Source organism: Tauraco erythrolophus, chromosome 24, assembly GCF_009769465.1.
Source record: "Tauraco erythrolophus isolate bTauEry1 chromosome 24, bTauEry1.pri, whole genome shotgun sequence".
Classification (NCBI taxonomy): domain Eukaryota; kingdom Metazoa; phylum Chordata; class Aves; order Musophagiformes; family Musophagidae; genus Tauraco; species Tauraco erythrolophus.
Genome location: NC_141488.1, coordinates 5,054,172 through 5,194,399, shown reverse-complemented (window position 1 = coordinate 5,194,399; position 140,228 = coordinate 5,054,172). Strand labels below are relative to the sequence as shown.

The following is a 140,228-nucleotide window of genomic DNA, read 5'->3' as shown; positions in this document are numbered from 1 at the left end:
GAGGTAGGTCCCCTATGGTGTGGACAATGTTCTCGGGGGGGTGGATTTTGGATCCCCCTGGCAAAGCTGCCCTGTGCAGGACCACAATTCCGAGGGTAGAGCCCCGATATCCCCCACTTTGGGCAGAACCCAGCCTCTTCCTTAGGCTAACGAGGCCGTGAAGGCTTGGTGGGGACCCTGAAGGCCCTTCATGGCCAACCCAGGGAGAAGGTGTAGAGATTTGCCATGATGAACCAAAGATGAGGACCTGGAGAAGCAGCAAAGCAAGGACTGAAAGCCCTGGATTGGTCCCAGGTCCTTCAGAGCAGCGCTGAGCGCCACATCATGGCCAAACGGGGCTGGGAGCGTGCCTACGTTAGTGTTTTTGCAAAATAAATAGTCAAATTGTCTCCTTGGATGCCAAGACAAAGACTTGGAGCCCTTTGGTTCCCGTGCAAGGGTATGAAGCCACCTGGGGAAGGTGGTGAGGTGAGGGCAGGTGTCCACGAGGACATTGACGTGATGGAGAAAAAGGAGAAAAAAAAAAAAAGTGATACAACAGTTTCGTTTTCACCAGGGAGCGCAGAGGGACGGTGGTGGTTTATGAGCTGTCCCTGCGTGCTTCTAGGTTGATGAAAACCAAAGAAAAAAAGGTCAAACATTGGTGACCTGAGCTAGGGAGAGGTGAACAAGCCCAGCATGGCCGTCCTGAGCAGAGGAGACAGCCCGTGCCACCAGTAAACCTCGGCAAGGCTGCTCACCCTGAGGCAAAATAACCCTCAACCGAAAGGTCTGACAGCATCCGAGCTGCCAGCACCTCCCTTGGTGACCCCACAGAGCATCATGACCCACGACTGTCCCCATGGAGCATCCCAACCCATGGCCATCCCTTCAAGTTTCCACTGAAAACCGCTGAGATCCGAGAGACCTTCTAGAACCTTCCAGTAGCTAAAGGGGCTACAAGAAAGCTGGAGAGGGGCTTTGGACAAGGGCGTGGAGTGACAGGACGCAGGGCAATGGCTTTAAACTGAAAGAGAGGAGATTTTGATGAGATCTAAGGAAAAAATTGTTCCCTCTGAGGGTGGTGAGGCACTGGACCAGGTTGCCCAGAGAAGTTGTGGCTGCCCCATCCCTGGAAGTGTTCAAGGCCAGGCTGGGTGGGGCTTTGAGCAACCTGATGTAGTGGAGGGTGTCCCTGCCCATGGCAGGGGGGTTGGAACTGGATGGTCTTGAAGGTCCCTTCCAACTCAAATCATTCTACAATTCTAAGATTCTAAACCAGCCCCTGCGGCTGAGCCCCCCCATCCCCCCGAAAGCCATCGGTAACAAAGAACTGACTCATGGATGTGACATTTGTGGTTTGATGACTTAAGGGCAACTGGCTGCCACCAGACAGCACCTCTGAAGGTCCCGGCTGGACCCAGGAGCTGAGTCGCAGGGTGCTCGGATGGAGCAGAAAGTGACGCAGTTATTTTCCCTTGCCAAAAAAAAGGCTAGGGAGCCTTTGGCAGCCCCGCAGAGGAGCACGACCGTGAATTGGTCCCGTGTGCAGCGCCGGGAGCTCGGGCTGGCACCGACCGCGGGGTTCGGCTGTCAGACACAGCAAGGGAGGGTCCTCCCAGTTCAGCCCAGTTCGCCTCCCAGCTTCTGGCCAGTGGCCAAGATGAGCGAGGAGACGCAAAGGCAGCCCCTGGACCGAGCCAGCGCTGGCCACCAAAAACGGGGTTTATATGCCCAAAACTGTTAACTGAGGCAAATTTATCTGTCCTCACCAGATATTTTACTCCGTGAATCCAGCACGTGTGAGCGAGGATCGGTGCCGCTCTCCCACGTGGGGCTACTTCTCCCACCCCATTGGAAAGCCCCAAAATCTCTTTTCTATAAAAACCCCAAACCAATGCGTTTCCAAACTCACTAGTAAATACCTTTGGGATTTTTCCTTTCATTCCTGAAATATTTGTGCAAACAAACACCCATTTTCATGGACACATCCCGAAAAGTAAACAAAAACCTCTGAATGTGGTTGAATCCCCCAAAGCCATGAGGAATTTAAATGAACGTTGGTGAGTGTTTTGCAAGACTCACCCAAATCCAGGCGGGCAGAAGACACACTGAGCTCCTTAAAGAAAACAAGGATTTCTTGTCCTAATACTAACCAAATGTTTCACCATTTGGCCATATTCCATCCTTGGTGCAATCATTTAATTCTCCCCCCCCCCCATTTAATAAAAAATTATGTCTGAAACAAAGACGTTTATTGCTTTTATGAGTTCCTATTTGTGTGGAAATTGCCTACAAGACGTGATATTTCTGTTTCTCGCTCTCCTTTTATGTTTAAACGAGCGAGCCCAGTTAAACCCCGGCGTTTCTTCATCTGGCTCGTGGAGGGGAGCAGTACGGATTAAAAAGAGCCATGCAAATGGTTTTTATAAACCTCTCATTCCCTTGCCATAGGGCTGCCTCTAATTAGCTGCGGAGTACAAAGGACACGTTTGTAATGCCACCATCTCCCAGCGAAGGGCGTTAGGATCAACGTGGTTATTTTGCCTATTCGCCCTGTGCTCTGGCATGGTGTATCCATGATGGTGTCGGGGAATCCGATCAGGATTTCCCCCCCGTCCCTGTCTCTTCCTGCCACCTCTCCAACACCTTCAGCTCAGAAGACCCAAAGCCAAGGAGATGCATTGACACAGGTTAATACCACAGATCTGCTTCAAAAGGACACGTAACCTGTTGCGTTCCCAAAAAGAAGCCAAAATCTGGTCTGCAGCCACGTGTTTCTGGATGACCTGCTGCTTTCTGCTCTCTGGGTTGGGATTTCTAATCACCCTCCCCTGATCCACCTGAGCCATCACTCAGGACCTTGGTCCCCGCAGCCACGACCAGCTCAAGCTTTTGCTGTTGAGCCACGGCCGCAAATTTGGGAAGGGAAGAGGAGAGGGTTTGCTCTGCCCTGCTCCATGCAGTAGCTTCTTCCTAAAAAAAGTCTCAGCACACACCTGGGAGCTGCAGTCTCAGTGACTCCAGCCCACCCAGCTCGCCCCGAGCAGCCGGGCTGTGGAGGAGCTCTGACGAGGACAGCAGTTGTGAAACAAAGGCGGGTTCAGTTTTTGGGGGAGCCAAGCTCCCACTGCTCACTGGGATCAAGCAGAGGAGGAAATTGGAGAGAAGTGACCCGTCTCACGGGCAGTTTGCCCGGCCCGAGGGACGAGCATCACGTCCTGGCTGTGCAGAGAGGCTGGGAATAGCAGGTTGAATAAATTCATCACCCGTCGGAGTTATAGATTTAGCAGAGCACTACATACAGTTGCCATATTTAGAGTACTATATAGAAGTGAACGTATGCAATCGTAAGCTCGAATGCAGCCCTAACCTCCCCCAGCTCTTCCCCCCTTGCAAACTGGTTTCTCTTTAGAAGTAATTTACATTTCTGCAGGTTTTTGCTCCCCCGACGTGGCACCTTGGGCTGCACCTGCCCAGAACCCAGCTAACAACTGGGACAAACACACCGGATCAATCCCAACACAACTCAGCCCTGACCCTTCCCAGCACAGCAATCGCACGGGAAAAGGGGGAAAAAAAATCAATGGGAGCAAACCACCCACCAAACCTGGACAAACACAGCGGCGGCCCGGAGCATCGCGGAGCCAGCGGAAAACACCGGCGGGCAGCGGTGAGGAGCGAGGTGCTGGCAAAGCCACATCAGAACCCGCTGCCAGTTTGTTTCTTTGCAAAAAAATAAATGAAATAAATACAAAACGCGACGTTTCCTGCCGCCGAGGAATGAAAGAGCCCGGTCTGCACTCACCGCGCAGGAAAGCGGAGGAGTAGGTGGCGAAGGAGTCGAAGATGCTGTTCGAAGCCATCGCCCGCGTCCCGGCTTCGCTGGAGGAGGAAGAGGAGGAATGGGAGAGGCGGCAGCGAAGGGGAGGAAGAGGAAAGCCCCTCCGGCGGCACAGGTAGCCTCTGGCTGGCTGGTGGTTCTGTGGTTGGCACGGCAGAGCCGCCGGCTCGGCGTCCGCTGGCTGGGAGCGCGGCGTCACCTGATCCGTGGCGTCAACGGGCCGGCGAGATCGCTGCGGCTTCGGGGTGCTGGCCTTGGGGTTTTGTTTGTTGGTTTCTTTCCCCTCCACTCTCTACATTTTTTTTTTTTTTTTAAACAATAATTTCATGGTTTGGAGTTGGTGGTTCACTCGGACTCATGGCTGAGTGACAGACGGGAGCAGAGGAGGCATTTCTCTTTAATTAATTATATTGTTCCTTAGAAGAACCAAAGAAGAGAGCCCACAGATTCCTAATTGGGTGATGGAAGTAATAACCCATTTACACACGGCGGTTTTCTCCTTTTAACTGCCTTTTCTCCCACATTCACCACTTGTCTGTATCCTAATTCCGAGCCGTACATGGCTTTCCGACTCCCGGCCGGGTACGGGGACTGCGTGCCGAGACTGTTTCCATATGTGTAGATGGGTGGTTCTTCTTCACAGGGATTTTATGTGAATTAGTATTAAGCAAAAATATGAAGCACATGCGGCAGAATAAACAGCGCTGCCTGCAGAGGGGCGACCAGGGAAGGTGGAGAGGGCTGGCAAGGAGGAGGAAGAGGAGGAAGGCAGTGGGTACAGCCAACCTTCTGCTTTGCCTGAATAATAGCATATAATTTGGGGGTTTTTTTTAGGTAATAAAGCAAATCCAGTAACCCAGGCACAGCAAATTTCCAAGAGCACCTAAAGAGGTGGATGGCAGAAACATTGGCACCCAATGGATGCTGACACCTGGAACAGGAGCTGCCGTCGGCCACTGCCTCACCTGGGGCTGAGGGGCTTTCTGATAGAAAATTGCCTTTATCACCCCCAGAGGCAAATTTTCCCTAAATGGGAAGAAATGTAGAATTGAAACCTGAGATGATATTTGGCCTTTTCTGTTTTCCTCTTGTAAGAAAAAGCAAAAGGGAGATCTCCAATGGAGTGAAACAAACACAAACTGAGCCCAAGTGACCAAAATCCACAGGCAAATTGGCCAATGTCTCCTGCCTTTGGTCCTTTGGGGCACACAGGTACAATCCCAAGGTATTTGGAGAGTTTGGTGCTCATCACGCCATGCTGCCCACCACTGACGCTCTCTGTTGAGTTTCTCATCCCATGGATGTTGGTGGTTGGACATATCAAGATGTTGTCAGTCAAGAAGTTACCAATTCCTGCAATGGTATTAGAAATTGGGGAAAGAATAGTAAAAAAAAAAAAGCTGCTCATATTTACTGTGGCTTTAAACTGCTTGTAAGCAGAGAGGAAGAAAAAGTGGTTTCAGAGCGGATTTTATTTTTGGATTTCAGGGCTCCACCCCTGCAGAAAAGGAGTTGGAGTCTCAGCCCTTACCTGGTTTAGGTCCTACTGGGGTTGATGGGTAGAAAAGACAGGAGGAGGAAGAGGAGGGGAAGGTGCTTTTAAGGTGTTTCCCCACTCCTCACATCGTTAGGTGCCAGATGGGAGCTCTGATTCAGCTGTGCTGATTAACACTCTGACCAGACATCCTTCAGCAGCACTAATTGAGGGAGGCTCTGGATGGGGCGTTTCTTCTCCACCACCCTCCCACCACTCCCTTATCCCTAAACCGCGGCTGTAACCCCCCATGGACATGGTCCAGAGCCCCTTCAGCACAGCCAGGGCTTCTGGTCCTGGTCATCATCCTTCTGTAATCCACAAAATCAACTTTTATCATAAAATTTCTCCTCTGGCCTCTTCAAATCATGTTTTTTTCCTTTATGTGAGGGTTTAAATTGAAGTCAGGTGTAAGGGGCTACAACCTGCTGGGTGTTCCATCCGTTTTCCAGGCATGGCACCTGTGTGGAGCTGGCAGGGACCGTCCCAGACAGCCACTTAATTACACACATTTATTTGCATCGAGGTGAGAGTTGCAGACCTCCCCAACAATTCAGTGTTCACTGGCACTCATGGAGATTCAAAACTCCTCCCCAAAGCCCTAAGAGGCTCCAAAGTGATTTGAGGACCAAACCCACATTAAGTTCTTGCCCATTTACATCTATTTACAAAAATGGGCCCTTTTTCATCAGCGGTGTTACCACGAGAGCTGCGAAACGGAGCCAGGATAAGGCGAAACGCCTGCCCCATCGATCGCACGGGGGAAAATACACGGATGGAGGGAGGTTCTGGGATTACAGACACTGTTTGTACCTGCAAAACATGGCTGGGGAACGGGCATGGTTTAAAAATCATGGATTAACAGTTCTCATGCAATTAATCCATCTCTGGGATTGTCCCCCCTGTTCAGAGCCTGGGGCACAGCTCTGCCCCACAGCCGTGGGGTCGGCTTTGGGTGGGTTTGTTACCTGCGTGGCCGGGGAAGCTCCGTGCCAGCCAGAGGCGAGCGGGAGTGTTGCAGAGGATGAATATTTCCTGCCAATAATAATATTGATTATTATTATTGCAGGCACCCACTGCCTGCACCCACTGCCTGCGAGCCGCAAAACCACGCGGGCGTTTCTGGTTTAGCAAACCCACTGGTTTTATACCCTCCCAGCAAAGAGCTGCTTCTAGGAAAGCTGTGTGGGTCCCTGCAGCGAGTGGGGGGCTCCACGTGTAGCGGGTGCCAGGCGCTTGGTGGGGCAGAGGGGCATCACACCTCACCCGCTTCCTCTGTGGTGCAGCCCCCCTGCCTTGCCCAGTGTCACCAGCTCTTGCCTCCAGAACGAGGTGGCCGAAGTGGGCTCCCAGAGGCGCAGGCAGTGGGCTGGCAGGGCGAAAGGCACACACGTACACACCTCCCCACGCAGCAGGAGTGCCAGCACCCGGACACCGCGGAAATGCAAGAATTAAGGGCTTTAGCTCCCATGAATCTGCCCCGAAGGGAAAGCTGCCACAGCACTCAGTGCTTCCCAAACACCATCACCATGTGCAAGGCAAGGAGATGGGATGGGGCTTCCACTTTATACAAGGGAAACTGAGGCACGGGGTGATGGGGACTGGAGCATCCATTCATTTTGGGGAGATGACGGAAAGCGGGGAATTCCTGCTCTTATCGGCGCACAGCCCGGCGTGTCTGCCATGCGTCATGTCATTTCGGCACGCGGTGTTTTAGCCAAACCAGCCACCAGTGCCTCACCCAGTGTCCCAAAATGGAGGGGCTGCTTTTGTCCCTCTCCGACACCCCAGCCTGGCTGGGGCAGGACTCGCTCGCCTGAGCCAGGAGGCCACGACGGCACATCTCTGCTCCACCACCCCTCCCGGCACCCAGCCCTGCTCCAGCCCTGAAGCCGTGGGAAAGGAGGCATGTGATCGGCTCCATTAAACGGCCATGGCCCGGGAACAACTCACAGCTGTTTCCGAGTCTCACCCCGGCCCTTCCTCGCCGGCGCCAGGGCGCTTCGGGAATGCCCACGGCGGGTGCGCAGCGCCCGGCCGCGCGGAGCCGCGGGCACGCGTGTGTGGCAAGCGGCACAATGCCGGCCTTGTGACCCTGCCGCCGGCGGAGCGATGCCTCCCGAGCCCGGAGCGGGAACCGGCCACGGGATCTTTCCCATCACGGCTGCCTTGTTTTCCCCGCACATCCCAAGGGGTGCAAGCCATGGGTGCCACCGTGGTGACCCAGGGCTCTGGTGCCAAGCTGCTGGTGGTGCCGGAGCCGAGAAGTGGTTGAAGCCGGTGTGGTGGAGCCAACGGTCCGACGGAGCTGCCGTCCAGTGTCTGCAGGAGCAGGCGGGGAGGTACAGGTGGAGCGACTGCAGCGGGTCCAGGGGATTGCCCACGTTGGGGGATTGTCCACCGGGGTGACCAGGGCCCTGTGATGAGGGGGAAAAAAAGAGAGAAATGGAAAAAGCAAGTTTAGGAGCGGACTGAGTGTCTGGGGCAACTCGGCGGTGCCTTTGGGTGCAGACCCAGCGCCTGCCTGGGCGGCTCCGGAGCCTGGAGGGGCTTTGCGGACAGAGGTGCTGGCAGGGCGAGAGAGATGGGACGGGCTGGTCAAGCTCCTTCCCGCTCCTGTCAGACCCCGAGACTGCCAGGGATGGGGTGCGATGCCAGCAGACCCGTGGGATGACGGGCAGCTCCTTGGAGTGGTTTGCAACACCCATCCAAGGACCGGCTGAGCCGTTGGCAGCACTGTGCCACCACCCCGCGGGTCCCGGCGGGTCCCGGGGTGTTTGATGGGGCGAGGGACACGCGGCCCCGGAGATGACAGCCAAGCAGGGACGTTTCAGCCGAGAGCCTGGGCGAAGCCGGAGGGAGAACCCCGCACGGTCGGGGTTGCGCCATCACCGGGTCACGCCGCAGTCACACGGTGCAGAGCGCGGTCACAGCAGTGCCCTTCGCCTGACCCTGCGGGTCACAGGAGGTGCTGGTGATGGCTGGTGGTGTCCGGGGGAGTGACAGCCCTGTCCCACCATATGCCCTGTCCTGGTGAATGCCAGCCCTGGTCCGTCACCAGCACGAAGGGGGTTTGTTGCTTTTCCAACTTGTTGCATTTTCCAACCTCGGCCATGGGGCTGAGGTCACTTTGCATCCAGACCTGCAGAGGGAGAGAAAGTCTAAAAATCCCCCAAACCTCAATTCGTCCATGGAACATGAGGAAATTCGCTGCCTTTCTGGGTTTAAATACATCTGCCTGTTCTCAGGCACCCAGGGAATCCCACCATCATCACCCCCCCATTTTAACTGCCACCCCTGCAAAAGGCAAGGCAAAGCCAAACAGCAATTTATGGCAAAGAAAGTGAATTTTTGTGTCTGATGTGCGTACGTTCTCCAAGAAGAGTTTCTTGCAGAAGCTGAGATGGTCACTGGTGGGTTCTCACTTGGCCTGTCTCCCATCAGAGATGACCATGTCAGAAGTCAATCCAAGTTCACCAGCACAGAGGAGACCAGGAGCTGCCTGAGGTCTGTTCCCCACCGTGCTCAGTGCTATGGTCCCACCATGACTTGTGCCAAGAGCAGGGAGGTTCCTGCAGCACAGGCCATGGAACATTTCTTTTTAAGAGTGTATTTTGCCAGATTGGGCATTAATAAGGAAAAAAACATCATCTAGAGAACTTGGGGGAAAGGGCCATCACCCTCCAGCTTCCTTGTTTCCGTCCCCAGGAGACAGGGTTGGATTTGCTTGGGTGGTGAAGCACTGAAGCAGATTGCATGGCTGCCCCATCCCTGGAAGTGTTCAAGGCCAGGCTGGGTGGGGCTTTGAGCAACCTGGTGTAGTGGAAGGTGTCCCTGCCTATGGCAGGGGGGTTGGAACTGGGTGGTCTTGAAGGTCTCTTCCAATCCAAACCAGTCTGTGATTCTATAATTCACATTCAAGGGGCACCAGGGAAGCAGGAGCAACCGGGCTGTGGGCAGGTAGGGCGGCTGGGGCTCAGCCAGGGCATGTCTTGGGGCAGCGATGAAGATGGGAGCTCCCAGCAGGGTCAGGGTCCCACCTTTGCCCCCTGTGAAGACCCGCTGCCCTCGGCAGGACGCGCCGGGCTCGTGTTTCGCTGCCGGCCGCTGCTTCTCTCTCCGCGGGTGAGCGGGCGACGTGAGAGCACGCGTGGGCTGCAGCTCGTTATCGGGAGCTTTTGAAGTGGTTAGAAAAATGAGTGTTATCCCCACAGCCTGTGGGCAGAGGTGGATTTGGAGACGTTCTCCACCTTGAAGAAATAAAAAAAAAAAAAAAAAAGAAAAAAGAAAAGAAAAGAAAAGAAAAGAAAAGAAAAAGTGAACCAAGTCATGGAGACGTCGCCACCCACGGAGAAGCTCAGTGGAGCCGTTGGGCCAACACAGCCTCGGTGGATACCAAGCATCCATCCATGGGGCATGGAAACCCTCCCGCACACCCTGCACTGCTTGGAGAGAGGAGGATTGATATAAAATACCAAAATAGTTAGTCTGGACTTCAGAGGAAAGGTGAAAACTGATTCAGTAAATCAAGGAGACAGTGGAGGAGAGACCCCTAAGCCTACATACATACATATATATATATATATGCTTATCCCAGTGCCCCCCAAGCTCCTGCTTTAGGGATCTGATCTATCGAGCTCATCGTTCTTTCCAATTTCTAAATCAAAAGGCAAAGATGTGCTGGGAATTTTTTTGCTGTACGGTCAGAAAAGAGTAGAAAATACCGGTCTGTTAATATAGTCATGGAATTGTGGAAGAAAGACCTTGAAGAGTCACTCAGCCTCTTCTTATAGTTCATATATACACACACACATGCAGATATACGTACTTACATATATATGTATTTGAATTTCCACAGAATTTGTAGGTGATCCAATTGGAATCAGGACCCAGCATTTACAGAGCATTTCACAATGCAGGTGTCTCCATAAATAAGATTCACATCTTTTGTCATTAAAAACTTTTCGTTGAAAATGGCTTATTTAAAAAACAAAAAAAAGCACAGGTTGTAGTTTGGCTGAGATTTGTTTTTTTTTTTCCACAAAAACCTCACTTTACCCCCCGTTTCTTTCACTTTTAAGTAGAAAGTTTCACCTTTGTTTTTAAGCTGAAAACTGAAGTTATTTTTGTTGATCTGTTTAAGAAAGGCAATTAGCTGTTGCTCAAGGCACGAAAAAAATTAAGTCCCCCCAAAGAAGGAGCCCTCCCACCGCTGTGGACACCACCCCTCAGCCCCGGGGGCCGCTGCCTTCTCCTCAGCTCTCCTGTCCTGGATGGGAGGCAGATACAAATCCCAACAAATATTCCTGATCGTGATTTTCAGACGAAAAATTACTTCTGAGGGTTTTTTGGGATGGGAATGACCTGGAAGTAGAAACACAGAAGTGCACGAAAGAGGCACAGGTGGGAGAAGATGTTGCCCATTGGAAGGTGCCTCCATGGGTGGGAAGGCGCAGGAGGCATCGGAAAAGCCAGACTCCTGCTCCTTGCTTCCACAAGCGTCATATTCCAGCTGGTTTTCCACCCCAAATACAGGCAGTCCACAAGAACTGGTACCTGAACAGCCCTTGAAAGGGGGATTGGAGCCCTCCAGGATCCCCAGCATGATGGAGCTGCCATCGTCTCAGTTTAACTTGTCTCAGGGTTTCTCTTCCAAGGCCAGTAAAACCAGCACAGGATACAGGAAGAGCCACAATGATCGGTTTGGGTCGTGTTTTTACCTCACATTGTGTTTTCAGCTCACCAAAGTTTCTGTTCACCAGGTATTGCCGTTATTTTGCCTTCCAAAATGACGCTCAATCTGGTGATGCCAAGGGAGGAAAGCCCAGCCGCAGCTGGTGCCAAGAGCCGAGGGCAAGGGGAGTCCCTGCAGCCCATGGAGTAAGATTTTCTCGACTTTAAGGTTAAAAACTTGGAGGAGTTGGGTTTTTTTTTCCCCTCTCTGGCTTCAAAAGCACCAGCAGTGCAGCAAACTGGGGGACCTTTTATTAGGGTGGCGGTTTGGGATTCAAGGATCTGGGGTCTGAGACCCAGCCCAGCCGTGACCTTGGGCATCTGCTCTCAGAAACCAGATCCTCTTCAAATCCACCCTGCGGCGAGCATCCCTGAAAGGAACGTTGGATGAGGACTGGGATGGGGTCAAAGCTCCGAGTCCCCGGAGGGTTTGACCATGACCAGCTCCAAAATCCCACCACGAGCCTCCAACGCAGCAACTGGCTCTACCAGGTGTAGGAGAGGACCCTGATCCCTCCTGGGCAGGGGTAAAAGCTTCTGTAATGCCAATAACACACATCATTTATTTCCAGCTGGTCACAGATTCTCTCCTGCCATCACTATGGCAAGCACTATGTTTTATTTCAGAGAGGAAAAAAAAAATCTTTATTGGGATTACTACCAAGTTACTTGCTTTCCTCCAGAGAGAGGAGATTCAAACCAGAAGAGCTAATGGCTTAAAGACCAGGGATGAAATTAAAAGGATTCAACCCGTGGTGTTCTGTTCCCATTCATGCAACACCCCTTTTGCTAAACAAAATAACATTGCCTCTGTTTCTTGCTTTTTTTCCCCTTTTCTTGTCCTTTTTTTCGCCCTCCTCCATCTTGGTCACATCTGCAGCGAATCTGCACTTAATCCCCCACCGACAGCACAGAAGGGGGGAAAAATGGCAGAGCTGATCCCAGTGCCCGGGAGCACGTGGGCAGGGAGGGAGGGAAGGGTTGTAACGGGAGCAGGAGGCTCCATCCGAGTCAAATTCCCGGGACTGATCCCCGCTCCCAATCCCATCTCTCCCCACCCCATCCCACCACGACTCCAAATCTGCAGAGCCACGGGATCCAGCTCCACCTGCCCCGGGGAGCCCCGGGGTCCTGGTTACGGGCACGGAGAGATGTGGCTCAAGGTTTTGACTTGTTGCTTTCATTTTATTTTCCTTTATCCCACCTTCCGTGCTCTGAGCCCTCGGGCACTTCAAAAACAGGTCGGCAAGAGGTTCCCCTGCATCACTTTGCCCTGCGCAAGGTGGGAGCCAATGGTTCGGAGAGGACGGAGAACTACGGCTGCCAGGGGAGCGCATCGCAGGGCGACCCACGTCCCACCTCTCCGAGGTTGTCCCGCGTCACCTCGGGCAGGTTTCGGTTTGAACACAGCGGGTCCGGCCAGTGACCTGAGCAGTGGGTGGGGGTGAGAGGCAGCGCTGGGCAGGGGGGTCCTGGGTGCTGTTTATGGGTGGCTTCTGCGGAGACTCGTTCCTTTGGCACTGGGAAAGCGATGGTCAACCTGGCCTTTCCTGTGCTCTGATGTAAAGCAACCATAATCCTGCCGACGGCAATGGAGATCCGCTGGCACGGACAAGCGGCGACTCAAACCCAAGGAGCATCTTTCAACTGCAGGAGAACCACTGGAGGACCAAGCCTGGGTGCTCAGGGGATGCCAAAGCCATGCCCGGCCGCGGTAGGTGGGATTTTGGCTGGGCCCCAGGGATGTGCCCGGAATGAGGAGCATCCTGGCCAGGAAGCAGCCAGGATGCGGCGATGCCAGGAGCAGGGACCCGCGTGCGGCGCCAGGATTCTGTCAAATTCTGCAAAACGTCACCCTCTGTAAATATAAACCAAGCGATTTGTGGCCCAAATTGTGGTGATTATTAGTACTGTCGGCATCTCACGGCAGCTGGTGCAGACAAGGTTTAGCGCCGAAGCTGTGGCATCCCAAAATGTGAGACCAAAATGTGAGCCCCCGCGGCCGGCTCGGCTCCGCGAGACATGGGGTTTCACACTCGCACCACGGCGCGGGGGGGCAAAGGGCCCTGAGAGGGGCTGGGGGTCCCTGGAGAGGGCTGGGGGTCCCCGGGGAGGGCTGGGAGTCCCTGGGGAGGGCTGGGGGTCCCCAGGAAGGGCTGTGGATCCCTGGGGAAGGCTGAGGGTCCCTGGGGAGGGCTGGGGGTCCCCGGGGGGGGCTCAGTGCACCTGGGAAGGGCTGGGGGTCCCCAGGAAGGGCTGGGGGTCCATGGGGAGGGCTGGGGGTCCCCGGGGAGGGCTGGGGGTCCCCGGGGAGGGCCAGGGGTCCATGGGGAGGGCTGGGGGTCCCTGGGGAGGGCTGGGGATCCCCAGCACCCACCCTTGGGACCGCATCCCAGTTTTACCTTTCAAAATAGCTTCACGAGAAGAAACAATGAGGATGGGGGACGCTCGCATGCAGGAGGGGGGCACGTCCGCCCCCACCACCCATCCCTCCATTTCCCCCCCACCAGCTGCTTTCACAGAAACCCTCCAGCCCCCGGCTGCCCCCTCCGCCTCCCCCAGCACCACGGGCTTCTCAGAAGGGCCCATGGCCCCCCCCGTTGCGCTCGCCGCTCTCGCTTACTGGAAAGCGGTGCGGGGGCCCCTGGCACGCTCTTTCCTTTCTCACCACTTTTTTTTTTTTTAATTTTTCTTGCTTGCCTTTTTTTTTTTTTTTTTTTTATTGAAACTTTTCTCGAGCAAGAGCTCGGCGGCGACGCAAGCGAGCCCCGGGCGGAAGCGGCGGCGCGGGACGCTTGTCACGAAGGCGGTGGCAGGTGACGGGGCCGGAGGCAGCGCTGCAGGCAGGATTTGGCAGGAGATGGCTGCAAAGAGCCGGGGTTCGGTTGCCAGCTTGGGCAAGAAACCACCGATGGCACCGCACAGTCCCTGGAGGGGGGATTCGGGGCACCCCCGAGGGTTTTGGGGTGAAGCGGTGGTGGGTTGACACTAGGAAAAGTTCCCCCATGGGGTGTTTTTTGGGGGTGATGGGGGGAAAGGGGAAGATGTGAGGGAGAGGAAGAGGATGGGGGAAGCGGTGCTTGAGCACCGGCGTGGTCCAGCCACGGCTCGCGGCAACTATTTAAAGAGCAGACCGTGGGAAACTTCTTCAGACGTGCGGTTTCTCTAAGCGGAGGGACTTGTGTCTTCGCTGCCGCCGGGTGAGTCACAGTCAGAGCAAGAGAGAAGCAGAGGGGGGAAAAAATAAAGAAACCCAAAAAAATAAAGAGCAACCCCAGCCCCCAACAGCGGCAATTAGTGCCGCTGCCTCCGAGGACCCGCAGCGCAATTATCTCCCGTGCGGGTGATCAAGGTCAGACCTTTTAAGGGGAGGAAGCTCCAAAGAAGTCGTTTTTTTTTTTCAAACAGGAAAACTGTCCCCTGCCTCAAGAAAACAAAGAAAAACCCCAAACCTCTCATCTGAAATTGTCTCGCACGGAGTTGGCAGGAGAGATGCGAAAGGCTCCTCTGACCTGAGGGGAAACCTCGAGGGGTCCCTGGGTGGCTCCGAGACCTCGGGCAGCTGCGGAGGTTGAGGATCCCCGTCCCCAGGGAGGGACCCTGGAGGTCCTGGCCACCGGCGTGAGGCTGGGTCATCTCCCTGAGCCAGGAGGGTCCCGGGTGTCCCTGGAGAAGCCCAGCCCTGCCCCAAAGTCCATGGGGAGTCAAGCAAGGGTGGGGGGGAATGATACACATCCAGGATTTCTAAAGGCCTTTTCCTTTTTGCTTTAGAAGTCACATAATTCCCTGCAGAAGGTTTCAGCCACTGTCTTAGCAATAAGGGAAACTGAGGCACAACCTGACACGCATTCCCAGTTCATCGTGGGTCAGTAGCATCTTTATAAGGGGCTGAAGTGGCATTTTTCTGGGTGAAAAATACATGTTTCTGGCTCTCTCGACATCATGGTGTGTGCGATGTGAGATCCTTCGAGCTCCAGAGCCCGGGAGTGGGATCAAGCAGGTGGCTTTGACCAGCGGGAGCCGCAGCGAGAGCTGGGAGGTGGCTTTCCCTGAGGACAATGTCAGCACAGAGACACCCGTGGGGTGACGGGGACTTCAGCGGTTGCTGCTGACGCACACGGGGGGAACGTCAGTGCCGGGGGGGGGGCTCACAGCTCCCCACAGACATCGTTGGGTCTCCTCCTGAAACGAAACTGCTCCGAGATTGAAGTTTTGAATTCTTGTAATTTGCTCTGAATCATTTTGGAAGGGCCTCTGCAGGTGACTCAACCTGGGGGGAAAAAACTAAAAATAAATCACAAAGCCACATTTCGTTCACGTTTGGGAGGTACCGGGGGGGAGGGAAGGACAGGGCATGTGTGGCATTGTGTTGCCGATGGGTGACGGGCGACTCCAGCGCCGAGCCGGGGTCAGGGCAGCAAACAGGGGCTGGTTTTTCCCCAGCTGCTCTGGGTGCAAGGATCCACCCAAAATATAGTCTTTCCCAGTTCCTGAGCAGTTTTGGGAACCACAGGAGAAAACGTCGAGGGCCCAAACCCAACAAAGCAGATCAGAAAGGGAGAAAAAAAAAATACAGCAAGGTTTGGGTTTGGCTTAGGAGGAAATGCTTCATTTCAACACCAATTTTTTTAAGGTTTTAATATAGAAAGTAACAACTTTTAGTGTTGAATCTACTTCCCCCAGGCCGTCCCGCCAGGCTACCTGGAAATCCAAACCCCTCGCTGCAAGTCCTTGGGCTTGACTTGCACATCCCCCTCGGCGCGGGCACCTGAGTCACCCCGGGGTGTCCCGGGGTGCTCTGGGGGACACTGGGGACAGCAGCGGAGCGAGGAGCAGGTGCCGTGCAGGGATGGGGACGGCGGCTCCAGCTCTGTGCTGCTCGGAAGGATTCGAAACTCGGTGGCCGCAGACGCTGCTGAACTTCGCAGGAACCCTGCGGTGACACAAAGACACGGGCCGAGAGTCACCTTATCTGTGACCCAGATAACTGATGTGAAACCAGCCCGGTGCAGGGGCTGGCCAGGACCTGGCTCACCCCAAAAAGGGACCCAGCCCCCCAGCTGCAAACATGGTCCCTGCAATAGGAAAAGGCTGCGGGAAGCCCCAGCCCTCGCCCTGGGTGTCCCTCTGAGGTGACATCGGTGCTGGAGAACCTGCCCAGTGCGGAGATGGCTTTGCATCATTTCTGCCTCAAAGCCACTGGAGGTTTTGCTCTGGGGACCATGGAGAGGGGGCGAAGGGGATGGGGGGGCATCCCCAGAACAGGGCCAGGCTGCACACAGGATCCCAGGACTGACCATCCCCCTGTCCCCAAGTGCCCCCCACTCTGTCACCCGCCGTCCCCATGGCCGGGAGGAAGCGGAGGACGGTGTTTTCCCCCCCCCCCCCTCCAGCAGACAGAACCGCTGCATGAAATCATGAAATCGCCTTTTTTCTCAGCGACGCAGCAGACACAACACGCAGCAGCTTCCGGCGCCGGGGGGCCGCAGCGCAGCGGCTCACGCAGCCCCGGCCGCCCGCCCACCGCGCTCCCCAAGCAGAAGTCTGCACCACGCTGGGGAAGTCACTGGTGGCCGATGGCCGCGGGGCGGTTTGCAGCCCCCAACGCGCCGGCACGGCCGCGTGGGAGAGGATGCTGCCGGGGGGGCTGGCGGGAGGGAAGACAATGTGGCGTCCAGTGACACCCCCCCCACCTGCAGCTCTCTGGGGCTTGAAGAAAAATCCAAGTGTTGCAAATCCCCCCCACGGGGGATTTTTCTTTCTAGTGAGGATTTATGCCGAATTACCATCTTTCAGCACTTTGCTTCTCTCTTCCGCAGCGTGGTGGGGGTCAGTGGCAGTGGGGAGGGGGACACCAGTCCACTGCTTTGCCCTTACCAGCCGGGCGGACACGGTGCCAGACCCCCGTGGCACTTGGGGTGGCCCTTGCTGACCATCAGAGAGCCCTGAGACAGCAGGTCCAGGGTGTCAGACTGGCCTAGATGTAGAGAAGGAGGAACGAATCCCAGATCAGCACCGGCTCTGTGGGAAAAAGCAAAAGGAAAAAACATCACAAAATAAAAATCTAACACCCAAACCAATGAAACAGCAACAATTAAACAAACAAAACAAAGCAAAATAACAGCTTTTGATGGTTTTCAAAACCAAGAGGCATGGCAAGGCTGGGCTCTCCGCTCCTCCTGTGCAGCGCACGAGCATCCCGGTGCTGCATCCCCATTCCCAGAGCTGGCAGGGGACAGGGATGGGGCACTTGGGGTGGGCACCAGGGCTGCGTCTGCTGCCAGCTGCCCAGCCTGGCCGGGGCCAGCCGTGCCACGACGGCGAGGACAAAACCATGGCTCTCTGAGCCTAAAGCACAGCAGATCCCTGGCACGAAGCACAAGGCCACCTCCCCGGCTGTCCCTGCTCCCCATCTCCGCTCCCGGGACGGATCCCCAGTCGGGCGATGCGGATTGCGGGACAAGGAGGTTTTTTTCCCTCGGCACAAGCACCAGCCGGGCCCGACCCCGAGCGACGGCTGCAGCCGCAGCAGCGCACAAACGCCATAGGAATAACTCACCAAGAACCTCATAAACACTTGCAACCGCGGCCGGTGCATTTCCTTGATTAGCAGCCCGAAACTTTTCATTAGGAATTACTTATTAAACAGGGATCTAACCTTTCTCCCGGCTGGCCCTGGATAATGAGTGTTTTATTAAGTCGTCAGGAGCGAGCGGCAGCTAATGCAAGCTGCATCCGCTGCATCCGCAGGGCTCCGTACTTCATTAGCCATGGATTATGATGCCATTTATAATTAAATGTTCAATACTTTAAAATACGGCGTGGCAAACAGTGGTGGTAGTCACCGGTCAGGCGGAAGGGATTGGGGAAGGCTCCTGTAAACGGTGTGTGCCATGCTGTCAAAAACCACCTTCCCATGGTTTTGGCTACTGGGTGATTTGACCAATTCTCCAATTTTTTGAGCTCTTTCTCAGTGGCCAGCGGCTCTGCAGGCAGGGAAGATGCAACATCCACGGGCTTCTCCAAAGACCACGGCCATGAACTCAGCAGCAACATCCCGGTCGGGCGCTGCAGTGGTGAGACAGCCCAGAGCACAACCTCAGCCTTCCTCACCCACCATGCCCAGGGTCTTCATGGATAAACCACCAGGGCAGCCGCTCTCCAGCAGCCCTGGGTTCTGCCCCACGGCCTTTTCACAGCAGCTCCATGGTCTGGAGCAGCCTGATGGTTTTGCTTGTTTTTTTATCTGAAATACGTCTTGTTTCCAATCTAACCAGAATAATTTTTTCCTGAGAAAAACCAACCTTTTCTGTTCCACCTCAAAGACAAACTTTATGGATGAGGCCATGGTTCATCCCCCCAGCTCCAGAATTTGCCAAGCCCCTGTGTTGTTATTTTGACTTAGAAGCAACTCAGCGCTTGTGTTCGTCCCAGAGATGCTGCCAAGGGCGAAGACAGCCCTACGGGAAACACAACATTTCCCCTGACGTGGGTCCACGGTGTCCTGGAAAGGACCCAACCAGGCTTGGCTTTTGGGTTGAAAGGTGCATCTCAACCAGTATTTGCAGACCCCAGACCCTTCTCGAGCCGCAGGCAGGGCAGGAACAGCCACACGGACAGTCCCAGCCTGTTTGAGAGAGGCTTAAGAAGGAACAATTTGGAAGGGGAATTTGGATAGGCAATGGGCCGAGCTTTCCTCTTGCCTGGGAATAATCCCATAAATTTCAGCTGAGTGAATTAAATGCAAATTGATGGTCAGCTTGTTATGCAGCTCTGATATTTCGGTCTTGTCGAGAAAGAGGATATATGAGAACAGAGGGGGTTTCGTGACGTGTTTTGGGGCAGCAAAGGGACAGAACACTTCCCTGATGGAAACCAAGCTGCAGCACGTGAGCACTCACCGTGGCGCGGAAACACACTCGGACCAAACCCAAACTTGTCCCAGTGCATCCCAGACTGGGGCAAAACCTCCCAAAGCAGCCGCTCATCTCAAAGGACAAAACCTCTAACGAAAAGACTAATTAACAGAAGACTTCAGCCTTTCATCCAATGCTGGTAATTTAAACCTGACGAGCGGGGAAGGAAAAACCACACTCCCATTATTTCAGCCTGGCGAAGTTTGGTCAGTTGGGTTGTGCTTTTTCATTAGGTGCTCTCCTGCAATAAGTAATTTTCTGTAATGCCTCGAATCACTCTTGATGCTGCTGTGGTGTGCCTGTGGCCAACGTGAAGTATGAGGAGGTCACAGCTGATGTGTCTTCCTTGGGATGGGGTTTCATTAAATGTGAGTGACCACAGAATTTAACGGTGGAGCCCAGCAACACTGCCCACTAATTGCTTTAGTGCACTTCTGATACCACCACAATTTCCCCTCCTCAGTATTGGGATTTATCTACTTAATCCAATGCCCTTCGTCAGGATTGTAGGGAGATGTGGCCTCGTTATGTAAATACGGCTTTTCCTTAGTCTTCAGTGTTTCTTCAGCGTTGAGAAGAGGGAGGCAGCCTTACACAGGAAACATCTTGGTGCCAAGGGAGCATCAGTGCCTGGAGGACCTCCAGCTCTGTTCTCCAGTGCCTGCTGGTGACACTGCTCGACAGTGTAACTCATTGCAAAGTGTCACTGAGCCCATTTCACAGATGGGGAGACCAAGGCACTGGCAGAGAATTGCCCAAGGTCACCCCACAGCCTGACGCACATCTGGGAAAAGGCAAAAGCCAGGAAAAGGTAAAAGCCGTGAAGGTACACCAAGAATTGGGGCATCTCCTGGGAGCTCAGAGCACTTGCAGAAAAGCAAATGTGTTCAAGGCAAGCGGAGCTGAACACCCCGCCATGTCCCTCCGAAGCAGCGGGTGAACCAAGACAAGCCCCACCACAACCAGGAAAAGGAGGACCGCATCGGGGAGCGAACCCGAACCCCAGCCCTGCATCCCCAGCGGCTTCAGCCCCGCCAGAGGCTGCTCAGAGTCGTCCCTGTTGGGTGGTGTTATGGCTTGTTTTGCTTTAACTAAGTCAAATCCATCTGCTCTATTGCGCTGTTTCTATTCCGAAATCTTGCATTACATGGAAAGTCTTTTAAACCGTCTGCGCGAGAGGACTCTATGCGGTTTCCAGGGCATTTTCTGTTTAACTTGCATTAAAGTGTACCAAAGAGTTACAAGTGCATTAGCGGTCCTGCTCCCAAATTGCTGTTACAACCTTTGCCCCCGGCCAATCAATCTTGCTGACACCCATTAAAATGAGCTCATGGTGCCGTTTTTATGGCCGGATTAAGTGGTATATCTGTAGCTCAGGCGGTTCGGTAAGGGCGTCACACTGCTAATGATTTCTTTATTGATCTTTAATGATTTCCTACATTAGTACAAGCAACATTAGCCTCAACAACATGCTCCGGGACAGATTGACTAAATAATTCACTGCAGCAAACTGTGATCACATAACTGCACATTCCTCCTTTGTGTTAAGGAACAGGGGTGGAAAATGCATAATTATATTTGCTGATATAAGGAGAGAAGCCGTTGCCTCCCTCCAGATTTCTCCCGGCTGTCCCTGCAAGCGCTGATCCACCATGAGAAGAATTTTTCCCATCAGGGAGATGGGAGAAGAAACGCATCAGTGTGGTCGAGGCTTCACTGTGCTTCTGCCCGAGGAAATGTGGTGCTTGGGGGGCCGAGGGGGTCGGGACAAGTTGGGCTTTGGTAGGTTTCAACGCTGGGGCACTGCCCGGGCACTGTTGGCTCAGAGGGGACATCACTTACGTAAGGAGCTGCCACTTTCCTGGCCATACCCCTCCCCACAGGACACCCCATGGCTGGTGTTTAATGAGTGACTTGTGTTTAATCTTAAATATTAAGATCTCAAACCCCAGAGCTTGGTTTGCGTCCCATGCAGGTTGGGGGGGGAATCAGTTGTTCCCCCCAGTTGAGGGGAACATCGTGCCATGGCAGAGCCCTGGCACCAAAGGATGAGCAGAGCTGCTGCAGGGCCAGGAGCTGCATGGCACCAGCCATGCTCCTCTCCATCCACCTCCCAGCCACCAAAGCCCGGGGAAGCCCTTCAGAAGCTGATTTTGCAACATCACGTCACTATTTCCTTGGTTCAGCCTACCCGCGAGCTCCTTCCATTGACGGTACGCCGAGGACCGAGGCCAGGATGGGGACGGCTGCTCCCTGCCAGCCACCAGCCACGAAACCATCCCACCCGGCCACGTGGCTCAGGATGTGTCGGGGGTCTCAGGTGCCGCAAGAAACCTGGCTGTGACCTCCAGCCTTCCTGTCGGGAGGTAACGGGGAAGCGCCGGTCCCACCGCCGCGCCATTTAATTGGGGAAAGCACTCAGTGGCGTGGGTCAAATTCTCCACGGGTGCTGGCGCGGAGCCAGCTGAGGCTGGGCATGCCACAGTCTTCATTAGCGTAACTGGTTGCAAACCACAGCTCTTGACCTGCAAATAGAAATGATTCCTTCATTAATGGAGATGTCAACAGTGGGGAACCTGTGGTTTCTAATGACACAGCCATTTTCGTCAAGTGTACAAACAAACTACTAAGAAAACGGAAAACTGGAGCCTTCTTCCCTCTCCCCCGACTCAACGCGGGGATTTTCTCCTTGAAACACAAGGTGATGCTTCCGAGGTTGTGCGGCGAAGGAGCACCTCTCTTGCGGAGAGGCTGATTGAGCATCACCATGACTCACTCCAGTGTCTGGAAAACCCCTCCCTGATGTTGCCACAAGCACATCAGCAATGGGAAAGGCTTTGGGATGGCACCTGTGGATGTCATGTCTTGGTGGTCCTGTAGAACAAGGCTAGAGGGGCACAAGGACGTGGGGTGGTCAATAGGGGCTGCTTTGGGGACCTTGACTGTCACTAATGAGGTGTCTTAATGATGCTCCTATCCCCATTCCCCAAATAGGTGCTGAGGGGAACTGCCTGTGTGTGCCACAGCCTGTGCCCTCCCCAGCTGGCACTCGCCTGGCACCGAGTCCGCGGGAGCCGATGGCCTCGCTGGCTGATCTCAGCACCTGGGAAAAACATCCTAGAAAAAGATTTTTTTTTTCGAGCCCTGGTACAGATGGGCCGGCTAAACAAATGAGGCTGCTCAGATGAGTCCAAATTAGAAGCCAGAAAAAGACAGAGCGTGGCTCTAAACAAATAAACAAACTAAAGCAAGAGCTCGTTTGCATCTCTCAGCCCTCAACAAACCGCAGAGGATATTCTCGGCCGAAACGCAGAGACGGTGTCTAACACCTGGACCGAACCCTGCCATCAGGGTGCCCCGTGCCCCGAACACCAGCCTGGCCACCGCTTCAAAACCCTCCCCAAAAAACCCACCGAGGGCCATTTCCACCCTTCCCGCCTGGATGCCACGGTGCAGAGGATTTGCTCGTTGCTCTAATTATGATTTGCAGGAGCGAAGCGTTGCCGGCAGCGTTCGGTTTGCATCGTGCCCAGCGGAGCCGCTGCAACCCGGTGCTGCGGTCGCTGGAGTGGGATTTTTCCATGGCCCCGTGGCAGAGCATCCCTGAGCATCCTAAAGGCAGTTCAGAAATGAGAGCCGGCTTCTGGCCTTGTGGTCGTGGGCAAAGAGTGGAGAAAGGAAGGGAAAACCCTCGGCTGTGCCAAGGAGAACAGCCTCTGCTTATTTTACTTATTTTTCTGGGTGATTTTTTTTTTCTTTAAGGCCACCCTGGGTGTTGGAGCATGCAAGGTGGCAATGCTGCGGCCTCAGGAAGAGAAGGTGGGTTTTCTACAGAGCAGAAATAGAGAAAAAAAGCAAGAAACCAAACAAACCAACCCCACTGAGACAGATTGCTTGGGACGGGACAGGCTCGGACCAAATCTGGCACTGCCAGCAGGAAACTAGCTCTCAACTCCAAAGAGATTCACATGGAGAACTTGACGCAGAGCTGCGATCCCCAGATCCTGGTTTCATGGGGTGCAGCTCCAGCCCTCCCCGTGCAGACACCCCTCCCCGTGCAGACACCCCTCATCCCTCCAAGAGCCTTTTCCCAATGATGAAAACCCCCAAGGATCAGAGGAAGTGGCTCCTTGGAGCCAGCTCTGCTCCTTTCCAGCCCGAAACACATGCACAGCCCGGCCCCTGCCCGCAGTTTCTCGCAGTGGACATCCCTGTAGACACCACTCGAGCCTCGGAGATGCCATGAAGGGGGCTCCAGTGAACTCGTCAGCAGAAAGACATCAAGGATCTCATTAAAGGATCCAGCCTTCAGCCAAGGCCTGTGCTGGGAGGAATCAGCATCAGTCCCCCTGGAGCCAAAGCCAGCAACGTCCAACCTTACTTGCTGAAGCTCTGAATTTACACCCATTTGGATGTAAATTGGGTGTTTGGGTGGGGGGAGCCGGGAGCACCACGGTGGGAAACGCCACCTCCTCGAGTAACTTCCAGATTAGGCAGTGGGGTTTTTTTCGAGGATGGAGGCATAAAGAATAAATGAATAAGTAAATAAACTTGCATTTAATGGTGCGATCTACACTCAAGGAAACCAAGCGCTGGGTAGGTGGGCAGCCTCACTGTGCCCGAGGGAAGTGACGAGTGGAGAGGGATTATAGCAAAAAATCAAATATATTTGTTCTCACCCATACCCGTTACATTTATTTGGAATAAAACACTTATACTCCAGAAAAAGAGCAGGGCCTTCACACGGAGCAGTCATTAACTGTCACTTGGGGACAACCTCCTGCCAAGGGACTGCTGCTCTCGTGGGCCCAGCAGAAACCCAATTCTGCAGGTTTTCAGCCCTTTAGACCCCAGGAAAACCTCACCGGTGTGCAACCACACTTCCCATGTGGCCTCAGAGCCTCGAGCCGCTGCTGGCCGTGGGCTCCCATGGTGAAGCCACAAACGTCTCCATCTCCCAGCCCCTAATGCCTATTGACCGGGGCGCCCACGAGGTGCCACCGTGGTTGGGGACATGGATCATTGATGCAGCAGAGCAGCAGCCATTGCCACGTGGGGTGGCACAGGGAGCGCAGCCCGGGCACTAGCACCATGTGGGAAAGCCATGTGCCATCGTGTGTCCTGCCAAGGGACCACGGCAGCGGGTGCCACCCTGTCTGCCATCCCCAAGGTGAGTGGGCTCAGCTCACCCACAAACAAACTCCACCTGAGCCCGTGGGACGCTCCCGGCCCCACGCGGGAGCATCATCAGTGCCTCTGCCTGGCCCCGGTGCTGGGAAGAACCTTGGCAGCGCTCGCCACACGTCCGCGGTGGCAGGACTTGGGTCCCTATCCCATGGGACACCCAGTCCCACCGCACACCCGGGTCCCACCAGTGGAACGTGGGGCTTTGTCTCCCTCTAGTGCACATCGCTCCCGAGCAGCCCAGCGATGGGACAGGCCGGCAAGGACAACCTTGGCCATGGCCGGAGCCCCAGGGCTCACCCACCGACTGGCCACCGCACCCGTGCTGGCTGCACCCGTTGGCATCAGCCAGCAACACCACTTCCCTGGAGCAAAGCTTGAAGCAGTGTCACGGCAACACTCATGGGCTGTCCGGCGTGTCCGGCTGGTCCTGACGCAGGGGAACACATCCAAGCAGAGGCTGCCGAACTCTTAGGACACAGTTTGGACACAGGACCCCAAGAAAGGGGCTGCCTGAAGCAGCACCCAGAGTTTGTCTCCTACGGTGACGCGACCGGGAAAGTTTTCTCGTGTCCCCGCGCACCTTCTGTATTGACTTTCCCAGTTTGTCCTGTTAAACAAATATCCTGGCAGGGGTACAGGGTGACTTATTATCCTTGCATTGCAATATCTAATCCACTGATATATCTATTATTCATTTATTTTTCTATTATTCATTTATTCACTGGGAATTTAGAGGCAATCAAAAAGGCACTCTTGGTCATTTCGCTATAAAAGCATTTTTGATCCTCCTCTCTGCCAACGTGAACTTGTCTCTCTCGCTTAAAATACATTAATGACCCATTACAGGGATGGGATCCGATGCCCTGCTTATATATAGGAGCGTCTTCGGAGATTTTGAAATTGATATAAATAAACGGGGGCTTGTTGTTAATGCGCTCATTAAGCAAGGGGTGGGCTAGGATGAAGAACACAATATTTTCCACTCTGAGCTCCCCAGGGGCTCTGCAATAGTGGATGTTAATGCCTAAAAACAAGCGACAAGCCAGGCTCTGCTGCCCTGCACCAGCAGCCGGGAGGACCCAACGGTGCCGGGGAACACCATGATCCCTTCAAACCACCCCAAATCACCAGGAATAGCTCAGCAGGTGGTGGGGGCCATATCCAGCCCGTTTGGAGGATGAGACGATCACCCAAGGGAGAGGGAAGGTCCAATCCTGCCGCTGTCCCATCCATCCAGGACCGGGACGCTGCAGCGGTGCCGTGGCTCAACTTTCAGGTGCATAATTGCAATTTGAACACAGGCCCACAGAAAACCTTAAAGAGATTCTTGCCAGAGAAGCAAAACTTGCCCCCCCAAAAAAAGCCAAAATTCACAAGGTAAAATTAACAACTGATTAACTGCTGATTTAGCCGGTGCAGCTCTGCATCAGGTGCTGAGTGCTGCTCCATGCTGGAACCCTGCCTGGTTTTACTGGGGCCAGTACCTTACGCTAGGTTCTCTGACAGCGGAGATGTCACAGCTTCACCGGGTGCAGACCAGCACTGGCATCTCTGCCCCGCTGCCTCTAAGTCCTTACTGAGCAGGGTTGAAGTCACACTGGCAACGGGGGAACCTGCCCCTGGGGAAGCAGGCTGTGGCCACCTGGGAAGGTAGAGGAGCACCGAATGAAGAACCAGCTGCAGTATTATTCTAATAACAGGGTGGTATCGTACGAAACGTGACGGGGTACGTATGCCAGCCTGTTTGTACTGGCTGAGAACTGCCTTTATTCACCAGCAAGGAGAGCAGGCAGAGCCCTCCCTTTTCTGCAAGACGTACGCAGCCTGGGCCACTGCTTTCTGCCTCACCTTCAAGGTGTCCCTCCAGGGTCCACCTCGTACCCTTTTCCTGGGAGCTAAAGACCTTTGCTGTAAATTAGGGGTTGGATGTGAAATGGCACCGCCTGCCACCTCGCTGGTGCCCATCTGCAGAGGGCAGGGCTGGGTGCGCATCGTCACCTCCGCTTGGCACCAGGTTTGGAGTCACAGGGACTTGCAGGGGAAATGCCATCCAAGAAAAGCCAGTGGCAACCGGAGAGCAAAGAAAAGAATTAGGCAGGGACTATCTCTGCCTCTGTGCCACCCCCCCCATCGCCTGTTCCCAGGGACTGGAAGGTCGCTTCTCCAGGGCCAGGAGAAGTCACCAGGAGCATTGTGCTAGGCCACAGACTGCCCTCAGTCCCAGGAAACCCCAGCAAGGTGAGTCAGTGCCCATCTGGCACCAACCCAGCCCTCGCCACCACACTGCTCCAGGGACGGGCTGGCTGCAGCCGCAGCCGTCGGGCTGTCCCAAACCTGCACCCCGTTTGCTGGAGCAGGGAAAGCACTGGCACAGGTTCGGGGTCCTAGCAGCCCTCACAGCTGTGCCACGGCCCCCGCTTCTGTTTTCCTGTTCCCAGCAGCGGTCACCTCGTGGAGTGGCCTTTCCCCGCTTCCTCCTTTCCTCCTGGCCCGAGATGACACTGGTCCCCGCTTCGCAGGCGCCACGACCCAATGGCTTCCCTGCTCCCAGCAGCTCCTTTCACGGAGGTGAAGGGCGAGCACAGCTGGTAGGGCACCCTCTGCAAAGGGCTTCTCTTCTCCCTTGCCCAAGGGAACGGAGCCCCAGGGCATCACCCAAGGCTGCTCAGCAGGGCAAAGGCACAACGGGGCCACCGTGAACCCAAACCCTGTCCTTCACCACCATCATGACTTCCCTCGGCTCCGCTGGCTGAGCACACAGCGTACAGGGTCACTGTCGCCCACCGCACAGCCGCATCCCAGGGCTGCACTTCGAGACGAAGCCAGACAAGGTGGCTTGCCAACATCCTACTTCTTCTTTAGTGTCTCAGCCCTTCTCCCACTTCCATAAGCAGCATCCTCTCTGCTCGCAGGAGAAACAGGCTCGGCAAGCACCTCGACCCACTGTCTGGTCCATCTTCCAGGAGAGCAGGTCACCTCTGAGCACCCCTGTGTCTGGGAGGAGCCCCCCACTCTAGAGAAAAAAATGAAAGCAGGGAACAGGCAGGAAATGACCTTGACCCCAAGCCCTGATGTCAGCTCGAGATTTTCCATCCCTTCCAAAGGGTGCCGGATCAGGTGTCTCCACGTGATTGCCATCACCTGGTCTCAAGCTCCAGTGGTACTGCGCACCGGCAGCAGAGCTGAGAGCGACCGAGAGCACCGTGCCGACGGACAGCCCAGGTTGCACACCCTCCCCCGGACCCCTGGGCTTTTGAGGTGAAAAGAAGCAATAAAATCCCAACAAAAGAAGCAGCCAGCGGCTCCCTCTCATCTCAGCTGTTAAATGGCTGTGGAGCCCTTGCAAAGGGCAAGTCATTCATGGCACAACAAGCCCAACATGTATCAGGGATGGCTCTTGAGCAGACACTTGTCCCTAAAGGTTTCCCGGGGACCCCGAGCTCTCCCTAGGCACTGAACACCCGCCCGCAGCCCAAACTGGCTGTGCTCCGGCTGCGTACAGAGCTGTGCCATGCTGCAGGCCATGCTGCTGCAGAGCATCCCCATGGGCCACCCATGGCACAGCTGGTGGCACAACCCCCACTTTGGTGCTTCCCAAAGCAGCTGCAAACCCCAAAACACGCAAAGCCTTTTCTTTATCCTTCAAATACCCATTTATCATCCTCCTGCGAGGCCGCTGCAGGGCACGAAGGCTACGGCAGCGAACCCCCACGGTGGGCACAAAGCCTCTGGGCCACAGTCAGGGCCAGGTAGAAGATGTTAATTATTACATTAGTGAAACACATTAAAACCAAAACCAACAAAAACTCCCAACCCTCAACCAAAAATGAAAACAACCCCAAACCCCCACTAAACAAATGGCACCAGCGTTATGGAAAAAATAAAGTTATTACTGGCTGCAAACGTTCAGGCTCCTGAGCAAGGTCTTTCATAGGTAATTTCTGCTGTAATTAACATCTCTGGGGTTAATGGATCCGAGTTTCAGGGGATAAAGAGCCGCATTGTTAACAGCCCGTGCTCCTGGCTGCGTCCGTCCAGGCTGGGGCTGGACCGAGCGGGAAATCTCCACTTTCATCTGCCATTAGTGTCAACCCAGCTGTTATACCCAGGAAATTAAAACTATTCACTGCAGTAAAGTTTTAACGTCCGCGGTTTTATTTGACGTCCCGTGACTTACAGGCTGGACTGGATCCCCCTGCTCTGATCTCTTGGATTTATGAGCCTGAAAAAGGCACCGAGCAACGGCCCCCAGCACCCAGCCACTGGGCAGGGACCGACACACCGCCCCGAGGTGCCCGTTCCCCTCCGTCGGCTCCCGAGTCGGCAAACACGGGCCCGGAGGCAGCTTGGTTTGCAGCTCGGCAGCTCCATGCTGCCTCTGTCCTCAGGGAACCTCCCCGCCGCCGGCTGCGCTCTGGCCCGAGCGATGCTCAGGCTGTCATCGTTCTCCACATTCCAGCAGTTCTGCACAGGGTGGCCGGTGCGGAGAAGAGCATCGCGGGATGGACAGGGAGAAGGGACGGGGACATGCCAGGGGAAGGGATGGATCCTCCAGCACGGGGCCAGCCTGCCGCAGGGGAGAGGAAAACCTGCTATGCAGCTCATCCCAGTCTCAAACTGTCCCCTGTGTTTTATGGTCTTGGGTACCCTCCCGGCCAAGGGTACCTCCCCGCAAATTTCCATGCTGGTCCGCCCATCAGTGATTTGTACATTTGGGAAGAGAGGCAGGAGGCAGGATCCTGCACCGGCCTTCACCGACCAGAGTTTTCACTGTGGGCAAAGCAAGCAAATCAATACTGCCTCGGAAACCGTAAGGAGAATTACTCTCCATACCTGATCTCCCCAACAAAGACAAGCTGTCGGAGGGGAACACGCCGTTCGGGAGAGCCGAAGTGGCTCCTTGGTGCCCCTGGCCATGCCAGGAGACCGGCCACAGCAGGGGGCTGGAGCTACTGCAGTAGCATCCTGGATTTCAGCAGGCAAAGAAATGCTTAACAGATGGATTTTGCATCCATCCTTGTGGCTCCTATGATATCTTCATAAGCCACAATGTGCCCTTAATCCCACAACAAAATCAAGTCAAAGAGCAATTAATATTCTGATACCTGTGGCTAGCTGAAGTGATATAGAGCTGAAGATTTCTTTTTCCATTTCACTCCAACTGTGGTTTTGTTTTTTTCCAGCCATTCTCTGGTCAGTGGTTTTAGGGGCACCAAGGTTCACTTTTGTGGGTAACCTCCACTGTTAGCTGTTGATTTAATTAACTCAGGCTCCTCTGCCTCCTTGACCATACCAACCCCAGCAGGGCTGGATTTCAAACACAAGCCCTGAGTATTTCTCAGGGCTTAAAAAAAGAGCCCTGAGAAACTAAAAAAGATGCCTCTGAATGACTAAGCTCAGCGATTCCAGGGCAGCAATATTGGTTGCTTAGTCCTAAACTCGATGAGCAACAAACATTTGGGGCTTATTTAGCCTGAACTTGAACCGAGTGTTAATGAACGTGTTCAACAGCTCAAAGTCAAGGCAGGACACGGGGATGCTCATGGCATCTCCCAGAGGCAGCGCTGAAGGGCAGCTCCTGCTGCTTTGCAGACACTCAAAAAAAAAAAAAAAAAGGAAGATAAGAGTTTCTGGGCAGGAGACACAACCTGGAGCCCAGGGAACGGACCCAGCACAGCCCCAAAACTGCTGCCCCCATGGACAGCACCTGCAGGTCCAAGTCCAGGTGGGGCTCGGAGAAGGAGAAGCTTCCAAGTCCTCTGGTTTAGAAGCAACAGGAAAACAACTGGTACCTACAACAACATTTATCAACAAAGTCACCAATCTGGACCCCAGTGACAAACATGGTCCCCAGCCTCTAGGGAGGGCTCAGCACTGAGAAACCCCCAGCAAGACCCAGGGACGTCCTCCATCTCCTGCTGGACCTCCCTGACCTTCGCCGGCAGCCGAAACCCCGGCCGAGTGATTGGCCCAGGCAGGTGCTGCCTTGTTTTTAGCAACCTCGTTGAAATTTAAATTGATTTGTTATTTATCCAACTGACAACAAAGAGAGAAAAAAAAGTCCTAACTCCGTGCGCTGGGGAGATTGGATTCCTGTATCACTGTCAGCTGCATTAACTTACTTCCTGGACCTAAATTCAATTAGAGCAGCATTCCCTAGCATTAATAAATCAATACCAATGCCATTTTGATATATTTTGAATGTCTTTCATTATATATTTCAGGGCAGGGATTAGTGCTGAATTCGAAGTTAATGGGACGTGACAAGGCAGATCAAGTTGGGGAGGGAAAGCCTCAGAGCCGTGAGCTGTAATTGCTTTGTGTTGCAGCAGATCGCAGCGGCAAAAAGAGCTGCCAAACTTTTCTTGCTGGGGAGTAATCCCAGGCAGGGACTGTCTCTCTCTGAAAGAAGAATCAAACACCAGTAGAACATCTCCAGCAAGGTTTGTGTCCGTGTTGTGATAGGGATGCAGCATTGAGTCCCTCCTGCAGCAGCCCTGGGGTGGATTCACACCTCGTGGGTCTCTGCGGGGCTGCCGAGAGCTCCGGCTACACCAGCAGCAGCATCCCTGGCTACCCACACCCTAGACTGGTTTTTAGATTAAAGAGTTGTGGGCAAATCGAACTGGTTTGGGGGCTCAATTAAAAAGGGTAAGACAAAGCCTTGGTGCTCCATTAGGGAATTTGTCCCCCAGCCCCTCTGAAGCTGTTTTTTGAAAATCAACGTGAAAATCCAGCAGCCCGGGCACGAGCCCAGCCATTGGCTCTGCGTGGCCACCCTGGCCCGCTCATCTCAGCCCGGGCATTTTTCACAGCAACAGGGCATTCAAAACGCAAATAATGTGTATTGCAAAGCCTCATTGCAAAGCAAAGGGGAGTTTGCAGAGGTGATGAAAAGCCTTTACCCGGGGTCAGGAGAGTTTACGGGCATCAGGAAGAGCACAAGCAACAGGTAAGGGGAGCGGTGCCACTGGCACAGCTAAAGATGTAGTAGAGCATCCTTGATGTCGGCATCCTTAAGCCTAGATACAAAAGGCAAAAATCCAGATCCTCAACTGGGATTACCCTCACCGAATCCCACAGACAACCCAGCCCCGGTTTTGGCTGCTCTGAGCAATAATCCCTCGACAGCCGCCGCAGCAAAGGTACATCTCCGCATCTCCTCCTCGCTGCCTCTCAAATTGATCAGGACAGTCCTGATTGCAGATTAAGTGACTGGCTATCAGTGACTTGAATCCTGTCCATCAATCACTCAGTTTGGTCCCTTGCAAAACATTAGTGAAGTGATTTCTCAGAGTGACTCTTTCAGACAATAAACCAGGCACCTTGCGAAACGGAGCGTGCGACTCTTAAGGTCTTAAAAGCATTTGCCAATTATGAATGGCCTGAAGGGAGCCATTCTTCCTGCATCTGGGGATGAATAAAGATGGAAAATAATAGTATATCAATGGTATTGCAACTTTGCTGTATTAATCTTTTAAGAATTCCAGTTGCTCAGCCCTTTAAAACAGGAACAGCACAAGGTATCTCTGGGTTTTGGCACATTATAAGTGGAAAAATGTATAGTTTGAGGCTTGTTCTGACCCATCACCATCGAGTTTGTTGCAGTCGTGTCCCTGAAAAGTTGCTGCCTGTACAGGGAACAGAGACACGTGGGGAAAGGCCCTGATTCCTCCACCAAAGACCTTCCTGAATTCAAACTTCAAAGCGTCAGGAAAGCCTGATGTTTCCTTTGCCAAGCCAGCAAGCCCCCAAGTCGCATTATCCTGTCCATAAAATCAAAATACGTTATTAAGAGCAATTAAGAGTCAGGATTGCTCTTTGAAACCAGGTGTTTTCACTTTCAAGGGCACCATAAGCTGCAAGAATAGGGGATTTATATAGATTTTCCATAGTTGACTTGGAAAAAAAAAATTAATGGAAGGAGCCCACTAAAGTGTAGCCCCGAGAAGGCAGGTACAGTCGCATCCTTTTGCAATTCATTAGATCCTTCCTCCTCCAGAGGCAGGTGCTGATCTCACCGACCGCTCAGGCAAGGGAAGGAGGTATAAAAAAATGCCTCATTGTTGATCAAAACCATTTAGCCCCAACAAAAAACAAGTAGCTCTTTTTCCAAGTGGACTCCAAAGCCTCATAAAAAGGCACCAAAAGCCAAATGACCTTATAAACCTCAGCCCCGAGTGCCTTTGGGGGCGGTTTAGTTTGGACCGTGCCATCCGATGAGGCACCCGAAATGGCTTTGGCCCGAAAAGATTGTCACCCTCCAGGTGATGGGAAAAGCCAAATTGGGCTTAACCCCAGCAGGGGATCCAGGTCTGGAGGCAGGATCTGGCCCCTCCACCCAGCATGGTTTCCCAAATGCCTCTGTTGGGGCCGGGCTCCCTGAGGTCCTTTCGGCCGGCGGGGATCTGGCTCGGTGAAAAGCCGTACGGAGACGTTTTGGCCACATCCGCGGCTTGCCAAATTAAACAGAGCATTTTCTGCCCACTTCCGAGTGACCATAACGTGGGTTTATAACTCCTGGAGGGTGTGGAAAGTCAGCTGTCACGGGCTTTTAGTTAACTTGGCTGTGAAGACTGAAAAACCCCAAATAGATGTTCAATTAACACAGCATCGGTGAGGATTTTTCCACCTCGGTCACAAGCAGCACATCCTCCTGGACAGGCTCCACTCGCCAACTTGATGACAGTAACTAAATCTGGACAAAAACATACCCAGAATAAGATCCAGGCATTTCTAGCATTGCAACCCCAATGAGGAGAGACCGAGCGGGTGGTGGGTGACGTGCCACCCTCATCCACCCTCGTCTGTCCTGCAAAAGCCACCCGAAGATGCCCATGCGTCGACAGCTTTTCCTCGCCTGTCCGTGGTTTCCCTAAAGCACTTCCCTCGAAGCGCATCCACTTGCATATTTTTGGCCATGCCCTCCTTTTAACGGGCAGCTGAACCCCATCCCGCACGAGGCGACAACCAAATCCCAGCAAACAGCTCCGGGCAGCCGCCCTGCAATGCACAAAAGGGTTTTCTTTTCTTCTCTTCGACTTGTATTTTTCAGGCTCAAACCCTTTCACATCCAGAAAACGAGCAGCTCCCAGCACTCGGCAGCCAGCGCTGCCTCTCTCCGTGCAGCCCCGGCACGGTGCTACCTGCCTCCCCCACCTTCGTGCCAGGTGAGACACCAGAAGCAACCACCAGCTGGGCTGGTTTCCCTCCGACTTCCTCGTCTCGCCTGAGAGCTTAACTCGCTTCAAGGAGAAGAAGAAGAAGAATCAAGAATGGCTTTGCCCAGATGCATTGCACAACCTTTAAAAAAGCAGAAGCCTCACTTGCAAAGAAACCTGCTTCGGGCAGCCCAGACGAGCCCCAAACCTCTCTGCCCACAATCTTGAGCAATAATTCATCCCAGCCACGATGGGGATCTTCTCTCCCCACGTCGCAGCGAGCCGAGCACAGTCCGGCCCCCGGGAAGGCTCGAGGTTTGCGCGTGCATCCAGCTGCTCCGGTCTTATTAAAGGGGGTTTTCATCCTGCAAACAGGACACGGTGCTCCTAACCCAGGGGAATGAAGGAGGAGATGCAGAAGGGGGGTTGGAAAGCTGGAAGACCCTACATCTGCCTAAGAGATGTTTGCTTTTTCCTATTTTTAATTAATTACAGATGTAAAGCGAACAGCAAAAAGACAGCCGGGGCTGCAGAGACCCAGAGCTGGTACAAAAATCACACGTACAAACGTGAAAATTAGACAAGGTGTTCGATAACTCAAGTGGAGGGGAAAATTCACAAAAAAATGAAAATATTTCCAACATTCCAGAAATAACACAGGCAGTTCCTGAATTACCACCACGTTAGTGGAGACTGCTCGGCTGGCAAGCCCCCCGAAATCTGCCGTAATCCCACAAAAATCAATGCAGCGGTAGCGCTGCCAGCCTGCCAGAACGTCGGCGTCTTCTCGGGCTCCTGAGCAGCGTTTCCTCGAGGATGCTCAGGCACAGCAGCCACACACACGCTGCCCTCCCAGCCCAGCCCCGCGGCCGGCACCGCAGCAGATGCTCCAAATCAAGATAAAAGCGTTACTGCGTGGAGAACCAGCAGATCCAGGAGCAAATACGGCAGGAAAAAATCAACCTGCAACCCAACCACTAACTCTCCTTTTCTAACCCCAAACAAAGCTCTTCTTTCCCTCCCCAGAGAAATGTTTGAGCCTCCCTTTCGGCAGGGTTAGAGCCCGTCGGAACGACGGCAGGACTCATTTCACGGACAAGCCCATCTCCCCCGACTTCTTGCCTTTACTTCAGACATGACCTTTTGATTTCTCGGCTAGAGTGTAAATTACATGTCGCCAGCATAAAATATTAAATCCAATTTATATTTAATTATTGATGTTATTATGTATTCCATAGTAATGGCAGCAGGGAAAAAAAATAAATAAATATACATCCACCCCACCATTAAATAGCTCGGTTGCATTAGCAGCTTCTTGAGGTTAGATATCTTCCTCCGTTCCTTCTTAACGGTAAGATTGATGGGGATGGGGAAGTTTGTAAATAGTCTTCCAGAAATATTTTATCTGATTATTGTACCTATAAAAGGGAGCAGGGAGGGGGAGAAAGGGGCCTTTTTAAACCGCTACTAATTATTTGTTCAGCTAAAGGGCAAACAGCTCGGCGAGCTGCGTGTGCCTAATGCTCTCCAGCAAGCCCGTGGAGGTCGGCGGCTCCGATAGCCCCCGCAGGCAGGGCCGGGGCCGGGGAAACCAGCCTGGGTTTAAGAAAAAAAAGACAGTGGAGAACCACAGTGGTTTTTTTCCAGCTGAGATTTAACCAGTATGTTAAACTTGCGTTTGATGTTTTTACTAAAATATTAATCGATTCTCTTTCGACTTGATTAAGTTAATTTTCTCCCCATATATATTTAATGCCAAAGGCACCCAAGGCGTGCAGGGCTTCGTCGCGTTGGGTTTGCTCCTGTGGTCCTCACGAAAGGGATTTATGGACATCCAGCACAGACCGGGGTCCTGGCAGGGAAAAGCTCACCCCGCCACCCCGAAGTGCTGCGAGGTCGAACCACCCAAATCACCTTCGCCCCCCGCCACGGTGGCTTCACGCTCACCCTAATGCAGCAATAATTCGATTTATTTCTGCAGCGCCCGCGCCCCCCACCAGTGTCCTCAGCTCCCCTCTCAGCACAATAAAACCAGCATTATCCCCCCTCTCCCCATTTAAAATTCAAATCAATAGACCAAATGGAGAGAATCCGACTCAAGAAAAGTCAAGAGAAATAATTCATGCGGGGACTGACGGCAGGCCACTAAGTGCTCGAGTGTCACCGCGCCGGGTGACAACCTTTGGGACCGGCCACGCTTTGGAGGCGAGGGGGAAAGTTTCTCCAGCCCAAGCACATCACAGAGCTGCTCCCATGAAAGAGCTTCGCTCAAATAAATAAGCCATTTCCTTAATATTCCTCCCCAGTCCCACTCGGAGGTCGGGCAGAGCCGGGGAGCAGCTCGGCCCAGCCCCACACACCGGCTGTGGATGATGCTCCAGCTGGAGCTGCTGGGCTGAACCTGCACGTTTAGCGACATCCAAATACTCTGCAAGTCTCTCTCCGTTTCCTGAGCTGTCATCTCAAAAACCAAAACCGTCAAGCACATTGTCAGCATTTCAAAATAAAGCGCTCCTGCTTTTCGATGGGAAAGGTGTTTTCTTTTGGCACAGAAACCCCTCCTCAGCAGCCTTGTAAAGCTGCCCAGGAGCCTTTTCCAGCCAGTCCGGAAGAAAACACTTTGAATTTTTTTCTTTCAGTTAGCTGAAAGCCTTTGCAGGTTATTTCCAGGGAGCCACACACAAGGTCAGGTGCTGGCCACCCCAGCACTGTGCAGAGGCCCCCTAAAGCTGCCGGGCCAGACACCACAGAGGACGACCTGATTCCTCCTCCGTTCCCCAGCACCAGCCCCGGGCCAGGGCAGCTCAAATTTTACCCTTTTGCCACCTGCCAGCCCTTACTTTTCCCAGGGCTCTGACGCACGGGGACCCCGAGCGTATCATGAGATATTTCAGCATCTCGAGAGCTCCAAGAACCAGCAACAGCTTTTCAAGGCTCATGTTTGCCAAGCAGCCCCTGCGGTGTGCAGCACGGGAGCAGCCGAAAGCCCCTCCACCGGCTCTCCGGAGAGATGCTGGTGTGCGGCACAGCCGCAACCCCGAGCAGCCATCACCTCCCCTCCCTCCCACCGACTGCAACTGATTAATCCCTTAATTGCTTCCACGCCATCTCGCTGGAGCAGCCGTGCAGGGCAGCTCAGGTGCCAGACATTGGACGCTGCATCTGGTCACCCCCAAACTGTTCTGGTTCCAAATGGTGGTTCCAAGTGCCAGTTCCATGGTGGGCTTCATTTCTGAATCCACAGAACCCCAAAGGGCTTTAAGAAAGGGCTGAACCACAGCACGTCACTGGCTTTGCACCCTTCCTACTCTGCCATCATGCACAAAAAGGAAAATTTGCCCCAAAGGGACCAAGGGGCTGACGGTGCCTCGTCCAAGCCCAGGGGATGTGCCAGCTCCAGGGGCACAGGAGCACCCGCTGGTGCTGGGTGGCTCTGTGAGGGCTACAGGGTCTCAGCACCGTGGTGAGCCTGGAAATGAGAGAGAAAAACAAGAATATTGGATCTTTACATCTATTTAAATGCTCAGGTCTGGGCTTTTCTCAGGTTTTCATCAGGATGGAGCAGCTGGGAATTTCAATGCTGTGTGTCCCAGCACCCGGACGCTCCCAGCAGCGGTCCTTTCCCTTTCAGCAGCTCCTCGTTTCAGATAGAAATTATCCCCCTCTCCCAGGAGCTGTGTCCAGCCACGGGAAGACAAGCCATCCAGCATCTCCCTCCCATCCCGCGCCGTCGGCAAGGTCTGGATCCAACCCCTTCTCGCTTCTCATCACAAGTGTCCACTCGTTGCTTTTTAATTTTTTTCCTTTTTTTATTTTTCACTTTACCTGGTTTTCCCCCAGGTTTTCCCCAGCAGCAGGGCTGGCAAACCCTCCGCTACCCCATCACCCAGCCCTGCGCCGGTACCTCCAGCGCCGAAACCCTCCCACCCCGCTCGGCCGAGCCCTGGCTTCTGTTATTAATTAAAGCACGCTGTCATGCCCACGAGATTTATTTTCTTTGCCATATCTTTAGCAGTAAACGCCACTCGGAGAGCTCAGAAGACCATGTCAGATCCAATCAGCTTCTGAACAGACTTTTTTTGTTCCTTGTCCCCCTTCATTTCGTCCGATCCTTCTTTTCTATTCCCAGGAAGGAAGCGAGTGCTGCGCTACACCCGCACCACGTCCACCGCCGCCTCTGCACCCTCAGCACCACGGGACCACCCGTGCACTGGCCCGGGCACCCATGTGTCTTAATTACCACCCCCTGCTAACAAGCAGAGGCTTTTTATCCTACTCAATTACTCCCTGTGATGCCTAAATCAGTTCCAGTCGAGTCCTCTGCCCGAGCCTCCGATCTGGCAGCACTGATTCCCTGATCACGTTTGTCCACATCTTAATTTCTACACTTACTTTAATGGACATTTATATATATGAATTATAGCCCAGCTCATGATGTTTCTCAGAAATACTCAGAGACCCCCCCAGCAAACACCACACACAGGCGTCAGGGACCAGCACAGCCCCACGTCGGGGACCCGGAGGGATTTCTACACTTAAAAATATACAACCTGGATTATTTTTTAATTTCTTTTTTTCCCCCCAAAGACCCAAATCCAAGCTGCATCAGTACATTTTACAGGCATACACAGACAAACCCCCTCTCGCCTGCTGCCTGAGGACCGCGATCCGGCTGCGGGGACGCAGTGGGACGGCCGCTGCCGATGGCACCGCGGAGCAGCGGGCGCGGTGACAACCGCTGGCAGAGCCGCCGCGTCGAGCTGACGCCTCCTGCCAAGACGTCGCTTGTAAACAACAAGTGAAATAACTGCCCTGGGCAGACGGGGAGGACTCGGCGTCCCTCTCCCTTCCACAGGCTCCCCTCGGCCCCGTGGTGGACAAGGGTCCAGGAGAGGCGGCCGTGGGTGCACAGCTCCTTCCAGGAGCTCTGCTTCAGAAAGCCAGCGAGGATGGGATGGAGCCGCTTGGTTTAGGGGAGCAGCTGGGGAAACACTGGAGCTCGGAGGGAAGGAAAAGACAACCAGCCCCAGCTTGGGTTTTGAAGGGAGGAGAGCTGGCAAAGGGAGACGGATGGGGAGGCTTTAACGAGCGGAGCTAAACGCTCAGAGGGGACTCGTAGATCACGCTCGGGCTCGGCTCAGCCCCGCTGCGAGGGGTGAGCGCAGTCCGCATCCCGCTCGCTCCGTACAAACCCATCTGGGCTCCGGAGGCTTCCTGGGATGAAGACGTTTCCCCCTCTCCCGCCTCCTCGGCTAATTTTACTCCGTCTGGCCGGAGCTGGCGGGCCCTGGTTCTCGTTACGCCCCCCGCCGCGCACCAGCGCAGGCACGCAGCATTTTTGCAAAGTTACAGGGTAGCAGAAATATCCTTGTTTTGTTTTTTCCTTTGGCCACTCTGTCGCTCTTCCAAAGTTGGGAAAAAATTACGAAGTAGCAAGGGGGGGGGGGGCGGGGAAAGAAAAAACAAAAAACCAACCACCAACAAAAAACCCAAACCCAAACCCAACCCCAACCAACACAGATTAGACAAACGCATAAATAACCTCTGCTCTTTGGGGGTTGATCATGCTCCAGAGCGGAAGAAGGACAGAAGAAGGGAAGAAATTCAAAATCTAAAAAATTGGAGTTAGTTTGTTTAAAAAAACAAAACCAAAAACCCACCCAAAACCTGCACATGCAGTGACGGCAGCCCCAGCCAGCCCGTTGTGCTCCAGCCCTGCGGAGACAACCCTCATCACCAGCCCCAGCCGAGGGTCTCTGTCCCGGGCAGGGGCCTGTTTAGAGGGAGAAAAAAAATCCGTATTTTCTTCTTCTTGCCATTCCTGGCAGATGAGTCCTGGCACTCGCTTGGATGAGGCATGAGAGCTCCTTCCCACCTCGTGCCACCACGCGGAGCCCTGGACGGGGCAGCACAAGCGATGGAGATGAGGATGAGCTGAGGGATTAAGGGCATTTGGAAGAGACGTAAAACATCAGCGAGAGGGAGAGCAGCAAGGTGGAAGAAGAGGGAAGGTGCTGGCATGGGAAGGAGGGGGTCTGGCCCCGAAAGGAGGGTAAATAGTGCTGGTCAGAGCGGCTAAACATGTGCCTGGAGTGGCACCGGGTGCAGGGGGTGAGCCAGCAGCAGCAGCGAGCAGGGCAGGGAGCTGATACTGGCCCCACTGGGAAGGTGGGCTCTGCGGAGCTGTTGGGGCCACGGCAGCCCAAATTCCTGCACATAACATGTCCAAAAAAGCCACGGCCCCAAGGGCCATGCGGGAACCTGAAACCGAGCTGCAGCGGAGGGAACCAGGGAAACGCTCGAGCCCTCGAGGTTTTCATCACAGCCCTTCCCCAAGGGGAAAAAACCACGTGGAAGGGAGGGTATAAAGCACAAAACACCACATTTTCCCCCAAAATGTAAGAGTTGAAGCCATCGCACCCCTGGCTGCTGGGCGGACGGGCGCAAGGTGGGCGCTGGCAGGAAACGGTCCCAGCGGCGGGTGAGGAAGCTGCAGGGCTGGGGCTGGATCCGGCGCGCAGTCCTGGTTAACACATGTCACAAAACTGAAAGCCAAATGGAGAAGGAAACAGAAGGTGACAGTAAAGATACCGTGACTAACGGGATCTTCCAGGGCTGCTTAGAGGAACTGGTTTTGCCTTGAGGTGGTCGGGGATGTGCTCGAGAGCTACGCGCGGCCTCGCCGATACCATCGAAATACCACCCAGGTGGTTACGAGAATGACAGATAAAGGCGGCCAAGCAGGAACAGATTTGCAGAAGTGACACCCGCTGGGGCTCAGCACCAGTTTTTGGCCAGACCTGGTGGTTTCTGTTTATTCTCCCAGCAAACAGCTACACCCCAGCTCCCGCAGAGCCAGAGCACCCTTCCCAAATGCAGCCCTGGACTAGCACCCTTTGAGGGTTTCCTAACCCTGACCAAGGTTTTGAGGTGGGCAGAGCGCTGGTGCAGAAGCACGTGGCATCAGCACACCCCTAAGGTCTCCCGTTGCCAAAAAAAAAAAAAAAAAAAAATCACTTTTCAGTCCTGCAGTGAAACATCTTTTTACCAACACCCAAATGCTTTCACGTCGGCGCATTTTTTTCTTTGGTGCATTTATCACCTTGCACAAAGGAAGAGGTGACCACTCAAGGTGCCTCCCAAAACAGGGGGAAGGTATTTACACCCCCCCAACAAAGGTGAGCATCACCAAGCCCTCCCAGCACCCATGGGTGCCTCTGGGGAAAGGATGCTCCAAGCAGCTCTTGCAGGAGCATAGAATCATAGAATGGTTTGGTTTGGGTTGGAAAGGACCTCAAAGATCATCTGGTTCCAACCCCCCTGCCACAGGCAGGGACACCCTCCACTACACCAGGTTGCTCAAAGCCTCATCCAACCTGGCCTTGAACACTTCCAGCGATAGGGCATCTCCCATAGGACGACTGCAGAGGACCGAGACAGGCCACAGCTTGGAGGGAGCTTCCAGCACTGGTGGGGAGTGGACCTGACCTCCCAGTTCCCCACGGGACTGGGGAACATCCTCGTGCATGAGCACCAGCTCCTGGGTTCGATCCTCCCCAAGAGCCAAGCAGCCCCAGCTTGCTCACAGCCCCTCTGCACTCCTTTCACCAAAGTTTCACCATATTAAGCAGCTGAACTGCATCATCCAAGGAGTGTCAAATTGGTTTTAAATGGTTCTAATTATAACCAGGAAGTTTTAAAGTGTGTGGGTGGAAAGGAATGCAGCAGATTAATTTAATAGCAGTTACCACTGCACAATAGTCCTTCAATTAAGAGTTCTTTCTCTCTGGCTGGGTTGCTGTGATTTTTTTTTTTCTTTTCCCTGTTAATAATAAATGTCACAAATGAGAATAGACATATTACTTCATCAGATGCTTTGGCATATCTTGTCACCGAAAGCCTTTTGTGCAGAAATAGTAGCTGAAAGGGTAATTTTATAGGGCTTAGCACTCACTTAACACTTTCGGGGCCAAAATCAGGCCTCAGAAGAAACCCAACAAGCTGCACCTGTTTACATCCCAGCAGAATCCCACTCTGCAACCACAAAAAAAACCCAAAACCCTTGTGTAGTAGCAGGGCTTTGCTTTGGTGTGTCAGACACAGCCTGGCTGGGAGCATCCTGCTGCCAGCAGCTGGAGAGAGCACGGAGTGCGGTGTTGGGGGCTCAGCTTTGCACCCCCAAAACGTTCCCACTCGGCTCCTTTTGGTTTTCCAGCCCTGTGAACCTGAGGTTTTCCTGCACCGGCTGTGGGGTGGTTTTGTGGGGCACAGGGGGAGCGGGACCCCCTGGTCAGGGAAGGGGGTGGCCTGCAAAGGGCTTCCTCCCCTCTCCAGCTTTGAACAGCGTGGGGGTTCCTGAAATCCAGGTGTCGAGACGGGAAACGATGTATTTCCCAGCGTTGCTCTGCGAAGAGAGAGGCTGCGCGCGGGGCGCGGGGGCTGCGGGGTGCGGGGTGTCCCTCGGGGAGCAGCCTGCACCCCAGCTCCTTCCCGGTGTCGTTGGCCAACACGCCGTGCAGCGAAGTGTCCCGACACACCGCGTCGCCGACTGCTCCCTGCTCCGCCGTCAGCGGCAAAGTGCATCTCGCATCTCCCTGGAAATGAGACGTTGTGGCCCCGTCTCTCTGCTTGGAGCTCCTCTCGTTAATGCCATCAAACCCCGACCCTAATTGCTTCCCACCTGAAATGCAGGCTGGGTTTCCAGCATCCCTCCCCGGAGCTGTGCCGTGTCCCAGGGCGAGCTCCCACGTCTCCAGCCATCGTCCCCTGCCTTTGCAATCCGCCTTTCCCTTCCGCAGCCAAGCAGGTTTCTCTTTGCAGCTGGAAGTTTTCCCTGGATCTGGTTCCCAGTGCTGCTGAGAGGAACCTGCCTGCCCTGGCCCTGCCTGCAATAGCCTTTACCATCCTTTTTTTCTTCTTTGAAAGGTTTATTCTGGTGGGTAATGACGGGGGAGACTGCTGGGATAGGGGAAAACCACGGAGCAACCCAAGCCAGGCAGTTAATGACGAGGGAGGATGCAGCGGCCACGGCCAGGAGACAAAAATACTGGGAAGAGCGACCAGAAACATCTTTAGAAATAAAACCTGTGGCTGGTGGGCAGGGAGGCTCGGGGGAGCAAGGGACACCCCACCACCTCCGGGCTCCCCAAGGCACTGGGCAGAGGATGGAGGTGAGGGGGGCACAGCCCCTCCACTGGCGTGGGTGACCCATGGACCCCAGCACCTCCTGGTTTGCATGCAGCGTACTGGGAGCACTGGGAGCCCTGGGGGGAGCTGGCCCCTGTCCTCCCAAAACTGCAGTTTGGGGGTGAGGTTCTGGCTGTTTACCAGCACCAACTGTCCTTTAATGATGGCTCAAGTGTGCTTCCTTGGGGGGGCTCACCGCGGGGTTACGAGCCATGGTCAGACTGGCAGAGCTGGATCTCTGCAGCAGCAAAATTGCACGAGCCAGGGGACAGCAAGGCAGGGGCCAGAGGTGTTCCCAATGTTCAGTGGACGGGAACAGGGACAAGTCCCTGGGAGCAGCACCCAGTGCCCTCACCCAGCACTTCCCTGGCCCTGCTCAGCCCCAGCCCTCCTGTGCTCGGCACGAGGTCAGCGTTTGCCCACGGTGCCCGGCGAGCCCACGGGAGCTTCCCTGCCCACCACCAAATGGTGGAAAACAGCGAAGATTGACTAATATTCCCCAAAATCCGGCTTCATCTTTGTGATTTGTGTTCGCGTTTGGCCGATGCAATATTGAACAGATGCCTGGAGGGACTTTGGTACTTAAAAACAACGCACAGGAGGTAAACAGGGAGATTTATTATTTTACTTTTGTGGTTTTGAGATAGTTTATGACACCAGGCTAATAACTCACAAACCAAAATCTTCATTGATCGGGGGAAACGTTACGTTATCCTCCCTCCATGCCCAGAGAGGCTGCTCTCCCGCAGCCACCCTCTGCCCCGCTGCCTGCTGGGGATGGGTCCATCCTGGCACATCCCTGGGGTCCAGCCATGTCCCAAGCCCCATGTCCCCCAGCAGGGAGGGAAGCAAATCCCCAGTGTCCAGGGTACCCTCTTGGGACATCCGTAGTGCTGTGGACTCAATACCACTCATGCTGGGACCAAGAGCAGGATTGTCCCCTGCCACACTGCCCAGCTCACAGCATCCCTCCCTCTGGCCTCCTTCTCCCTCCTAATTGCAACAGCAGGACCACAGGTGCCATCCTTCCCTGTCATTGACAGCTAATTAATTGCCACTTGTCACATTCCCCCAGGGAAATGTACATCCCCAGCCATCGATCCCTGCTGCTGCTGGGTTTTGGGAGCCTCGAAGGCATCCCCATCCCGCAGCGGCTGGCAGGACCCATCACTGCAGAGAACCAGGGCACCTCCTGAAGAGCACAGCCCTGTGGCACGGCACGCTGCCGGGGAGGGCTGCCGGGGTGGCTGTGCCGGTGGACGATGCTCGATGGCAGCACATCGGACAGGCCGTTTCCCAGCGCCCCGGGCTGCTCTCCTGCTGTCTCAGACCAGTGTATTTCTGTGATATCTGCTGTAAATCTGCTTCATTTGGAATTCACGGTTAATGACTGAGGTGCTCTCATCCAGGAAACTCCGCGAGGTTCCGGCTTTTAAGGGAAAAGATGTAACCAGGCAGGAGTTGACAAACGCTGCGGAGAGCTGCCCCGCTCTCCAGGCACTTAAGAAGTCTCCAAAAGGAACATCAGCCCCCCCAGGAAGGCCGTGATTTATCGGCCTTCAGGACTGTGAATCCCAAACCATCCCACCCCATGTCCCCCGGTCCATCATCCCAATTCAACTACAATCCCGGACTGACAGGCTGTAACATGGACAGGGGAGGTTTGGGCAAAGCTTGCCCACAGCCCCTCATTTGGCCAGCACCGGGGACACCCAGCAGGACCCTCCGCATCGTCCCGGGGGGAAAACGAGGTGGATTTTCCATTTTGCCCACCCGCTCGCTGCTAGCACTGAAGGCAAAGCGTTGCCATCATTTGAACTGTAAGCTCAGGAGCCTAATTCAATACAATCAGGCTCATTGTTGGAGGGCTGAGCATTTAGCTGAAACCCTAAGCCAGCCCTGCAGTAATTTGGCTGGGGAGGAATTGATTTTGACCATCAGCACTTTCTCGTTTTCAATAGAGTACAAACGTAACCAGGTTAATTTCTGTTAAGCACATTACCCAGGTACTTTTTGCTCTCCAGCCCAATGATTATGTGTCTGATCTGAAAGATTATAATTGCAACCCAACAGGACACAAACAGTAGGCTGTGATTGAAAGGAACTGAACTGAAAGAAAACCGGTTTCTCTTCCACCTGAAAAACAAACAATCTTAAACAGTCTCCACATTTCCCCTCTCTCCATGTTTCTGCATGGATAATGACTACACGCAACGACGCAGTGTATTAGATCTCTTCCAATAAGGAAATACACTCTGCTCAATCTTATCTTCTAATACACTGTATGCTGCCCGTCTCGCTGGATTAATGCCGTTACTGCAAGTTTGATTTGGTCCTATGCAAGTTTTAGGTCTGGTTTTCCTCTTCTTTACCCAAATCAGCCCTCTGCTTGCAAAGGGCTTCCCAGTGTGGTCAATGCCAGCATCCTGTCGGTCCCAGCCTCAGAGCTCCCAACCATGTGGGCATCCCAGGCACTGCCTCTTTTCCTGCCCCAGGTTTTCATCCTGATGACAAGGGAGATTTGGCCGTCTGAGATTCCCAGATGTCGGCACGGTGCTGGGATGGCACTGAAGCGAGCTGGCGCAGCAGGAGCACAGTGAACCAACCCTGTATGTGCCACCCATGCTCACCCCTATGGTTTCCTCCAAAATCAGAGGTGGGGAAGGGTCCCCACACCGCTGCTGGGCTGAGGACATCCATCCCCCCACCACCACCACCCATCCTGAGGGCTGGGACCGGGATAAGCGCAGGCTCGCCTTGTCTCCAGCCCTGCCTGTACATTATTTCTCCTGATCATCACAGCGTTCTTCCGCTTCTAAAGCACCTTTCATCACGAAACAGGATGGAGCGCGGCAGCTGTTGAACAGCATGGAGCTGCGCTGCACAGGCAGGGACGGGCAGGAAGTGGAAGCGGCTCCTGCAGCTGCTGGGACCACGCAGGAGAGCTGTACTCACGCCACCGCATGCTGGGGCCTTATCACATCCCCCAGCACGCTCACGGCTCCCTTCTGACACGCAAGAAGCCCATGTGGCAGGTCGCACGTGACGGCACCGATGTGACACGCGGCGGCTGGGGAGGGGTGAGCTCCGCTGCGGGACCACGGGGGGAAGAGCTGTCCTTGGCCGCAGCAGAGCATCGCGCCTTCCCGCCCTCTCCAGCAGCACCTACACCCAGCGCAAGGACCCGCCGTGCTGCAGGTCTGATCCATGGCAGTGCAGGTCCAAGTTGTGGCACTGTAGGTCTGGATTGTGGCCTTGCACACTCAAGCTGTGGCCTTGCACACCCAAGCCACAGCTTTACATATCCAAACCACAGCACTGCACACCCAGCCATGGCACTGCATGTCCAAACCACAGCACTGCACACCCAGCCATGGTATTGCATGTCCAAACCACAGCACTGCACACCCAGCCATGGCACTGCACACCCAGCCATGGCATTGCATGTTCAAACCACAGCACTGCACACCCAGCCATGGTATTGCATGTCCAAACCACAGCACTGCACACCCAGCCATGGCACTGCACACCCAGCCATGGCATTGCATGTTCAAACCACAGCACTGCACACCCAGCCATGGCATTGCACACCCAGCCATGGCATTGCTTGTTCAAACCACAGCACTGCACACCCAGCCATGGCATTGCATGTCCAAACCACGGCATTGCACACCCAACCATGGCTTTGCACACCCAAGCCATGGCATTGCACACCCAAGCCACATCATTGCACTTTGGTGTCACAGGTCCGGCCATGGCACCACACGCCCAGCTCAAGCTGCTGCTGCCCCCCAAGCCGGGTGCTGCAGCAGATCAACCCCAGCAGGTGGAAGATGGAGGCTGTGCTGCGGGACAGAGGCAGCGAGGGTGGACATTTAGGGAAGAGACACTGATGGATGCCCAGCTCAGGGTGAGGGACCAGCCATTCCTGGCTGTTGTGTTCAAGCGCTCCCCACGCAGAGCGAGCTGGGCACGCTGCAGCACCTCGCTTCAGCTCCAGCGTGGGGTTGTCCTCCCCGTCCCCCCTCCCTCGCGGGTGAGAAATGTCCCCAGGGCTGGAGCTTGCTACATGGCTCATGTCCCAGGGAGTGTGCTGCGGCCTCTGTCATGCTGGAGCCACAATTATTTTTCTGAGAACGGACACAAACCTCTCCCTTTCCCATTGCCCTGATCCGAGCAGCCCGAGGAGCTTCACACTGTGAGAACACGCGGTGCCTTCATAGGGGCACCCAGCCGGGCGCCCTGCAGACCCCTGATAAAAGCGCCATGTTTGCTGTGGTGGATGGGAGATAACCGACGCTGCTCCCCCACCACCCCTCGACCAGGATCTTCCCCTTTGAAAAGGACAAATATAACCGAGATGAGTCAGTTCCTCCGAGTTCCCATCCCCTGTACAATATGTAACTGGAATTTTTCATTTCGGCACTGCAGGGGAGGCATAACTGGAGAAGACAATGGAGTCAGCTACGACCCAAGAAAGCAGTGCCAACTCTGTGTGCATGAGAAATAAAAACATTTTTTAATCTAAAAATAAATTAACTGTAAGTGACAGCAAGAGCAGATCTGCGTGTACTCACTGTCAGCCCGCGCAGGACCAGCCCCTGCTCCTCGGCGCACGGCGGGTTTGGGTGAATTCCCTGCTCTTTCAGGCCAGGTTGGCATTCGCAGTAGTACCACCAAGCCGGGGAGGCACTCGGCACCTGCACCAGGAACCGGGCTCCCTGAATTGGCATCGGACCCAGAAGCAAATCCGCAGAAGCCAGGGAAACCTCTTGGGTTGATTCTCTAACTGCATGATGGCGGTGAGGAGGGAGAAGAGGCTCCACTGAGCCAAGGCACTGCACAAATCCATAAAAACCATCCGGCTTCCCGCCATTAAATGAAAGGGTAGCGAGTACGCAAGCGGCTGACGGCCCCGCTCTGCAGCCCACCCCCACGTCACGGAGCCCAGCAGATATCTGGGGCAGCCCCTGCCCAGAGCTCGCCCTCCTCCCCCGCCGCTCACCCCTCTGCTTGTTCCTAACTTCCATTCGGAGGGGACACGGAGCCACCCGGTGCTCAGCTGTCACAGGAGATTGTCTGGATGCTCCAGAAAATAAAACTCCAGTTGAGATCGCAGGTGGGAGCTGCAGAGGGGTGCGGTTGATGCGGTGTTTCATGCATCCGAGAGCCAGGCCAGCATCCCTCCCTCCTCCCAGAACCTCTGATCCCAAGCGTGGCGACCAGTTCCCACACATGAGGGACGTGGAGACAGCCCCTGAAGCAAAGCACTGTCTCAGGGCAGCGAGCAGGGCCGGATTCTGCTACTCTTCTTTACAAGCCCCAGGCCTTGCCGGGACACGGCCAGGGCTGCTGCTGCAGCGGCAGCAAGATGTTTCTCAGCTTCCCTTTGCTCCTGTCACACCCGCATCACCTCCACTAAAAAACATTTCCATGGGGCCACCTACACGGGTGGTGGGACACCCCTCGCTGCAAAGGGCTCAGAGCCAGTGAGGACCAGAGCTAAGGGGCGACCTCAGGTCAGAGGGGCTGGGAGCACCAGAAGGAGCAGAGAGTCATTGGTAAAGCCATGGCCCGAGTACGTAACTCAGATTTTGACACTGCGCTGCCAAATTTACTGCACAACGACATCAACCACTTTGCTGGCTGCTTTTTTCAGGAATCTCCTCTCTTCCAGCACCAGTGGTCCCTGTCCTCAGTGTGGCAGTAGCTTGCTCCATGTGCATGGAAATCTGACAAATCCCAGCCAAGTCGCAAGGGTATGGAGAAGGCAGGTGAGGGGGAACACCCAAAAAACAAACCTTGTCGGAATAATCCTCTCCTTTAAGATATTGTCAACAGAGCTATATAAAAGCTTTCTGCCTCCCATTCTTTGCCCCAGTCTGCTCAGTTTTGCAGCACTGGCTTCACTAGGTTGGGTTTCTTTTTTTTTTTTTTTCCCTCTGACTTGACTCCTTGCTGGGTAACACTGTGTTTGATATTTTTAATCACTCAGCATGCATCAGAGTTTGGCAGTGGAAGAAAGTGAAGTTAAAAGAGAACAGAGAGAGTTTGCGTTTGCCAGGCTGCCTGCCATCGCCACAGCCCCTCATCACTGGTGCTGCATTTCCCTCTGCTGGAAAGGGACGAGCCGCCGCTGACAAGGTCAGTGTAAAAAACACGCCGTCGGCCGGCGATTCTCAACCTTCTGGGTTTGGATCGTTTCTTCAAAGCAAAACAAAAGTCCTGAACCCTTCTGCCTTTACTGTACGAATATCAAGACATTACACACATGTACACATAGATGTATCTGTACGTGTATATCAATATTACTCATGAGCCCTTATAATAAATCTACTTTTGGCTTCGCAAGGCTGGAAGATCCTGGCCACTGCAGCAATACCATGGAAATTTTGACTTTTTTTTTCTCAAAAGTTGCAGAAAAACTTTTCACCTTCCGTGAGAGCTGCAACTTTCTCCCTGAGCAAACCTGTTGTGGGTAATTTCGGGACTACAAGCGGACGGACAGCACAGACAGATGCCATTCCATGGTTTCCCATTCTACACCAGGCTCTACCCCGGATCTTGTCGGTGCTTCCAGGTGAGCTGAGGCACAGCAGTTCATCTGGTTCACGTGCTGCTATAAAGCTTGCATCATCCCATTGATCCCTTGGAAGAAGAAACAAAGTTTGATTAATGGTGTTTACTAAAGCACGGAGTCTCTTCCAGCCCACAGCGCGACGCTGGAGTCTGGAACACAGGGATAATTTAAGGATTGCTTTGCCGACGGCTCCGAGGCTCTAAACCTGCCTCCGAAGATAAAAAACGGAGAGTCGCCACTTTCCATCTGCTTCTCCTGGGCACACGGGGACGAACCCAGCAAAGCGCCCAGCAAAGCGCTGCCTCGAGGGCGCCGGAGCTCCACCCGGCAGCGGGAAGGGACGATGGCAGCCAGCGGCCGCCGCGGCGAGCCCCGTTCCCGCACGCTGGCGGGGCGCAGAGCTCGAGCCCCCTCCCGCTCCGGGGAGGCGAACAACGCCGCGGAGGGGCCCCGGCGCCGGAACGGGGCGGCAGCGCCTCCCGCCCGCCGGGGGGCGCCCGAGCGCCGCGGCAGCTGCCCGACAGCGGGGCCGGAAGCGGAAGTGTTTGTCGCGGTTTGTGACGGTGCGCGATGGCGGCGGCGGTGTCGGCGCTGAGCGGGTTGGGCGCTCCCGATGCCGATGGCGGGGTGAGGTGGCAGCGAGGGGGAAGAGGAGGCGGAGGCGGAGGGGAGGGGGGTGTTCCTGGCTCCCCCGGTGGCTGAGTGTGGGTCGTTTCAGGGCTCCTCGGGCTCGGAGGACGAGGCGAGGCCTGGCACGGCGGCGGAGGCGGCGGCGGAGGCGGCGGCGCAGAAGCGGGAGGAGCGGCTGCGCAAGTTCCGCGAGCTCCACATGAAGCGGGTGCGCGGCGACCGGAGCCGACCCGGGGCCGGTTTCTGCCGGTGGGGCCGCTGATGCGCGGGGAAGGGGCAGCGGGGGTTGCCCGGCCCAGCTCGGGTGCAGGCCGGCCGCGGCCCGGTGGTCCCGGGGAGGCTGTGCCGCCGCTCCGCTGCTCCCGTCGCATCGCGATTGCCCATCCTGTCGAACTCCCATCCGGCAGGGATGGAGTACAGGTGGTGGTGCCTTCAGCCCTTCACCAAACGCAGCGTTTTGCGTGGGGCGGTCAGTGACCCGTCCCGGGATGGGCACCTGTGATCCTCGGGGGCTTCTGGGGGTTTTGTTTTTGTGATGGATCGTGGCCACGAGTCTCTGGAGTTCGTTAATGAACTAGTTTGTTCCTAGAATGAGGCTCGCAAGCTGAATCACCTCGAAGTGATGGAAGAAGAGAAAAGACTTAAATTGCCAGCGAACTGGGAAGCCAAAAAAGCTCGGCTGGAGTGGGAGTTGAAGGTGGAGCAAAAGAAGAAGGTAAACACACAATTACAGCTTCCTGTAACCTGCTGCGTCTCATTCCAAGTGCCTGCAGTGAGGCTGAGCCCCCCTCCTGGCGGCTAGACAGTCCTGGGGGCCTATACAGACATTACCTCCCCAAAAAATCCATCTCCTGTTAGGCTCCTGCTCTAGAGGTTGACTGGACTGATCCAGGTAGTTACAACTAAGTTTGATGCTTGGCCACCATCTTATTGTTCAAACTGAAGCGTTCCTTGTGCTGTGTTAGGAATGTGCAGCGAGAGGAGAAGACTACGAGCAAGTTAAACTGCTGGAGATCAGTGCTGAGGAGGCCGAGAGATGGGAAAGGAAAAAGAAGAGGAAAAACCCCGATCTGGGATTTTCAGGTAACGGCTTAACTCCATAACTGTCTGTGTCCATAACAAACACCTTTGCTCGTATTTCAGCTGCAAACTCAAATCACAAAATAAAAACTGTCACCCCAACGCTAATTCCTTTTCTTCCCAAGATTACGCGGCTGCTCAGCTGCGCCAGTACCAGAGGTTGACGCGGCAGATCAAACCTGACCTGGAGCAGTACGAGAGGCTGAAGGAGCAGTAGTAAGTTTGATGTCAGTCACCTGATACTGCCTGGGGCATTGCTACATTATCAGCAAACACTAAAAACTTTAATCCTTTCAGCACATGCATAGTCTCACATACACTGTAATGTCAGTCTAAATGGGGGAGTAGATTACTTTTTTTTTTTAAGCAGCCTGGCATGGTTTAAGCTCTCTACAGTTACCTGAAAGGAAGTTGTAGGGAGATGGGGGTCAGTCTCTTCTCCCACGTTATGAATGACAGGACGAGAGGGAATGGCCTCAAGTTACACCAGGGGAAATTTAGGTTAGATATCAGGAAAAATTTCTTTACAGAGAGGGTTGTGAAGTATTGGAACAGGCTGCCCAGAAAGCTGGTGGAGTCCCCATCCCTGGAGGTGTTTAAAAACCGTGTGGATTGGGTGTTGAGGAACATGGTTTAGGGACCCTGGCAGTGCAGGGTGAATGGTTGGACTCAATCTTGAAGGTCTCTTCCAACCAGACAATTGTGTGATTCTGTGAAGAACAGGCTGACTGACAGACAAGAACTTGCAAATTCAGATTTACAATTTCGGTGCCCACACATTTCATAGGCAGGTTCTGGCATCTCAAATAACTGAGTGGGCGTGTGTTTAATATCAACATGTTCCCACCTGAATCTTGGACTCCCACGGTTCAATACAATTTAAGTGCCTTGAACTAGAGGAGCTTTAAGGTCCCTTCCAACCCAGCCCATTCTCCCAGTGTTACACTAACAATGGAGTAATCAGCAGTGAGTCTCAAAGCCATCAGTGCCGTTGTGTGAACTGCTGCCCATCTGTTGCTCTTGTCCAGTGGTGAAGCGCTGTATCCCACATCTGACAGTCTCCTCCATGGAAGCCACGTGCCATCAAAGGAAGGGGTTGATAGGATGGTTGCAGATCTTGAAAAACAGTAAGTAAACACCGTGATAAACCAAAGTGTGTGACATAGAGCAGCTTTGTGTAATCAGAGCCACAGGATTTCAACCACTGCTGTTTGTCTTACAGAATTGAAAAGCGTGAGAAGTACAGTCGAAGACGCCCGTACAACGATGACGCAGACATCGACTACATCAACGAGAGGAACGCCAAGTTCAACAAGAAGGCAGAGAGGTTCTACGGGAAGTACACAGCTGAGATTAAACAGAACTTGGAGAGAGGAACAGCTGTCTGAGCTGTCGGCTCCAGCAAAGTGCTATGATAGCCCTACATCAATTAAAGTTTGGTGGAGAGGTTTTGCCAGCAGTTTTAAGTGGTATCAAAAATATACTTTCTAGACTTCATTAATACATAAAATCAACTTAATGTAATAGAATTTGCCTAACAACTCCAGCTGTACATAGCTTTTACTTGCAGAAACAACCAGCTTCATGTTCTAAATAAACACAAACGCTGATAACTCCATTCAGAACCCAGACTAGTGTTATTCTTCAGCAGGTGAAGACCAGCAAAGTTCCTGAAAGCACTTGTTTAAGTGCTCAAGGAACACACATGACCTGCCTGTGAAAAAGCAGCTGCCCCCAGCTGAGTCTGGGGTTCCTCACCAGCCAGCACAGCTGTCCCACAGCCCCAGCAGCAAAACAGCCCCCAGAGGGCAAGAGCAGGGCCTGTCTCAAGCATTAACTTCCAGTTGGCACAAAATACATAACCCTTAGTACATCTGCCAGCCCTGTCTTGGCAACTTAAGTTTCTTAACAAAGCTTCCAGACTGTAGCTGTTAAAGTCAGTTTATTTTACTAACTATTTATTTTTACAAAAAAACCAAATTTTAACTCATAGCACCCAAAACCACGCAGCAGCCTCAACTTAACCCGCAATACTTTGCTTCATAAAGGTTGTGGTGAGCGAGGCAGCTGAGTGTGCTGCACTGCTGAATTCTGGAGCTCTAGGTTACAGGCAGTGAACCTGCACCCTTGGTACCACGACCTGCTGCCTGCCTGACACACTGAGCCTTTCAAGGCTGCTTTTAAAGCCACCTAAATCAAAACACAAGCCAGTACTAAGTCAAGTTCAGCATCAGAAGTCAGCAAGAGTGTCACAGCTGCTCAGGTGCAACACTTTCAACAGCAAGAGCGGTGATGGCATCACATAAGGCAGCCAGGTACATGTCAAATAAAAACTTTCTACTTCCAGAGGGAAGTTACTCTGGAGGCCTTGCACTAGGCACAGTTCCAATGTAAAGCTTCACTCAAAATGAAGCAAAAACTGCCTTCTCTTGCACTCTGTGCTAACAGTAGAGGGGTCAGTGAAAGCTAAACCTGGAAATAACCACTTACAGAACACGGTCAGCTGGTTACCAAACACAGGTCCAACACGTGACACATCAAGAAGTCAGTGCAATACCAAAGTTTATTTACTCAAAGTAAACAGTTACACAATGTAAATCAAGTGTCCAAAATAACAGCTACTGAACTATTGTTTAGAAAAAGTTACCCACCTGGAAGTTCTAGTCCATTAAAGCAATATAAAAGTATTTACAAATATACACAAGATTCCAATCTGTGGCTTCTGGATCACTGTGCTCTATATCTGAAAGAGAAACCTAAGATTCCAAAATTAAGATCTCAAAATAAATACTGAGTATTAACAAGTCTTCAACCTGATCAGAAAATTTCAGATCACTACTGAAGTATGCAAAATGCTGCGGTCAGAGACAGCACGAAAAATACGCTAGCGTGCCCGCAATGGTGCACTTTTGGGTGAGAAGTTTGAAAACGTTTTCTTCTTCTCCTTCTTGACAGGAACCCACTGCCCATAGGGACTTCCCTTTCTGTCCTCTTCTCTTCCCAGAGGAACTGCTGGTTCTTTAACAACATGGCTTGCTGGCTTCTGTAGTACTGGTTTTGCCATTGTGTTCTGGAAAAAGAAATTTCCTTTAAAAATGCTAGAATGAGAAGAAACATCCTAGAATGAGAAGGAATGTACTAAGACCTGCCAGCTTCAAGGGGTTTATGTGCTGGCAAGACAAATATTTTCTTTCCAGCTCACAAGAGACCTGATACCTACTGAGTATCGACTCTGTACGCTTAATTAACACAGGATTCAGGGAAGTTGCTTTTCCCTTAGTTCTGCATTATTAAAATGTATCCAAACATGTAACATGAAGTAAACTTGGTGTAAACCAGTTCTGGCATACACTTTTGAGTCTACAGTGTGGCACAGGCGGGCATTCAATAAGCACATCTATTTTAAACACTGCTGTAGTGTGTTTACAGTGCTCTACTGCTGAAGTACTGATCTAACTCCTGCAGGAAAGGAATTATCAAACCATTAAATTCAAATTTTACTATTAAGATCTTTAATCTGGCAACCAATACTGGGGAAAGTCTAACAGGAGGGATAGAGTACTGGAATTCTGTCTTGGGAAATCACACTTACATTAGGACTGAAAGAAATGCTCCTCTGTATGGTTGCTCTCTCCATTCCACTCTTGGTCATGTCTTCTGCTAGTCTTCTGGGTTGCTAGAGAAGAGCACACACAGCTTCAGTGGGAGGACACATCATTATGTGCAAGTTAAGGCAGTTTACTAGAGAGTATGAACTTTCTGCAGGGTTGTTTCAGATATTTACATGAAAAGTAGCTGAAAGCTACTAAATATGCCAACAGATCAATGCTGAACTCAATTCCAAAAAAACATTCAGTATTTTTATCAATGTCATGGTGCCAATTCACATGTGACCAGCTATCCATGCCCCAGTTACACTTTTAGTCAAACAATTCAAAGCATGGACTGTCATACAATGAAGTGTAACAGCAGAGTAAGTTGCATTAAGTTCTGCATATCCATCCTCCAGAGCTTTGGATAATGACAATAAACTTATCTGCAAGTGATGCAGGCCTCTTCTTCTGTACTCTCTCAACATCTGGAATATATTGCATATATTATGAAAGGGATGCCTGTACCATTTGTCTAAAACCCTTAGTAAGTTTACTTCCATTTGAAATAGCAGTATCTGATCGATGTTAACAGTTATTGCAGTTCTGTATTTACCACGAATCAGGTCAACACACTACAACAAACAGCGCCAAACTAAAATTCAAATTCAGTTTAAGCTGTTCGAGTTTCTCCCTCCCTTAAATTCACAGCAGCTATAGCCCACGAGTCCCTTAATTACCAACAGATTTTCTTCATCATGTCTGGAACCATAGTCATGATTTCTATAAGACAGAAATAAAGTATGTAAAATGCATTGTGTGCTTGGGTATGTAACTTCTGGGAAACAAGTTTGTTGCACATGAAAAACTTTTAACAGTTAAAAAGGGCAGAAAGATTTAACCTTTAAAAAATCCCACACTGTTCGCTAGGTTTGGGAAGGAGACTCCTGGTTTTAGGTCAGAAACACATAAACTAGTCTAAGTAATGGGCAAGAAAAACAACTCAAAAGAACAGACTACGTTCGCCTCTCCTTCCCAGCCTACCACTACTGGGAAGCCTGCACGTACTCGTGGATCAACCACCTCTTAAGAGTCCGTAGTACTTCCAGCTTAAGGCGAAGGCTACAGTGGTTTCTAGAGTAGTTTTTAGCATTCTGGTAAATCTGAAGATTTTGTTCAAGGATTTGAATTCATAATCACAAGGATTTGAATTCATAATCACGAAGTCCACAGTTAAAAACTATAACACATCCATGCAGACGACAAGTTTTAACAAGCGTTTACCTTTTCAGTGAGAATGTGCCAGTTCATACTTACCTCAGCTGACTCTGCAGGATCTTCATGCTCTTGTTTTTCAGTTTTTATCTCTTTGCGAGGAGGAAGAATCTTCAAGCTTGCTGGCAAGATTATGTTATCTGTTCCCAGAGCTTTTGCAGCGTTAGCTTTCGCAATTTCCAGAAGTTCCCTCTTATCTACAATAGAAAAAAAAAGTGTCATTTTCTTATGTTTAAATCAACATGTACCTACTCATACAAGCCTAAAACCTGCCAGTTTACTATCACTGCATGTTTGTAAGCATCAATTGTGATGAATTTTCCTCAGAACTTGAGAGATTTAGTTTCAATTGAAGTGCAAAGAAAATGCTCTGAACTAGGTAACGTTTTTTTAAATACTTTTTTATAACCACACAGATTTTCTTCCACATTGCCATTATCAGTTATGCTCTATAAAGCAAGTACACAAATGAGAATTTGACTGGTTAAAATAAACTGTATGTTTTGAGGTTCTCACAATCCAAGTCTCAAAAAAAGTACCTTTTTCACTCAAATGGAGAGGTGACCTACTCCGAGATCTTGTTCGTGACCTGCTTCTCCAGCTCCTGTAAGCCTCGGGATAAATTGTTCGTCCAAATCCATAGTATCTTCGGCCTCTTGAACGTGATCTGCTTCTCGAATAGGACCTTCTGTAATACGATCTTCCACGAGACCACGATCTACTGCGTGATCTGTACCTCGGGGGAGAGCGGTGGTACCTCCTATAGTGCCTGGCATGGTACCTTGCTCGGTACCTGATGTAGCCACGTGATCTCGATCGGCTTCTGGAATACGAACGAGAGTATCTTCTGTACCTTCGGGAACCATTTCTTCTAGCCCATGACCTTGACCGGGATCTGGACCGGCTGCAACTCCTGGAGGAAGCTGAAGAGGAACTACTTGAAGTGGACCGTGAACTGCAAGAGGATCTGCTAGATGACCTTGTTGATGACCTATCACAACTTCTCTTCGATCTCAAAGACGACTCTCTCTTCTTCGGTGAGCTGAGGGTTAAGTCATCCATGAAGTCTGTCATATCATCCGTTTTCCTAACCACCGTTTTCTCCATGCAGGTACTTTCAGAAGCTGGTTCCGTTTTCATCGTTGTTCTGTAATACCCAGTCTCTGTTCCTGTTGTGGGTGGGGAGGGGGAAGATAATCATTTACATACAGCAAGTCATTTATACAACAACAAACATTATGACACACAGGCAAAAAGTTCAAGGACAATCAAACACACCAACAATGCTCATCCAGTTTATCAGCATGTTTTGCACATGACAATTTCCTCGTTTCCCCTCCTGTGGTCAGTCTTCTATATGAAATAAAAAACCCTACCATGAGTAGTTCTGTGTGGAATTTTGAAGAGAGGTTTGTTTGCACAGGTTTGAACTTTAATACCCTTCGTTTACTAGGTAAGCATACACCTTTTCTGAAAAGGATAGGAGTTAACACCATAGTTTTTTTTTTTCCCCCTCCAAGCAGAATTTTCAAGGTATTTTATCTTCAGTCTATTCTAAAAGCAGTTTATTGCATCTACAATGCAAAATAACCATTTGCCTTCTAGATCAGTATGAACTGAATGGTTTTCTTCTGCAGCTCTACAGAGGTTGTGTGGGTTTTTTTTTCACAGTAAAATAAACAGTAAAAGAAAAAGTAGCTTTAAAGTACAAAGTAGCCACTTCAAGATCCTGATGGTATCACATTAAAAAGCTACCTGCACAAAACTCCACACATCCCAGCAGCACAGGTAGCAAGCTGCTATTAAAAGCATTTATGTAACTAGTAAAAAACACAGCTAGTGATTCACTGGATATGACTTAAACGGGGCTCAAGACTTGTTAAGGTTCTATATTAACAATTAAAATGGCTGTCCCTCCCTGCTGGCAGCCATTTTATATCTACAAAGGTGACTTGTATCGCAGGGTGCAACGATCTTATCTCCATTACTTAAACCCTCCGTTACGTCAGCACTCCAGTTCGAGGAAGCTTGTGCAATCACAACATCTCCACTCAGCGCTCGCCGTGAACCACAGGTGCCAAATAAAGCCCTTCTGCGCAACCTGAGCTCACACGAGTGTGCAAGCTGAAGTTTCACTACTCCACCTCTGAACAGGGGCCAAGGTCACGAGCGCACAGCTGGAACGAAGCCACCAGTTAATTCCCACCCCAACCCCCGCCCCCCCCATCCCCCAGACCCCCGCTGTTCCCAACTCCCCAGCAGCGCCCGCACGGAGCACAGCTCGCGTCCTCTCGCGCAACCGGCCGCCCCGGCAGCCCGCGCGGGGCACGGAATTCACCCGACGGGATTTCGCGTTCGCGGGGCACTCACCGCTGGGAGCCGCCGGACACCCGCGGGGCTGGTTCCCGTGAGACACCGGGGCGCTGCTGGAATTAAGAGAAACGTGAATAACAGGTGTCCCCCCCGGGAACAGCGACCCGCCGACACGCTCACTAAAACCCGATAACTGCCTCTCCCCTCCCGCCGCCCCAAGCCCCCGCCAGCGGCTCTGCCGACCCGCCCGCCAACTCACCGGCCCCAGCCCGCCGGGCTTCCCCCGCACGGGTCCTGCTCCAGGGGCGCCGCCTGAGGAGACTGCCCCGCTTCGTGAGTCACCCCCATAGCCGCAACCAGACGCCTTTTCCCCAGGAAACGAGCCGCGATCAGCCCCGCCGGGACGCAGCGCTCGGCGCCGCCACCGCTCCCGCCCGCCGCCCAGCAGCGACTGAGCGCTGCCCAGAACCTTCCAGAACTGCCCCCGCCCCTTACGTAACGGGGAGCGAGAGCGCATGCGCACGGAGCGAGCCTCCTCTCCACGCATGCGCGCTGGCCACCACCCCCCCGCCCCCCCCGGTGCTGCAGCCCATGCGCAGCAGGCTCCGTGTGGGACCCCGCCTGCAGCCAATGCGCCTGCGCGCTGCTGCCCCGCCTCACGACGCCGCTGGCGCACCAGCTGCGTGCCGCGCATGCGCGGTGCTGGCGGAGTGTGGAGCCGCTGTGTGTGCGCGCGCCGGGGACCGCCGGCCGTTTCCCGCCCTCAGGTACGGGGAGACGCGGCGTGAGGCGCCCCTCGGGCGGGGCGGGAAGCGTGGCCGGTGCCGTCCCCCCTCCCCCGATTGCCGTAGCCCCGCTGGATGTCCCCGCCTCAGGCGCGGGAGAGCGGCAGGGCCCCCTCCGAGGGCCGGGCGCGGTGCCCGGCGGTGGTTTCCCCTCAGCGCCGGGGCCGTCGCCTCTCCGGTGGTGTCCCGGGTCGGGGTGGAGGCGGGGGGGGGGGTGTGGCGGCCGGACGCCGTCAGCTGCTCCGCTCGGTGGTTCCTCGGGAAGGCGCCCTGGCTGTGGAATTTTCAGCAGTTGTAACCTGCCTCACACGATGCTCCGTGCCAGCCCTCGGTGTGCGGTGGGTGTCCTCTTTGAAGGAAATGTCCCTTTTTCTTGTGCAGTTCTTCGGAGCGCTGGAAAATGTCAGGTTTTCTTGAGAGCCTGAGGTGCTCGGAGTGTGTTGACTGGGGAGAGAAACGAAACACGATCGCTTCTGTTGCGGCGGGAGTGCTGGTGCGTACAAGCTTCTCTTCTGCTGCTTTCGGGCTTTTTAGATGCAGTCAGCTGTCGGTGAGCCAAAAATTATTAGCCGTTGGAAGTTAAAGGACAAACGGAGATGCATGTCCTTGTATGTAGCAGCAGAGATAACTACAAAATCTGTTCTGGGTGCTTGCACCCACGTGCTACTGAAGTTTTGCAGCTTCTACCCCTGTAATAACTGTGGGAGTAGGTAAATCTCTGGCTTTGCATTTAACCTTGTTACTAAGTTGATAGCAAAACGAGTTATGCTATCAGTTGACTCTGGGGTGGAAACCTGAGGAGTGATTTTATATGTTATTTTTTCCAGAGCAATCTTGTTAAAAGGCTTGGTCCATGTTTTAAGCTGTTATGCTCTTCTTTTTTAACAGTTTTTTACAGGTTGGTGGATAATCATAGATGCAGCTGTAAAATACCCTAAAGTGGAAGATTTCAACCACTCATACCATGCTTGTGGGGTTATAGCCACTATTGCGTTCCTAATGTAAGTGTAATTTCTCCATCAGAGCTACACACTCCTAGAACTTCTTTTGTGCGATCAATAAAAGAACGCATAGTATTTAAATGGAGAGGTAACTAAGAATAACAAATGAAGTTACTGAGTATCTCTAATATCGTCCTTATATTTGTTGATATTAATAGTAATGAACCATTTAAAAAGATTTAAGGTGTGTAGTACAGGTCCAAGTCTTGTTAGTCTTTGAAAAAGTGCTTTTTAAGTCTTAGGTTTGTACCCCTTAAAAAAAAATACAAAAAAAAGCAGCAAGAAATACAACATCAGTCTTTTTATACAGGTTTCTGAGAAGCTTTTCCTATCGTTTTGTAAACATTTGCTTCCTGCTTTACCCATGTTTACCCAGTTTTACCCTGTTTTGCTCGTGCAGGATCAATGCGGTGTCTAATGGACAAGTGCGGGGTGACAGTTACAGTGAAGGCTGTTTGGGACAAACAGGTACGGTGGTGTGGGCTGTGGTACAGCGATAGATCTGAGAAGCCAGTAAGTCCTGGAAGAGTTGTAAGAGCTGCACCAGTGTGCACGGTGTGTATCTGTGCGTAGCTCTGGTGTGTGACAGCAAGTGCCCTGAAACAAAAGTGTGCTGTGGTCACCAGTGTCTGCCCTCGGACTCAGGCACAAAACATCCCTCCGTCTTTTTCAAGGTGCTCGGATCTGGCTGTTCATCGGTTTTATGATGGCTTTTGGATCTCTGATTGCTTCCATGTGGATCCTTTTTGGAGGCTATGTTGTTAAAGGTAAGATACAGCATGGAACATGACCTGATCTGGTTTTGAAAGTTTTAAAGTATTTTACATGACTCTTGAATTTTAGAACTTTGTTTTAGATAGTTGCTAGGCAGGACCAGTTTTAATATTTTGGTTCCCTATGCACCACTGTTGCATGATTCTATGATTCTGTGATACTATCTGCTACTATTGGGGTGCATTTTATTGACTTACAAGTCACAAAGCTTCCAACTTGCCTCATGAGAAACACAGGTCTTGGTCACCTGGGAACTGTACTGATATAATTAAACTGCTGCAGTTATACGGGAATAATTCCCTGAGTGCACACTTATTCCCAGAACAAAAATTACTGATTTTGTGCAAATTGCTCCCAAATCCTACATACTAAATTAGTTCAAAATGCCTATTTAAATTCGTACCTTAACATAGAATCATGGAATCACAGAATGGTTTGGGTTGGAAGGGACCTCAAAGATCATCTAGTTCCAACCCCCCTGCCATGGGCAGGGACACCCTCCACTACACCAGGTTGCCCGAAGCCTCATCCAGCCTGGCCTTGAACACTTCCAGGGATGGGGCATCTACAACTTCTCTGGGCAATCTGGTCCAGTACCTCACCACCCTCTGAGTGAAAAATTTCTTCCTTAGATCTAATCTAAATCTGCCTTTTTTCAATTTAAAGCCATTACATGTACCACAAACATGTACCACAGTAACTTTTTACGAAGGCAGTTCTTGAGAAAGACATGGAAACTGCAGCGTAGTTTTTCAAAAGGAAGTCAGGTTACTTACGTAAATGTAAAGCTACGACTTGTACCTGGAGCTGAAGTGAATTTCATATCAGTCAGGGCACACTGGTGGTTTTGTTTAATTTACATTCTCGTCAGCTTTGGCCTTACTCAGTTCACGGGAGATTTTCAGGGAAACCCAGACCATTAGTTGCACAGTTGTGCTACTAATGTGCACTCCCATTTTGTATACTGTCATTATACATGAATATATAGGTATATATACTTACACACAGTTCCAAACAGGATGCGCAATCCCGTGTGATAATTACAGTCTTTATGAGCACTGCATTTGAGATGCACGTTTTTGGGTTAGGGAACAGGAGAGGCTTCTTTTACTTGGAAAGCTGAATGATTTGGGGGAGCACAAAAGCCATTGAATTGAACTTTCCAGTGGGACGAGGCTTATGCTTGTCTTCTGTGTCCCACGACTGGGCGGCAGAGACTGGAGAGGCCCATCTTGTTAGAGAATGAAAGGGATCCACCATAAGCTGCATAGTTCCCTCTTAATTCCACCTGAGAACAATGAGGTTTAGGCAGATTTGTTGTGTAGTAGCAACAGCACTAAATGGTTGTTGTTACTTCACCCCTGGATCATTGGAAATCCCATCTTGTAACAGACCCCCCTAACTCAACTGCTTCCTAGTACGTAGACACCTCATGTTCCTATTTAAATGAAACTGGTTATTTTTGTTTCTGAAATGTCAGAGATGAGATGTTCTTGAAAATGACTTCCAAAGAATTTATGGAGATTTCTTTTTTTGTTAGAAAAAACAGTCGTATACCCAGGAATAGCTGTGTTTTTCCAGAATGCGTTCATCTTTTTTGGGTAAGACTATCTTCCTTTGTTTCTTACCTAATTTGTTTTTAATGATAAAACCTGAAACTTGCTGTAACCTGCTGTTCCTTTTGTGACGAGACATGGGTGAATAAACTGCCGGTGAGATCTGTCCGCGTAAGTTCTGTTGCAGGACCAGGAACTGGGTTTACAAAGACTAGAACTTGCTCCCTGAAATCGTGTATTTTGAAACGTGAGGTGTTTGATTTGCTCTGTTGTGTGCTCACCTCCCTTCATTCTGTTTGAAACAGAGGACTGGTCTTCAAGTTTGGTCGCACGGAAGATTTGTGGCAATGAACACGCCTGTGGAAGTGCGTTGGCCATGCTGGTTTTTTATCTGCACACTCCCCAAGTTTTGTAAAACCATTTTGTAAACGGTGACTTTCAATTGTGTCTATAAAGATAAACCAAGGAACGCTTAAATCGCAGCGCTAAAAATTCTGGTTCTATTCTGTTTAACTTTTTTACTCTGGTATGTTGATTTAAATGTTGCAATGTTTTTGACAGATGTAAGATTGCTACACGTACCCATGGCAGTCACTTTTATGATACGATGTTTGCTATAGTGGAAGATAGATGTATTTAACCAGCTGTTTCTATGATGTTATTTACGATCTAAGACTTACTAAAAATGCTTCAAAACAACTTTTTAACATATATTTATTAAATATTTCCTACATCTGGACAATATAACCATTTCCTCAATTTCAAAACTTAACTGGTGTGTGGCTTTTCTTGCGTAATGCAGAACAATGCTGCTTTGGGATTTTTATTCCCCTTCCCTGAATATTTAATTTATCCTATGACAGTAATGAGGAAGTCTCCAGTGAGTAGCAACTTACTGTTGCTGTGGATGACGAGGTAGATGCACAAGTACGAACTGCGTAGCAGCTCTGCATAGAAGTATCTCATGCACGAATCTTGCTGTTAACTGTTTTCTAACCACTGTAAAACAAAGGAAGAGCACTCTTCAGACCAGGGTCAGTCAGGAGTGGTGAGAATTTTGATCCTGTAGCATAGTCGGTTGAGGGGTGAGGGAGCTCTTCCTGTATCTGCCCCTTCCCATGCGCTCACCTAGGCTAGTTGCTTAAAACAATCAACGATGAAAGAGATATGGGGAAAGGGAGGGAATAAAATACTCTTCCTTAAAAGCACTCCTGCTAGGAAACAGCAGAAACCATTGGTGTTGCAGGAGTTATGTTTGGTTGGTTGCTGGAAAGTTAAGGAAATTAAGAACCCAAATTGAGCCTGGGTTACACTATTACAAAGGTAGTTGTGTAACTGTGAGATAACACAACTCTGTGTGTATCCAGGCTGAGTGGCACTGGCAGAAGCCAGGCAGCTGAAAACTCAGCAGATCACTGGCTATTTTGTGACCTGGAAATAAGAAAAACTGACCCTTCCTCTGCAAGTACTTTTCCAGTGCTTGAAACCTGTCTCTGAATGGCTTCTTTAATGGCAGTGATCTACTTTGCTTAATTCCCTAAGGAATTAATTGAGGTCAGCAGCATTACCACAGTGAGCATCAAAGAGCTCAGGCTTTGTCTTCAAGAATACGTTTTTCCTCAGTACTTCGTTTTTAAGCAAATGTGCTGAATAAACAAAACCAATCACATTTTGACTTTTTTATTATGTAAGTGTTTTTGAAAGAGCTTTTCTATGGTAACTATTTTGAAACAAGAATAACTGAAGATCACAATCCATTTAAAAACAAGAGTTCGTTTGCACAGAATCAAAGCCTCCTGCTTGTCTCGGAGTGAAACAGCTCAACGTGAGACACTCCAGAAATGGGATTTTAGCCCTGGTGCCAAGCAGTACCAAGGACTATTCCCCAATTTCTCCAGTCATCCACACCCTTAGGGCAGCCAGAGCCTTCTGGGCCGCTGACCCCGTGGTGGTGCAGCCTGTCCCTGCGCAGACAGGCTGTTCTGAGCTTTGCTGCCAAATAAATATGAGTAATTCCAGTGATTTCAGAGGCGCTGTCCACAAGCAGAACAATTTAACCTCTTGCCATTTGAACTTCCAAACAGCAAGCCTGAGCCGAGTAATTATCGATTTATTTTTTTTCTTTAAGCAGTCAGATAACTCCGAGAGTTCAGTCTGGCAAGATGCAGAGTTCTGGCCCTGATCCAGCTCACTCATCAAATCCTTGCTTAACAGGGCCTTCAACAGAATTAATTTAGCTTAAAAACAAGTACTTTAATGCTTCACTAAGTAAGAATTGAGTATGCACTCCTTGAAAAATTATACTTTAAAATACACATTTTGGCTTTTAAACTTGGGAGCTAAAAATAAAGTTTCCAAGCATTTTGATTGATAAGCTGTCACAGCAATGAATGCAGCCAACTTTTTTGTACATATCCTACAAAGAAATAATTAAAGACCATCAAAGCAGAAAAACTAAATGAACTGTAAGTTTGCCTCTGTAAATTTGCACCCTGTATCTTTCAAGAATAACTAGAACAGTTTATTACTAATTTTTTTGTGTCCATTGGGATGGCTTTTCTGGGCCCGCAAGTTGATACTGAAGTGCTCTTCCAGCACACCATAGCTATTCACTTTCCCTAGCGAAAAACAGGAAAATCTTATCTTGCTCGAATCTGCCGTCTGGGTTCTGGGTTCCTCCATTCAAAATCCAACGGCCGAATGGGGAAACTGTGAAGACAAGATTGTTGTATCAGCACATTTTATGTATGGAATCATCATACGAAAAAGGCAAGGGGAAACCTTATTAGGTTAGGTATTAGGCAATGGAAAACCTTATTTTCACCCATTTCTCTTTTCTGTAATTCAGACACAGCGTCACATTCAGCACCTAAAGGTGCCCAGGGCCTGTGTTTGTGCACCAGACTGAACAGCCGCTCTGCACTCACGAAGGCCAGGAGGCTTGGTCTGTTTTCATAAAAAGCACCTTGCATTCCACTCACTGCCTTCTAAAAACCCCTCTCTTAGATGCTGCTCAGGTCTCCTCAGGGACCATGTATGGAGCACGGAGGCCAGGCTGTCCACCCCAGAGGATGCCAGAGATCTGAGGTGACACGTTACAACAAACAAGATCATTTCAGATTCAGCCTTGTGCCCACCAGCAGCTCTGACAATCCTGGCTGAGGACTACGTGCATTTATAACGTTCAAGGCTCTGAATCAACTCTGGAACAGTTCATCCATTTCACAGAGGGCATCCAAAACGTACCGTGAAACAGAATTATCCTCCTTCTTTTCTTTTTAATAGAGTTCTTAATCGAGGTGAACGCGGTGCCATATCTACTCCCACACAGTTAATTTTACATTGAAACTTACCTCCCAATAAAACTGGTCGTCAAAGTACTTGGATACAGGAGGGGTCTTAAACAGTTTGAGGTTTAAGATTAAACCTATGTGTAAAAGCACATATATCCAACGTAAATACACACATCAGGGAAAGGGGAAGATTGTGTGTAACTGGAGGTTTCTACTAACACACATCCAAATGTAATATAGATCAAAACACAAATTCAGAGCTAAATGCTTCAGCAGAGCCCCTTGACTCAAGTTGACCTTAAATACAAAGAGAGAACCTTGCCAGGATCAAGGCTTGTGTTATTAGAAATTAATTACTCTAGGTAAAACACCATTAAACAACCTGACAGATTCTAAAAATACATCAAAAACCATTAACTTCTTGCATAAGAAATGCCTTGTATTTAGAGCAATCAGGCTTATCAGCATCGTTAGCTTGGGATTTCAGATGGAAACATCTAGATTTTTAAACAATTAGTTAAACACTGAATGTTTGACTATTTTAACTGAATATTTTTTACAAATCTGCTTGATTACCTCAACTTCTTAATTACACCTAAGGTAATGCAAAGGTTTCAGATCAATTAAAGCAGACACAAAAAATCATTTTAGAGCATATTGCACAGCAAATTCCATCTGCCATTTCTCTTTTATTCCAGACAGAACTAACAGCTACAGAAAACCTGCAGCTGCCACAAACCAGACAGAACATCACATGAGAAACACATGAGCCCTGACCATCCCAAACCACTAAAGATCAAAGGCCTAGCGCTTGGCCGACGCAAGAGAGCTACTGACATGAGTGAAACTTTGCAGATTTATACCAACTGGCCTAAAAAGTGACAAGCTCTAGCTAGCACTTCTCTGTCACTAAGACAATACCCAAATGTAATCATACTTTCATCCTCACACATCTCCTCTCTGAAATTTGAAGGCAACTGTTAAGCTTCCGTTGAAGTAAACGTCACCAGTGAAAGAATGGTGCTACTAGGTTATTTATGTCAACACATCTCTTCTTCAAAAGACTGGCTTTGAACAGTCCTTGCCATTCATAGCTTCTTCTACAAATAATTTACCCATAGAAGCACACTTCAGAGCCCCAGTTAAACCAGCCTCTTTCTGTGGAGGGCTGCACTCACACAACAGCAGGTGCAACAAGATAACATACCCCCTGCCTCAAGGAAATGAGGAAGATATTACTGAAATGTTTTTCGATACCGACCTGTAATAAAACCTGTTATCACGGCAATGCTGATGGTCAGGCATAAGGCACCAATGTCAGTCATGAGCAAATCACCCAGTCTGAAAAGCAAAACAAGTGTTTCACCTTTTATGGTTGCTGAATTTCGCGTTAAGACTATGAATGAACCTGTATCTACACAGCACTTTCCATCAGAACCTCTCATAAAAACTTCATTATTCTCAAATCTTTCTGCAGCTGCAGTTAGATGCTTGAAGAGATCCTATCAGAAGCCCAATCCAGACTTCAGAGGACATATTTTGCCCTTAGAGACCATCGTTGTGGTACTAAAATGTCATTAAATTTGTTTGTTTCAATAAGGACATGACGAGAAACTTAAGGCTGTTATGCTGCACCACGATTCATTCCTGTGTCAACTGAGAAATCAGAGAACTTGTATGACACAACTTGAGCTTGATTTGGGAAAATGAGATGCCAGCGCCAGATCAAAGTGACCTATGGAGAATATCCTTAACTGAGTCCTCAGCTTTTGCAGGGTATCTCCCCAAGTATATCTTCCAGTTCAGTGTCCAGACTGGCTTTAGTCCAGACTGGCATTCTTGCTCCTGACTCAGAGTTAAAGCCTCATTCGAAGAGAAATGCTGATTTCAAAGCTCCCCAAAACACATCACAAAAGCCAAAATGAGTCTTGGAAGGATGCACGCCCCCAGCTTGCACCTATGTCTGCTAGATTTAGTATCAAATAAAAAGGGAGACAGAAAACAGGACTAAAAGCTAATATTAAAGTTTTGATCCAAAGTCTGCTCAACTCTGAAAGTCTTTTTTACTGACTTTTTTTGGACTTCAAAGATTATCTTAGGTTACCTGGTATAAAACAATTTATTTGTGATGATGTTGAGGCTTTGTGTATGTATGAGAACTCTTTTCAAGGCATACTACAATAACGATTAGCTAAGCTTATTACTTAATAGCAAGAATTTATGTACCTTAGTAAATCACTCTTGTTTTCTATTACTGAAAGAATAACCTGGGCAAGACCTCCGAGCACACCAGGCAAGCCAAAAGTGAAATGAACTCCTGAAGTATCATGAAGCTTGAGAGCAGGATTCAAGCATCTCTGGGAAGAAGAAAAAGTTGAATTGATACACAGAAATACAAGTTGATAACGGCATATTATCTGTTGCAGACCTAGAAGATGAACTTTGGTCTTGCAAGTTGCAACCTTGCACTCCACTCAAAAGACTTCAGGTCTCCTAGCTTTAATCTCCTTGAAAAAGAGATTTCCCTTGAGGTATCCTACATTGGAGAATAAGTTTATATGGCTTATACAAAAAACAATTTCAGGTTTGGAGTACTACCTGTAAACAGTAAGATCCTAACACGGTTATCACACTGGCAAGCAGACCCAAAATCATTGCAATCCAAGGATGCTCGATCCTGTGTGCTGCAAACCCAACAGTGACCCCACCAGCTAGTACTGCACTGCGGATATGAGTCTGTAAGATAAAACCACAAAAAGATGGAGTTAAAATTCAGTCATCACTTACCTTTCAGCAGCCCAGTATCATAGGTCACTATTCTCATGCAAGTGCCATCTCTTTAGGGTGACTTCGGGCCTCTCTATACTGTAAATTACAATCTGAGAACACAATTTCTACATTACAGCTTCAGCTTGGGAGGCTAACAGTGACTGTCAGGCTGAAAACTTGGACTTGTTTTGACTTAATAGCTCTTACTAAGAGTAACAGAAAAATATCTTCTCTATGCAGGGATTTTGTCTCATGTCTTACCATTCTGAATTTTCCATCCTTTGTGGTCAGCACAGACCACACGAAGGCAGTTACAGCACTCACTGCAAGGGCAAAGTAGGTGTTGTAGATGACTTTATTCTTGTCGTCAGCTAGTACAGAATTGAAGCTTGGCCAGAATATCCAGAGAAAGAGAGTACCTCGGAGAGAAAGACAAGCAACTATCATTACCTGCTCCGAAACACAGCGAGTCTACCACAGGCTGTCTCTGGAGGCCTCCAGCCTCCATTGTGCATTCACTGTCATTCCCACGCTGTAAACAAAGGGTTAACACTTGGCAGCACTGACAGCCCTGAGAGCCACCTACTATACCAGCCCCTCCCCAGAAACCACTGCAATGCCAAACACAAAGCCACAGCACAGCTCTACTGGCAGTGGCCTGGTCCTTCGCAGAGTTGAAGGTGGGATGCTCTTCTCAAGAACAGCTTTAACATCAGCTTTGTCCTCTATTGGCACAGATACAAGTGGGAACAATTCCACTGTTGATTTCCAAACAATCGGCATCCTGCCTGTTCTGCACAGGCACCAGGGTCTTGCTCCAATGTCCTTGGCCAAAATTTCTGCTCTTTTTCATGGAACTGCGGAATAACTGTTTAAAACCAGCTGCAAGAGAAAACAAAAGCAAAGGAGGAAAAGAAAACAGCTCACAAAGTACGAATCACTATAAAGAAACCCAAAGTGCACTTTGGAATGTCTTTCACCTTGGCTGCCAGTACGACTCGTACTGGTTGTCTTGCCTCTTGGCAGGGTGTGAAGAGAAAAAGAGGATGAACTGGATCACAAGGACAGAATCCTCTCTACCTCCACTAGGATTACTCCAGAAGAGGGCTAAAAACCAACAGCTTGAGCTGAGGGGATCCTGCTTCACCAACTCAGCTACACACAGCTTAACTTCCTCGTTATTTGTAAAAGAGTTAGTTATCTACTGAACAGCTACTCGCTAGCACACGGGTCCAAAAGAACAATTCACTTGCCTCCTGTAAGATCACTGCACAGTGTCACACTTTCATGACCACATGAAACAATAGGAATGAAAACAGGTTCTTCGGCTTCTATGACCTGGGCCCTAATTGTCAGCATTTAGGAACCTCAGCCTCTGTAAAACAAGTTCAGCGCTTGGCAGGATACATCTTTTCATGCGTGCACGATCCTAGCCAGCAGAGGGGAGTTGGTGGCCCCACACTAAGTCAACTTGGGCCACACATTTCAGTCTGTGTCTCTGCTCCCTCAGTTGCACATGGCTCTGAGCGCACGGATGCCAAGACAAACAAGCCACAGTTTAATTTTGCCTTGTCCAGTCGTTATTTTTTGCTGTCCAGTCAACTTTCATAGCTAATGTTTTCTTTTCCGTGCCACAGAGGTACAAGACCCTTGTGCAATCCACCTGACAGTAACATTTTAAGTGTCCTTGTTCAAGTCAATTAAGAAGTGACACAGGCATTGTCGCTGTAAAAGAATATGGTTAAACCCAGCTTCTAGCAACCCTGGCAGCTACTGCTTTTGTACACACTTATCTTGGCTCCTTGAAACCCAATTTCGATTGCTAATTTTCACCTCTTCAGTGCTCCATGGTAGTGACAGCCATGCCTCTCAGACAGAAGAGGCCATTTTGGCAATTCCAAACCTATGGCAGCAGTGAGGACTGGCGGAATGATCTGTACTATGACAATCTTATTTCCATTGATTAGGTAGTTAGTCAGTCATGAAGAAAAAGAAATCTACTTATGTCACTGAAGTGCTCTTATGAGTATCCACTCAGCTATGGAAACACAAGTCACAATATGAGTCCAAATATGGATGAAGACCTCAGCACCCTTCACACAGCCCTCAGAAGCAGGATGCAAAAAGGAACAATAAGGAATTTGCCTATTCAGTTGCTCCTTTCTACCCAGGTTACCTCAGGAATTTTCCAAAACATGGCAACACAATTACTCCAAATAGCAAGCACTGGGTTGTAGTAAGCTGCACTAATATGATAATGAAGGCTCAACAGTGTCTTGATGAGTTAGATTAAAATACTGATTTCCTCAAATTCTCCAGCAAACCAAGAGCTCCAGGGACTCCAAAGAGCAACATTTAAATTTCTCTTTCCCTAAACTGGGCGAAGACTGACCAAGAATTAGACTCCGTGGGCCTTCGCAGAGAGATCTGAGTTCAGCTGGTGGCAGTTACATAACAGAAGTCGTGATAATAAAGAAATTAAACTGCTTCTTTAAGAAAAAGAATGGAACTCCTATACATTCAGCCTATCATCACTCGGATCCTTTCTCGTGTGCCTGTCTGTGTCATATTCCCCGCCCTTCATCAGGCTTTTATCTTTTCATTTACATTCCTAGGCAGGGACTGCCTTTTTATATCTCTAAACAGCACCTTGCAAAACGAAACTGAGCCTTGGCCCCTGCTGGGAACTGTGGGCACTACTGAAATACAAGTAACGACCTCAACTTTGGCGCACGGGTCCCTCACCAACATGCCTATACAAGCCCAAAGGGGACAACTGAGCTGGGAGAGGGAATGGTTAACCTGGCATAGCCTTTATGCTGAGACTGACAAAACCAAACTAAGCCACAGTCGCTGCAGGAGTGGCTTACATGCCTGGTAGGAAACATGCTGAGACTCACCAGCTTGTTGTCAGAAACCATGAGCCACAGTGGCAGCAGTTTTCTATGCTTGGCTGCATTCAGACCCTCACTTCAGATGCAAAAGCTTCAGTGTGCTGTGGCCAGCCCCCAGAAACATTCCTGATGTTCCCACTGCAATCTCTTCTTCCAACTGAGGTGTTAAAGCAAGTGCCTTACCCAATATTGACAATAAATCCGACTTTGGGGTACTCGCATTCTTCTCAGACCTCGGTGATGGCTCGGGGAAGCGTGAGGAGAACATCAGACCAAAGTAGGCTCCGAACAGGTGAACATGCATCATGCTGATATTTTCTGAAATCTGTATCAATAATCAAATTTGTGGTTTATTTCTTCCCACAGGAAGCCTTTGGTGCTGTTCCTGATACAGCTGCTCATGTAACTGTCCTATAAGCCATTTATTTTCAGAGTCCCACAGCTTAAGCATGAGTTATTTCTGTGAGATTAATTTATCTAAACTCAGCGCAGCCCATAAACACACAGTTCATACACAGAGAGTGTGGGGTATGTTTACATTGTATGTTAAACGCGGGTCTAATGCTGCTTTCCAGACTGGGCTGGTACACCATTCACACTGGAAACCTTCCAGACTGAACTGACACAGGCAGGGGGCAAAGCTGAAAGGCAATTAGTGCCTCAGCATAGGTCAAGGCTTTCATTCATGTGTTGGGGATGGTCAGGGCACAAGCAAGGCCAAACGTGCTGCATCACGATCCATCAGATCAGCTCAGCCTTTACGGCCAAGAAACAGCCAAACTGTACGGATACCGAGCACACGGGGTTGGGAGTTCGACGTGCTTCAGTGTAGTCCCAAAGTCAGACTTCAGCTCTTAATGAAAACACAGCCACAGCCTAACTGAGACGAGATAAAACACCCTGCTGCTCCTGTCAGCACAGCACTAACAAACCACCAAAAGACAACGATCCCAAGTCCCAGAGAAACTGTCTCCCATGTGCCTGGAAATCATACCTGCAGGACTGTGGTGTTGATCCATCTGCTCATACGGAAAGCTATTATCTCCACAAATGTCATCAGAATTAATTGCACAGGATTAGTCTTTCCAAGAACTGCCCCAGTGGAGATGACCACGGCAGTCATACTCACAGTAGCCTTTATTATGCTGCAGTAAAAGAAAGGGAAAAAAACCCCACTAATTCTGTATCAAGACCCCCACCAGGGCCAAGGAAGAAAGAATGACAGACAGTAAAATGTACTTAAAAACCCAAAGCCTTCTAAAATGTCTGCAAATATGACTGCGCTAATTTGCAATTAAGTCTGTATAAGAAGGCATTCCCTTCACAAAGAGAAATCAGCAGTTCTGGATTATTCCAGTTCTAACAGAAACTAATTACCTTCTCAGACAAAGTTCGACTTCCTCATCAAAAAGCAAAACTAATGAATCTTCTATCAGCACGGAGCATTGGACACCAAGTACGATGATCAGGAGGTTGAATCCAGTGCTGCTAAACCCGTATCTTTTCAGAAACGTCAGGAAAAAGCCAAATCCAAAAATCACCATGTGGCTGACATCTTGAAAAGCTGCATGACAGGAAAGACCAGGACAGCAGTGAATTTATTAATGCAGACTGGATTTCTGATTAAGAAATAAAATAAAAAATCACAATTAACTAAGATGACTTCGGATAAAAATTCAGGTGCCATTATTATTTAGTGCTTGTAAAGAATTCCAGAGCTTTCTATCTAATCCATCAGTAATCAGAAAAACAATACCCTCAACCCTAAATTTAATTGTACAAAATGATCAGAATGGATGTCATAGGATGGGGGTTGAGGGATCGAAAAGTAGGACAGAGATAAAGTATATTTAGCAATAAAAACTGGACATACGTTTTTCCAGAGGTGAATTTAAAGAGCTTAAATTGGACTTTTCAGGAAGAGTTGCTGTGAGTTAGTGGTGATTCATCCCCTGAGGGCATCAGGGAAGAAATGAGTTACAAAGAGAAATCTGTATGATGTCCTCATCTGGGCAGAAGGAATAAGAACAGAAATAGCAGTAGAAAGAGTTTAATATGGAAACCAGCACCATTGCATAAAGGAAGAGGCTGTCCAAGATACAAGGTCTTGGATCTGTAGGCCTGGAAGTGTCCCCCGGGACACGGTAACAGTCATATTCCCAGACGGTTGTGGTGGCCTCTACATACAGCACGGCTAGGAAGTCGGTCTCATTCTTCTAGCGATGAAACAGGGAGGGTAACACAAGGCTGTCGTGAGGATTGATCAGCTCATCCTTGCACAACACTGCAAATCGTTACACACTACGGCCACAGCACACTCTGCTAACACATTCCTTTGGTCAACGGACAAAATACATCTCCAGACTATACTTAACCCCTTCATTCCACTGTATTCTCTTAATTTATTTACATCAAGCCTTCAAATGGAAAATCATAGAATCACAGAATGATTTGGGTTGGAAAGGACCTCAAAGACCATCCAGTTCCGACCCCCCTGCCAGGGGCAGGGAAACATAGAACATGAGCTGAAAACACAATGAAGTTGAATATATAATATTGAAAATACTGAATTCTTACATTGTAGCACAATGCCTTCTGATGCCGAGACCTCACGGGCACTAAACACAGAGCAGTGCCTGCCCTCAGAAGTTTGTTACATTTGTAGGAGTCAAGATTACCATAAACAGGCAGCAGAAAACAGACCAGCAATGCAATTTATGTCTTCCTTCACTGCCTTTGCTTTGATATAAATAAATATACACCATACATAGCAAGGGAGGGCACTGAAAGAGCAGCAAAAACATTTTGCTTCTCATTAACAAATACACAAAACTGCTGAATCCATCTCTACTTCACTGCAAAATAAAAGCACACATTAAACCTTCCTCTCACAGCAAGGCTGCCAGTCTCACCTGGGTAGGAGGAGCTGCTGAATTCAGCCATACAATCACCTGAGGGCAAAAAGTAAAAGAGGACGATGAAAGCAGCTTCCAGAAAAATGATTAGCCATGGCACGTTTTTTCGGAAGTTGGGGTAATTAGGAGGCATTGTGCACGAGACTACGCTAAGCACAAACACATTAATACTTTTTTTCTATAAAAACGTCCCAGTAACCTCAAACCAATAGAAAAGGAGGTGTGTGTGGGGGGCAGGAATAAAAACTCTGAGAGATAAAAAGCCCAAGAGGCGTCAACAAGGAACAGTTCCTTATCTGTGGCATGTCAGGGGCCCAAGCTTGCCCCAACTGCCATGGACTGAACTCAAGAAGTGCTCACGAGCACAGATGTATCCAGCTGTCAATACTGGAACGCTCCAGGATATCTCCATGTAGTACTGCAGCTGCTGCTGAGCAAAACGGCAAGTGAAGAGGAACATGGCCTCCTAAGAGTAGGATGTCGAAGTGCGTGCAAACCCATTAGTTATTTACACTGCTCATACCCATCCTAGACCCAGGTCCCTTCACGTAAAGGTTGAGGAAGGTCCTGTTGAAAATCTCAATGTCATTCTTGGGTTGGTTAGGGTCTAGCTCTACACCCACATCCCACGACAAACCTTCTCATGCATGAAGCCAATCCAACAGCAGGGAATCGAGAACCTCGGGACGTGTAGAGGTGATGATGCAGGGTTTCCTACGCTATGTGTGAGATCCATCTGTTTTTTACAGTATGGCTACAGAAACAGCTACAGGGAACACTCTAGAAGACCTCGGCAATCCCCAGGCTGGGAAGTCACAGGCAGACAGCACAATTCAGAGCGCAGGTTTGTGACTGTGAACCAAACCACAGACCTACACCATCTTGATTCTTTAATTCAGACCTAGCCTTCACCCATAAGAGCATCAACTTCTATTACCATGTTCATAGAATCACAGACTGGTTTGGGTTGGAAGGGACCTTCAAGATCTTCCAGTTCCACCCCCCCTGCAATGGGCAGGGACACCCTCCACTACACCAGGTTGCTCAAAGCCTCATCCAACCTGGCCTGGAACACTTCCAGGGATGGGGCAGCCAAAACTTCTCTGGGCAACCTGTCCCAGTGCCTCATCACTCTCAGAGGGAAGAATTTCTCCCTTATATTCAATCTAAATCTGCCCTCTTTCAGTTGTGGCCACAAGGTACTTGTTGCCTTACGGGTTCTGAGCCATTTGGTAAGGCACAGGATTTTGGGTTTTGTTTTTGTTTTTTTTTTTAAACCAGGAGCCATTAGAAGGAGCGTTTTGGGCACGTGAGCAGGGCTATGGTGGAAGCTATGTTCAGTATATCCTAATGCACAGACACTGTAATTTGTTAGATAAAACTGTCTGGCTGTTGGGGACAGATAATTTTTGAATCCATAATACGAACATTACTGTCTTCCCAGTAGTCACAGTTCTTTCCATAAACTGGATCCTTCTTTGTTCAAGCAGTCCAGGAGATTAAACTACTGTAATTATGTCTCAGACTTTCTACTTTGAGGCGATTTCAAACTGAGTGCTGTGCTTGCATGCTGGGGTTTGAGTAAAAACATGAGTAAAAACTCATGCAGATGGGTACAAAGCCACCTACTGGTGACAGAAACATGTACCAGACAAAAACATACACCGAAAAATTCCCTTTCATTTCCGCTTTAGGACATTCCTCCTGCAAACGCAGGCTATATGGCACAACGGCAGTTTTCAAGCCATCGGCGAAAGGTTCACATTTGTGGTGGTAACTTGCACCTTCCTCACATGCAGTATCGAATTACCAGCTTTTATTAGGCCTAATAAAACCATAAGTTCAGTATCCTTACTTCATCCTAAGCAATCCTCAAAGGACTTTGGCAGATGTGCAGAGCGCTGCCCTGGCTTCAGAAAAATCCCGATGCAGAAAGATCCACACTCAGCTCCTTTTCACGGCAATTCTGCGCTCATGTGGGTAATTCAGACAGAACCAGAATGCCTGGTGGACTTTCTCTAGACAAGAAAAAGGTAATAGCTGAAACAGCAACTCAGAAATGTATTTAGCTAACTGATGCATTGTCTTTGTGTGTTTTATAAATGCAATATATCGAATTTGCTTTCATGTTTCCTCTGACGAACCCTTAGGACTCACAGTAAGAACGACCCAGAACTCCTTCCACCATTTGCCCTGGTCAAACGAACACAATTAGCTCTTTTGACACTTGTTACCGAATGCCCCATCAGTGTTCCACTCAGGGAAAAGACACCAAAGGCTGGGAATTTACTCATGTTTTTCCCTCGGGATGACATGTAAACGCTGACGCTCAGATTTCCAGCTTGAACTCCCTCTCAAAGAGAAAGATCTAAGCTTGGTGACCTCAGACAGGGCGAAATACGAACTAACTTTCAAATGAGAGCTCTGCTGCCAGGGAAACGTCCCCATCAACCGGGCCAAGGGGACCAGACGCCTCACGTACGTTCTTCCACACCCCTTTTAACGCCGCACCGTGACCCGCACTCCTCCCGCTCAGCCCAGCGCCGTGGAACCCGTGCTCGGGGAGGCCCGTTATCCCCCCCGAGAGGCGACGCAGGACCGTAGCACTCAGCCCGGCTCCGGGCGAGGCCGGAGAAGACACGGAGCGGCGCGGGGCGCCCCGGGCACGGCCGCCCTCCGGTCAGCCCACGGGCGGGCGGAGGGGCCGGGGCGGGCCTGGCCGTGCCGGCGGCCTCCCTCAGGCTCGGGGGCCGCCACTGGTTTCCTCCCGGTTTCCACAGCGCAGAAGGGGCCGCGGCCCGAGGCCCAGCCCGGGCCCCGCTCCCGCTCCGCCGGCACGGGAGGGGGCGGCGCCCGGCCGTGACTCGGCAGCCCCGGGCGGTGGGACCCTCCCGCCCCGCCCCCCGCCTCCCATTGGCTGAGCGCCCGCTCCTCCTCACAGGCCTCCCTTAGGGACTAGCCTCCTATTGGCCGAAGGCCGGCTTCCCTTATGGCTTCTGATTGGCCCATCTCCAGCCACCGTCCGTCTTTGGGCCGATCGGGGAAAGAGGGGCCTATACGCCCCGCCCCCCTAGCTTCCTGCCCCGCGATTGGACCAATCGCTTGTCACTCTGTTTTATGCGTTCTTTATTGGCTGGAGGAGTCCGTCAGTTACTCTGAGGGGTTTTTTACTCTCCTGTGAGCCGTCAGCACAGGGCCCCGCTGTGGGGGAAGTACAGGGCGCAAGAAGCTGCCTCCTCTCACCTTTGCACCCTGAGACTTAGCTTTCGCAACAGCCTATTTGCCAGCGAGGTTGTCAATCAAGTGCATGGGGCGGTAGTCAATGCTACGGTGACAGAGGAAATTGAGCCCTCCTTCTTCCGTTTCCGAGTGGATAGCTGAGCTGTCCTTTTATTTTTATTTGTCTGTTCCATTGGGTAGTCTTGCTGTCGATCACAACACGGGGCGGGAACAAGCCCAGAAGGACAGTAGGCGGGAAGAGAACAAAACCTACTCAGGAATTGGCCCACAAGCCATCAATTAACGAATCGTTCTCTTGGACGGGCTCTCGCGGCCGTCAATCAAGGATGTGGGCGGGCCGCTCGATGGTGCGGGGCGGGACCAATTTTCTGATGCCGCCATTGGCCTCCTCGGCCGTCCGTCTGCCTTTCTCCGCTGCTGATTGGCCAAGCCTGCCGTCATTCCGGCGGGGTCAGCCGCTTGGTTGGACAGCGCTGGGGAAGGCGGGGCTCTGCGCGGCGGCTGCGCGGGGGAACGCGTCGGGGAGGGACGGACCAGGAATTATTTTTATTTCTTTGTTTCCCAGGGAAAAAAATTAAAAAAAAAAAAAAAAAAGCCCCGCGCGAGGGAACCCCCCGCGGGGGCGGATGGTGCTGCCGTGACCGGAGCGGGCCGGGGCAGCGCGGGGCCGGGACGCGCGGCGGGGCCGGCCGGGCCGGGCCGAGCTGGGCTGGGCCGGGCCGGAGGCGGCCGGGAGGATGAAGCGGCGGAGCGCGGACTGCAGCAAGCTGCGGCGGCCGCTCAAGCGGAATCGCATCACCGAGGGCATCTACGGCAGGTACCGAGCGGCGGGGGGGGCGCGGGGGGGCACGAGTCGCCCCGGTCCCCTCGCACCCCCGTTCCCTTCGCGGCGCCCCGCCCCCCCCCCCCCCTCCCCAGCCCCTGTCAGCGGGGGCCGCGCGCGACATGGCGCCCCGTCTCCCCTCAGGCGCTGCCCCGCCCCGCGGCCCGGTCGCGCCGCCGCTGGGCCGCGCCGGCCCCTCCGCTGCCGGCTCCGGCGGGGCCGGGGGAGAGCGCGGGGTGCGGGGGGAGCTGCTGGCCAAGGTCCTGCCGGCGCTGCCCGGAGGAAGCGGCGAGGAGCCGGTGGGAGCGGGGCGGGGGAGCCCTCGCCGCCCGCTCTCCCGGGGGAGGTTTCCCGGCCGGGCTGTCCCGGAGGTGCTAAAGCCGCGGGCGAGCGGCGGCCTCCCGCGCCGCCGTTGAGAAAGTTGGTTTTCACGTGGCGGCGGAGGCGCCGGTGCTGCGGCCTCTGCGGTGCGGGCACGCGGGAGCGCTCGGTGCAGCGGCGAGGGATGCGAGCGGGAACTGGGGTGGGGGATGCCTGGAGCGGGGATGGATGGCGGGGGGGGGGGGGGGGGGGGGGCACACACCGTGGGCATCCGACTGCCTCTGACCCGCGGCGGGAGAAGGGGAACCGTAGTGAGATCCATGTTCTTGAGGCGCGCGGCGCACCTCAGCGGTGTCTTGGAATGCAAACGTGCTTTCTAGGCGTTTGCGTACAGAACGCACCGGAGCACAGGCTCCTAAGCGTTTGCTTGTCGTGACCGTGTTTTAAAGAGTGTTTTAGAGCTCTGCCGTGCAGAGTGTGCCAAATTTTATATGAAATGCAGTAATTATGTATTTCTGAGTAAAGAGGAGTTTGGTTTAGTAGAGGCTGGAAAGGTGGCTTTTTAAAATTATAGTAAGGGTAATCATAGAATCACGGAATGGTTTGGGTTGGAAGGGACCTCAAAGATCATCCAGTTCCAACCCCCCTGCCATGGCCAGGGACACCTTCCACTACACCAGGTTGCTCAAAGCCTCATCCAACCTGGCCTTGAACACTTCCAGGGATGGGGCAGCCACAACTTCTCTGGGCAACCTGTCCCAGTGCCTCACCACCCTCAGAGTGAAAAATTTCTTCCTTAGATCTAATCGAAATCTGCCCTAATATCCTGCTTCTGTTTCTAGTTCAGCTGAGGTTTATGTATGCAGTGGCTGGAAGCTTGAACAAACTCATACAATGCAGATGTTAGCTTTGCATAAGGGAAACAGTTGATGGTGAGCTCTGACTGTAACAAAACTGTCACAATATGCTGCTTAGCCTAGTTGTAGTGAACCTCTGTGTGAGTAGAGAATATCTTGTTGCTTTAGACTCTCAGGTTTTGAGAAAACGGTGCTTAGAATGTTAAAGAAAAACATCCATTGCTTAGAAGTTAATGTTTAAGATGACTAGTCTTAGGAAACTAATTCAAATGTACACAGTATCTTATATAATTACTTAGCTTTCAAAAGTAATTAAAAATCACATGCTCTCCGTTAGCTTTGAGGTGACTTGCTGGAAAGGTGGGGTGAGAGAAGGAGAGAAAACCAGAAAAAGATGAGAAGAATGTTGACGATGTGTGTTCAGCGTGTAGAGCTGCCGTAGTTGCATGAACAGCTAAGGGAGACACCTGGCGACTTGTACTAACTTCTGGAATGCTTTAGTTCAAAAATAGGATTTTTAGCCTTTGTTGCACGTGGCGTTTTGATAAACAGAAGTAGTGACTTCAAAGTATTGTCCCACAGAAAGAAAGTAAACTAGTGTGCAGGCTTGTCTTTTTGGAAATCGAACCAGAGGTACTTCTGCATGGATTGTCGCTTTTTCTCTTGTTTCTTTTGCTCTCCTCCTCCTCCTTATTTTTTTTCTTTCTTTCATAATTCAGAGAGATTACATACAGGTAGCTTTCATATAACTATAGATTTCTTAACTCTTGTAATTACTGTAGTTATTTACTCAATTTATCTTAATTATCACCATCAGCTTACACAAACCCAATAAATACAGTCATCAGTGGGTAGCATCATAGTGCTATAAGCGAAGCAGCTAAGCTGAACAAACAGCAGGAATGAGATACTTAACTCTTGTAGGATTTTTGTTTGCTTTTTAAATTAAGACCATTCTTCCCACCCTTGTGCCCTCTCCAATCTTTCAACACAGAGGTAGGCACAGCTGTCACTGATAGACACACCTAAGCATAGTTCAGAGCTGCAAAGCTGATGAGTTTTGGAGCAGGTGAAGGAGTTGTCCTGCAGTAAAAACTCTGGTGACAGGGTTCACTTCATGTGTAAATCTAAAGCAGGTTATAAGAAGCGATAGAAAAATAATTTCTAATCACAAAACAGAGTTAGAAATGTGAATCCTGGATTGCCTCGAAAAATGTGAATACTCTGTCTCCCTGAATGTTAACTTTCTTGCCAACTTCTGCAGTATCCTTTTTAACAAGCTTATCTAACAGTTCAAAACCTTTCTTATTTGATATTTTACAGCTGTAGTTCTTTAAAGCACTTTCCCCAACATTCACTACCTAAGTTAAATGGACTGTTTGGCCTCAGCCCTTCATAAACACTTTAAAAGTTATTCCTGACCTATCTTCCCACTGGCACCTTCCCCACCAAATTTTCAACAGCTGCCCTCCCTATTCTGCTTTAAACTGCTTTTTTCATTCTGCTGGTTTTCCTTCCTTCTGCTTTCTGCCTTTTTTTACTCCTTTTTTTCCTCTTTCAGTTTAGTTTTACTGCCCATCCACAGCATAAGGGACTCTGGGCTGCATACAGGCGCTCCGTAGCGTGGCATGCCAGCACTGCCACGAGCTGCTTTGCTCCTGTGTGCTGCGGCTGAAACCTTGGATGCCAGTGGTGCAGCATCCCAGCTTCAAGGGAATATTGCTCCTTGGAGTCAGAAAAACCTGGTTAATCCCAGTCTAATATTATGTTCAAGCATGATAAAGACTTGTGCTGTTTAGAAGTATTACAGTATCTGTGGAAGGAACATCATTATAATTAAAACATAACTGTGCTTTCAATAGATCTCCAAAACCACCTGACAAATGGTAGGAATCCTGAGATCTCTTGTTATTTCCACAGTGCATGGAAAAAACTTTGTCTTCTCACTTTGTAAGCTATCCATTGCCATTGTTTTACAATGCTTGAGTGATTAACATCTTACACCTTTGACACTGTGCGTGCATTAAAACCTTAATTGTTAATTAGAGTATTCATTGCAGCTTGTCATCAGTTAAACAATTAAAGTTTACTTGTTACTGCTTGTTTCTAAGTCTTCCCAGTCCTCATCCTGGATCTATTTACAATCCTTCCATTTTATTGCTGATTCTGCTTGTTTTGGCTCTACTGAGTCATATTGGCACTCATTACTGATTTTGTAGCTGGTTAAATTTTCAGATGAATTCCACATGTTACTGGCTTAGCTTCCACATCGGCTGTCTGTGTCTGCTGTGTGTCATGGATTTCCTGGCAATGCTCCTTAGACACTGTATGTTCTTTTAGTGTTGGGATTTTTTTTTTTTAGCCCTATATATGTATATATTGCCCTTTATCACAGGCCGTACCTGGGCTGGGAGCTGGGAATGCCTGGGAGGATGTGTACATGTCTGTAATCTCCAAGTGGTTGCTGAGATACCCACTGGTGGCATAAGAGCAGTGTGTGCCCCTGGGCACCTCGTACTGGGCAGCATTTCTTGCTACTGTGATCTCTTTGCTGAGATACTCAAATGGTTCTGTATGCCACCTAACTTCTGATATGGCTTATTTCCAAGCGCTTCATTTTTTACTCTGCTGACAGCCAAATAAACTGTAAGGAAAAACAGTTCATTACTAACTCCAGGAATGTGGCCTTTATTAGGCTTTTTCTTTTTTTTTTTCTTTTAAATCCATAATGATTCTTCCTACACATTTATTCTAGCACTTTTTTTTATAAGCTTCCTATATGGGGGAAAAACATTTTCTTCTCAACCTGCCCTGGAGGTCTGTAGCAAACCAGCAGCGCTGCCTTTTATGACTTTAACTTCAATTCAGGCCTCAAATCTAATTTAGCTTACATTTAAATGTGTTCTACCGTGTCAGCCCCAATGGTACTTGTAATATTGCTTCCCTCTGCCAGTGACTTTCATTCTCTGCAATTCCTCTGGCTTTATTTTATGTGTTCTGGACTCTGGTGTTTTCAGCTGAGTTGCCACGGTGGGCTAACTGTTTCTCTTGTTTCAGTATCACAATACTGATTGCTGATTATGTGCCTGTGGTTCAGCAATCTGTCATGCCTGCTTCCAGAATTGCTGTAAGAGTTGTCTATTTTGTCTTCCTTTCCTTACATTTCCATAGTTCAGTGGTTGACATACTCTATGCTGTATCAAGACACTGAAGAAGTAGTCAGAGAGGTTTCCTGGGATGCTTTACGTTTCTTTCTTTTCAAAAATTTAGTTGGCAAGTATTTCACAGAATAGTTTCCAATATGCATACCACAGCCCAGCAGTCATGTTTTCTCTCTTGCATACTTGTTGTGCTCATTCTGTACTACCTTTTTTGTCCACTGGTAATAATCTTATATCATAGAATCATGGAATGGTTTGGGTTGGAAGGGACCTCAAAGATCATCCAGTTCCAACTCCCCTGCCATGGGCAGGGACACCTTCCACTACACCAGGTTGCCCAAAGCCTCATCCAACCTGGCCTTGAACACTTCCAGGGATGGGGCATCTACAACTTCTCTCTCTATATAGATATATATTTATGTGTTTACATCTATAAAGCTTCTTTGTTTGAAAATCTCCAGTGATACTCAGTCAGCATCCCCAGTGTTCTGTCTGGCATTGGATGGGTGACCTTGAGATGATGGTTGTTGACTGGTAAAATTTCACACACATGCTAAACTTCACCTTTCTGAAGCCTACCTCTGCGTTGGGCGCCCTGCCAGCCTCAAGATGCCATCCACTCCATCGATTTGTGTGGCAGGCTGCACCATGAAACCTGCCATCAATTCTGCTAAGATTCACTCTCCAGCCTTTGGGCTTTGCTGATAATAGTGGGGTAGAATAGAGGCTTAATTTGCTACCAGTTTGGATTTGGGGTGCATAATTGTGGGTTTTTTTCTAGTGATTTTTTGTGAGTATTTTACCTTACAGCAAGCACAATATCTGTTTCTGTGGGGCAGTAAAAAGAGAACAAAGAACAAGGGGGGGGGGGGGGGGGGGGGAAAGGAGGGGAAAAAAAAAAAGGAAATGGCATCTGGCACTTGGGCGGCGGGGAGGAAGAATAAGGAGGAAAATTATTTGTTTGGAAATTCAAAGGGGGAGCACAGCCACTGTTGGGTTATGAATAAATCTCTATGTTCAGCATACATTAGCAATCACTTGACCTTCCTCAGAATTCGCAGCACTGGAATGGCTGTTCCTTCCCGTTCGGTACCCCGCGCTTCTCATGAACGCGGCCATCCTTCCCCCTCCTCTTGTATCACCCTGGGAGATTAGATCCCATGTGCTGGTTTTCTAGGGAAAGCCCTGTCCTCCTTAAACCTCTGTCAGATCACTGAGGTCAGATTTTTTGACATGTGTCAGAAAATTGGATAACCCAGATTTTAGGTATTTATCTGCAACAATCTTCCTTTGTGTGGAGAACAAACTCAGAATTATAATCGGCATCATGGAATATATTTGAGCCTTTCCAATATGAGGGCTACGGGGGTTAGGAAGCACTTCTGCCTGGTGAATATTATCTCTGAGTGAGGATACTGACGCAGCAGCTGTCGAAATTGGAGAGATGTGTGGATGTGCCCAGAAAGATCCATGACTCCCAGAGGCTCCCAGGCACCAAATGCTGGTGTGGGGCTCCGAAGGAGCGCAGGCTGGCTCGGTCAGAGGATGAGCGTGTTGGAGGGGACAGAGACAGATAACAATAGAAACACGCCGAAGGGAAGAACGGGGACTGGAAGGAATCAAGGGCTGGAAGAGCAAAGATGAAGTGGAAGTGGCGAGTACAAAGCAGAGGAAGGGAGGAGGGCTGTTGCTAAATTTTGTTAGTCATTTCATTCGTGTGATCTTGTTTGAACGCTTGGCGTGAAACAAAACAGCAGAAGAGTGATGAGCCTGTCAAAGCGAGAGGTCCCTTCGCCTGGTTTTCGTTGGGGTTTAATTCTGGCTGGTAGTTGAAGTGCTCACTGAAGAGGTGTCTGTTCACTGAGCACCCGTGAGTGAACGGACGAACTCCGTGCTTGCCAGGCCCAGCCAACCTCGGCGTGCAGGATACCTTTATGGAAGGAGGGAAGCCAAGATCTGCGTTCCTTTCTCCCTCCTGCAGAGCCTGGTTGCCATCTGCAGACCGCAGTGTGCTGCAAAGATGCCCGAGCCGCTCGTAACCCGGCGGTGCGTGCAGCCGTGGCGGCGGGGAAGCTCCGTGCCCTTTGGAAAACCAGCCCGTTTCCAGGAGAGGGCTGATGTCTTGAGGCTGCCACCTGCGTGGTGTTTAAAGCTGGGGTGGAGTGAGTAGTTATGGACTGCAGTCTCCGATCCTGCAGTCCTGCACGCTTGGATTGGGGCTGTAAAACAAATAGTTCACGGCGTATCGTACCTTTAAAACATTTTCTGTAGGTGCATGTGGGCATGTGGACTCACGTACTTGAATATACACGTAGGATATATTACACAACAGTGAACTTGGTTGCTGAGGCCAACACAGGCAGATGAAGTCTTTTATAAAAGGAAATAACTTTCTTTTGTCTTAGTCTTGTGCTCATTAAATTAATTGCTTCTCAGTCCTTCAGATGACTGAGAAGTAGGCTCTAAAGTATCGTTGGGAAAACTTTATCACAAATATTGTATTGTTACAATTCCACTTTAAAAGGTTGTAAACATCACCATGGCCTTCGGATTGATATGAATTTAATATTAGAAATAATTTCAATGACTTCAAAATCATTACAGGACTTTTATTCAGCAAATGCTTTAACTTAGAGTGGCACTTAACAGTTGAAAGCGTTGGTTCTGATAACTGTAATTTGCTGGGGAAAATGTAGTCTCTTTATGGATGTCAGGGGCAGAAAAATAAGCAATAGCCATAACTGTAACCCAGGAAAAAGTGCCTGTACAACACAACTGGTTTTCCAGCTAAACAGACAGAATAATGATCGCCTGGGTGCGATGCCGTTATGTATTTTCTCAAATCTTGAGAACTACATTTGTACAATTCAGCAGCAGGGTGAAAACAAACGCGGTGGTGACTGCATGCTGAAATGTCTGCCACCTTTTTTGTCTAAGAATTCTGTGAATGCAGCTGCTCCGTACAGATTTCTGTTGAAGATTTAAACTTTAAATAAACAGAGAACAGCAGCATATGCAAGCATAGTCTGCCAGGACAAACGTATCCATTGAAGTGCTTGCTGTAGCCTCTTTATTTGCCTTTTTTTTTTTTCAGTCCCATTTCATTAAACTCCAGATACAGAATATTCAGAAAGGTGGGTGGGGGGAGGCTGAGATGGGTTAAATGTAGGAATAATTGTTTATTTGTCTCAGACTTCAAAAATGTGTTTTCTATGAAGTCTTTCTGTAGTTTGTGCTGATGTAAAGCACGTACTCATGTGAGTACATTCAAGAGCATTTGCGTAAGTGGTTCCACTGAAGCAATTCCTTTCAGGGGGTCTAGTCCCAGGGAAAACCTTGGCATTGGGCTTGTAGGGAGAGCCTGATAACATACAGTGAGTGAGGAAGGTAAGCAAGAACTCTTCCATTGGGGAACGCTGTAGGGCCAGGACAGTTGATAAGGATCACTTTCAGGCACATGCAATTGATCTTTGTTTCACAAGAAATCGAAGTGTTTTCCCAGTCATATTCTAAATCTGAATGTGAACTTGGCAAGTTCTCGTCTGTCAGTCAACCTGTTCTTCATAGAATCATCTGGTTGGAAGAGACCCTCAAGATCATCGAGTCCAACCATTCACCCCGCACTGTCAGGGTCCCTAAACCATGTTGCTCAACACCAAATCCACACGGTTTTTAAACACCTCCAGGGATGGGGACTCCACCACCTCCCTGGGCAGCCTGTTCCAATACCTCACAACCCTCTCTGTAAAGAAATTTTTCCTGATATGCAACCTAAATTTCCCCTGGTGTAACTTGAGGCCATTCCCTCTCATCCTGTCGTTCATAATGTGGGAGAAGAGACCGACCCCCATCTCCCTACAGCTTCTTTTCAGGTAATTGTAGAGAGCGATAAGGTCCCCACTGAGCCTCCTCTTCTCCAGACTGACCAGTCCCAGCTCCCTCAGCCGCTCCTCACAGGACAAGTTCTCTAAACCCTTCACTAGTTTCGTTGCCCCAGTCGTGTGTTTGGAAGCTGACCGTGTGTGACGAGGAATGTGAGGGATAATCAGACGAATAGTTCAGTTGTTTCTAAACTTCAGCCGGTAGGTAACTCTCCTCCTAGAAGTTTCTGTATTGTATCTTGTCCGAAGCTCTGAACAGCCTCCTGGAAAAGCCACATGCCCATGAACAGTGCAGAAACTTGACCCTACCTGGCACTGTGCAGGCAGACTCTGGGCAACTTACCAGTAAGTGCTCCAGGGTAAAGTTCTACTGGTTTTGTTGGCAGTATGATAGAGAAGAAAAAATAAGTTTTGTTGGCAGTATGATAGAGGAGGAAAAATAAGTTACTAAAAGGGAAAACTGTTCTTTATTTAAAAAATAAAAATATATTTTAAAACCTCACCTTTGTTATAACCCAATACACTGCAACAAGATAGTTGCATTTTGTAGAACCGGAGTAACATACTCCGTCTGTGGGTGCTGAGTTTTAGGGAAAAAGGGTTTTTGCTTCCTCCTTTTTAGCAGAATGAATTGGGCTGATCCTTCAAGTGTTCCTGTGTTAGTTAGGTATAATCTCAAAATATTTTGAGCTCTGTAGCTGAGAAGGATCATCCGTGGTTCAAAATGCAGGACTAAGAATAAGGGAATGTGGCTTTGAAATAATAAAAAAAAAACCTAAAAAAAAGTAGTTAGACTGTCTGGTCTCAAGTCTCATGTGCCTCCCTTTTTCTGTTGTGTTTATATATATATTTTTAAATGGATGCATTTACTTTAATGTAGATGTTTTCAAATGTAACTCTGACAATCGAGTATCAAAACAGTCTTCCTAATTGCCATAGTTATAGGCTTAAAATATTTTATCTCCATTTACTGGTGTTGCAGTTCGTGTTAAATGTGGGAAACAAGTGAACATCTGCAGTCTGTCGAGCAGAGGGAGCACAGGAATTTCTGAGCTCCAAGCACAAGAGTGCAAGCTAGAAGAGAAGCGTTTCAGCTGAGACAGCGTACCTGTTGGCAGGATTTGTACAAACGTGCTGCAAAGCTGAAGGGAGGTTGTCGCTGGGTGTCTCGTGGGAGCAGCGAGCCTTCTGTTTCTGTGCTGCTTTAGGAACAAATGCAGTTCAATATAATTAAGTTCATTAGACCAGGCCTGATTTCAATATAATAATAAAACTACCTATTTTACAGAATTATGTTGGATTAAGTTTTCTTACGTGTATTCTAGCTTTTATTCCTGAACTTTTAAATTAAAAACAATAAAAGGAAGAAAGTAAGGCTCTCTGTTGGAAATACTGACCTGAAATTACCTTTTTGTTTTTTTTTTTCACAGTACTTTTCTGTATCTGAAGTTCCTGGTAGTGTGGGCCCTAGTACTGTTGGCAGATTTTGTCCTGGAGTTCAGATTTGAGTATCTGTGGCCGTTCTGGCTCTTCATCAGGAGTGTATACGATTCCTTCAGATACCAGGGTTTGGTGAGTAGAACACAAAATTGCTGTCCCCTTGTAGGGAAATCCTGCAAGGTTTCAGGGCATATTCCATGTTACACAACTCACTTACTGGCACTGATGATCATTTTCACAAGAGGAGGGATTTTCAAGTGACTAGATGAGCTGGGCTCAAGTCTCTTCTCTCTGACTGCCTATTTTATCTGTGGCAAGTGGGAGTGAAATACGTACCTATCAGATTTTCACCGTATGAAAATACTGTTTGAATTCCTGAGATGAGTGAATTGATTTAAATCTCCATGTGATAGGGTTTTCTTAAAAATAAAACAGAAGCCCTGGCCTGTTTAGCTATTTACTACTCTTTCAGAGAGTAAATGATGCTGCTGGTTGATTGGTTTGTTTGTTTTTTTTTTTCCAGAAGGACAATATAGTGATGATAATACTATGTCAACAGCGTAAATGAAAGTCTTAGAACCAGATAATGAGGAATAAATATAGCTGTGTGGAGTCTTGTTGGAAGAATGGGTGGGCACCAGTTCTTAAGTTGTACCCGTTCTCTCCTAATTGGCTAAATTTCTGCTTTCCTTGGCTAGACCGCTCCATTTCTTTGCCCTCACTATAAGCAGCACTAGTGTTTCTGTGTTCAAATCATTGTGGTGTCACCGTTAATAAATAAATTGGTAATGTTTGCTGGAATAAACCAAAACTCTCTTCTTTCCCCCCCACCCCTCCTTTCTTTTAGGCCTTCTCAGTATTTTTTGTTTGTGTAGCATTCACGTCCAATATAATATGTCTGCTCTTCATACCAATACAATGGCTGTTTTTTGCTGCCAGCACGTATGTTTGGGTACAGTATGTCTGGCACACAGGTAGGTCGCTGTTTTTATTTACAACTTAACTGTTTTGAATGTATATCTTACAGCTTTTAGTGACATGCAGTTCTCCTCCTCTATTTGTTTACCACATTTGTTTTAGTGCACTTTTGTTACAGTTAAAAAATGTTCTTTTGCTTTCATTAGTATGGTGATTTGCACTTAATACATGTCCGGGTGCATCTCCTAGTCATCATTAAAGCTTGACTGATGGAGGTGGAGGTGTGTAAATAGGAATTTCAGAGCAGTAAAAAAAAAAATATTTTCCTGACTTCAAAACACTTCTGCAGCCATTCAACAAATACAGAGCACATACAAGTTTGTGAAACAGTGTAATGTTCTTCCTACTACTCGATTAGTGTGCTGTTAATTTTAGATATAATCACAGTTTAAATTTGTGTTAGTTAAATCTTTGTGTCAACTGGATTCAGTTGCTAAGCAAAAAGGCTGGTAACACCAGTGGCTGCCCCAACAGTCTGAGAGATGTGTGGAGAAATCGTCTTCCCCTGTACTTCCCTTTTTTTTTTTTATTTTTTTATCCTTCGTTATTTGGGATTTTTTAAATAAATCCTTGGATTCTGGGGTTTTAGGGCAGCAGTTGGATTGAGGGCAAGTGGTTTAGTTTGCATGAGCACTAATACTTGACATGTGTCTTTCCTTCAATCAAAAAAAAAATGAGGAATAAAACTTGATTTTTTTTTTTTTTTTTTAGAGGTAACTTTTCCCTACCCAAGTCCTTGGGTTTTGGGGCTTTTGTGATATTTCGTGTTAGACTTACTGTCAGATCACAAGAATTTGCAGGGTAGTGTGGATCATTTCTCAGCTTACTGGTGAAAGCAGTCATCTTTCTGACAAGTTAGTCATTTGTAATAATGACAATGTGGGAGCTAATGGAAGATACTGTGAACTACTTGCTGCCCAATTTAAAATACGTAAAAAATCTGGAGTTATTTTTAGGATTGTATTAAGATGTTAAAGTGTTATCTGAAGTTGTTCTCAGAGTTGATGTTTAGAAACTCTAAAGGGAAAACCTGATGGGCCAGTTTTAACCGTAGCTACTAAGCTCTTTTAATATTTTAATACACTGCAACAGTAGGGATTCTTCTTTTTCAATGCTTGTCTAAGTTGATGGGAACTTGTTCTTTTTTTTTTTTGTTGTTGTTTGAAGTTATGATTTTATTTTAGGTGGTACATCTGCCTAGCTGAAATGTTGAGTCCCTTCAAGCTGCCAATTTCTGCTATAGGTTTCTCGTTTATTCAGAGTGCAGCTATTCAAGAGAGGCCAAAGTAGAGACCACAGTAAATAATGTCAGTGCCTCAGAGTAATGATCTTTCTAGTTTCAAATTTGAGACCTGTTTCCAAACCAGCACACGATATGTTGATGTCAGTATGTAATCAAGAACTCTGTTTATTTTTATGGAGCTGGTGGCATGTCACTGCAATTGATTTGTGGAAGTTTACCATGGCTGTATTGCGAGCAACAGTGGCGTTTGCCATTGGCCAGGAGGTTTAAGACCTTAGTTTTGCTTGAGAGAAACTAGAGTTTTCTAGTAGAGTAGAATTTTAGTAGACTAGAGTTTTGCTAGAGAGAAATCAGTCCAGCCTCCTTGACGTTCCCCTGGTGTGGAGTTGTGAGTCGCAGGCTCTTGTCTGCTTTACTGTATATGGAGTAACCAGTACTGTGCTTACTCACTCCTGTTTTCTCAGCTGATTTGCTCACTGCTGCTACTAAGATATACCTAACTTGGAGTGAAAAAGTCGTCCAAGCTTACCACTTCTGACTCAAAGATCATAAGCTGTAACATTACCTCATCTGCGGCAGTTTCTTCCATTTGTGTTCCTTTTCTGTGCAGGGTTTTGTGCCAAGCTATTTCATTAGCTGTGCATCTGTTATTTTTCACTGATGCCTTATAAAAGTAATAAAGCAAGATAAGGAGACCAAAGTTTAGAGTTTGTTTAAAATAAAGACATCCTAGATACTTGATTCTGAAAAAACCCTCTTACAATTTTCTATATGTCTGTCTGAAAATTTCCCTTGACTTTTAGAGTTTTAAAAATAACTTTAAAATATTTGCTGCTCGTAATGTATTACTAAGGTGTTTCTCTCTTTTTCTCTTCTCTTAATAGAGAGGGGGGTGTGCTTACCAACAGTATCACTGTGGATACTTTTTGTTTATATTGAAGCAGCCATTAGATTTAAAGATCTAAAAAACTTCCATGTAGACCTTTGTCGTCCATTTGCAGCACATTGGTAAGTGTGTTTTTTTTTCTCCTTTTCTTATTAACCTTTATTTCACAAGAGAAATTAATATTCAGGGCTTTTTATTTTGGTTCAGGGTTTGGCTGTTCAGTTCTCCCCTCACACATGTCTCATTAAATATTCCATGACAAATGTGTGCTAAACACTGGTTACCAGGTGCAACCTTTCTGAAGATACAGTGCTTGTGAGCTGTAGGGAATTTGTAGCATGGATATTCCTAGCATCTCTTGAAAGTTCTTGTCATCAGTTTATAAATTTTGTATTTACATAATGAATAGATGGAAAAAGTAGTAAAAAGAAAAAAGTTTCACTGATAATTTATTGTATCTCATTACAAAAACTTTCTTTTTTTGCTGTAACAAAGCAGTCCTCTTTTTTCCTTCCGATGAGAAGGGTTGTCATGAACATCTGATTTTGTAATTCACCAGAGGAAATGAATAAGCTTCAGGTTGAAAATCATGACAGAAAATACAAAACAAACACTACTTATGACACTACTTCTTTGGGAGTGATAAGAGTGACTTCAGGCAAAAGACTTAACTGCAAAGTATCCATATCTGGAAGAAACACGCGTTTAATCCGTAGGTTTTTAATGTAGTGTGCGTTGATCAGGCTACATCTAAAATGTGTCCTGTTTTTTCCTGGAGTTGTTTGGTCTACTTCCCTGTGATATGGTCTCAAATAAATTGGACATCTGTCATTTTAATTTATATTGCCTACATTGTGCAATAAATCCCTCAAACACTAATTAAATTCTCTAATAGGTTACTAAAGCACTTTAGGAGCTGTGAGGAAAGGTCTTTCTGCGGCTGAATTGGATGCAAACATTTCAGCTTGTCACCAGAGTTTTCAAGCCAGCTGTAGCTACAGTTCTACACAGTATTACAAAAGGAGCATTGGCAGACATAATGTCAGATGCATATGCAAATGATTCTTGTATTCTGGCAGCTTTCTTAGAAATGCAATTTGCACAGTGCTATTAGAGAGCAAAGAATGAGATTTTAATGGTTAATAGTCCTCTGCATTTGAGTTTTCCCCTGATCTAGTAAACCTTTCGTGTTTAAAATGCAACTTCACTGTGCTTTGTTAAAATACTTGTCAAAGGTAGAATTATTTTTATGCAGGGAGGATGGAGTATCCTTGTGAATAAATACACTGTAGCATGATTTGTTAGCATTCTGTGTTGGTGCAGTTGTCACAAGCTAGTAAGAATACTTAAATTCTGCCTGATGAAGCTGATGTAGAAAAAACAATTCCAAAGTTCTGTTACGCTTCTGTCATCCCCGTCAGCAAATGGAACAGCAGAGCGTGGCTGGAAATGAAATTCTTCATATCTTATCTGTCAGTAAGATAAGCAGAAGAACTAAGTTTAGAGATTAGATGGTTTTTTGCTTACAGCTTCAAGGTCAGTCTCCTAAACAAGGAATTTCCAAAGGTTGGTTGTTGCCCACAGAAGACGTCTTAATTGTGGCGGTCCTCAACAGAGGCAGATGGTTACTGAGGCTCTGGGGTCGCTTCTGGCTGTACCAGGTGTGGGTGATGGCACTTTGCCTCACAGCCTTGGTCCCCCCCCAGCCCCAAAGCTGTGTGTTCCAGTGGCTTCTCCAGCTCTTGTTTCTAAGCCTGTGCTGCAGGGAGAAAGGATCTCAGGGCCTGTTGCAGAGGGGTGTTTTGGAGAGCCACTGCTTCGTCTCAGCTTTAAAGAGTAGTATAAAAGGGATCTGTTCTTAATTTCTGGGTGGGACTAAGGATCATGGAATCACAGACTGGTTTGGGTTGGAAGGGACCTCAAAGATCATCCAGTTCCAACCCCCCTGCCATGGGCAGGGACACCCTCCACTACACCAGGTTGCTCAAAGCCTCATCCAACCTGGCCTTGAACACTTCCAGGGATGGGGCAGCCACAACTTCTCTGGGCAACCTGTCCCAGTGCCTCACCACCCTCAGAGTGAAAAATTTCTTCCTTAGATCTCATCTAAATTTGCCCTCTTTCAGTTTAAATCCATTGCCCCTTGTCCTGTCACAACATGCCGTTTTTTGTAAAAAGTCCCTCTCCATCAATTTCTCCTTTCACTGTTCTGGGTGAATGCTGTTAACACATCTCCCAGCTCAGTGTCTTACTTACTACGTGGCACTTTAGGAACAAACCTTGGGAACTTCTCCTGTATTTGGCTGTTTTCTCCTTAGAAGATGCCTGATTCTTAGTCTGGTGCTTGTCTAAAAGCTGTCTTTGCTATGCCTAGTGCAATTACATTGTTGTAATCCTTTAATCTATGCTACAATTAATTGCTGTCTGTCATGACGTGTAATTTTACCTTGATAAAGAGATGCCTATGTTTTTGAACAGCTTCATTGTAGTACAGCAAAAAATGTTTTATATATCATTTTTCTATGAAAAGTCGTATTCCAGATGTATTCACAGCTATATAATTTATTGCAATTTATTGATTTGCTATTATGATTCCATTTTGAATAATAATGTTGCTTTTTTTTTTTTTTCTTAGTATTGGCTACCCTGTTGTGACTTTGGGCTTTGGCTTTAAAAGTTACGTCAGCTACAAAATGCGTTTAAGAAAACAGAAAGAAGTGCAGAAAGAGAATGAATTCTACATGCAGCTTCTCCAGCAAGCTCTGCCCCCAGAACAGCAGATGCTACAAAGGCAAGAGAGGGAGGCAGAGGAAGGCAAGTTATACTTATTACTTAACGTGCTTGCTGTTATCTGCTATTTGAAAAAAAAAAAAAACCACAAACCACCTGCTAAGGAAGAACTTCTTTAGTCTGTGTTGTTTTGATGAAAGTACAGTGAGCTTAGAAACAGAGCAGGCAGAAATAAAATTATTTTGGCAGTGCTTAATGTGATGGTAGGAATAAATTACGTCCTCTCTGCTTAGTTCTTTATTAGTAACTTCATCAATCTAATCAGTCAGTGCTTTATGAAGCACTAGTATTTAGTATTAAACCCCTTGGTTGCTGTTTCCTGCCTGTAATGAGGAAAAAGCCTTAAAATATCATTTGACTTCTGATTTTCTTTGCTAAATAGACTCTAATAATGATTGTTTTCTGCAGAAATGATTCATGTACTTAATGGTTTTTCTTTGTGTGTCACAGTATTGATTGATTTAATGAACTAAGTATTTTTTTTTTTATTTTGGTATTGCAGCAGCCAAAGGATTATCTGATATGGATTCCTCAATACTTTTGCAGCACAATGGAGGCATTCCAGCCAATAAAAAATTATCTGCAACGTTGCCAGAGCTAGAGTATAGAGAAAAAGGGAAAGAAAAGGACAAGGATGCTAAGAAACACAACCTTGGAATAAATAACAATATTTTGCAACCTGTAGACTCTAAAATACAAGAAATTGAATATATGGAAAACCATATCAATAGTAAAAGATTAAATAATGATCTTGTAGGAAGTACAGAAAACCTCTTAAAAGAGGACTCATGCACTGCCTCCTCCAAAAATTACAAAAATGTCAGTGGAGTTGTGAACTCCTCGCCTCGCAGTCACAGTGCAACTAATGGGAGCATCCCTTCCTCATCTACTAAAAATGAGAAAAAACAGAAGTGTGCTAGCAAGAGCCCAAGCACACATAAGGACTTAATGGAAAATTGTATTCCTAATAACCAGCTAAGCAAGCCAGATGCACTGGTAAGGTAAGTTTGATCTGAGCATTGTGTAACAGCCTGTCTTAGCCTCCCTTGGTTCCAGTACATCAGTCTCTTTTTTTTTTTTTCCTTAGGAAAATGTAACTTATGATCCCATAAAGAAGACAGAATTGTCTAGTAATGGAATAAGATTACTGGGAGCTGGGTCTTCTGGGTTCTGTTCTGATTTTTGCCTCTGGTTTGCTGTGCAGCCTTGGGCAAATGGCTTCCTTTCTACCTCAGTATATGATACCTGCCTACCTCACAGGGGTGTTGTGAGGCATGATAAATAGTTTTGACAATCATTTGATAGAAGGCATGACAGAAATGTGGAGAATCATTATTATGGAGCTCAGTGGATGTGTTCTTGACAAATCTTCCATAGGGTGACCTTTACATCACTAGGGAATTCAGTGCAGTTTGATGGTGCCTGAACAGGTGTTTTGTCTTCATTTTTTGTTTGTGGTGGTGTGTGTTTTTTTTTCCCCTTGAAATGTTTGGCTTTTGTTTTAGTCTTCAACTGACAAGCATAGAGGCAAAGTATCAGCTACTGTGTAACTACTTAAAGTGGTTAAGTTCAGCTTCCTGCTGCCTCACTGGTTTAAGTACTGGTCACAGGGATTTAATTTAGCTGCCTTGTAAACTGTAAAGATTTAAAAAGTCACATCTTGACATATGCTTATCTGAAGTTTAAGTAAAGAGGTATTCATGACATATAGCTAAGTCCTTATGGCATATAAGTCCTGAGACATACAGTGTTGTCATATGTTACCAAAACAAGTATTTGTAAGGAAAAGGTAGTGTGTAACTGTTCCGAATGGGGATGGAGATGACATCTAGAACAGATCTGTTGCACAATTATGCACTTTCCTACCATTCCTAGCTTATGTCTCTCTTTTTCGTTTTCTCATGTGCTGAACACTCTTGTGTTGGACTTGTTGGCCAACTTAATTGGCAAATCGGGTTTGCTTTCCCTGCAGATACCTTTTGGTAATTAGACTTTTGACTCTGGTCTGTCTCGGAGGATTTGTGCTATGGGAATACAATTACTTCAATGGAAATACTATTTTCTCGTCTTATAACCACTCTGCCACTGATTGGCATCCCTCTGCCAATTAAATATCCAGACTAATTGATACTTAATGTCTGTAGAGAACTTGTATGAGGCAAATAAGAAACTAGTTAATCAATCTAATCTGTGAATCGCGTTTAGCCAAGATTAATTGGATACAGACTGTCTTGAGCAACGCTGCATCTAAATAAACATGTCCAAGACTGCTGTATTTGTACGTTACCAGTTTCAGATGGGCATCTCTACATTCTTTATATGGCATTTTTGCTCATTGAAGAAGAGAACAGGTCAGTTCAGCTTTGCTGCAGTTCAAATTACCAGCCATAAGTCTTGAGAAAGAGAAGGGAAGCGCTTTATAGAATGACCTGCCAGACTAGGAATTTTGTCCCATGTAGCTGTGACGAGGAATGAGATTTAAACCTCTTGTGTTTTAACTTTTAAATTACACATTGAAATTTTTATATGCTGTGATGTGGTCTTAGACCAGGTAGTCGTTGTAATTGTCCAGAGATGGTTTTCTAATGCAGAACTGAGTATATAATGAACTAGACTGTCCCCGGACGGAATTCCAGCTCCTCTAATTCACTGGGAAGGGATGGTGTACACAATCAGTGTGCCCTGAAAGTGCCTTTGTGCGGCGTAGCCTTACTCTGCCCTGAAAGTGAATCAAACTACTTGAGTCTTTTTTGTTTGTCAAGTGTTTCTGTGTGATCCGTGGGCGTGATGTGGCTGTTGTGCTCCAGATTTGTGTAGCTGCTTATTGTGCACCGATTTCCTCGTGCAGGCAAGGCAGGAGCACTCAAAACACCAACGTACTGTGTGTCACTGATCTAAGTTTCCTACAAATGTAGGTGACTGAAATCATTCATGAAATCTTGTTTCAGTTCAGATTGAGCATGTAACTCCTACACCAGTAAGAGCATAAACTTACCTGACAAATTGGATGGGATGGAATGCACTTAAAATCAAAAATCCATGTTTATCTTTTTAACTTGTCGGTTATCCTGTCCCTGGAGTGGATAAGACATTTGTTCGTCATCTTTTCCACTTCCCGTAGCGTTACTCATTCCCATTATTAAACTTTTAAGTCTGCATCAGTGCTGTACCCTGAAAAGGGCTGTGTGAAGTCCTGCATTTGTGTCTGACTTCCAGATCGGATCTGCTCAGCTTCCAAAGAGAGATGCTTTTTATAACTGCTTGTCCAGCAGACTCGCAGCAGGATGTCAAAGCCAAGCTGCTTTCCTTTTGTGTTCACCAATGATTTCCCTGAGCTGACTAACCAGCATTAAATGTAAAGTATGCTTTGTGACTGCTGGGGGCTCAGGATTAACAGGAGTTACTCGAGACAGTAAAGACTGAGGGGTTTTTGAGAGCAAGACAGACTTGCATGCTTGTTAACTTTTTTCTCTTAAATACTTGATGTGACATTTATATCTGAAAGGGCATTGCTAATTAAGCTTATACTTTATATATACAATATTACTCTTATTTGAAACAGTAAGTTTTTATTTTTGTTCTGCCTGGTAAATGGTTAGTGTGTGTGTGTTTTAGTTCTCTGGAGAGGAATTACTGATCCCCATCTCTGGGTATTTCAGTGAATATTATGTTTTATTACTGTCAGCTTGCTAGCTGGAGCAGAGGGATTCGAGAGGTTCTGTCCCTGCTGAGCTGCCTGGAAAGTAATCCCTGCTTTAGGGGTTTGTTGTTCCTACAATTAAAATGAATGTCTACTTCAGATGGATGCTGAAATCTGCTCTTTGTTTGTCAAGCATTTGATGGAATCTCTGCGGTCTGAGCTGCCGACTTCCCAACATGATGGTGGCTGGGCTGATGGAGGGATGCAGTTGGGATCCAGTGGAGGGATAAACGTGGTGTCCCTTTGCACTTAGTGGTGTTTGTCAGTAGGCACAGAGCAAGCTGACTTCTCGTTAATTGCTGCAGATTTTTTTTTTTATGTTGTGTGTTACATAGTAATAATCATGTCCTGCCTTTAGCTATTTGCACCCTTAAAAAAACCCCAACAAACCACCAACCAAAAAGCGCACACAAAAACCTGACAGTGCAGCTTGGCAAAACTGTTTGTATCCACAGAGGTCTTGCCTTTGGCACACGAGGTGTTGAAACAAGCTGTCTTATGTACTAATTACTCTCAGAGATAATGATGACATCTCCTGGCAATTGGGCTAAGAAAAATATTTGTGAAGCAAGGGCTGGTCTACCACGTCTTATTTTGCTTTTCTAAAACTTGATGTTACCTGCAGAGGAACACTTGAAGGTTTTCATGTAAATTTCTGTCCATTTGGTGCTAATTATTGTACATATTCCATGGCACCATTGATGTCCTGAGAGTGATTACTGCTGCTTCCTTATCCCCCCTGCCTGAAATGGCATTGGTATAGCAGAAAGGCTTTGTGCTGTCAGCTGCAGTGGGGGAGATGGTCAGTGTTTCATGAAATATGATGGAATTGAAGGATAGCGTAGAATAGAAGAGCAAAACAATTGGGAATGTAAGTGAGAAATCTGGGAGATGATCCTTCTAGCAGACCGTTTTCAAGCCACTGTCAACATAGTGCTTGGACTGTGCAGAAGCAGAATAACCTTTTGAAATGCCAGTCGCTTCGATCAATTCTGTGTAGGAAAGAAATAAGGAACTCGACTTTCTCTCTGTGGATTACTGTCTTTTTGGTAATGAAAAATGCTCTGAGGAACAGCTAGTAACAGCATATTAGTTACAGCAGGAGAACCTCAATGCTGCGGGATCACACTGGCTACTTCAAAGAAGTAGGTTCACTGCGGGGGATGCTTATGCCAACAGATTGGGCTGGAACAGAACAGAGGAAAAAGTAGGTCTCTTAGAAAGGCATCTGAGTGCCTCCTGGGTCTTTTAAAACTTTAATTTTTATATAAATCGTGTTTAATTTGTGTGCAATTGCCAGGTGATTATGGAATTGCATTAACTGAGTAAACTAAGCAACAAGGATACGTTATTCACCAGTTATCAATACTTAGGAGGATTAAACTGAATTGAGTTGTCTTTAAGTTGATCCATCAATCTTCCCTGAAGCATTTGGAAAAATAGTCTTGGAGGTGATTACTGATTATCTTCCTCAGTGAGATCAGGAATGATAGGAGGTAGTGCTGGGAAAAGAAAATGGGTAAATCTGCATTTATAGTAATGAAAAACTGAAAGAAATTGGCCTTAGCTGTATAAATAGCACAACATAATAATCTGCAACTAAACTCTCATTTTTAAAATAGTCGTGTGTCAAAATGACTTGTAGTTTGTGCAGCAATAGAGAGAAGTATCTTCTAGAACTCAAGTTTTCTTCACACCCCCCACTTGTAAATAACTTTTTCAATAAGCCTGGAAATAAGAGACTTAAGCAGAAAATGAAATGGTAGGAATAATAATAATAATAAAAAAAGTACTGTCTTATTGGGTCATTTATCATCGTAACAGTAGTGCAGGCTGTTGGAGAGGGGAGGAGGGAAAACTCCGCGCACTAGTCCGCGCTCGTAGCAGCGACGCTTGCTTTTATGACATTGTGTTGCTTTTCCTTGATGATGTGCTTTCCTTGTAGAAAGGGGCAACAGAAAGGGTGTGTTTGATCTCCGTGTATTTCTGGGAAAATGATGGATGACCTCTCTGTGTACAGAGAAGAGCTTTGACTTGCTGTTCTGCAGGAGGAAATTTTTAGGCTGAAAAATGTGTGACTGGACTTTATAAGATGGATAAGGACATGATGACACACCAGAGAACACAAGGAGTACATGTGGTTTTGAGGGGAAACTAACTTCATCTCCTTTTTTTTTTTTCCCAAGATGACATTTTATCTCTAGCTGATTGTGGCAGGTCTGGGAGAGAAGCCGTATAGGAAACATTTGGTCCTTGCATTATGATGGATTGTTAGCTTCCTAACTAATTTTAGACAGGAAGGAGCGTTTATTTGCTCTATAAATTGCAGAAAATGTCTGCTCTGGTATTTAAAGCTGTAGCAAAAACTACAAAAACTTTTAGCATAATTAAAAGGAATAATTAAAATCTGCTAAAATCTTACTGTAAAACTTGTTTCTAAACAAGTCCATTGACAGATAAATTTCTGAGGGTTTTGTCTGCCATTGACTTGAAAGACGTTAGTTTTCTCTGTATTAATTCTCTTCTGCCCCTTTAGAATTGCACTTGTTGAGTTTAATCCTGGCTTCTTTGTGACTTACGGTGAAAGCCATAATGAACTGCAGGTTGGTCTAATTTTTCTGTAAAAATTACCTAAAGTCCCCGATGGTCCTTCAGAGTAAAAGGACAAATATTTGACGCTTGGAGCATGCCTGGGAAGTGAAGGCGGACGGGACGTCCATGGGGCTTTGGCTCTGTGTTCAGGCGGGATCTGAGTGCAGTGCCAGGAGTATGCAACACCTCCAGATCCCGATCCTCACCAATTCCCTGTGTGCAGCTCTGGTTGCGTGCTTTTACCTACGCTGTGAGTGAATCATAGAATCCTAGAGTGGTTTGGGTTGGAAGGGACCTCAAAGACTATCTAGTTCCAACCGCCCTGCCATGGGCAGGGACACCCTCCACTCCACCAGGTTGCCCAAAGCCTCATCCAGCCTGGGCTTGAACACTTCCAGGGATGGGGCAAAGGAAGGCTGTGGCTTGCGGCCTCTTGTATTTCCTCCTGACTTGGAACGTAGGGATGCTTTCTGGTTGCGTTTGTGTGCGCTCTGTGGATCGCACAGGGTTCAGCTTTCCTTACGGCACGCTTGGGACCAGCCTGGCGAGCGCTGCAGGTACAAAGCCTTCCCTGAAGTCGGCAGGAGTGCCAGGAACCAGATGGCTTAAGAATGTCAATCCTCTGTTGCCAAAAATACAAATTCAGCTTGTCCTGCGCCAGCACCTCTGATTTATTCGTGCTTTACCTGATCGGTGCTTCTTTTCCTGGAACACTAAATACCCAAAATAAATCCTGGTATATCTTATTTCTGCAAGTTTTACATAGTCTTAGCTATAGGGAAAAGGCTATTTACAGCTCTCTTATTTTCACAGTTATCACTTTATTGTAGAGATGTGTGTTGAAATTATTTATGGATACTTGTCAAGTAAGTACACATGTAAAGTGTGTGTGATTTATGTGCATTCCTTCATGTTGTTCTGCCAACCATTTTTTCACCTGTTGATGAAAACCTGTATTAAAACCAATCAGCTGTTGGCAGACAACAGTCTTAGTACTTCCTTACAGCATCATACTCTCTTCAATTAATGTTTGCTCTTTCCAAAACACTTAGTTACTGCTTATTGGAAGATTAAATTGAACTTGTATCATCACCAGCGACTGTCCAGCTCTATCACGTAACATACTGAACGTGGTGAAAATACGTACCTAATAACATCTGCTGATGGGTTTTCCATGTTTGGTTTGTGTACTATGGTTTTGTGGTCAAATGAATATTTGGTTAGGTTTGCAAATTCTTTTCCTCCTACAACAGAGTACAAGGTGTTGAAATGATTTGTGGTCTTCAATATGAAATGTTTATTTGCTTTGTACTATTATTTGCCTACTAAGTGTGAGTTGTTTATTTTTTTTTCTTTTTAAAGGTACGTTTGACCACAGTTTGTACTATACTGAAAGGAATTCATCTTACCAGTAGGGCAGTTTAAGTATAACTAGAAAGACAGCTTAGTACAGCTGTAGAAAGTGGGATCTGAGCATTTGAGTTCTATGAGTCTATTATAGACCACGCTCCTTTATAGGCTGGTTCTTGCTTTTAATTTACCCAGTAGACCTCTCTAGTACAGTTCCAGCCTGTTACAGATGTATTTTTATGAATTTCCATAAGTTTGACGATTCCATATTTGCCCTCTTGATTCATTCACATGAGATGTTCTTGTGCCTCATATCGTTACATCTCTCGCTGATGTTTTTCACGTTGAGATTTTCCTGCACCGAAGCCCAAAAGAGCTAAGTGTTTTCATTATGAGGATGAAAAGCTGTAACTGTTCATCTGTGCTAGTGAATGTCAATAAGGGCAGTTTATTTTGGCTTTTGTGACTGTTTTCCCCAAGTCTTAATGTTCAACTACCGCTAATTCTGTATGGAACTTTAGGAAATAAAAACATCTTTATCTTCTTTATGAACACTTAGAAACTTTTATATCAATAACTGATGGAGCAAAGGAGGATTATGTGTGAATGACTGAGAGGCAGATTTGCTTTAAATAAGTATGTAACACAGTGCTCATAAAACAATGGTTTATTATTCACCTGTGATGTGGTTTTATTCTAAGAATAAATAATCTTATTTTGAAAATGTGGGGAAAAAATTAAGGTGAGCTAGGTGCCTCTCTTTTGAAACTTGTGTTTTATTTAACCAGTTGTAGTTGAAAATATTTTAATTAATAAGCTCGCATGAGTCTTCAAGAACTTTCTAAAGCTACAATTAAGTGTATAGTGTGTAGCAGATGGTGTCTCTTCAGGAGCAATTAAAACTAAATTTACTGACTCCTGAACTGTGGATGACTTAACACATATTCTTTATTCAATATGCACATCATGTACTTCAAGGGGAAAAAAAAAAAAGTTTAGGTGAAAATTTCAGCACTATGCTCCATAGCTCAACTATAACTAACAAATGAAACTCATAATTTGTTGAGAAGAGTAAAATTTGTTCGTATGTGGAATTGTTCTTGTTTACAACTTCTCAGACTTACCCATTTCACTTCTGCTTGAAGAGGGAAAATACAGTTCCATAGGATTTGTTCTACTACTCTGCAGTGCATGGAGGAAAACAAAATTCCCATGGGAGGTTATGCAGTGTGTATATAGCTGTACATAGAGCTATATAGGTATAGTTATATAAAACATTATTATTATTTAGCAAGGATAGACACAATTTCTGAGAGTTCATTATTTTAAGAATCAATAGTTTGGGAGGGTTGGCAGATGTTATGATGTTTACTTTGCTTATTTTTACGTAATGTGCTTGAACCTGTGGGTACCTGGGAAATAAAGTTGAAATTGTCTTTTGAAATTGTCTTTCTTAGGTTGGAACAAGATATTAAAAAGTTAAAGGCCGACCTGCAAGCAAGCAGGCAGATCGAACAGGAGCTGCGCAGTCAGATCAGTTCTCTGACTAACACGGAGCGGGGAATTCGATCCGAAATCGGACAGCTCCGGCAGGAAAACGAACTGCTTCAGAACAAGTATGTGTTTCTACACAGTTGTGTAAATTAGTTGCTGATGACTATAGTCTAATAAAGGGGAGAAGCATCATGTTAACACTCTACAAAATTTGAGGCACTTGTCTGCAAATCCAGCAAGACTTATTTGGGACCATTGACAGCAATTTATTTTTAATAAGTAAAATCCTCCATTAAATCCCATACCTGTTACTTTCCAGATTACACAATGCTGTCCAAATGAAACAAAAAGACAAACAAATGATCAGCCAGTTGGAGAAGAAACTAAAGGCAGAGCAGGAGGCACGAGCGTTTGTAGAAAAACAATTAATGGAAGAAAAGAAAAGAAAGAAGTTGGAAGAAGCAACTGCTGCACGTGCTGTTGCATTTGCTGCTGCTACAAGGTACTTTGTTCTACCCCAGAAGCAAGTTCAGCTCCAGAAAATTACTGAAATGTAGCTATTGCTATTGAAATGTGTCTTGGGGGAATTGGAGGAGGCATTTTTCACTCCTCTGTACATAAAGGAGTAGTCTGTATTTGATCTTTTTTAAAAATGCTTTATTTGTGTTAAGGCAGTATGAGGACTGGGAGCTCCTTCCATGAAGCTGAGTCTCAGTACTCACATACATTAAATTTGCAGGATGTAAAGGATGAATATGCTCTAAATTATCTACTGTACCTTGAATGTGCTGAGAGAGATGTTGTACCCTGCATGGACGAGCCTGCTTTAAAAAATGGAACATCCCCTTTCACGTGGGGACGGTGAATCAAGGATTCATGCAACAATGCTGGCCAAGATACTGTCTGGATCTCACATGCTGCGAGTTCTCCGCTCTAGCCCAAGAGTAGCAGTGCTCAGCACGGTGGTGTTTTGGTAGTAACATAGGTGTATAGATGGGAAGTTTTTCGAGATGAAAGGATGGCACAAGTGTGGATGACTTTGATCTGCAGTGCTTCAAATATCTAAAAAGAATTAATTCTGCTTTTCTGTTCTCCGTATTTCATAAATATTCCAAATTTCCTAGTACTTGAGGCATAACATTGAGTAACTTTTTGCATTATTGCCATAAAGGAAATTCTCTTGCTGGAAAGAACAAAGTAAGCTTCCTCTTTTTATCCTTCAATATTTATAATAATTTTCATGTTCCAAACAGTTCAGGAATGACAACCTCATTCTTATTTCATCATCTTCTTTTTTAATGTTTTTTTCTACAGAGGAGAATGTACTGAAACTTTACGGAATCGTATCCGAGAGCTGGAGACAGAGTGCAAGAAGCTAACAATTGACATAAAGCTCAAAGAAGATCAGATACGAGAACTAGAAATGAAAGTTCAGGTAATGAGAAAGCACCAGGGGCTTAGATCAGCATCGCAGTGAGTGCTTTCAGCCCTCTGAAATTGGTGGGTCTACATAAGAGGCAATCAGCACCATCAAGAATTATGCTCTTCAGACGTCTGTCTTGCATGTCTTGCGTCAAGCTTTGTAGGAATGTGGATATGAGAAAAGTTAATAGTCTTAGTTCCACACCACTCAGTTGTTTGACTAGATGATTTTATTTTTTTTTTCCCCCAAACCGATGATCTGGGTAGACTGAGAATATAACCCCCTGAGCAACACTTTTTGTCTACTATGAGGAGCTTGTTGCCAGTCTATATCATTATAAATTTCACTGCTGGCAAGTAGGATTGCTTACTCAATGCAGTCTTAATCACTGGCCAGACATATTTTTTTTTGTGAAAGTACGTTGTGGTAGACTTGTAGCAGACACATTGTCTGGCATGTTAGAGTTTAAGAGCTACGATGTGTGAGTTGAAGTTGACCTTATTCCTTTAAAATGTCTGCTCCTAAAGATGTACTCGGACTGTCAGCTGACAATTTGCATGAATATGTATTTTTAACACTCTTCAAAATCCACCCGGTGTTACTGTGAACTTGTTTCCAACTAACATATGCAGCTTTGTTGTTCCTGGGTTTACCAAATCCTTGAAAACAACTGTAGCCTATCCATGGAGAATACGAGCATGGCTTTCAAATAATTAAAACCAGCTATAGTCAAGCTTTTTAATTTTATTACCATCTTCAAACTGTTAGAGAAGCTTTTGTTACAGACGTTAATATTTCCCCCGTTGTATTATTGTTTTTCACTTAAAAGTATAGGACTTTTGTGTGTACTGTTTCTTTATTTCTTAGTCAAAATGTTAATCCATGCTTCCCAGCCACAAAGTGCCTGTCTCTTATGTGTAGAATCCTGCTCCCTCTTTTTCTCTTTTCTAAATTTCTGGGTTTGCAGCACAGTTAGGTTCCATGTGGGAAGTATTCTGAGATAAATCCCTCTCACCAGCCAATTGAAATAGCTTAAAATTCTTATTTAACATCAAACTGTCTAGCCAGAGACCGGTACCCATTCCAGCCATTTTACTTGTGGGAAGTATTTTCTGTTCCACAGCTTGGCTAACAGTAACTGTGTGGCTGCTCAGCTGGGACTGGGAAGTGCTGTGGAGGGTTTCTGGGCAGAGGGTCTTGATATGGCTGGTGGAGGGCTGAGAAGCAGAGTAAATGGTACTTGCTCACCGTACTGTAATTATGCGTTGTACAATATGGCTTTAATCACTTGTATGATGGTCATGTGTAATTACTGGAGATAATATTACAGTGTCCTTAATTAACCATCATTTTAATTTTACAGGATTAATACCAGGCCCAGTGGTGTGCTGTGGGGAAGAGAAAGACTTCTCAGTGTATCTCACGTGTGAAGTGGATGAGAATAACATTTGTCCTAATTACTCCTACAGGAACTGCGGAAGTACAAGGAAAACGAGAAGGATACGGAGGTGTTAATGTCAGCACTTTCAGCCATGCAGGATAAAACACAGCACTTAGAGAACAGCCTGAGCGCAGAGACAAGAATCAAGCTGGATCTGTTCTCTGCCTTAGGAGATGCAAAACGGCAGCTTGAGATTGCCCAAGGTAATTTAGGAGAGTTAATTCAACACGTAGTACTGACTGAAATTGGGAAAATACGACAGAAAGAATATCCTACCTTTTTATTGAAGGTTGAGTTACAGTCCCCGCTCAGAATTTCAGCTGTCAGTGGGTTTTTGTCTTTTTCAGCTTTGTGGATGTGAGCCTAAGCAATTCAGCTGATCCGCTGATGTCATTTCCCCACGCTGCTAAACTGAACACCATAAATGTCAAGATGGGTGTTTAAGTTAATTTATGATGATTTTCTACATTTTTAGAAACCATTACCTTAAAGCTGGAGAACTTCTTTTAAAATAATAGTTGCCATCTCTTAAGCCCCTGTCCTTGAATTCTAATAATATTTTGATACTCCTGAAGTAGATACAACCTAAATGTAGGGGCGGGGGAGGGGGAAATAACTCAATCTGTTTTCAGTTTCACCCTGGTGAGACAACTGTGGACACAGGTGTCTGTGTTGGACTGGTGTTGCAGCCACCAGAGGGAGCGTGAAACCAGTATAAAACCCTGCCCAGACTGTCCTTTGTTCAGCTGTGCAAACCTTGAAGCAAAATTAAATAACCTTTTGATTTAGTACCTGTTTACTTTCCTTGCAGAAGTTTGCTTGGTTGCAGGAAAATTTGATTAGAGTGAGATTTTCTTGTCTTTTGTTTCATTGGTGTTTCTCTTTACATATTTTCATAAATTGCTGTAGTGATGCTGTGAGTGTGCACAAAGGGGCTTTAGAAAAACGGTGAATATAGGACAGTTTGGAAAAATAAAGTAAATAACACATTTAACGAGCACACACTTGTGCTCCTGTGAGGTGCTTGGAAAATTAATGGAAAAGTGCAGAAAAAAGATGCGCCATAGAAATCTTTTCATACGGTGCAGCTGTGAGTCTTAACAATGCAAAATCTAATGGAAGTGTTACGTGGTAATTGGAGGTAATTAAACATAGCTCATCAACACAAACCAGGAGTTACGCGAGTTGTGCTTTTACTGATGTCATCTTAGAGCACTGAATGTCTTCTGGGTGTTTTGCTTTAACAGCTCGATTAGTGGAGGGTGAAAACATGCTGCTGCTTCTAAGTGATGTTATTTGCTGTTTTCAGGGCAAATCATTCAAAAAGATCAGGAAATCAAGGACCTCAAACAGAAGATTGCAGAAGTTATGGCAGTAATGCCCAGCATAACATACACTGCAGCCACCAGCACTCTGAGTCCTGTTTCCCCACATTACTCTTCCAAATTTGTGGAGACCAGCCCTTCTGGACTTGATCCCAATGCCTCTGTTTATCAGCCCTTGAAGAAATGAATGCCAATTTTCTTTTTTTTGCCCAGTAATTTTGTCATGCTGAAGGCATCACACAGGAGTGTCTCTTGCAGTCAAGATGAAATTGTATTGTGTGAGACTGTATTTGTTGTCATTTAAAACAGGATAAAAGAACATCTGGATTGACTAGAACTGCCCATCAGTTTTTCTTGTAAATTTTTAGAAAACCTCACAGAACTTTGCAATTTGTTTTCCTTGGCCAATGCATTAAAAACAATTCTTGGTTTTCAAGTAGCCAATTTTGCCTTTTTATGTACTCTTGCATGGTTTCCTCTTGAAAAATACAGGGCTTTGCTTGATTTTGAACCCTTTCTTTTTTTTTTTTTAATGATCAACTTGAATTTACAGATTCGTTGAGAAATAGTGAGGAAAAACCTTTAGTTTTTACAGTGAAAGGGTTAAATAATCTAACAAAGCTTTGATTTATAGATGTATTAAATACAAATATGTGATGTTGCAGAAGATAATTTGATTACCCCTCAAAGGACCAAACAAATTTCAGGGGCGTTGTTTAAGGGAAAGAATAAAAGAATAGATGATGTGACGGTGGTTGTTGTGTGAAATATTTATATTCCCATTGGTGTTTTTAGTCATTGAGAATTGCTCACAGTCTTGTTCACAGTGCCTTGGGAAAAGACATTTCAAGAGGAAACTTGATAGTTTAAACTATTTTTTCCCCCTTCACTGTCATCTAGCTTCTATACCAAGCTCATTACAGAGTCTACTGCAAATTGTACATGGTAATTTGGATGTTCATTATAAACCAAGGTTACATCTTCTGTTTATTTTGATAGAAACTCCGCAGTGTTCTGTAACTTGCCTTGATACACCGCATCGTGGAAGGCACACTAGTAATACAGGAAGCATTGTGAAGGCGGAACTGTGCAATGTACTGTATACAAGAGACTGTAAAGCTGGCTAATAAAAGCTGCAGTTCTGGGTTTTTTATTTTATTCAGCTGTGATTTACACTTTATATCACCTTGTGTTTGACAATTTAAAGGGAGCTGAATATTTTTCAGCTGTTGTGCCAAGGAGTTTTTAAAGAGTTTTAAAGGAAACTCATAAATTGCACAAAGGTTTGAGTTCAAATGTATATTATACATTGAGAGAAAGTGTTTGCACTGGCGACTTCTGAAGTGTTTCAGATTTTTTTGAGGGTGGGAGTTGGAGGGGAGGGAAGCAAAATTGTACTGGAAACTAGCAGAATTACAAACCCAACATTATGATTTTGCAAACATGCAGTGGACTCTGGAAGGACAAAGTTCTTCTTAAAAGAAATTTTTTTTAAAAAGTTTCGTGTTAATTGGCATGTATGCCTCATTAAAAAAAATAAGTAGGACACGCAAGTCAATAGAAGTATTAAAGTTTCATCATTTTAATCACAGATATTCTTTTGGGATAAAACTTCTAGCTTTAGCCAGGTGTGCATGTTGCTGTCATTTGCATTTTTGAATCATCTTGTGTAATTGTCACCATAAAAGTGTTACTCAGAAATGTCATAGGTTTTTCATCTTTGTGCAAAACATGAAATATTGTCACTGACTTTTTGTGTTGAGGTTCCCCCATTTTGCTGCCTACTTTGGCACAGTTTTCGTTCAGTACTTGGTCTTGGCTGCATTCTTTTTTTCTGTGGGGTTTACAAAGAATAAACATTTTCTTGCAGATAAAAAACAATATTTTTTTTTGCCTTTTTAACTGACCTGATTTAGCCTGGTATAAAGAATACATTTTGTTTAAAGAGCACTCTGTTATTCCAGGTAAGTCTTCTCTTTTGCAACAGGGCTTTGTTTCTGTGAAACAGAAAGAAGTGATTTTTTTTTTTTTTTTTTTTATTTGATGTATAAACTTAGCAAGTTATCTTATCTGTGGGCTTTAAAAAAGAGAAAAAAGGTAAATGTGCTGAGAATTGCAGAAGTGTGTCTGTAAGTTTAGCCTTTGTTCCTTTCCAGCCATTCTCCTACTGCAAAAGCAAAGCCGAGATGGACGATTTGGAGGTTTAAGCATTGTCCTTGTCTAGACAGAAAGAAAGAACAACTTGTCCCTGGTTTTCCATGTATCTGCTTAATTCTCTCAGCAGCCACGGTTCCTGTTGTAAAATATTTTTACTGGGAATCCTGCAGTTGTGTGTTCAGAGTAAATGAGCTGTCTTTCATGTCTTTGCCTTGGCTATTGCTGTAGCTGGTCCTGACATGGGTGTTCTTCTCTGGCTGTGTTAGGCCTCCAGGTAAAATGTTCCAGGTACCAAAAAATTCCAACCTCAGCTATTCTGTGCTTATGCTGCAAGCGCTGCCAGAACCTCCCAGTTCCTGAGGACACATTCTTTTTTTTAATTTTTTTTTCCTCCTTCTCAAACCACCACCAGTCTGACATACAGATCATTTCCTAATCAAAATACCTTATAGATAAGTTTGCAGTTTTAACAGATCACGTTGCAGTGCAGCAGAAGTTGCATTCTCTAGTGCTTTCCTTAGTTCAAATGGGAATATTGCTTTTAGGAAAGGTGAAAGTATTCGCAGGCACCAATCTGCTGTGCAGGATAAGTTGAGTGAGTGGAAGGAGATAACTTAAGCACTCAAATCTTATACCAGCCAACCTCTGGATCTTTAAATATTTAAATGTCTGAAATGGAAAATATCTTAATGACTCATCATAAATTGTACTTGCAAGATTAATATATGGGGAATTTAAGAACGTAAGACTGCAGTAGGGTCACCTAGGATATTTTGGGTTTTCTACAGTCAATTTTGAAATACTACCGTGGAATAAATACTCTAGAGAGAGCTGCCAAAGAAAAACTGAAGTATCTAGAACTTTATCCAGCCAATGTAAGTCTAGGAAGAAAAGGTAATGGAAAGGCAGGACTTTTGTGCAATGGTTTTGAGCACCTCAGGGTTTATCCTAGCTAAAATTTTAAGCAGAGCGGAAAGCAGTGTGTAATTTTATTTTTAATATTTGATGAAAAGCTCTGTTATTCATAGAATCTGTAACTATGCTAAGATGAACTGGCTCCTCTTTCTGAGCATATTTCACGGGGATGGGGAAGGAAGGGCTTAAATGCATATATTGAACTCAGTCTTGCTTCATCAAGTAACTTCAGAAAGTAACAAAACTGCTGCTTTGACTGAAATGTCCTCAATGACCAGCTGGAAATGAAGCTGGAGAAACAAACTTCAGTGCAGGAAAGCAGGTGAACTTCAGTCTACCTTGAAGTAGCTATTTCCTCCAAAGTGTTTAAGCTGAACAAACTTGTGGTTTGTTTTTCCTTTTTCTTTCTTAATTGTTAAATCAGATTTGGAAGTCACTTGCCTACCCCAGCGTTGCCTTAAGCACACTGGAGTTGCACACTAGAGTAACTGGCTCCAAGACTGTTCCTTAGCCAAGAAGAAACATGCCTTTCGGCATTCCCTGATCCTGCCGTTATTGTGTCCAGGAGCTGGCTGCTCCGAATATGCTGTTATTGACGATACTCATATGGAGTAACAGATGGAATTTTTTGCACTTCGAAGTAAAAATCGGACTCATTCCAATAGCATTTGATAGAAAACACTCTATAAAACAAGTTTAACCCTTTTCTTTACCAATAGTGCCTGCTACTGAGAATAAGACTGTCCAATATTGGCATCTGAGAGTGGAAAGAGCCTAACGCAAAGTGAGCAGTCTGTGTTTCACCTTGTCCAGGCAGGTTTGTGTGCTGCCAGCTCTGAGCACCACTGTAGTGCAGCAACTCGATCATCTGCAGCAGTAAGTTGTTGAGTTTCTTGTTTTCTCGGTGGTTGTTTTCTTGGTTGTTTTTTTTTTTAACTTTCTAGTTGTAGTCGTGAGCTCAATGGTTATTAAATACACAGGATTTAGTGTGTGATGGGGAGTGTGTTTCTGTACTACTGGATGTTTCTTGTATTGCAGTTTGGAAGTGAAGGGCAGAAATAGACTTACAGCAAGTTAAGACATAATAGATTATAAAAATGAAATCTGAGATGCCACAGTATCTTAATTGAATCAGTTTCTATGATGCACTACTATAATACACAACCATTTGACTAAAGCTTTTCTAGTAAAGGGCAACAGGCAGAAAAAAGGGCAAGAATTCATTTCAGTCAAGTTCAAATGTAAATGGCTCGTTTACCTGTAATCCCTCTGAGTGGTAATTATGCTGTTCTGGAGCATGTTGTCAGGTTCAGAAAATACTGGGGTTTTACTGCTTACAGTGAAAGTCTTTAAACTGTATGTCCTACATAATTAACAAGAAATTATTTCCCATCAAAATTTAGCTGGTATGAACAATAATGGTTGGATTATAACAAAATAATAGCAGCAGTTAGTAAAGTGCAGCCTGCTCTCTTTACGTTTCTGGAAATATTCCAGGAGTAGTACAGTTTTTGTAGGGAATGCAGCTTTTCTTTCTCCACCTCAAAGCATGAGCTTACCGATTTCTGTTTCCTAACAAACACGGCTGTAATGTGATACCCTGATCATAAACCAAGTGTCAGCTTCAGGTGAATTTTCTTATCCTTTGCTTTCAAGCTGTTCCATTCAAAGCCTGATTGAAACATTCCTTATGCAAAATGCATGACAAGCATTTTAAAGACAATTTAAGATGGTGCTAAAACCAAGGGATTCTTACAGAATTGAAATAACCAGCATTTTACAATCTTTATCTCCGTAATTGCTCGCTTAATCTGATCTCTTTCCTCATGCATTTACCACTATATCCTAACTTTCATTAACCTTGACTAAACAGTTTGGTCTCTCGATCTTTTTAGTCAGTCGCTATTTTTTTGTAGCCTTTCCGGAGTATTGGCACTTTAAACCATCTGTTTAGCTGTAATTTCTTTTTTTTAAATAGGCTTAGGGCTTTTTTTTTTTTTTTAGACCTCTCTATGAATTGACTGCCATATAGAATAATTGCAAGCAGTTTTTATCATGAGAAGATTCATGCTTCATCTGCACTTAGTCCCATGTATCAAAAACAAACAAAGTGATGATATAGGGTGCATCTGTTACCCCTGGGGATGCATTTCTGTCTGCAAAGCCCCTGGGGCTCTTAGCAGGGCCCCACATCTGTACAGAAGCCTAATCACAGGCCATCCTTAAAGACTTAACTTTTAAAATATCCAACTGTTTTGATGGGGGAAAAAATCAATTTGAAGTGAACTAGTCTTTTATTGGCAGCTAGCTTGAAGGAAAAAAAAAAAAAATCTAAGTAGTCCTAAATGCCAAGTGCATTTGGATCTGAAACTAAATGTTGTGGTTCATAGCAGTTTTCAGTTATAATGAAAATGTTTGAGATCTGGAAGGCCTGCAGAGAACACGTCTTGTGAGTTTTCTGGAAGTGAAAACTTGCTGAAAGGAAAAATACTTCGTGTCCTCCCCAGAACAGCCAGGAGAGGGCTCAGGATGCCCGGAGAGAGCCTGGCCCTGCTCAGAGAGCACATCATGAACATCAGTCACGTCACCAAAATACTGCAAAAAAAATCCATTTCTTTCTAAACAGACATCTGAATGTTATTTCGTAAGGGTAGGAAATTCATCGTGGGAAGCCCAGAGATCTCAAACACATGGATTTATGTGGTAATAAAAGTATAATCAATATGCAAACATTCTCTCCGTGTGGGATTATACAGAGATTCAAAGAAAGGGAAGAAAGAAGGCTTTGCTTTATGATCCACATCCAGAAGCTTTCTGTTGCAGAAACCGAAGCAATACAGATTCTTGGTTGAAGTTTGGTGCAAATACAGGAAAGTTTCCACAGTTTATAGACCGGTTGTGTTTCACACATCGTCAGCCCATGGTGATGGTACTTACCGGCTCAGCTGCGGTTACTGGGTGTCTGCCTGCGTCGGCTGCAGCTTGCAGGTAACCCTTCTCCCTCGGGAGCACTAATATTGCAGCCTAAGCACCTCCCAAGGATCTGTGGCTCTTCATGATATCCTACAAGCCAGCAGGTCTTTGCTATCCAAAAGTGTAGAATTGTCACCTTGCAAAAAAAGAAAGGTATTGTTTAGAAATACAGGTGAAAGACATTTAGTCCTGGACCAAAGTCTGGTTTATGTTCCAGTATCTGGCTACACAGGGCTAAAAACAAGTGGTGGAAACTCTCCTCTATTTGCAAAGGGGTACGATACGTGTCTTGGCTTGCGTGGAGGAGCTGGTTGAGATTGCTGTTCAGAATAATTATTCTCATTAAAGTTCAATTTATAGTAAAGGTACCCACGATCCAGAGTAACTACATTAAAAATACTCTGTGTTTATAAATACTCTCTTTTAACCTTAGACAAATTAACCCTTTATACCAAATTTCAACACGGGGCAGGGAGAGACCGCACCAGTGCTGTAAGATGTCCTATTAACACCCTGTTGTTGTGGAGTTGACCTTCATTAGCTCATTCCTTTGGCTTCCTAATTTAAATGCGATTCTCCACACTGGCTCCTCTAAACTCTGTGCTTTGTCTCATTGTCTGGCGTGTGCAGCCTGCGGTGCCACGCAGCTGTACAGCAGGACTGAGCAGGCCGGTGGCTGGGAGGTTATTCTTTTAAGAAGATGAGGAAGATTATGGAATTAATTTGCTTTCCCCATTTCCCCCCCCTGCCCTTTCCATTTAGTCATTTTTACTCCTTTTTTATTACTCACATTAGTAATCTATAAGTAGCGCTTACAAGTCTGGACCAAACTCGGAGCACTTGTGCCTGGTGTTATATGTCTACAGACAAGGAGGGGGCTTTTTGCCCTGAAGCACCCGGAGCCTGAGCGGACTCGCAGAAGAAGAGGGAGAAATCAATCAAACGAGCAGCCCAGCAGCGTTCCCGTTTTACAGCTTGGCTGGTGTTTGCAAGTGTACTGGGTTTGCTTCCCCTCCACAAAGACTGCTCCGCTGGGGCCAGCTTTGCAGAGGAGCTCAGTGCACATTCTGGTGCCCAGATGGATGCCAGGCTCTTTGCAAAACTCATCTTGCTGTGGGAATTTCGGCGGGTTTGAGCCCTTGGCAGAGCTGGCAGCTTGAGCACGACCTCGCAATTCCGGCTTAAACTGCTGCTGCATCGGAAGATTCATGTCCGCTGCTCCAAGGAGTCCGTATATCACTGCAAGTGCAGAGTATAAAAATGGACCTGCCCTTTCATAATGGCATTTTTACATATCATTAGCACAACTTTCCAAACCCGCTTGCAGCAAAGGAGACCTTAAGGCCCTTCCCATCAGTGGACAGCTGGCTTACCAGGTACAAATGATCCCTTTAATGTTTCACAAGGAAACATTTTTTTCCAGGTGCCTCTTTGAATTTGGTTGAGTAGCATTCACCTATTTTTTTTTGTCACTACATTAAAAAGAAATTCTATATGTTATAAGTGATCTTTTTGACACAAATATCTGAGTGCCAGTAGCTGTGCCTTACAGGTGCAGATTGATAAAGCCTGATACTCTTCATTTTCTGGCTCTAATACAGAAATTTGAAACTATATTCCCTACTCTCTTTTACTGGGTCTTCATATGGAAATATAAGTATTTCTATATGGCTGGGTGTCTGTCTGCTTCAGCTTAGTTTTAAAATCAGTTTGCTGATTTTGGTTGAAATTGGCAGCAAATCATTAATGCTAAGGATGTACAAGCTTCTACAACCTTTTAGAAAACAGGCAGTTGAGTAGAGGAGGGGGAGAGCGTTAGCTGCTGTGAGAACAGCTCTGTAGAGGTTGAGTCTTCTTGAACTTTACAGTTAATCAGGAGACCCAGATCCACAGGACTGCAGATACTGCAAGTTAGTGTGGCTACTTCGTGTTTAAAGCTTATTTAAAACAAACCAAGTTGTACTTTTTAGAACTAAAAGGCTTGGCTGACAACAAATGAACATTATTCCTTCTCAGACAGTAGTCTTGCCGTTCAGGCTTTGCTTTTGAAGCACCTAATCTGCTCTGATTTGCCACAGAAACTTTATTTTGTATATTGGGGTTTAGAGGGTCACGTCTAATTCTGAATGATGCTGAGAAATCAAGATCATTGTGACTTTAATACCATCTTCCTCGTGACAAGTATGTATCATGAAGAAAATGATTTAACTTCTGTCTACTTGCTTACCCATCTGTAAAATGGGTTTTTTGTTTCTTGGCTTCTCAGGGAAAGATTTTAAAGCTTGCTCCATACTTGTTGCTGCTTCATAGGTTTAGGGCGATATTAAAATATTCAGTATTTCTGAGGGGGACTTCACTGGGCTCAGACACACAGGAATGCAGGGGCTGCATGTAATAGTTTACAGGTAGGAATTTCTTTGGCAGATATTTTGTGAAATATTTGGCTTCCTCCTATGCCTTATCTTGCCCACAGCTGCAAAACTTCAGTAACGACAAAAGGAAAACTTAAATATATGCATACTTTAAACAAAAGAGTGATATCTTCTGGTCCCTCTCTTTTTTAATTTATTTCTGATTTACCATAGCTAAAGAAAAAAGGAGGGAAATGTAGTAATGCAATGGAGAACAGCAGGACTCCCACTTAAGCATTGACAGGGGAGAAGCTGGCGGAATTGAAACCATGCGTTTTGCTACATATTAAGGCACAAAGTAATGCATTAACAGTCTGATTCTCATGCTGGGTTTCTACATGGCAGCGACACTTAGCAAGTCAAAACGCTCCTCAAGTATTCAAACACAAAGGCAGGAGTTATTCACTGCGGAGGGAGCCGGTTCCATTATCCCACATGTAGCAAACCACTCAAAAGGCAGCTTTATCCGGTGGTTCAAGCAGAGTTCTGCAAAGTCCTGAGCAAGAGTAGGTTCTGCTCCCAGCCCTGTCGCTGTCACTTGCTGCAAAAAGGGAGGTTTTTTAACTGAAAAAGGGTAAGGCAGCTTCTTACCCTATAGAAACTGGTCTGGAGAGGCATAAGAGGGAGAAGGATTGAACAGGAGAATTTTCTCAGCACTTGCTCCTTATTTCTTTCAGCATTGCGTGTCTGACAGGAGTTACGTTAACCAACACTTGGGGATTTGCCTCTGCCCTTGGCGGAGTTCGCTTTGCAATCTCGTCGTATTTCAGTTGCGCCGGCCGTGTGCCTGCCCTGCTCGTAAGTAGATCGTGATCCAAGGAAGCAAAAAAAAAAGTGAGGGTAAGAAATGCCATTGGGTTCTCCCCAGCTTGTGTATCTGAGCTGGTTGGCTGTCTAGTGGGCTTGTGAAACAGCAACTTTATTTCTTCTGTGGTAGCACTTAAAAGAGCTGTTGGACGGAGATTCATAATCATCACTGGCAACTGAGCAATGGCATGCTTGGGGTACCTCTCATTTTAAGATCCCCTCCAACCCAAACCATTCTATGACTCTAAGTTATTCCCTTCCAGCTGGGCTTTCTGTGCAGTACAGTTCTGAAGATGTACATCTCCCTCCGCTCATTGTGTTTTAAAGAAGGGGGTCCCTTACTCTAAAGGAGGTAATTTGCTTAGCTGGACCTCTTTCTTCATCTCCCTTGCTTTTTGCAGCCAATAAGCAGCTGATAGAGTCTCAGCCTCTTGAAAGTTTGTGGTCTTTCTTGATTGGATTTTGGATTGCATGGCTGCCAATAATACTATTTCTCAAAGCCCAGGCTTTGAAAATTACTTAGCCTTATGTTTGGCAGTTCAGTTAATAAGTTGCATAATTACAGTTCCAGGAGCAGATCCAGTACCTTTAGAATTGCAGTGGAATCTAAATACCTTCTTCCTTCTCTGCCTTGAAATGTAGTCGCTTCTTTCTCCTCTAAACGGTGACAGAATTAATTTCGGAGAGACCTGTTGCTTGAAGTGGAGTCAGTGGATTAATAAAAGCGTTAATTATTAAGGCCTGCAAATGCTCCCTAATGATTGTTTGCTGCAAAGTTAATGTTTGATTGGAGAAGGTCACCTGCAAGCCTGAGTAGAAAACCTGTCTCTATAATAGCAGGTGAAAGCACAATTATCTTCTCTTCATGATATGCACTGGTGCTCTCTTCTACACTCCGCTTGATTGTCCTAAACAATGAGCTTGGAGGAAGAGCTGTTTTGCCATAGGACAGCTGCAACCCAAAAGGTCACCATTTTTAATTAAGTGGCAGCAATTACATCTGTTACTGTGCTTCCTGGAACGAAGCATGGGCACCTCATCCTCTCTCTCTTCCCGAAAATGAACCTCAGCCTGAGGGTGGTTTGTAGTGTTCTGCAGCGCAAAGGGCTGCACCGCACACAGTTTCCTGAGAGCTCAGTTAACATGTGGCAGACACGCAAAGGAAACGAGCAGATGCCATGGTTTTACACCCATAATCTGTGCTGCAATGACGTACAATCAGAAGTGTCTAGCAGTAATCTGCGTTGCAAAACCTCAGCCTGTTGTGCAGCTGAGCCGGGGGGTGTCATCCCAAAACCCCTGTGTGCAGTTGCCCATATACGATCTTCAGGTGTAATTGAACGGTACCAGCAGGTATCTTCCCCAAAAGAGATGGGTATCCTATTTCTCCAGCTGAAAAACTATCTTCTCTATTAATTTTAGGTCTAAGGCATGCTAAGGCTTTCTGATCTGATCTCATAGAGGCAGGTTAACTGCAGACTAGACAGTCTGTGACAGTGTTTCATGGAATGGTTTGGGTTGGAAAGGATCTCAAAGATCACCCAGTTCCAACCCCCCTGCCATGGGCAGGGACACCCTCCACTATACCAGGTTGCTCAGAGCCTCATCCAGTGTGGCCTTGAACACTTCCAGGGATGGGGCATCTACAACTTCTCGGGCAAGCTGTTTCAGTGCCTCACCACCCTCAGAGGGAAGAATTTCTTCCAGTTTCAGTACTGAATCCTGCACTTTGACTATTTTCCTCTACTGAAAGGTAATTGGAAAGGACATCAAGAATCTGGCTTAACATTTTGATTTTCCTGAAATGATGGTTGGTAGTACTAAGGGTGGGAAGAGACCTCAGTTTTTCCCAACTCTGCCACTCAGCTTGCTTTGTGGTTTCAGGCAAAGCATTTAACCTGTCTTTGCTTTGAATTTTTTTTTTTCCTATTTAAAATAAGGATGATAACGTACAACCTTGAGAAAAAAACATCAAGAGCCTTGTAGGAAGGGCGTTGTCACACTGCTGCCAAGTTCTGTAGTTGTTAGGAGAACGGATGTTTAACTTAAAACAAAACAAAACCCTCTTTGAGTAGAGCATTGCATGTAGCTGCTGGGTTTTAGGCATTAATAATGTTGCAAGTCCCTGTAGACGCTCCCTAGCTCCTTGCTTCATCAGAGGGATGAAACCAGTGTGTTTTGCAAAAGGAAGCGTAGTAAGAGTGGGAATATCAAGAGGTGAATCTCTGCCAGAGGTGAACAGTCAGAAACAAAAAGGAGGGGAGCAGCCAAACGCTCTCTGGTGCAGCTACACCTCAAGTGAACAAGGGACACAATGTAAGAACTTTCTTTATAGCAAACAAGGCAGGCAGTGTGTAAAAGCAGAGTCGGGAAGGGTGGTTGCTGACATGAAGAAATAAAAGCAGTTGCTTTATCTTTCAGAAGTGACAAGGGCTTTGGAAATGTCTGCTACGAAAGCGCTGTTCCCCAGGAGGGAGAGGATGAGGACTTCTGAGATGTCTCCTGTGACATGCAGCACCAGGAGAAGCCCTGTCAGTCTGGATTTGTGGATTGTGAGAGATCTTCAGGTGGGAGAGAACTGAAGTAACTCTGGCCTTTTGATATTGGAAAGCTCTTGCGTTTCATGGACTGTCCATGCAATTGTTGCAGCTTTGGGGATCTCTTCATTAACCTTGGCTGTCCATAGGCAGGCTCAAAGGAATCGCTCCTGTCTCCTGGGATTCGGCCCCTTGCTTTGCAGCTTCAAATTAAGCTGATAAAAGGGGATTGAGCAGAATCCAAGCTGCACGTGCTCCCACCGTGGTGAAATACAGAGAGAAATCTCCTGACAGAGTCTGACAACAGGAGCCACAGCAGCGAGAAAACAAACACACACTGTCTGGGACTTGAGGGGTTTTGTATATTCAGCCAATTGAGATTTAGCAGCCCTCTTTTCACTATAATTCACATGGACATGGGAATGTTTCAGCTACACCAGCACTGCCAGGCAGTGAATGACTGTGTGACTCTGGGAGCTGGGGCAGTTCCTGCTCGTAGCTGTGGCTACACGAGCGTGGGGTGAAGCAGCTGGTCTGCACTCTGCCAGAGCCTACAATTAAGCCTCTCAAGCCTGTTTAAATGATACCAAGGCACAGCTCCAGCGAGAGGTCTTTCCCTTTCGCTACCCTAATTTACGCTGGCTGTTGATCACTTAATGTCTCCCATTCGAGCGTTTCACTCGGCAGAAGAAAGGTCAACAAGGGAGAGCGGAGCTCTTGGCTGGCACGTCTGTGCTGCCGGGCTCTTTAGGAAGTGTGCGACGCTTGGGGATCTCTGCAGTGTCTGGTGAAGGATGCCCGGATTTTAGCCGTGGAGTAGGTCAGTATTTGTGAGCCATCTGCGGCAGAGCCTCTTGTTTATGGAAGGATGCAGACAGCAAGTGACAGTGAGGGACCCAGACTTCAGACGTGAGTGCCTTCCTGAGGTGTGTTCCTGAGCCTGTGAAGGTGACTGATCTCTTCCCAGACTGATGCTGGTGGGTGCAGGCCAGGCTGCACATGAAGGATTGGTGGGTTGGGTTTTGATTTGGTTTTTAAGAGTCTAGTCAGCAGGAAAAAGGGCCAGAAATACATCTCGGCTGAGAAAAGCCTCCAAATCCCGTATCCAATTGAAGCTGCAGAAAGAATGAAGGTCGGCAGAACATAATTATCTAAATTGGAGTTCAGCCAGAACCCTGGGGCTCACCCTCCTCCTCCTCCTCCTGTGAAAGTGCCATTGGATATCTGATACCTATATTGCGTCCAACCACTTGGTTTTATGTATCCTTTGAAAGGCTGGAGTTGCTGGAGCAGGAGACCCCCTTGGCTTCCTGCTGGAGCTAAGACTATGTAGTAGCACCTACCAAATCTTTCCTAGCCACAGCTTGCAGCACCTGAATTTTCTCTGGCAATCCCTGTGCGGGTTGTGCCAGCTGAGAGCCTGCTTCTTCACGTGTGGGATCTGGCAGGATCGCAGCCCAGCGGTGGCACATCTACAGGCTCCGCTCGCGGCGTTGTCTTTATTACTGCTATGGTGGGCGACCACGTCTTTGATCTGCTTCTCCCCCGTGCCCTCCCACGTGCAGCTGAACGCTCCGTACGCAGGTTCTCTGTGCCTAAGGGCTTTGCTGGTGCAGTTCCCCAAATCTCCTCACTTTTGGCCACGTCTGGATGCGTCAGCACAACGTGGCAAGGTAGGGCAGCTTGAGTCTGCCAGTGCATGAAGAGGAGAGTCCTGGACTCGTTGCTGTGACTGTGTCACAAGCCCTGCCTTGTTCCATCCTGGTGTGATCAACAGGGCTGGAGCTTCTCCGGCTGCGCTGTCATCGCGTGGGAGGGATGTCACTACGGGCTCTGCCCAGCTACTGTCAGCAAATGTGCTCCTGCTGGCTGGGCTCCAAAGGGGGGATCAGATGTCTGTCTCACTGCTTTGTCCCGGTGGCCAGAACACACCAGAAAAGTTCTTTCTTCTGATTCTTTGATATAAATATTTCATGTGACCCAGGAAAGTCCCAGTGGGGGCTGTGCTGTGCACTCTGAACATGGGCCACGTGAATGGAAGTGGTGTATTAATTATCATGAAACAGCTCTGAGAAACAAACGCAGGTTGCCATGGAAGCACCAGCAGCGACAATGTCACCTCATTTTTAAGATGCTTTCAATGCTCCAAACACAATTTCCCTTCTCTTTTAAAATAGACAATGGCAAAATATCTCCGTGGAGGGGAAAGGGGGCTGTGTCCACAGGCTGTACAAAACTTGACTCACCTTTATTACAGCTGAGAGATCAACTTCATGCCTAAGCCGTGGGGAAAGGGCACGGGGGGCTGCAGGTGGAGAAGCCAACCCAGGAGGCAAAGGGAAGGGCAGGCTGGAGATCCGGGCAAGGGGCTGTTCCTTCCCCATCCAGAGATGTAACGGCTGGAGATCCCCAGGGCAGCTACTCGTGTGACCCCCTGCTCCTTGGGAGGTTTGGGGTGTACCAGGAGAAGAGTTAAACGTTAAGGAGGGATAGAACAGGGACACGGTAAGCTGTCTCCAAGGATTTGAATGGAATAAATTGAGATCTTGTATGAGGGAGGAAATGAGGCAAGCGGTAATGTTGAGAATTGATAATGCTGATTTAATGAATGCAGAAATTCAAATTATTGGAGAGCAATGAAAAAAATACAATAGTAAATGCCTGGAAGCTGGGTTCTTCCTGCCCCTTTCAGTCATCTATATGAAGCAAAAAGGTGACCTTTTAACCTGCTTTATTTTAACCAACTTTTTGTTGCCTGACTTGCCTCAGGAACTTGTAGTTTTAGTGCACCTTAGCCTGTCCTGGTAAATCTAAAGGAATAATCAGTTGTAGACAAGTCTTGGAAGATCTTTATGGTGATCCCAATTGCTAACACTGAGGGCAGCAAGTTTCATGCAGGAAGGCTGGAATCCTGGTTGGGGAGCCGGAGCTCTGGCTTTCGGATAGTTCGTGCTTTCACAGGAAATTGTGTCCCTGTGTTTCTCACACCCAGAGAGGAGCTACTCCACCATTCATGGCTGGCCTTGAAATCTCATCTTGACTATAAAGGAACACTGCAACCCACTGTTTGTTTGAAAAATTCACGTATACTCAAATATAGTTAATAAAAAAATGCGTTTTAACCAAGTAATTAGTGACATAACTTAGCTTAGCCTGAGTTTTGTGTCGTTTACTTCTGAGATGAGGAAGTTTTATTCTAGGCCAAAACAAAAATCAAAACATAAAACCTTGCAATATTTTTCAGTGACCTTGGATGACCACGTGCAGAAGGAAGACTGCGATATTCCAGCTGTTAAACCAAGTGATCGTGGATTTTGATTCTTTGCTGCGGTCGCATCTCCCTGCAGTAACAGCGTGAGGCAGAGCCAAGCCAGCGGGCAGCAGGCTGGCATAGATGAAAAGTAAGTGCTCTCCTTAGATTTGTTTTAATTCCCTCTGTATCTTACAATAACTGCTAAATCATCAGCACCAGGAATAGCATTTGTGGTTATTAAAAGCATCCGTCAGTCCACTTAGCCGCCGTAGCTGGTGCTGACCCCAATCTGTCTGGTTTGTGCTCCTGCTGTGTTGGTTCTGCACCTCTGCCATGATAACAGGGGTGCTGATTTAGAGACGAGGATGGCAGGTGGCCTTGGCTACGCCAGAAAGCAGAGGAAGATGCACAGAGAGTTTAAAATTCTGTTTGTAAAGGGAAAAAAAGAATAGAAAATTGATTTCACAAAGGTTTGGCCCTGCCAAGCCTCAGACCCAATCCAGAAGAAAGCTTTTGACACTGCTTGTTGGACTTCACGTGCAAATACGTTTCACTTGCATCAGTGGCTGGCCTGTTAGCAGGATGGCTTCAAGGAATACCTGGCACACAGGCTGGAATATGTGGTAAGTGGGCTTCACAGCTGAGTCTTGCAGTTGTTCTTGATTGTCTGGCTCATCCCATCAACTGCAGTGAGACATAAAAGCTCCCAGTATCCTTTCACAAGCAATTGGAATGCTTTGGCAGCTGGGTTTGGAGACTCTGGGGTGAAAACTCTTCTCTCAGAGTGATGGAGAGCGCGACCTCCTAATCCTGGAGAGCAAATGTCAGCCTGGAGCTCAGGAAAGGGAGGAAAATAGCCCCAAAGCATCAAAGGGGACACAGATGGTCAAAAATTGATGGAGAGCACAGCTCCCTGGCAGGGAGCCTGTGGGCATTAATATGAAAGCAATTGTTCTACAGATGCACAGTTCTTCTGATAAACTAAGTTCTAGCAGCTAATGACAAGATGTGAACCATTTAACTAAACAGCAGGCAATACAGATTTTTCCAGTACATTTCTGATGGATATTTTAAAATAATTAAGCTGTGGGTTTTGTGTTTGGTTTGGAGTGTGGGTTTTTTGTCTTTTTTTAAAAAAAAAGCCTTCTTTCCTTTGAGTTTAAAAAAGATTCCTGTATTTCCTATCCCTTCCATCCCCAACCTTAACGTTCGGCAGCTGCTGAGAAGTCCAACTCAATGTCCAGATGCCATACGAGTTTGCAGTGCCAGCAGCAAGCAGTTTTTCACAGCCTGAGTAGTCAATGCCTTTTCTGTCTGCTCCTCGGTTTCTGGCAGTGCCTGTGATGCTGTAATCAAGCCTGCTCACAGAGCCAGCCTGGGTTCGGAGCACGGACAGATGATCCGCACAGGAAGCCAGCTCCAGCACCGAGCTGCTGGCAGCCTGAGGTTTTGGGCTCGCTCCTGACCCAGCCCTCCAGCACGCAGTGAGGAGAGTGCTGTGGCCTGAGAGAAAATGTTGTGAAAGTCCATACCCTGAACTCTTGCCATTGTTAATTAACACATAATCTCTGTCTTATGCAGCACTCTTCATCAGTTCGTTTGTCTTGTTCTCTTCATTTGGCAGAAGAAGAAGCTAAAACACAGTGGACCAACGTTTTGGCCAATTGTCGTCCATCGAGTCCATCTGCAGAAGCCAAAATAAACCAACGTTCCCCAAATGCCAGACCAGCGTGCGAACCACAAGGTACCACTGCTTCCATTCTCCTCGCCCTATAAAAGGAGATAAAATTAGTCTTATTTCTCCTTTGATTCCTCTTGAGGTGCTAGAGTGCTACACTCAACCGATTCCCCAACCTACTTCAAAAATTTGTGCCTCTTGCTCAGTGAAAGAGCACATTTGATGTCCGATTAGTAACACAGCACTAGCAGAGCCACAGCAACTGGAGCACAGGGTCGGGGGATTTGATGCTTCTCTGCCATGAACGGGCAACTGGGGCTGTAGTGGCCAGTCCCCGTGACAAGCGTGCTGGTGCTGAGAGCATCCCTGGGAAGGGAGGTCTGCCCTCGCCACGGCGACGCACTGAATTTCTGCTCGCTAATACCAGACACATAGCAAATGTGGATTTCTCACTGGGCAGACAGTGGGCTGGAGGAGAAGCAAAATCTCTTCTCAAGGCCTGCACAGCAGCTGAGGATGTTTCTTCTGGCCTGGCCCCCTCCACCCACCTCCTGGAAACTGCAGGCAGAGCACTGTTCCCGACATGCGATGTGATGCAATAGGAACACGGTGCTTCTCAGCACAGTCCCTCGTCAGCAACTGGAGAAGAGGAACAATGACAAAAGGTGCCTTGAGGGTATTTTCTTCCCGGAGGAACGCACTTAAGGGCTCTGTGAAGCGCACTGACGTTATTAAAAAGATGTGCGTGGGGGGAGAGCTTGTCAGCCCTAAGTGAAATTGATAAAAAGATGTTTTATGCAACAGGTTGTATTTAAATCTAAGGGACAATTTAAGCTGCTTTGTGGGTAATAGCATCTCTTTGATTGGGAAGCTGTGTTTTAAGTATGGAATTAGGGAAGGCGAGTGTGTTGGTGACTCTGTTTTCAGGGAAGATGCTGTTATGTGTGTTGCATTGAGCAATGGGACTTGAGGCACAGTGGAGTGACCTTAACCCCTCAGTGGCTTCCATCTGATTAAGGACATGTCCCTCAGCTCTTTTCTGGCACATCAGAAGTCTGGGTTTGGTCCCTAACCGTTCTGTGGTGACTGCCCTCAGTTGGGAGCACCAGGTTTGAGAGGAGAAGTGCAAATGCCCAGCTGCAAGCTTTTAAAGGGCTGACAGCAGAGAGGCATCTACACCAGCCCGAATCCGAAACTCTCTCCTGGTTAATTGCCTTCTGCCTGAGCAAGATCAGCCTGTGCTGCAGACAACTCTCACATTCATTATCGTTCCACTTCTGAGCTGTCATCCAACGTTACTGTTCCCTGCTGCACTCCACCCCAGATCCGGCTTCTTTTCAGTGCTCCCTTGATGCGGTTTGGCATCTCTCTGGGCGAGAAGTGCTATTGCTGCCACCTTCCCCTATCAATATCCCTTTCTTGTAGTGCCCTTCTGCCTTGGCGCTCAATACCATCAACTCAGTAATTAGCATTGGATTGTAATTGAATTGTCAAAAGCAGCTTGCATCAGAGCTGAGCAAGTCAGCAGGGTTACTGCTGGCTCCTTTGGTCTTTTGTCATCTTTTTAACATCTTTTCTTCATCACTTTATCATTTATTAGTCATGATCGCATCTAAGGATTAGGTTTGGAGCCTTTTGGGGCAGGTTCTGTGTTTCCATACTCCTGCAGCGTGCCTGCAGTGCTGCAGGCAGCTAGAAAGCTGTACCAAGGACTGCTGTGTGGTCCCTGCCCCATCACTGGCTCACATCCTCTCTCCTCCTTCAAGCTCTGTGCCAGATTTCCAAAGCAACTGAGCAGGGTGTATCCAGAGGAGCTTCAAGTGGCAGCAGATGTACAGGGGGTTATCCTGCCCAGCCAGGTAGAACCAGCTGCTAAAACCACAGCTGGTAAGTGCTGGTAAGCAGCTGAAGTGGCTGCTGAAAAGGGCTGCAACAAGCTCTTGCTGCCTGCTGGTGCCCCTCTTGGGACTGCCCCCATCCTCCTCTGTCCTGTCCTGCTCATCCTGGACTGTGGCATGTGCCCCGATCCTGCCTGCAGCACTGACCATCAGCACATGCCAGGGGAGGGCTGGGTGCTGAGCACCCCTGCACCTCTGTCCCAACAACTCTCCGGGCAGCACGGGTCTATGTACGAGCAGGGGGAAAAAGCTGCGAGCCTGGCACAGCTGCCTGCTGCGGTCAAATATGGAACAACTTCTCTGCCACTGCAACTCATCCTCTTGGCCATGAATTTTGGGTTTCTCTTTTGGCAGCAGCATCAGAGAGTTTGCAGATGAAAAGCTGCGCAGCAGAGGAGCGGGGCTGGAGCAGGAGGAAACACAACGCTGCGGATCTGCCCGGCCCCCACCCAACACACTCTCCTCTTGCCCGGCTGCTGCTTCCTACGAGATTAATGCAGAGAGCACGGAGACATCGCCGTGGCAGAAATAAACACGTTTCCCAGCCATCTGGGAATCCCAGCCATCTCCGTTGGTGCTCCTGCCCGTAGCCAAGCCACGAGCTTTCAAAACACCACTGGGACCCATTTCACAGCAGCATTTCCAAATGAAGGCGGCAGTTCTTACACAGCACTTCGCAGGGCTGAGAGAGGATGCAAAGCCATGTGCTGTCTCGTTTGCAGGTGCTTTGACCTCTGTTTCCCGAGACTGTTTTGCAGCAATACTTCCATTCTCCATCTCCCTTTATCTCCCCATTCTGGGATGCTCCAAAATTCCCCAGGGAGACACTACACTGTTGCTGTTCACCAGTAACATGAACAAAGGGTGTGCAGAAGAGCCTGCAGCAGGACCCCCAAGCTGGTGAGACTCAGGCATCAGGCTGCAAAGGCATCTTGGGCATAGCTGTGTTGCACGCCAGCAAAGCTGGGCTCTTCCCAGAAAGGATTGGGCTGACTTCCTAGCAAATTTACATGCTGATTGAGGGTGGATCTGTGGAAAGCAGCTGGGAAGGTAGAAACACCCAAGGGCTAGAGCAGGAGATGTGATGCAGGAGATACTTTCTGAGCTGGTGGCTGGCAGGCCAGTACAAGTCCCTTCAGTGCTCCTGTCTACGCAAGAGGGTGTTGAATGCCCTGGGGAACCTGTGAGGAGTGGGACACAGTCACTTCTGATGTGGCAAGCGAGCCTGGAGAAGCATCTCTCCAAGAAACTGCTCGTACGCTGTATGTCAGCAGTGACCTCGGTGCTCTCGTTCGGGGCTGGCGCTGGCAGGGGAGGGCTGCACGACCCCTTCCCTCTCCGCTGGCTGCGGAGAGCTTGAAGAAAGGCCGTGTGTCCTCCTGCAGCTGGGGTGAACGCGGGGCCATCAGAGCCTGTGGGCTCGTGGCCCGGCTCTGCACGGCCCTTGCCTTGCACACAGAGCAGCAATTCAGCGGGCGGCGCGGGCGGCGTTACCGCAGAGAGCGTGCGGGCAGCGGCCGGTGCGCCAGGGCAGCGGCACTGCCTCTGGCCCCGCTTTCAAGCAGACAAGGAACATTTCTGATCTGTGGATACTGCATCCCCCCTGCACACACATCAGCTGTCCAGTGCCCCTACAAGCTTCTTGCTGCTATATTTCTTTCCTCATTACAATTAAAACACCCAGACCTATCCTGTCCTATCTTTGGGCAACCTGGTGTAGTGGAGGGTGTCCCTGCCCATGGCAGGGAGGGTGGAACTAGATGATCTTTGAGATCCTTTCCAACCCAAACCATTCTATGATTCTATGTTCTTCAAAGCCCTTCCTGTTCTTGCAATCACCGGGCTACCTGTCCCTGCACTTCCATTCACCCAGCAAGGATTTGCTCAGGACCAGGGGCCTCTGCTTTGCTGTTGGCTGTGGGAAGAGTGAGCTGCTAAATAACTGGAGGACAGGAGTGTGCTGGGAATAATCAATATTTTATGATACCTTCCCAGGCAGGTGGGCTGGAGGGGTTTGCAGCCTGGAGGGAGACGCACTGCCTGACCGGCAGCTCCAGGCAAGTGGAGATGCCACGTTCAGAAACAACCAAACACTGCAGGACTTCAGCAAAAGGCAGTCAAGTGCTCCTGTTGCCTGCTGTGCAGCCCTGGCTTCCTCGGGAATGCCGAATGCATGGGAAAGACGTTTTCCCCTGAAATGGTGGGGCCTGCTTTGATTTCCATGCAGCACCAGTAAAAGGAGTTTCCCCCTGGATGGAAAGCCCGCTGGGCTCCTGCCAGCCATCCCTAGGGAAATCTCCCAGTGTGGCTGCATGGCTTTGGGGGTTTCTCCGCTGTTTGGGGGTTCCAGGATATGACGCAGCCTTGGCACTTTTGCCACGGTAGCTGTGGGGCAGATGCCCGTGTCCTGCTCCTGCTCCAGCCGAGGGACTGGTTCCCCAAGGCTTGTTCCTTGCTGACTTTAGCATCCAAGAAGAGATGAATTCACCCACCTTCAGTGGTGCATGAAACTTGTAGGAACTGAGTATCTTTGGGACCTCATCGCTCTGCCAGGCAGGGCTGAAACCTCCCCCTGGATCCAGGAGCTGCTGGGACAAACACGCTGGCACAGACAGCAGCCGTGTACCTCTTCCTGAGGATGTGGCATGCGGGTACTTTTTGTATTCCTGAACTTAGTTGCTCTGTTGCCTCTTTCACTGCAAGGACAGACCATCTGCTCAGCTCTGCTGTCTAACTAGAAGCAGCACTTGATGTAGCCACATATTTCAGGGCAGGAGGGCAGCCAGTGACCACCTGCAAACCAGGGCTGCTGGCCAGAGAGAGGAGAGCCAGGGCACAGCTCCCACACCGCCCCTCTCCAGCTCCAGCCCCTTAGCCGGGCACGCAGCTGGGGACTGGCCGCCAGCACCCTTCCGAATGTATTTCCCGCATTACACTGCATCCCAATTTACATGTGATTAATTGAAACCTCTTGTTGCTATGGGACTGACATCTCCCTGCCTCACCTTGGCTTTCACTTTTTTTTGTTTTCCAGGTAGCTGCTCTTTGTTCTTTTATTCTTCTGCTCAGATGTGGTAGAAAAGCTGGGACTGGGGCAGGGGGGTGGGAAGAGGGAGCTGGAGCATGTAAGAGGAAATAATGGACTTTTGTAAATACATAGACAGCTTTTGCATATGGTACAGCAGAAATAATCTGCTTTTGGTGGATCAGGAACCACGCAATCGGGCTGAGACTGCCGGAGGGGCTACCCAGAAGAGAGGCAGCAGAAGGGACCTGGTCTGCTGGGCAGCGGGGGACAGGACTGGGGGGGCAGAGGGTGCACATTTGTCCATCCCTGTTCTCACACGCTCTGCTGCATCCCCAAACGTCTGAGCTGGGCAGCCTGAGCATGCCATAATGTGAAGAGCCAGCATTTGGCACTAGCCAGTCTCAAATTAAAGCCGCAAATCAAACCCCACATTTGCTGTTGGGATGGTCACGCACTTGTCGCGTGATATTATTATTATCCGTCCTGGGAACAGCACCATAAATAGCAGCAGGGCTTAACACATGAGTTCACTGCCCCAAACTGCTTACAGTGTGGCAGATCCTCCCTTCCCCACAGGAGAGCATAGGAAGGGACCTCCCGGGGAGAGGCAGTCCCTGGGGGGTCGGGGATGGGGTCTCCAGGACCTGTCCCAGGGCGGCGGATCCCCCAGGGCTGCAGGGAGCCGGGGTTAGCCCTGGGACAGGACTCAAACCGAGTGGCTGCTGTCTTAGTGTGGTGGCAGAGCTAAAAGCAGCAGCAGGGACCAGTCTGGCTTCCTTTGGGGTTAGTGAAGTTCCTGTTGCTTTCAGGGCTGGAGGGCCCAGAGTCCAGCTGTACTGTTGGGATGGCAGAGGCAGAACAGGGACCACTCCTCTGTGCCAACGGTGCTCACGAGAAACGTGATCATCCCTGCCCTGGGGAGATGGTTATTCTGACATCTTTTGTCTTTGCTCAAGGACAGTTATCTTTCTTCTTTTAAGTTATTCACACGGAATTATCAATACCCATATTCTGGTTTGTTATACCTCCTAGCAGGGTTCAAAGCAGATAGATTTCCAAAGAAATGTAATTGATTCAGTACAAACGAGAGCAGAGTGACATTCAGCATCAAGTCAGAGCATGAATCAGCGCTATCCAAGGCACAGGTACCAGCGGCCTTTGGAGGAGCAGCACAGGGGCACGGGAGGATGTGTAGCTCTGCCAGATGGCCAGGAGACCAGCAGCTGCAGGATAAGGAAGCCGGATTCAGAACAAACTGATTTATCAGATGCACCTGGCACAGAACAACCTGAAACCCAGCATGCAGCCAGTTTAGCGAATAAAAGGTCAGAGGGGAAGGCTGGGATTGCCACTCTGAATTCCTGAATAGGAGAAGCCACAGGACTTAATTCTGCTTTTCAGCAAGACATCCAGGCTAGGCTTAAGTTTTTCCACCGCTGGAGGATCTAACCCAATTCTTGATAAATTGCTCCAATGGCCAATTATCCTCATTCTTAAAAGAGAAAACCAAAAAAACCCACAACAAAACCCCCAGATCTATTCTGAGTCAAATTTATCCAGCTTCATCCTTCAGTAATTGGATATGATCTCTTTGTCTCCCAGGTGGAAGAGCCTCTTTTGGTCACCACTCCAGATAAGAGTGGGTGGATTTGTTGGCCGAGTCATGGTGCTGCCTCCCATCACCAGCTCTGCTTGCGGGCGAGAGAAGAGAGAATTGAGCTTATTATCGCTGCTGGGTGCTGCACCTCACACAGGGATCTCAGACCACTTTAAAATGAGAAAATGATTTGGCTTCGCAACAGCAGAAAAAAAAAAAAAGAGAAGGCAGCGAAGGCCAAGACTGTTTTCCAGAAAAGGATTCAATGACTTTTTGGAGCGGTCAGTGCCTGTCCTTCCGTGTGCGGTCAGCGGAGACCCGAGCGCTCAGCCTTGGGAGGGCCAAGCTCATCAGCCACGTGACCAGATTCCAGTATTACTATTAAAAGCTCAAAAACCCAGAGTCAGCTCCTCCCCTGAGTCTAAAGATTAAAAAAAAAAAAAAGTCAGATTTTTCAGCGTGCTGGCTGGATTTTTGAACTTCTGTTCTTCATATTTTCAACCACAAAAATCTAGAAAGCTCATGTTTTAATGGAAGGGAAGACTTGTAACCTGATAACATAACCTTAGGGGCTGTGTGTAAAACAACAAGGCTTGTAAGAACTGGCCACTCCAAAAGCTACAAAGCACATCCAGAGGAAAACTGGGAATAAAATGTGACCCCTGTTCTCTGGACGTACTCATCATGAAATGCTTATTTCTTTTTTTAACTTGCTGGCATCTTTCGAACTGCCGCAGCCCTGCCTGCCTCCTCTTGCTGGGAAGGATGAAGGACGTTTTGTTGGGAAAGAAATCCCTAAAGAAGCCTCTGGATGGTTGGGAACACCTCACCAAAGGCACCGCGCAGTGCGCGCAGGTCTGGCAGAAACGTCCCGGCTACAAGGAACAATCTCAGCAAGCAAAGAAAACAGCAATCTGGGCTGGAGGGTAAGGAGATTATAAGGATTAAACAAGATGGAGAGAGATGTTTACAATTATTATTAGCTTCCAAATCTGCCCAACCAGAGCAGCAACACTGCCCATCTGTTGTTTTACGTCCACACAGCCTCGGTGGTTTTGTTCCTGCCTGCACCTTAAATTTGATGTTCCAGCACGACCCAAACATGAAGCACCACCAGCGATGGCAAAGCCTGATGCGGGCGATGCAGCGCGGGGGGATTGAAGCTGGAAGAGGAGCCCTGCAAAAACAGCACGGAGAGAGAGAAACAGCATCTGACATGCAGCACTGCAACAGGAGGGAGGACAGAGGCAGCACCGCTCGGCAGAGACAAAAGGCAACACAGAGAGTTTTCTTAAGGAAAAACTGAAAAATGGTTATAATTAAGAACATTAAATTGAGCTGAGTGGTAATATTACACGAGGCGATCGCGGCTTTTCACACAATTCAATTTAACTCCCTTGGCATTTGTGTTATAAATTCCCTTATCCATGTCTGCTCTAACCTGACAGAGAAATGTTGCTCAGGGCTGCCACACCAGCAAAGAACACGAGATGAGCGGGATGGGGAATCTGCCAGGAGCTTGCTTTAGGGGATGGGAAGAGGATGAAACCATTTTCAAAGGAAATGCAGAAGAATCAAGGGATGGCTTTTGCAGACTTTTGCCTAAGAAATCCTCGTCTGAGCAATGGGGTTATTCTCTTAGGAGAAGATTTGCCCCTGAAAGGGAAGGACGCTGGACCCAGTGCAATCTCGGAGGGTTGTATGTGTGCGAGTGTATGTGCAGGGGGATACGTATCTAAACCATTCCCGAGATACGAACCCATCGCTGTTCTTCAGCTCATGGTGTTCAGCTCCTTCAAAACACATGAACACCTCCACGTGGGTGCAGGGTGTGTTCATCAGGTACATCTAAGGCACGTCATCGGGGTGCCAAGCCCTGATGGTTAATCCCAAGAGGAATGGCACTAACAGCAACAGCTAGCCTTGAGGGGAGAAGAGCTTGGGCAGCCCCAAACCCCAGCAGTGCAGGATGTACCTGCAAACATCCTTCATCCTTTGGGTCGAACAGAGGGAAAGGTTTCAGCTGGAAAGGATGGGGGACTTTCAGTGCCTGGATGGTTTTCTGGATGCTTATTTTTTTAGGCAGGGCAGTTCAAAAGAGTTTTCTCAAAACGGAATTTTTTGTTTTGTTTTGTTCCTGGTGAATAATTTAAAAGGTTTAAAAAGCTTAAACAGCCCTGACAAAAGACTGTTCTGAAATGACTGTTGCCTTTTTCTTTCTCTCAAAAGTCACTGAAAACCTGAGTGAACCTTGATTGCATTTGGAAACTGGTTTGATGTTTTGGCTCACTCTGACCTGGAAACCTGCTCCTGGTGTGTTTGTAACCGCAGCCTTGACAGGCAGAAGCAAAACAAGCAGCTCAAGTGGCTCGAGCAAGATCACCTTGCAGGTAAGGGGCAGGGCTGGAAATACATCCCATCTCCTATCCCCCCTCTCTGCTGAGCCCTTTCTGTCTTTAATCAGACAATCACAAAGGTTGTTTCCGTGGCAAGGCGATAATCAGCCTCGCTGCTGATTGCGGTGAGTTTTCACCACCTGGGCCAGGGAAGAGAGATGCTTTCAGCCGCTGTAAATCAGCACGGCGTCGCTTTTCCCTGCGGAGAACCGCGCTGATTGATGTTGGCCTCACAGAGGTCCCCAGCAGACATGTGCCGGTGGATGAGAATCAGGCTGCCGGGTGCCCCTGTGCTGCTGATGGATGTGACCACCCACCGGCTGGGACGTTTCGTTTCTGACAGTTCAGGAGCTGTTGCACAAGGGGACAGCTCTCCGTGCCTGATTTTAACCCGCTGCCGCAAGCCGGTGAGAGCCCGAGTCACACTGTCCCTTCTCCCCTCTTCCTCTGCAGACCCCTGGTCCACTTGTCTTCGAAGAGGTTGGGGTATTGGATCAGGGTCTCAAAACCAGCAGTTTAAGGGATCAAATTGTCAGCACATGGATGCAAGATCCTGGAAGAAGGTTTTAATTGAACTAAACTCTGGAGTTTCCATAGGAGCAAGTAACCTTTCCCGCTCTGGGTATGGAGAAGAGCAGTGAGTTAAACAGGGGTGTTTGAGGAGGGTTTAGGAAGGAGCATCTACTGAAGCTGTAAGGGGCATCCTGATATTGTAAAGTGCATTTATTTTCCCAGATCAGGTTGAAAATTCACAGCAACTTCCCCCAAGTTATGGAAATAAATACTCTGAACAGTTACACTCAGAAGCAGCTAGCCAGACTGAGAAGAAACATTTAGCTGAGGTCAGCCACAACTATTTACACGAGATGTACACATGACAGAGTAAACCTTGTACTGAAATAAAACTCCAGCCCCTCTCCTACATACTGACTGCACAAGATCCCATTCTGATGCCGAATTGCTTTGAAATTGTTCTGCTGAAAACTTTCTTGACATCAATATACTCCAGCAAAATGTTTCAATCTCGGTGAAACAGCATTTCCCATTGGAAACCTCTTTAGTTTAAATATTTCCTTGTCTCTGCTGATGCTTCCTGGGTTCATGCCCTGCTTCCAGCATTGTTCTCTTCTGTGACCAGCATGTGACGAGGCTTAAATAAGTAATGATTTGTAAAGTGCTTTGATATCCTCTGATAAAAGATGCCCCAGAACACTGTGTGTTACAGCACCGTGATTTCTCTCCTTATTTCTTCAGTGTGCCTTAAATGTGTGGGCGCTCTGGTTATTTCCTCTACCAGTTGATATTTTACCCTGATGTATTTTTATCTTTGCTGTATTATATAACTAAGCTATGTTGGTGTCAATCTGAAAGCTCCAGCACTGTCAGTAAAGCTAATCCAGTTTAACACAAGCCTAAGATGAGGACTGAATTCCTCGGGATAAAAAGCAGAATTAACTCAAAAAAGTGCCTAAACTCTTCAAAGGGCGCCTGGTCCCACTGTCCTTACTCTGAGAAAATTAATTAAGATCAACACGAGCTAACTTTCACTCTTAGCTACATTCTTGGCATATACCAGGAGAATTTGTGCCCTGTGGTTTAGCATCCTAAAAGCTTTGAACTCCGTAAAGCCCCTGGAAAAGTCGCATGAGGAATAACTCTTCCTCTCTACCTGCATTAAAGCGAGCAATCTTTTCGGTGAATAATAAATTCACCGTGAAATAAGACGTTTCCTGGGGAACTCAACTGTTCACGACTTAGATGCTCATTTGGCAAATCACTTTGGCCAAACAAACCGCAGAGAACAGACGGCGTGAGCGGGGGGTGGGCGGCTCCCTGGTGCCTGGCCTGGGTGCAGAGTTAACGGGAGAAGATAGACCCTTCCGAGGAGCGTTCGTCTCCTCCGAGGTTTGGTTCACCCTTTGGAGATGAGACTTTCTCCTTAACTACAGAGGGGGAGCAGACAATGAGCTCCACCCAGACATCTAACTCGCGGGCAGGGAAAATGAGCCGCATCCTTCTGGGGTGGCTACAGACGCTGCTGCCGCTCGGTGTTTTTTGAGCCAAAATCTCTGAGCGCTTGATTCCAGCTCTGGTCTTTGCAGCGGATCAACATCCGCAGGGTCAGACGGGCTGGGGCTGGGAGCCAGGTGGCCCCTTCTGCCCTGTGCGCTGGTGGCTCGTACGCATGACGGGGGCTTATCCCCAACACCACGATCCCAAAGCATCCCGCTGTGCCCGGCCAGGCTGTGGCTGTGGATCAGCATCAGTGGTGCTCCCCTTGCCCAGGTCCTCATCGCCCTCCCCGGGGCTGCGCTCCATCTTTGGTATTTCAGCTGCCATCTGCCAAAAACCGGGGAGCTCCAATGGGGCTGTCCCTGGGGAGGCCGTGGCGTGCCGGAGCAGACGTGACCCTGGAGATGTGGCCACGTGGGCAGGAAGGGACCACTTGTAAGATGATGTTTAGCCACTGATGGGGTGGAACGGAAACGTTCCCCAGGATATCTGCTCCCCAGCTGCTGCCCACCGGGTCAGGAGCGCTCCGCCGTGTCCGAGGGCACGCTCAGCTCCTGCCCCAGCCCAGCAATCATCCGAAGGAAGCAGGGAATGATGTGCTGGGTGTGCAAACACGTGTTTGTGTGGGGAAGGAAAACAAGTCTGCAGGGGAGCAAACCGCAAACACACACTGGGAACAAGCGCAGCTTCCAATTTCCCTGGACGACAGCGATGCTGATGTGGATTTTTCCATCCCTTGTTCCTCCCACCACGCTCAGCTCCCCAGCTTGGCTTCCTCCCTGGTCACGGGAGCCTTTCTTCCCTCTGAAGAAGAGGGATACGTCTCGGTGACAGGGTGTACAAGGCACCTACTGCCTCACCCAGCAGCAGAGCAGGGAGGGAGGCTGCTTTTCTCATGAGCTCCTGCCTCGTTTACAATGTGCTGTCAGGGCAAAGCACGAGAGCTCCTTCGGTGTCAGATTTTTGAAGGCTGGGGCTGGCCATGGAGAGCAGTAAGGTTGTAGCATTTTCCTGTGCGGGACATTGTTCAGACCAAAAAAGTGTGCAGAGCTCCAAAAAAGAGTGAGATTTACTTTGTAATACCCAAGAGTCTGCAGAGCTGGGCTAATTAACATGAAATTCGGTAAGAGATGTTAAGTCTTATGCTTTAAGTTTTAAACCAGCTTCTAATTACTAGGGATTAGGAGATTTCCTGAACCATCCTCTGTAGCATCTGGCACTGAGCATCCCTGGAAGGGAGATGCTGCCCAGGTGGTGCATGTGCTGGAGCAGCGCTGCCAATCCCACCTCTGCAGCTCCCGTTTCCCTGCCGCGTGCTCAGCTCCCAGCCCTGGCCCGTCAGCTGCGGCTGATGGGCTGTGCTGACGAGGCTGACAGGCCTTGATTGCAATTAAGTTGCTGCTACTCATTGCCCTGGGCCTGTTTTCCATCAGCACGGGCAGCTCAGCGTGCGCAGCCGTCAGCCTGATTTTATCAGGGATACAGGGAAAGCAGCCCGGCTACAGAGATGGGAGAATAGCTCGAGAGCATGATACGAAAGAGGTCACAAAAAATAGAAAATTCAGGTTATGGTGTTTGGGGGGAGCATGTGAGGATGGTAATTAGTGTGTTAATTTGGCATCACCAGGGTGAGCCCACCTGCTACCCCTCTGGGTGTGAGAGGGCTGTAATGGAGGTGAGGGCAGCAGGGGGCTTTGCTCTCTGTGCCCAGCATGGAGCAGGACGAGGAGTAGCACAAGCCAGACCTGGGATCTGGGAGGAGGAGATGAGATATCCCTCGTTCCAAGAGAGGGGGCTCCCGGTTCTGGCCTGGATGCAGCCCCAGCCTTCTTAAGGATGCTTAAAACCCTTACTTCTGGGTGGCAAAGACTTCAGGATGAAAACGCAGCCCCATGCCATGCTTAGCAGCACCCATTTGGCTGTGCTTAGGTGAGTGTTTCATGTCAGACTTTGTTTCCCATCTCCAGCCTGGTGCTGCTTTCCAGCCAGCATTGATCCCGGGCATCCTGGCCTTGAAGGCGTGTGCGGTGATGCTGGAGCTGGTCTCATCTGCAGCCTCCGGAGAGCCCTTCGCGTGACCACTGTGACCGATCCCCCGTGACCCCGCGGAGTCCGTACGCTCGCTGGATCAACAGCAGCTCCCGTCGAACACCGGCACCGTCAGACGCTTATTTCTGCAACGTTTGATGCTATGCATGTTTGTCATGCCCTTTCTCCATAGATCCCAAAGCATGTTAATTGACTCATTAGCAAAGCATTAATGACTGTGGTAATTTAAGTCCTAAGCGTGCCTATAAATTAGAAATTTTACTGATGGACTGATGTGATGATCTGAGGTCTGGGTCGGTTACAGCTCAGCCTCGGGGCAGCGGGGTGAGTCGAGGTGACTCTCTGAGCGGGGGAGGACTCATGGGAGTTTTGCCATCCTGGAGACGGGGTATGTCCCCCTTCCCACCTACTTGCTTAATCAAGGCAACTCGCAACGTTACGGCCAACAAACGTCGACGAGAGCACGTTTGTAGTTGCTGGTGTTATTTTCTCCTTAATGAAATGTCAAAGGAAGTGAAAACAGCAGCAAATGTCAGCAATTGGTCTTTTTATCACACAGACGGTTAGACGCAGGCTTTCTCAGCAAGGATGCCAATTTATTAGGAGGCAAACCTCGGATGGATTTGACAGAGTGGAAGGAGCTCAGATTTCCATTAGCGATCACCTTTTAACCAGCCTCAGATACGCTAATTTGCCATAAACGCACTTTGCTGTAAATATGAGCGGGGTGAACGAGCAAAGCCCCGGGAGCAGGCGCTGCCCCTGGGAGGGGGACAGCACGGCTTGGCTGACTTGATTAATCAAAGCAGGGAGCAAACGAACACCCACTCTCGCAGTAAAACCGAATGACTGTCACCGAATTTTATGTCCGGGGCTGCCTGTAAAGAGTGCTCCAAAGAAATCAGGGATGGCTCGCTCAGCTGTGGCCCCACCAGCTGGGAAAACACGTCGGTGTTACAAAAAAACTGCAGAAGTTTCATCGAAAAGCTGCATTTATTTCATTGTGATTCCTGGATGCAGACGCCGTGGTGGGGAGCAACAGTGGCGAGGATTTTTTTTGTGTTTTCTGGGCAGAAGTGATGGTGCTGGATGTTAGAAACAGCAGAGAGGAGCAGCCGCGCTGCTGCAATACTGGAGAGCCAAACTTGTGTGTTTCGGTGACGCTGCAAAGCTGAAAATAACCTTGAGAGAGTACGTGCGGAAAGAGCCGGTGGCTCGTCAGGAGAGACGACAATTAACGGGGAGATGGATGGGCGGCGATCGGCCGAGCACGGCGGGGCTGGGGAGGTCAGCCACGAGAAAGCAAGACGGTTTCCAAAAAATCACAGCTCTGCCGTGCTCAGCACTCAGACATGAATAAATAGATTTGACTTTGCTTGCCTGGCCCTCAGGACCCGTCCAGCCTCGGGCTCCTCCAGCGGGGAGCAAAGCCCAGGCTGCCCAGCGCGGCAGCGGGGAGATGGGTGCAGAGCTGCGATTCTGAGCTGCCTGATGCTCTGCCTTCCTGGGGGAGATGACACTAGTAGTTTTGTACCATTACAGGGATATTTTAAGCTCAAATGATGACTTTCAGGGAGGCTGGAGCCACGTTCGAGACCTTGATTCCACGACTCCTCTCTCCCAGGCTGCTGTCATGGTCCTTCATTCTCCAACTTAAGTGGTGACACTTGAAGAAATACATTCTGCTGCTCTGACGATTTAACGCCCACCTGAGACAGCACAGTCAGCAAAGCGAGGGGCAAACTTTGGCACCGGTGCCAGGATTCAGTGGGAAAACTCAACAGAGGAAGGCAGCGCTGCAGCTGGGTCTCGCACCCTTGGCAACAACAGCCAGAGGAACAGGAATGCACCCCGGGTGCCTTGAGCTAAAAAGGTCAGAGCAGGATATCGCAGCGGCAGGAACGCTGCGGATTTTTCCCCATCAGGATCGTGGCCAGTAAGTGCCCTGTGAAATTGCCGCGGAGGAAACGATGGGAAGGAAGCAGCAGAGCAGCACGCGAGCGCAGAAACTGCTGCCCGAGTGAACCGGAGCATGAAGTGATATATTTAGCCAGTGATGGTGCAAAATACAGAAATAGGAAAATAAATCACGGATGTGTCCGATATCTGCCGGGTGGCTTTCTCAGGCCAGTTTATCAATGAATTAATTGCAAAGGTGTCTGCCTTAACTCATCAGATATCGGCGAGTGGGAAGCCCTCCGGTGAGTTGCAGGCTGCCGGGTGGGATCGACGGTTTAGTGAAACATTTGACCCTGGATGTCAGTTAGGTCTAAACATGTGCTTAAAGTAAGAGCAGATGTTTAAGTGAGTTGTTGCCCGGACATGGATCCATGTATATGCTTAAATTTGTTCCTGACGCAGCAATTTTTCAGGTTTTTTGGTATTTGCGTGCTGCTGCCCGTGGTGAGCCCTCGGGGGAAGTTGTTTCTTTCAAGTTTCGGTGGCCGGCCCTGGCTCACTCCCAGTGTGCTCAGGTTCAAACCAGGCACCAAACAGAGACGTACCAGCAGCACTGTCCTATTTTAGACCCGGGCTTTTTGGAAGAGAGATTCTGTGCCACCCTTCCACCTACCTTCCACCACCCTCTCGTGTCCTGTGGGAGGCAAGTGGCCACTGCCATCCCGCTGTCCGTTTGGTGACTCCAGCGCGTTGGCTCCTGACTACAAACATCAGAGGGGAATGTTAAAATTTTAACTAAAAAGGCATTTTCAATTACACAAATGTTTCTGCGAATAATAGGCTTTGTAAGGCATTATTCTACAAATCCTAAATATGGGGTTTAACCTCCTCGTTATTATCCTTTTAATTTCAGAAAGCCTTTGAGGGCCTTAATCTTCCATACAATTATGCTCAGGCTGAGCTAAAAGCGCGCCGGCGGCCGCGGTGACACGGAGGGGCGACGCGTGCTCCGGCTAAACTTCCCCCACCGCGGCATTAAATTATATCACGTTTTGTCACCCCGGGGTGGGCGCTGGAACCAAACACCTCTCGGGGCAAACACAACTTTTTCGGTGTCGCCCGAGGACGCCCCAGTGGGGCCACTTGGCTCGTGCTGCCGCGGAGCCGCGGGAAGGGTTTCCTAATCTGTGCGGGACCCCCCCATGGGGAAGGTGGGACCCCCAGAGAGCTGGTGTTTGCTGCTCCCCCCACCCTCCGCAGGGGTTTGCAGGGTGGCTCCGGGGGTCCCCAAGTCTCCAGTGGGGAAACTCCATGGGAGCGGCAGATCCCTGCTGCGGCTCGGCAGCTTCCCAGGTCTCTGCCGAGTCTCGGAGTCCCCGCACCGCTCCAGGGACCCCCAGTTCCTCCCGGGGCTCTGCCGGGACCCGCACCGGGGCTGGGGGGCGTGGCCTATTACGTCACGGCGCCGATATTTGCATGCGGGCCCCGCCCCCGGACGCGGTCAGCGCTGGCGCCGCTGGAAAGTTTGCGGCGGGGCCGGGAGCGGAGCGGGGCCGGGAGCGGCGGCGGGATGGACGCGCTGAAGTCGGCGGGTCGCGCCCTGCTGCGGAGCCCCAGCGTCCACAAACCCTCCTGGGCCGGCGGCCGACACAAGAGTGAGACCCGCCGCCCCCTTCC

The 140,228-nt window shown here is 48.3% G+C and overlaps 6 protein-coding genes across 11 annotated transcripts in view; 4 read left to right on the top strand and 2 right to left on the bottom strand.

Annotated features, from left to right (window-relative positions):
- The first annotated feature begins 49,690 nt into the window (after positions 1-49,690).
- Positions 49,691-52,344, top strand: SYF2 (SYF2 pre-mRNA splicing factor). The gene is made up of 7 exons (XM_086626052.1): positions 49,691-49,747; positions 49,839-49,958; positions 50,340-50,465; positions 50,716-50,833; positions 50,956-51,046; positions 51,859-51,957; positions 52,053-52,344. Exons 1-7 carry the CDS (start codon positions 49,691-49,693, stop codon positions 52,216-52,218), a joined length of 777 nt encoding a protein of 258 aa, XP_086482178.1. The 3' UTR covers positions 52,219-52,344.
- A 1,031-nt stretch (positions 52,345-53,375) lies between these two features.
- On the bottom strand, positions 53,376-58,414 carry RSRP1 (arginine and serine rich protein 1). 3 transcript variants are annotated; one of them, XM_086626050.1, is made up of 6 exons: positions 58,268-58,375; positions 58,066-58,121; positions 56,235-56,864; positions 55,738-55,892; positions 54,423-54,506; positions 53,376-53,900 (listed from the first exon to the last, which is right to left on the bottom strand). In XM_086626050.1, the coding sequence occupies exons 1-6, from the start codon at positions 58,354-58,356 to the stop codon at positions 53,715-53,717; spliced, it is 1,200 nt and encodes a 399-aa protein (XP_086482176.1). In that variant the 5' UTR covers positions 58,357-58,375; the 3' UTR covers positions 53,376-53,714. The 3 variants fall into 3 exon arrangements, 2 of the variants coding, with proteins under 2 accessions (XP_086482176.1, XP_086482177.1); XM_086626051.1 differs by lacking the exon at positions 53,376-53,900 and having other exon boundaries at positions 54,464-54,908; positions 58,268-58,414; XR_015222843.1 differs by lacking the exons at positions 53,376-53,900; positions 54,423-54,506 and adding an exon at positions 54,871-54,908 and having other exon boundaries at positions 55,161-55,892; positions 58,268-58,407.
- Positions 58,415-58,701: 287 nt separating this feature from the next.
- On the top strand, positions 58,702-64,635 carry TMEM50A (transmembrane protein 50A). The gene is made up of 7 exons (XM_086626299.1): positions 58,702-58,775; positions 59,175-59,286; positions 59,682-59,794; positions 60,195-60,262; positions 60,469-60,561; positions 62,109-62,169; positions 62,430-64,635. The coding sequence occupies exons 2-7, from the start codon at positions 59,194-59,196 to the stop codon at positions 62,473-62,475; spliced, it is 474 nt and encodes a 157-aa protein (XP_086482425.1). The 5' UTR covers positions 58,702-58,775; positions 59,175-59,193; the 3' UTR covers positions 62,476-64,635.
- On the bottom strand, positions 63,789-74,236 carry LOC104379469 (RH-like protein). Of its 2 annotated transcripts, XM_086626298.1 has the most exons (11): positions 74,026-74,236; positions 73,324-73,347; positions 72,458-72,644; positions 72,075-72,225; positions 71,264-71,405; positions 68,448-68,605; positions 68,016-68,153; positions 67,644-67,774; positions 66,679-66,758; positions 65,478-65,551; positions 63,789-64,833 (listed from the first exon to the last, which is right to left on the bottom strand). In XM_086626298.1, exons 1-11 carry the CDS (start codon positions 74,126-74,128, stop codon positions 64,807-64,809), a joined length of 1,215 nt encoding a protein of 404 aa, XP_086482424.1. In that variant the 5' UTR covers positions 74,129-74,236; the 3' UTR covers positions 63,789-64,806. The 2 variants fall into 2 exon arrangements, with proteins under 2 accessions (XP_086482424.1, XP_009985057.2); XM_009986755.2 differs by lacking the exon at positions 73,324-73,347 and having other exon boundaries at positions 73,993-74,236.
- A 3,724-nt stretch (positions 74,237-77,960) lies between these two features.
- MACO1 (macoilin 1) lies at positions 77,961-108,102 on the top strand. Of its 2 annotated transcripts, XM_086626064.1 has the most exons (11): positions 77,961-78,052; positions 87,709-87,850; positions 88,566-88,692; positions 90,824-90,947; positions 93,461-93,639; positions 94,118-94,616; positions 102,715-102,873; positions 103,071-103,253; positions 104,066-104,186; positions 105,644-105,818; positions 106,925-108,102. In XM_086626064.1, the coding sequence occupies exons 1-11, from the start codon at positions 77,973-77,975 to the stop codon at positions 107,125-107,127; spliced, it is 1,992 nt and encodes a 663-aa protein (XP_086482190.1). In that variant the 5' UTR covers positions 77,961-77,972; the 3' UTR covers positions 107,128-108,102. The 2 variants fall into 2 exon arrangements, with proteins under 2 accessions (XP_086482190.1, XP_086482191.1); XM_086626065.1 differs by lacking the exons at positions 93,461-93,639; positions 94,118-94,616.
- A 32,019-nt stretch (positions 108,103-140,121) lies between these two features.
- LDLRAP1 (low density lipoprotein receptor adaptor protein 1) overlaps positions 140,122-140,228 on the top strand; it is a 17,963-nt gene continuing 17,856 nt past the window's right edge. For both annotated transcript variants that reach the window (XM_086626119.1, XM_086626118.1), the window contains exon 1: positions 140,122-140,206. In XM_086626119.1, the coding sequence (XP_086482245.1) occupies positions 140,122-140,206 (85 nt within the window). The remainder of the gene's footprint in view (positions 140,207-140,228) is intronic.

Excerpts from the sequence above, each read along its gene's own strand:
- SYF2 (XM_086626052.1), top strand. The coding sequence starts at position 49,691 with ATGGCGGCGGCGGTGTCGGCGCTGAGCGGGTTGGGCGCTCCCGATGCC. Across the intron at positions 50,466-50,715 it reads AGGTGGAGCAAAAGAAGAAG|GAATGTGCAGCGAGAGGAGA; the intron begins GTAAACACACAA and ends GTGCTGTGTTAG. Across the intron at positions 51,958-52,052 it reads GTTGCAGATCTTGAAAAACA|AATTGAAAAGCGTGAGAAGT; the intron begins GTAAGTAAACAC and ends TTTGTCTTACAG.
- RSRP1 (XM_086626050.1), bottom strand. The coding sequence starts at position 58,356 with ATGGGGGTGACTCACGAAGCGGGGCAGTCTCCTCAGGCGGCGCCCCTG. Across the intron at positions 58,122-58,267 it reads AGCCCGGCGGGCTGGGGCCG|CAGCGCCCCGGTGTCTCACG; the intron begins GTGAGTTGGCGG and ends TCTTAATTCCAG. Across the intron at positions 55,893-56,234 it reads TCTCCATTTGAGTGAAAAAG|ATAAGAGGGAACTTCTGGAA; the intron begins GTACTTTTTTTG and ends TTTCTATTGTAG.
- TMEM50A (XM_086626299.1), top strand. The coding sequence starts at position 59,194 with ATGTCAGGTTTTCTTGAGAGCCTGAGGTGCTCGGAGTGTGTTGACTGG. Across the intron at positions 60,562-62,108 it reads TGGAGGCTATGTTGTTAAAG|AAAAAACAGTCGTATACCCA; the intron begins GTAAGATACAGC and ends TTTTTTTGTTAG. Across the intron at positions 62,170-62,429 it reads AATGCGTTCATCTTTTTTGG|AGGACTGGTCTTCAAGTTTG; the intron begins GTAAGACTATCT and ends TGTTTGAAACAG.
- LOC104379469 (XM_009986755.2), bottom strand. The coding sequence starts at position 74,128 with ATGCCTCCTAATTACCCCAACTTCCGAAAAAACGTGCCATGGCTAATC. Across the intron at positions 71,406-72,074 it reads TCAACACCACAGTCCTGCAG|ATTTCAGAAAATATCAGCAT; the intron begins GTATGATTTCCA and ends TTATTGATACAG. Across the intron at positions 65,552-66,678 it reads GATAACAGGTTTTATTACAG|GTTTAATCTTAAACCTCAAA; the intron begins GTCGGTATCGAA and ends TTTTACACATAG.
- MACO1 (XM_086626064.1), top strand. The coding sequence starts at position 77,973 with ATGAAGCGGCGGAGCGCGGACTGCAGCAAGCTGCGGCGGCCGCTCAAG. Across the intron at positions 88,693-90,823 it reads ACAGTATGTCTGGCACACAG|AGAGGGGGGTGTGCTTACCA; the intron begins GTAGGTCGCTGT and ends TTCTCTTAATAG. Across the intron at positions 93,640-94,117 it reads AGAGAGGGAGGCAGAGGAAG|CAGCCAAAGGATTATCTGAT; the intron begins GCAAGTTATACT and ends TTGGTATTGCAG.